Here is a 130435-nt window from a genome sequence, read left to right as displayed (position 1 = left end):
TTTAATTAACTGTATCTAGACTAAAATAATACACCTAACTAACCATGTCAACAGTTTACACAGCCCTTTAATGTAGAAGGGAATTTCTTATTTTTATCACGTAACCTATGGGAGGAATGATATGAATACAAATACATCACATTTTGTAAAACCCAAGTAATCTTATGTTATGATTAGCTTGACTACCAAGTTTTGTTTGTTTTGAGACAGAGTCTCACTCTATTGCCCAGGCTGGAGTGCAGTGACACGATCTCAGCTCACTGCAACCTCTGCCTCCTGGGTTCAAGCGCTTCTCCTGCCTCAGCCTCCCGAGTAGCTGGGATTACAGGCGTGTGCCACCATGTCCAGCTAATTTTTGTATTTTTAATAGAGTTGGGGATTCACCATGTTGGTCAGACTGGTCTCAAACTCCTGACCTCAAGTGATCCGCCCAACACAGCCTCCCAAAGTGCTGGGATTACAGCCATGAGCCACCGCACCTGGCCTGACTGCCAAGTTTTTAAAGAAATTTTTGAGATTACATTGAGAAAATTCTTAACACATAAGTGAAAAGAGACAATAAAAGGAGGTTTTTTTATTCAAAGGTATAACTGGATAAGTAGATTTGTTCCATTCTTGTGAAATACTTTTTAAAAAAATACGACCAACTTCTTTGCAAATAGCAGACACATACCTCAACTATGATGACCTAATTTTTGGTGGATAATGTACATGATTAGGCAGAAATAGGCAAGCTCACACTGGTAGATTAACTATCAAATACTCAGTCAAAACTCCGTTTGTGGCCCCCACTTCTTGATCGATTTCTATTCCCACTTCGTCTTCTACCATCTTGTCGACTTCCTGAGCGACTTCCTTGTCGACTCTGTCTACCTGACCGGCCGCCAGATCGACCACCTGACCGGCCTGACCGGCCCGATCGACCACTTGACCAGCCACTCCTCTGTCTGGAATTAGAAGATGTGTTTCCATCATAATATTCTTCAATTTCAGGTAATTTGGCTGGCACTGAGAGTATCCAGTCAGAATCATGCCACTCTGCCTGTTAGGGGAATTTACAGGATTAATATAAATGCAAAATAGAAACCATAAGCAAACATGTAAGTACAGAAGACACCTTTTTCATATCTATTAGCTAAAGGCCATCTATTCTGTTAAAGTATCTGGAACAAAAATGAAAACCAGAAAATAAGCAAAAATATTTTCAATTTTTGAGATGATAAATTCATACTCAGTTTATACATTCTAAAATTAAACTATGTATTACTAATTAAATGTACTAATTAAATACATTCTATAAATATACATTCTAAATAAATTCTAACATTCTAAATAAATATACATTTATTCTAATAAATTCTAACATTCTAAATATACATTCTATTCTAGTAAATATGCATTTTAAAACTGTACTATTACTAATTAAATATACTAACTAAATGTATAAGAGTACACATTATACTCAGTTTATATATTCTAAAACAGCACCATTTGGTATCTCAGCACATTTATCTAATAAATTCTAACATTCTAAACAAATATACATTCTAAAATTATACTATGTATTACTAAATAAATATGCTAATTAAATAAATGTATAAAAGTATACATTATACTCAGTTTATTCATTCTAAAACAGCACTATTTGGTATCTCAGCACAAAGCAGATAGGCCATTAATAAGTAGTGCATTGTTTTCAGCAGGTATACTGACAAGCAAAAAGTAAAAGAGCCCATGATGGAGATTAAATACAAGTCAACACCAGCCAAAGACTAAAAAATGTAGCCACTGGAAACACTTTGATAATGGAGTAAACAAGTGAAGATATACAAATCAGTAACCCATAAGAGCATCACTATTTTATATCTTGCTACACTAACTGTTCCTTATTGTGAGTTGGCAAGGAAAGTTGTTATTGGCCGGGCACAGTGGCTCATGTCTGTAATCCCAGCACTTTGGGAGGCCGGGGTGGGCAGATCACTTGAGGTCAGAAGTTCGAGACCAGCCTGGCCAACGTGGTGAAACCCCAACTCTACCAGAAATATAAAAATTAGCCGGGCGTGGTGGTGGGTGCCTGTAATCCCAGTTACTCGGGAAGCTGAGGCAGAAGAATTGCTTGAACCTGGGAGGCAGACGTTGCAGTGAGCCGAGATTGTGCCACTACACTCCAGCATGGGCGACAGAGTGAGACTCTGTCTCAAAAAAAAAAAAAAAAAAAAAAGTTGTTATTAAGACACCCTGTTGCTAAGGCTATCTTTCTTTCCAATACTGGTACTTTTTGGGAAAAGACAAACGAACATTCCACTGGTGGGTTTGGCAATATATAACCAAAGTAAAAAAAAAAAAAGGCACAAACCTTTTGGCCAAGCAATCACATTTAAAAACATATCTTAAAGAGATAAACATGGCAATGCATAAAGAATTCGTTATACCAATGTTTAGGGCAGTCCTAATAATAGTAAATTATTAGAAATAATCTAAATTTCTTTTTTTTTTTTTTTTTTGAGACGGAGTCTCGCTCTGTCGCCCAGGCTGGAGTGCAGTGGCGCAATCTCGGCTCACTGCAAGCTCCGCCTCCCGGGTTCACGCCATTCTCCTGCCTCAGCCTCTCCGAGTAGCTGGGACTACAGGTGCCCGCCACCACACCCGGCTAATTTTTTTGTATTTTTAGTAGAGACGGGGTTTCACCGTGGTCTCGATCTCCTGACCTCGTGATCCACCCGCCTCGGCCTCCCAAAGTGCTGGGATTACAAGCGTGAGCCACCACGCCCGGCCAAAATAATCTAAATTTCAGAAAATAGGACACTGGTTAAGAAAACCAGCCACCCAAATGGCCAAATGCCAGGGAGTCATTAAAAATAAGTAACTGTGGCTGGGTGCAATGGCTCACACCTGTGAACCCAATACTTTTGGAGGCTGAGGTGGGAGGATCACTTGAGACCAAGAGTTTGAGACCAGCCTGTTCAACATAGCAAGACCCCATCTCTATTTAAAAATATAAAAAGAAAGGCTGGGTGCAGTGGCTCAAGACTATAATCCCAGCACTTTGGGAGGCCGAGGCGGACGGATCATGAGGTCAAGAGATTAAGACCATCCTGGCCAACATGGTGAAACCCCGTCTCTACTAAAAATACAAAAATTAGCTGGGCGTGGTGGCATTTGCCTGTAGTCCCAGCTATTCGGGAGGCTGAGGGAGGAGAATCACTTGAACCCGGGAGGCAGAGGTTGCAGTGAGCCGAGATCACACCACTGCACTGCAGCCTGGCAACAGGGCGAGACTCTGTCTCAAAACAAACAAACAAACAAACAAAAAATTAAAATATAAAAAGAAAAAAAGAACTGTTATTGACACAAAAATGTGTCTTTAATATATTCTGAATTTTTTTTTTTTTGAGACGGAGTCTCGCTCTGTCGCCCAGGCTGGAGTGCAGTGGCGCGATCTCGGCTCACTGCAAGCTCCGCCTCCCGGGTTCACGCCATTCTCCTGCCTCAGCCTCTCGGAGCAGCTGGGACTACAGGCGCCCGCCACCACGCCCGGCTAATTTTTTTGTATTTTTAGTAGAGATGGGGTTTCACCGTGGTCTCGATCTCCTGACCTTGTGATCCGCCCGCCTCGGCCTCCCAAAGTGCTGGGATTACAAGCGTGAGCCACCGCGCCCGGCCTATATTCTGAATTTTTAAAAAGACTTCAAAAGCAGAATACTCATTTTTGTTTCAAAGTAGGTATATAAGTATGTACTGAGATACAATAGACAAATTCTTCATTATGGGAATCCAGTAGACAACTTCTTTCTTCAACAAACACAGGGATACTTTTTTAAAAGAGAGAGGGAGGACGAAGAACCTTTTGATTAAAAGAGACTTAAGAAACATCAAATTACAATCTATGAGCTTTATGGACCCCGTATTTAAAAAGTTTAGGAAACGAATGGAAAAATTTAAACAAAATTGGACGATATTAAGGAATTATTTTGGGGGAGTTTAATTATGGTATTATGATAATGTCTTTTTTAAAGTCATTAATATTTAGAAATATGCAAATATTTATGGTTGAAATGATAGAATACCTAGAATTTATTTCAAAAGAATGCAGAAAAGTGGGTAAGTAGATGGACACAGAAATGAAACAAAACTGGCTATGAACTGATAATTGTTGAAGCTGAGTGTTGGGTACATAGAGATTCATTATACAAGTCCCTCATCTAAAAAATATGTTTGAAATGATTTATAATAACAAATTTTTTGCTGGGTATGGTGGCTCACACCAATATTCCCAACACTTTGGGAGGTCAAAGTGGGAGGATCACTTGAGGCCAGGAGTTCAAGACCAACCTGTGCTACAGACTCTGTCTCTACAAAAATTTTTTTAAAAAATTAGCCAGGCATGGGGCCAGGAGCGGTGGCTCATGCCTGTAATCCCAGCACTTTGGGAGGCCGAGGCGGGTGGATCACCTGAGGTCGGGGGTTTCAGACCAACCTGACCAACATGGAGAAACCCCACCTCTACTTAAAAAAAAAAAAAAAATTATCCAGGCATGGTGGCGCATGTTAGCCAGACATAGTGGCACACGCCTTGTAGTCCTAGCTACTTCGGAGTCTGAGGTGGGAGGATCACTTGAGCCCAGGAATTCAAGGTTGCAAATGAGCTATGATTGTGCCACTGCACTCCAGCCTGAGAGGGACTCCATCTCTTTAAAAATAAATTTGAGACAGACTGGTTATTTTATATTAAGGAATTCCTCATTAATTTAGGCATGATAATGACATTGTGACTATGTTTCCCAAAATATCCCAATCTAAATGTTAGAGAATGTACTCAACTATTTAAAAGATAAAATTTTAAAAATACCTGTAACCTTTCTGACTCAGTTGTAGGAACATCAAAGCAAACACCCTGAAAGCAAAACAAAGCAAAACATTTTAAATTAGATGCATATGTGTAGTTTTGTTTTTGTTTTACTAATAATGCATTACTCAGTGGCTGCTTAATGTATTTTCTAAATTTAAAAAGTAACTAAACACAGTATCCAATAAGAATTTACAACTACTGCTAAGAATCTAGAGTATTCTCTAGAAGAGTTTGTGTAGACACTATATGTTGTTTCATGTCCCTTGTAAAATGATCCTTCTAATAAATTTCTTTTAAAATTTAATGACAGAAAGTCTCATTTACAAAGAGCTGCAATGGGCCAGGCATGGTAGTTCATGCCTGTAATCCCAGAACTTTGGGAGGCCAAGGTGGACAGATTGTTTGAGTCCAGGAATTCAATCAAGACCAGCCTGGGCAACATAGGGAAAACTCCATCTCTACAAAAAAAATGCAAAAATTATCCAGGTGTGGTGATGCATGACTGTAGTCCCAGCTACTCAGGAGGCTGAGGTGGGAGGATCGCTTGGGCCTGGGAGGCAGAGGTGGCAGTGAGCTGAGATCACGCCACTGCACTCCAGCCTGGGTGACAGGGTGAGACTCTGTCTCAAAAAAAAAGAAAAAAGCTGCAATGTTTATTAGTTAATAAGAATTATATAATCCAAGATGTTTCTTCTATGGTCTTAGTTGTCAATAAGCTGAAAGTTAATTTAATACTCAAGTATAGCAACTAGTTTGGCCTATGCATCTTGCTATTTTTTCCCTCTCCTCTACATTTTTTTCCTGAAAGTATATATTTGTCTCATACTTGCCCCACATCCTTTTTAAAGGCAAGTAATATTAAACTTTGAGAGAGATGATTATTTGCAATAAACAATCTAGTTAATAAATTCCAAGCTAGAATGAACCTATGCAGTAAAGTTAAATTGATAACATCATTTTTCAAAACCATTAGAAGAAATCAGTCACAAGATTACAGTTTTAATTTTCCTATATAAATGTATTAAAGTATTTATTTAATTCATATCATTAATTCATTAACAACAAAGAGCAGGCCATTTAAAAACCAAACTGCACGTCCTCAAAATTACAGAGCTGTTTAACTACTGCAATCATAAGCTACTTAGTCTTCCAAAATAAACACACATGCCAGGTGCAGTGGCTCAAGCCTGTAATCCCAGCACTTTGTGAGGCTGAGGCAGGTGAATCCCTTGAGCTCAGGAGTTCAAGACCAGCCTGGGCAACATGGCAAAATCCTGTCTTTACCAAATAATAATGATAATAATAATAATAACATGGGCAGGGTATGGTGGCTCACGCCTGTAATCCCAGCACTTTGGGAGGCGGAAGCGGGAGGATCACCTGAGGTCAGGAGTTCGAGACCAGCCTGGCCAACATGCTGAAACCCCATCTCTACTAAAAATACAAAAATTAGCTGGGCATAGTGGCGGGCGCCTGTAATCTCAGCTACTCGAGAGACTGAGGCAGAACTGCTTGAACCCAGGAGGCATAGGTTGCAGTGAGCCGAGATTGTGCCATTGCACTCTAGCCTGGGCGACAAGAGTGAAACTCTGTCTCAAAAATAAAAATAATAATAATAATAATACAAAAAGGCCAGGTGCAGTGGCTCACACCTATAATCCCAGCACTTTGGGAGTCCAAGGTAGGAGGATCACTTAAGCCCCAGAGTTCAAGACCAGCCTGGGCAAACAATGAGACCTCATCACTATAAAGTCATAAATAAATAAAATTTAAAAAATAAAAAGAGAATAAACACATGTACACAACCACATACAGTATGTGGCAGAAACTTAGATAACTTGGGTATTAGATAGTCAAACTGAACAGAATGATTTACAGCTCTCGAGGAATGGGTTACATATATAATGCCCCAAATTTATAACTGGAAACAAACTAACACAGAGAAAAAAACAGCATTATTCATGCCATTAGGCTTCAAAGAGAAAGAACAAAATTTGCTAGTGTTTGTAAACATTTGGGGTAGTTGATTAAAAAGCTTTTTAATTGTCTAGAAAAGCCTACCATATTTCCTTTCAGGAGGCACATTCTGGTAATCTGAGACACTGCATTACTACTCAGCTTTCTGTTAAGTTCCTTCCAAGCACAGCTGACATCCTGTATTTCCTCTAGGCTTTCCAGAGTCATGGTCACAAACCCCTTAAGGAATAAAAACCACATTACGTTTGGAAATAAATCAGCAGCAGCAGTACAATGAAATTCTAATTCTATAATCCTTCAAGACTTAACTGTGCATTTCTTATGAGCCAAAAGTATAACATTTTAGCTAAAAAATTTTTTTGAAACTACATTATTAGAAGAATAGTGTTTATAGATAATTGAAAGTACTATCCTATGTACTGCCGTAAGACTCTATTTAATTCTAACCATTATGCTTTAAGAGAGAATTAAGAATTAAGCAAACCAGAGCCAAGAAAGACAACAAGATGGTGAAGAATTAAGGAAATGTTGAAGGAGTCAAAGTCAGCTTGGAATGAAAACCTTGGCTGGGTGTGGTGGCTCACACCTGTAATCTCAGCACTTTAGGAAACCGAGGTGGGAGGGTCACTTGAGCCCAGGAGTTTGAGACCAGCCTGGGCAACCTGGGAAATAACCATCACTACAAAAAATAAAATAAAATAATTAGCCAGGCATGGTGGCGCACTCCTATAGTCCCAGCTACTTGGGAGGCTTGAGCGAGGAGCCCAGGAGGCAGAGGTTGCAGTGAGCCGAGACTGCACCACTGCACTTCAGCCTGGGTGACAGAACTAGACCCTGTCTCAAAAAAAATAAAAAATACAACATAAATCTCTTTAACCTTTTTTTTTTTTTTTTTTTAAAGACAGGGTCTCGCTCTGTCACCCAGGTTGGAATGCAGTGGCATGATCTCAGCTCACTGCACCCTCAACCTTCTGGGCTCAAGCAGTCCTCTCACCTCAGCCCCACAAGCATCTGGAACTACAGGTGCATGCCACCATGCCGTGCTAATTTTTGTATTTTTAGTAGAGATGGGGTTGCCCAGGTTGGTCTTGAACCTCTGAACTCAAGTGATCTGCTGCTTCAGCCTCCCAAAGTGCTAAGATTACAGGCATAAGCCACCATGCCTGACCAATTTCTTTAAACTTTTGAAGGAGTGTTACATAAGCAAAAATTATTCTATAAAGCTTCACTAATAGCAAAAGAATAAACATTAAGAAGATATGGGGATGCATTCAGCAAACAAATATTTATTGAGTGCCCCCTATGTGTGTGCCACAGACTGTACTAGGTGCTAGAGATTCAGCAGTAAGTAGTCCTTTCTCTCATGGACAGTAAATTCTAGTGCATGTGCATATACCTACACCTGTATGTGGGGTTGGGTGTGGGGGGGGGTACACAGTAAACAAATAAGCAATTATATGGAATATCATATAGTAATAAGCATCACGAACAGGAATAAAGCAGGGCCTAGGGAACAAACTGTAGGGAGGAGTAAGCTATTTTAGAGTGATCAAGAAAGACTTCTCTGGTATGATATTTGAGCAGAGACCAGAATGAAGTAAAGGAGGAAGCAACATGCTTATTAGAGGGGAAGAACATTCAAGACAATGAAAGTATGTACAAAGGCCTTGTGTAATAGTTAAGTTTACGTCTGAGGAAAACCAAATAGGTTAGGGTGGCTGAAATAAGAAAGGGGAGAGTGATAAGAGATGATGTCAAGGAGATAGCAAGAGGAAAAGCCTATAGGACATTCATGATAAAGACTGGATTTTGGGTTAACCCATGAAAGAAATTTAAAGCCACTAACACCATGTTTCTAAGATATTTAATCAGAGATTAAATGACCCATCTGCCAAAGAAGGATTCTTTATTGGATGAGGGTTGAGACTAAATAACTTCTTAGGTACTTCTTAGCTCAAATCTCAATATTTTCTAAAGAAATATGTTTTAAATACTGTCTTAAGAAGCGTTTGGTGGGTTATTCGGGATAGGATATTTGCTCAATGCTAAAGTATCACCCCACAAGTTACTAATTACAGAGAGTAAAATACACCTTTATAATATGGCAGTTTCCATCTTAAACAAATGCAAACTAAGCATTACTAGTACTGGAACAACCTAACATTCTATGCCTCTTGATGTGATGCAATATGAGGTACATATTAACTATAAAGTACCCTTGCCAAAAACATTTCACCTAAACATAAAAGTCAAGCTTTGATATTACTTCCAGTTTAAAAGAGGATAAAGGCAAAAGTTAAATGATGCTTGAAGAGATTCGGACAAATCCAGACAGTGAGATATTCTACCAAACAACCGACCTAGACTCTTCACCAAATCGATATCAGAAAAAAATTAAAAAGATGAGAAAACAGTTCCAGACTAAAAGAGACTAAAGAGACATAATACCAAATGTAACATGTAAAACTTAACTAGATCCTGAATTTTTAAAAAGATACATACAAACAGGTATATGTGTACATATGGATAAATGGAATGGAGCCCAATAAGTCACTTGAAGCAAAATGACATTTAGCTAAACTATTAACACCTACCAGGTAGAAACCATCAGATACCCCAGCAGCATTCATTTGTGCTACACCAAATAAGTCACATCCAAGTGAACCTGCCCTGCCCTTTTTGTTTCCTCCTCCCCATCACAGGGATGTGCTGCCCAAAATTAGTCTGTTTTGTTATTATTTGAAAATCCCACCAGCAGGCTCTAGTCTTATAGATGTCTCCAGGACCAGGTTCGCTCACTCTCTCTCTCCACTCAGACATAACGGAACTCTTATTTAAAATTCTCTTCACCAAGAAACTCCCCTCACTTATACTTGAATAAGTAAAAAATCTCTGAGCTACCTGCACCAATGGTTCTGATGTGGTGATACGAATCTGGCAGCAGGCCAGTTCAGATGGTGTTACACTTACACAACCCCTCCACACACACACAGACATTTCTTACTTACTTTGCATGCTACTGTGTTAATTGTGCAGAGTCTATTTCTTACTTTGCAGGATTCCATGGAAACTTACAAAATGAAATGTAGGTTCTGGGATACAAGTTTCAGTTAACAAAGGTCTGTGCAAAGTGAGCATTTCCTATATTTCTCTCCAAATACCCAGACAGACAGACATTTTCAGGATAATGAGAAAAAAATGGATATAAACTAAATATTAGATGATGATACAGAACTATCATTAATTTTCACAGATGAGCTTATTATATTGTGGTTATGTAGCAGAATATCCTTATTCTCAGAGGATGCATGTTGAAATATTTAGGGATGATATCATGGTGTTTCAACTTACTTTCAAATGGTTTAGAAAAAAAAATACAGGCCAGGTGAGGTGGCTCACGCCTGTAATCCCAGCACTTTGGGAGGCTGAGGAGGGCAGATCACCTGAGGTCAGGAGTTTGAGACCAGCCTGACCAATATGGTGAGGCTACTAAAAATACAAAAATTAGCCAGGCGTGGTGGCATATGCATGTAGTCCCAGCTACTCAGGAGGCTGAGACAGGAGAACTGCTTGAACCTGGGAGGCAGAGGTTGCAGTGAGCCAAGATCACGTAATTGCACTCCAGCCTGGGCAACAGAACAAGACTCCATCTCAAAAAAAAAAACAAAACAAAAACAAAAACAAAAAAACATTCTTATAAAGTGATAAAGCAAGAAGGAAGATATTGAATGGTTCCTAAAACAAAGAAATGATAAATGTTTAGACGATGGATACACTAATGACCCTGATCTGATCCCTATACATGGTATGCATTGAAACATCACTACATACCCTATAAATATGTACAATTATTACATGTCATTTTTTTAAATTACAAATTAGAGCTAAAAAAGGATATAAAGCAAATGATACACACTTTTAACAGCTGAATCTAGGTGGATTGTATGTGGTTACTGCATTATTCTTTCAGTTTTTCTGTGGGTTTGAAAAATTTGGAAGAGGTGATTGTCAAAAAAGGATTTATTAGGGAGTAGAGGAAAATAAGGAGACCAGTTTCTCATAGAGCAAAACAGTTTTTTTCTGCACAAAAAGCACAATAATTCACTATACAATATTTACTATGTTCAATTTTAACCTTTTCCCACTCACGTACAATTTTCTCACAGATTTCTACCTTATCAGAGGTGATCAAAGATCGTGGTTCGAAGCTTGATGCACCAGAAATGTGGGCTAAAGCTGCAGCCAATGCATCCACTGCACCTTTCTCTTCTATCAGTCTCTGAGCTGATGGTCGGAAAAAATCAACAGCAGCATAAGAAACGGAAGCCAGAGACCTATGGTTTAAAAATAGTATTCTTGGTCAAGACACAGGGAAAAAATAAAAGATAAGAAAATAAATGGGAAAAAGAAGGAGTAATTTTTTTTTTTTTTTTTTGAGACAGAGCCTTGCTCTGTCACCCAGTCTGGAGTGTACTGGCACAATCTTGGCTCACTGCAGCCTCAACCTCCCGGGCTCAAGCAATCCTCCCACCTCAGCCTTCCAAGTAGCTGGGACTACAGGTACGTGCGCCACCACTCCTGGCTAATCTTTGTATTTTTTGTAGAGACAAGGTTTCACCATGTTGGCCAAGCTAGTCTCATACTCCTAAGCTCAAGCAATCTGCCCACCTCAGCCTCCCGAAGTGCTGGAATTACAGGCATGCACCACAGTGCCCAGCCACATTTATTTATTTTTATATATATATAAAATATATATATATGTGTGTGTGTATATATACATATATACATAATATATATACATATATATACATATATGCATTATACATATATATACATATATGCATTATATATACATATATGCATTATATATATATACATATATATATATTTTTTGTTGTTGTTGTTTTTTTTTTTGAGACGGAGTCTCACTCTGTCACCCAGGCTGGAGTGCAGTGGTGCGATCTCGACTCACTGCAAGGTCCGCCCCCTGGGTTCACACCATTCTCCTGCCTCAGACTCCCAAGTAGCTGGGACTACAGGTGCCCACCACCACACCTGGCTAATTTTTTGTATTTTTTAGTAGAGATAGGGTTTCACTGTGTTAGCCAGGATGGTCTCGATCTACTGACCTCGTGATCCGCCTGCCTCAGCCTCCCAAAGTGCTGGAATTACAGGCATGAGCCACCACGCCTGGCCGACATTTTTATATTTTTAATATAACTAAATGTCTGCTGGTAAAACTGGTGATTAAAATTTTCTGCTATTTGAACTGGGAGAGCTTACAGATGAATAGCCTAATACAAAAGAAACAATTATTCAGCAAGTTTAGAAAGCATACCTGATGGCATCCATGCTTTTAGATTTAACTAAATCCATTGTAGAAGGAACACCTACACGTTTAAAAGTAATTCCCTGAAAATGAAAGAGTTACATTAAAGAAAAATGGAAGTCTTTACAATTAATTCCCAAATTAATATTTTAATAGTTCGTTGAATTTCTATTTCTTGGATTTAAAGATTTCATAGCCCTAGCAGATTAAAAGATCAGTTTTATCTTTTTTGTTTTGTTTTGAGACAGAGTCTTGCTCTGTTGCCCAGGCTGGAGTGCAGTGGCGTGATCTTGGCTCACTGCAACCTCCACCTCCCGGGCTCAAGCAATTCTCCTGCCTCAACCTCCATAGTAGCCGGGATTACAGGTGTCTACCACCATGCCCAGCTAATTTTGGTATTTTTAGGAGAGATGGAGTTTCACCATGTTGGGCAGCCTGGTCTCAAACTCCTGACCTCAAGTGATCTGCCCATTTCCACCTCCCAAAGTGCTGGGATTACAGGCCTGAGCGACTGCACCCAGCCAAGATCTGTTTTTTTTTTTTCTAATAAATCATCAATTACAAATTTCAGAAAGAGAAAAATAATTTTTTGAATTGCCCCTTAGTTACAATCATGGAATTTCACTTGTAAAACAAGCCTGATTTGAAGAAAAAAAACCACAAAAAACAGATGTTTAAATCTATCAGCTTTTTTCCTTATTACACTATCTCATTTTACAAAGTATATGAAATAGCACATAAAAACACATATAAAAATAGGAAAAAATGTGAAATACCACAAAAAATCCAGACCACAGAAAATGTACAGTTTCTTTAGAAACTGTCTATTGTACCATACTTAAAAGAATCTGAACTATTATACCAAGACAATCTTTTAGTCACCCATTTACAATGCTGGACTAAGAAGTACTGAAATCACAATGCACTTCTGATTTTAGTATGAAGAGAGAAATTCAAGGAAAAGATGAGAAAGTCAGCTCCACTGTCTTCACGATAAAAGCTGTATTAAAGTCTTGAAGCTAATATAAATTTAGATCTCTGCAGGCTTCACATCCAAATGCAGCTTAAACTGAGAAAAGTTATGAAGACCTACTTGTAAGAATAAATATAAGAAGAGCTCTCTTTTAAGGCACCATTTAGACAATAAGCCTGAAATAATTTAACTCTACTTACTGCTTTTTGTTCCACATATCTTAGTTGACCTCTTTCTCTTGGTTGATAAAAACATATACAAATCCCTGTCCGTCCAGCTCTACCTGTGCGTCCAGAGCGATGGATATAGGATTCAACATCCTAAAGATTATAAGAGGTAATACTTTTTAAAAATCTAGCAAGTTCCAGTCATTCTGGAATCCAAATAATAATGTTAATAATAATATATTTATTTCAATCCTGTTGCCCTTTTCAACATTCCAAACAATTTATATGTGTGGATTTTGGGGTAAAGGCAATATGATTTAAAACCTTTTAATCCACCTCATCCCAGGTTTCTTTATGGCAACTTTTTATAATTCTCTGCCTGATTTTGTTGCTCCATGCTTCAAATACAAACAATAGAGTTAATCATCTGCAAAGGTATCAGAATCTGATAAATTTAATATCACACTAACAAAAAATGGCTAAGAGCAAGAAGAGATGACATATTTTTCACATCCCAAGCAATATGTTGTAAATTAAATGGGAATTTATAAAATTGCTCTTATTTTTCCCAAATCAAATCCCATTTCCTACCTGAGGAGGAGAACTTTGAATCACCAGGTCAACTTCAGGAATGTCCAAACCACGGGCAGCCACATTGGTTGCCACCAAAACTTTAAAACTACCTTCTCTGAAGCCTTTTAGTGTTATTTCTCTTTGTGACTGTGCAATGTCCCCATGTAAACACTGGGCATTCTATTTGAGAAAGGGGTAGAAAATTAAGTGTACAGCTCATACTTGCAACTGATAGCACCACAACATCATCTAGTCTGTGCTCCTTTTGCATGTTTTTAAATCTTACTTTGATAATTTTAACAATGCATGCTTACTGTTAAAAAAAAAAGTCAAACATGACAGAAAATATTTAACATAAAATGTAAAAGCTTCCCCAATACTAGTGACTTAGAAATAATTCACTGCTAAGGGTTTGGTAAATATTCCGTCAGTTTTTTTTGTTTGTTTTTTTTTTTTTAGACAGAGTTTCACTCTTATTGCCCAGGCTGGAGTGCAATGGAGCGATCTTGGCTCACTGCAACCTCTACCTCCCAGGTTCAAGCGATTCTCCTACCTCAGCCTCCCGAGTAGCTGGGATTACAGGTGCCTGCCATCACGCCCAGCTAATTTTTGTATTTTTAGTAGAAACAGGGTTTCACCATGTTGATCAGGCTGGTCTTGAACTCGTTGACCTCAGGTGATCCACCGGCCTCGGCCTCCCAAAGTGCTGGGATTACAGGCGTGAGCCACCACACCCGGCCACTTTTTTTTTTAATACATACATACTCACATTACACTAGCATATACTATGACTTTATGTATTTATTTATAACATGGATATTACATAGGTAGGGTTTTGTAACCTACTTGATAAATTTAGTGTATCTTAGCTATCCACATCTATAGATAAAATGCTACCTAATTTTTTTAAACTGTATATAATTTATTCATATGGATGCACCAGCATCTATTTTAGCAATATCCTACTGATGAACTTTTGGGCTGTATTCACATTTTCACCTTTAGAAACAATGCTGCAATGGGCCAGGCACGGTGACTCACACCTGTAATCCCAGCACTCTGGGAGGCCGAGACAGGCAGATCACCTGAGGTCAGGAGTTCGAGACCAGCCTGGCCAACATGGTGAAACTCTGTCTCTACCAAAAATACAAAAAATTAGCTGGGTGTGGTGACAGGTGCCTATAATCCCAGCTACTTGGGAGGCTGAGACAGGGGAATAGCTTGAACCCGGGAGGCGGAGGTTGCAGTGAGCTGAGATCATGCCATTGCACTCCAGCCTGGGGGACAAGAGTGAAGCTTCGTCTCAAAAAAAAAAAAAAACAAAAACAATGTTGCAATGAACAACTTTGTAACTTTGTACTTGTATCTCTGGATGCCCCAGTATCTGTATATTTCAGTAGGATACATATCTAGAAGTTGAATTTCTGGGTCAAAAATTATGAACATGTAGCATTTTAATAGAAACTGTATTATTTAAAAAACTGTATTATAAAAAAAGTTGTGTACCTTTTATTCTTCAATACTCTGAGTATTTATTTCAACATACCCTACCCAGCTTGTATATTATAAATCATTGTAATCTTTGTGAATTTAATAGGCAAAAATAATTTCCCAATGATGTTTTAATTTACATGTCTGTAATTTTTAGTGACACTGAACCTATTTATATTAGGTAGATCCTCATCTCTGCTGCATTAGTGACACTGAACCTATTTATATTAGGTAGATCTTCATCTCTGCTGCGAATTTCCTGGTATTATAAATACACTTCCTAGTATTCCTGGCCACTATATTAAAGTCAAAAAGTTCGTAACGATGATCAGGCCAGGCTCAGTGGCTCATGCCTGTAATCCCAGCACTTTGGGAGGCTGACGTGGGTGGATCACTTGAAGTCAGGAGTTCAAGACCAGCCTGGCCAACATGGTGAAACCTCATCTCTACTAAAAATACAAAGATTAGCCAGGTGTGGTGATGAATGCCTGTAATCCCAGCTACTCGAGAGGCTAAGGCAGGAGAATCATTTGAACCCAGGAGGTGAAGGTTGCAGTGAGCCATAATCGCTCCACTGCACTCTAGCCTGGGTGGCAGAGCGAGACTCCATCTCAAAAAACAGAAGTTCATAACAGTAATTTAACCCCAACAGTATTTCAGCCTTGGTATCTAAATAGCTTCATGCATACATGAATAAATTTAGTGAGCGCTTGCTATCTGCCTGGATTATACCTGGTTCTAGAACATTCATAAAGAAATGGCTCTGGGACAACCAGCTGACAGGCATCTTCAATACAGTATGATGTGTGCTATCACAGGTATAGGTTCAGAGTGTTACAGGAATACTTAAGAGGGAAATCTAACTCAATCTTGTTTGAGGGGAAAGCAGCACTGAAGCTGAGACCTGACATCATAAGGAACTAGTAGGTAAAAGAAGGAGCAGAAGGCTAGGGAGTTCCTGGTAGAAGAAATATCATACATAAAGAACGGGGAGTGGAACCTACAAATATTTGAGCACTGCTGAAACAGAGTGAAAAGGGAGCGGGGGTGAGGGGTTAGGGAGTGAGAGATGAGATTGGAATAGAATATGAACTTTATCCTAAGGATGATATGAAACAATTGAATGATTATAAGCAGAAAAATATCATGAACATATTAAATTATATGACCAGGCACAGTGGCTCACGCCTGTAACCCTAGCACTTTGGGAGGCCAAGGCAGGCGGATCACCTGAGGTCAGGAGTTCGAGACCAACATGGTGAGACCCTGTCTCTACTAAAAAAGTAGCCGGGTGTGGTGGTGGGTGCCTGTAATCCCAGCTACTCGGGAGGCTGAGGCAAGAGAATCACTGGAACCCAGGAGGCAGAGGTTGCAGTGACCCGAGATTGTGCCACTGCACTCCAGCCTGGGCAACAGAGCAAAATTCCATCTCAAAAAAAAAAATTGTGTGTGTGTGTGTGTTATGTGTATATATATATATATATATATTTTTTTTTTAAATGATCCGTCACCCACCCATCAGCCTGGGTAACAGAGCAAGACCCTGTCTCTAAAAAAGGAAATAAAGAGGTTATCAGTGGCCTCACTAAGATGGTGGCAATGACCACCTATTTACTCCACAAATATATAATGACCTACGACATGTTGGGCACTAGGGATAAAAGGTGAACAAAAATAAGACTGCTTCTGTCCTCATAGTCTTTATATCCTGGTCAGAAAGATGGACATTAATCAAATAATTAGGCATGCAAATAAATTTAGACAATGAATGTAATGGATGATGCACGGGTCTAAGAGGCAATGAGGTTTTGTAAGAGGACAATCTGACCTAGCTTGGGGCAAGAAAGGATTCCCTAAAAAGTGATGCTTTGGACTGAGATCTGAAGGATGAGTAGGAGTTGCTAGGCAAGGTAGACTACAAATTCAAGAGCTGACCAGCATGGTGGCTCATGCCTGTAATCCCAGCACTTTGGGAGGCCAAAGCAGGAGATGGCTGGAGCCCAGGAGTTCAAGACCAGCCTGGGCTATGTAAGGATATTCCATCTCTATAAAAAATAAAAAGTTAGCCAGGTGTAGGGGCACACACGTGTCGTCCCAGCTACTTGGGAGGCTGAGATGGGAGGATCACTTGGGCCCAAGCAGTTGAGGCTCCAATAAGCCATTGTGCCACTGTACTCCAGGCTGGGGGACAGAGTGAGACCCTGTCTCCCTGCCCCAAAAAAAAAAAACAAAAAAAACAAAACCATAGCATGTATGGAGTGTGTGCACAAAAAAATGAGAGGGAAGTATAAGATGAGGCTGGAAAGGTAAGTAGAGGTGACACCATAACTGAATTCAAGAACTATTAGTTGATGAAATTGCAAGGACATACTCAAGGGAGTAGAAATGATGTATAAAGGAAAGAGATACATTATACATGATTCTCAGATATTTAGCTTCTGCAACTGGTGTAAGAAATAAATGAAGGCTGAGCACGGTGGCTCACGCCTGTAATCCCAGCATTTTGGGAGGGCAAGGCGGGTGGATCACCTGAGGTCAGGAGTTTGAGACCAGCCTGGCCAACGTGGTGAAACCCCGTCTCTACTAAAAATACAAAAATTAGCCAGGCATGGTGGCAGGCACCTGTAATCCCAGCTACTCAGGAGGCTGAGGTAGGAGAATCGCTTGAACCCGGGAGGCAGAAGTTGCAGTGAGCCAGGATCACATCATCGTACTCCAGCTTGGGCAACAAGAGTGAAACTCCACCAGAAAAAAAAAAAAAAAAAGAAGGAAAGAAAAGAAAGAAAGAGGGAGGGAAGGAGGGAGGGAGGAGGGAGGGAGGGAGGGAGGGAGGGAGGGAAGGACCAGGCTGGGCACAGTGGCTCACACCTGTAACACCTGTAATCCCAGTACTTTGGGAAGCCAAAGTCGGCAGATCACTTGAGGTCAGGAGTTCCAGACCAGCCTGGCCAACATGGCAAAACCCCGTATCCACTAAAAATACAAAAATTAGCCAGGCATGGTGTTGCACACCTGTAATCCCAGCTACTAGGGAGACTGAGGCAGGAGAATCACTTGAACCCAGGGGCAGAGGATGGAGGTTTCAGTGAGTCGAGATTACACCACTGCACTCCAGCCTGGGTGACACAGTGAGACTCTACCTTAAAAAAAAAAAAAAGAGGCCAGGCGCAGTGGCTCATGCCTGTAATCCCAGCACTTTGGGAGGGCAAGATGGGCAGATCATGAGGTCACGGGATTGAGACTATCCTGGCCAAAATGGTGAAACCTCGTCTCTACTAAAAATACAAAAATTAGCTGGGTGTGGTGGTGCACGCCTGTAGTCCTAGCTTAGGATGCTGAGGCAGGAGAATCACTTGAACCAAGGAGGTGGAGGTTGCAGTGAGCCGAGATCACAACATTGCACTCTAGCCTGGGCAACAAGAGTGAAACTCCATCTGGAAAGAAAAGAAAGAAAAGAAAAAGAAAAGAAGGAAAGAAAGAAAAAAAGGAAGAAAGAGAAAAAGAAAGAAAGAAAGGGACCAGGCAGGGCATAGTGGCTCATACCTGTAATCCCAGTACTGTGGGAGACGGAGGTGGGCGGACCGCTTGAGGTCAGGAGTTCCAGACCAGCCTGGCCAACATGGCGAAACCCCCTCTCCACTAACAATACAAAAATTAGCAAGGCGTGGTGGCACACGCCTGTAATACAAGCTTCAGGAGGCTGAGGCAGGAGAATCGCTTGAACACAGGAGGCGGAGGTTGCAGTGAGCCAAGATCGCACCACTGCACTCCAGCCTGGCGAAAGAGCAAGACTCCGTCTCAAACAAAAAAAAAAAAAAAGAAAGAAAAGAAAAAAGAAATAAATGGAACACTTTAAACCATAGGAGATATAATCCAAAAATACTATGTAGCTGGCTGGATGGTAAGGAATAAATTCAAGAGTGACACATAAATTTCTCGTTTAAGCAATGGGTAGATGTATTATTCAGCCCTAGGGAATGCTGGAGACAGAGTGGGTATAGGAGTGTAGAAAGTTAATTAATTCAGGTTTAGGAACATAAAGGTTGGTGTGTCTTTGGCCAGTAGATCTAGTATTCTTGAGGCAGATCCCAGTGAGAAAAAGATTTGGGTATCATTACCATATACTAAATGACTGGAGCCATAGGAGTGATTAGATCTACCTATACATATCTATACTTCTATATTCCTATACTAATTGACTCCTTGCTTCAAGAAAAGAAATGCACTATGCAAAATGCTTTAAATAAACAATTTTTTTTTTTAAATAAAATAGAGATGAAGTCTCACTATGTTGCCCAGGCTGGTTTTAAACTCCTGAGCTCAAGTGATCCTCTTGCCTTGGCCTTCCAAAGTGCTGGGATTACAGACATAAGCCATCATGCCCGGCCTATCTAAATATTAAAATGGTAAAAAAAGAAAGTAATTTTTAATACCACCTTTTTAATTTTATTTATTTTGGAGACAGGGTCTCACTGTGTCGCCCAGGGTGGAGTGCAGTGGCATGATCATTGCTCACTGTAGCCTCGACCTCCTGGACTCAAGAAATGCTTCCCACCTCAGCCTCCTCAGTAGCTTGGACCACAGGTGTGTCCCACCACACCTAGGCAATTTTTTTTATTTTTTGTAGAGACAGATTCTTGCTATGTTTCCAGGCTGCTTTTGAATGCCTGGCCTCAAGAAATTTTCCTGTCTTGGCTTCCCAGGGAAATTCTTTTAATTTCAAAAACATCCTTTTATTATTCATTTATTTTAAAGAGATGAAATCTTGCTCTGTCGCCCAACCTACAGTGCAATGGCAAAATCATAGCTCATTACAACCTCAAAATACTGCGCTAAGAGATCCTCCCACCTCAGCCTCCTGAGTAGCTAGAATTGCAGGCATGAACCATGGCGGCCTGCTCAAAAGTATCCCTTTAAATAGGAAGCTTATACAATTTCCATAATACATTTTAAGATGTTTAATTCATGCATAAGACTCCCTTTAAAAATACATCTACTATATAAATGAAATGCCCACGCTAGTCTCAAATTCCTGGGCTCAAGCAATCTTTCTGCCCTGGCCTCCCAAAGTGCTGGGATAACAGGCATGGGCCACCACACCTGGCTAATATATTTTTTTTAATTTACTTTTTCTTCACCAAAAGCAGATGAAATACCACTTCTTAAAAGCAGGACAATATATATATGTAAGTATGTGTGCATACATATGTAGGTACAAAATTATGCTAGTAAGTAGCACAACTGAGATTTAAACCCCAATCTGACTCCCAAGTCTATGCTATTAATCACTATTCTTTTCTCCTCCATGAAAAATATGTAGAATAAGAATCAGATCTGTAAGGAATACCAATATTTAAAGTATAGACAAGAATACAAAAAGACCTCACAAGAAACTGGGAAAGGTTAGCTAAAGAAGAAAATAAACCTTCGTGGTTATCATATAACCCAAGTTAAGAAACATATTTCAAGAGAAGAAACATCTAATTTTTGAAAAAAAGGTTATAAACAAATATACTTTAAATAAGTTGGATGGTTTTTCATAGTGAATTTTTCAATTGCAACACAGGTTTTTTTCTCATGCCTGTAATCCCAGCACTTTGGGAGGCTGAGGTGGGAGGACTGCTTGAGGCTAAGAGTTCGAGACCAGCCTGGGTAACACAAGGAGATCCTGTCTACAAAAATAAAAACTTAGCCAGGTGTGGTGGCGCATGCCTATAGTCCCAGCTGGTTGGGAGGCTGAGGTGGGAGAACCACTGGAGCCTGGGAGATTGAGGCTGCAGTGAGCCATGATCACACCACTGCACTTCAGCCTGGGTGACAGAGTAAGACCCTATCTCAAAAAAAAAGAACGCAGGGTTTTTTTTACTTGATAATTTGTCCTAAGAGGAACATACTACATTCATGATATCAGTGATGGTTTCCAGGTCTCCAACTTTCGAATAATTTTTTTTCCAAAAGTGTGTGTGTGTGTGTGTGTATCTCTGTGTGAGAGACAGAGACTGTTTAATGATTCATTCATTCATTCATTTAGAGAGGGGGTTCTTGCTGTGTTGCCAGAGACTGTTTAATGATTCATTCATTCATCCATTTAGAGAGGGGATTCTTGCTGTGTTGCCTGGGGCTTAATCGATCCTCCCGCCCCAACCTCCTGAGTAGCTGGGATTACAGGTGCACCACCAAACCCAGCTGGAGATCGAGACCACGGTGAAACCTCGTCTCTACTAAAAATACAAAAAAAATTAGCCGGGCGTGGTGGCGGGCGCCTGTAGTCCCAGCTACTCGGAGAGGCTGAGGCAGGAGAATGGCGGGAACCCGGGAGGCGGAGCTTGCAGTGAGCCGAGATCGCGCCACTGCACTCCAGCCTGGGAGACAGAGCAAGACTCCATCTCAAAAAAAAAAAAAAGGAATGTAGAAGGCATTTGTTTCTGGGGGAAACCAAGTAAAACTTGACTTTTTACAAGTAAATTACAATTTAAAAATAAAAACAAAAAACTATTCAGGTTCTGTAGTTAATCCATAAAATCCCATATAACTCGTAATGAGATACTACTAATACTTTCTATCTAAATAGCAAAGTCACCTAGCAGAATGGAGGATGGAGAATTCCATTCTCCAAATCACAGAAACAGATTATTGTCCACTGAAAGGGGAATTCTCCCCCAACCTTTGTAGCAAGACAATTTCTTCAAGACTAAAAAAAGCTTCTGCAAGACAACTGCTACTGAATATTTTAAAGCAACGAAAAGAAAGGTAAATCAATTACCCTCTACCACTCTTTCACTATTTACCATCTATCTGTTTATAGAGGACTTTATTTATTTATTTATTTATTTATTTATTTATTTATTTATTTATTTGAGACAGAGTCTCGCTCTGTCGCCCAGGCTGGAGTTCAGTGGCGCCATCTCGGCTCACTGCAACCTCCGCCTCCCAGGTTCACGCCATTCTCCTGCCTCAGCCTCCTGAGTAGCTGGGACTACAGGCGCCCACCATCACGCCCGGCTAATTTTGTGTATTTTTAGCAGAGATGGAGTTTCACCATGTCAGCCAGGATGGTCTCGATCTCCTGACCCTGTGATCCGCCTGCCTTGCCCTCTCAAAGTTCTGGGATTACAGGCGTGAGCCACAGCTCCTGGCGAACCTGTCTCCTAAAAAGATAAAGGCCGGGCGCGGTGGCTCGCGCCTGTAATCCCAGCACTTTCGGAGGCCGAAGCGGGTGGATCACGAGGTCAGGAGATCAAGACCATCCTGGCTAACATGGTGAAACCCTGTCTCTACTAAAAAATACAACAAATTAGCCGGGCGTGGTGGTGGGCTCCTGTAGTCCCAGCTACTCGGGAGGCTGAGGCAGGAGAATGGCGTGAACCCGGGAGGCAGAGCTTGCAGTGAGCCGAGATGGTGCCACTGCACTCCAGCCTGGGCAACAGTGAGACTCTGTCTCAAAAAAAAAAAAAAAGAAAAAAAAAAAAAGAGGGTCTCACTTTGTCACCTAGGCTGGAATGCAGTGTCATGTTCATAGCTCACTGCAACCTCTAGCTCCTGGGCTCAAGCAATCCTCTCGCCTCAGCCTCCCAAGCAGACAGGAATACAGGAACGTGCCACCACACCTGGCTAATTTTTTTTTTTTTTTTGGAGACAGAGTCTTGCTCTGTTGCCCAGGATGGAGTGCAATGGCATGATCTCGCCTCACTGCAACCTCCGCCTCCCAGGCTCAAGTGATTCTTGTGCCTTGGCCTCCCACGTAGCTGGGACTACAGGTGTGCACCACTACACCTGGCTAATTTTTTGTATTTTAGTGGAGACCAGGTTTCACCATGTTGCACAGGGTGGTCTCGAACTTCTGAGCTCAGGCAATCTGCCTACCTCAGCCTCCCAAAATGCTAGGATTACAGGCATGAGCCATTGCAGCTGGCCCTGGCTAATTTTTAACTTTTTATAGAGACAGTGTCTCATTATGCTGCCCAGGCTGGTCTCAAACTCCTGACCTCAAATGATCCTCCCACATCAGCCTCCGAAAGTGCTAGAATTATACGCATGCCTGGCCTATACTGGACATTTAAACATCAAAGCTAATACTACACAATTAGTTAAAATGACACTGGGGAAGACAGTGACTTTGAGTCTCTAGTTCCCACATAACACACATCAACTAGGATAACAAAACTAAAAATCCACAGACGATACATATAACAAATAACTGACAAAATGGTCTCATGATTTCTAAAATATGAGCAGAGGCTGGGCGCGGTGGCTCACGCCTGTAATCCCAGCACTTTGGGAGGCCGAGGCGGGTGGATCATCTGAGATCGAGAGTTCGAGACCAGCCTGACAAACATGGAGAAACCCTGTCTCTACTAAAAATACAAAAAAAAATTAGTTGGGTATGGTGGCGCATGCCTGTCATCCCAGCTACTTGGGAGACTGAGGCAGGAGAATCACTTGAACCCAGGAGGCAGAGGTTGTGGTGAGCCAAGATCACACCATTGCACTCCAATCTGGGCAACAAGAGCAAAACTCCTTCTCAAAAAAAAAAAAAAAACATGAGAGGGAAGGATAATTCTTGTATCTACGTGGGGGAATTTGCTAGTCCTAAGAACAGGCGATTCAGGGACCCAGTCTTTCAGGTCTGCCATCTTGAAAGCATAACGAAACGCTACCTGGAAGGCATATTCTCAAATTGTTGACAACAGCAGCTGAACCTGGGAGGATTTTTATATACTTGAGGGTGATTGTGAGGAGCCAGAGTTAAGGTCTGCAGGGATTGGAGCAAGCTGGGGCCTATAAAAACTTTCTAAAATAACAGCCAATGCTCACTTTCCAGGACAAAGCCCCATACTGAGGAGAAACTGCTGGACAGAGGATCTAAACTAAGGATGCCAAGAATAACAGGATCAAAGAAAAAAAAAGATACAGAGAAAAGTGAGGAAAGACATAGCTAGAACTAGAAAGTAAACTTTTTTTTAACAGCTTTACTCAGATATAATTTACAGACTATATTTTTAAGCACTAACAAAAATAACAGAAGCAGCAGCTCTAGAGCTGTGACGCCAGAAGTATTCTCACCAATGCCTTCCCATCTGAAGTTCAAAGTTTAACTTAATTTAAAAATGAGCAGGCCGGGCGCGGTGGCTCACGCTTCTAATCCCAGCACTTTGGGAGGCCGAGGCGGGCGGATCACGAGGTCAGGAGATCGAGACCACGGTGAAACCCCGTCTCTAATAAAAAATACAAAAAATTAGCCGGGCGTGGTGGCAGGCGCCTGTACTCCCAGCTACTCGGAGAGGCTGAGGCAGGAGAATGGCATGAACCCGGGAGGCAGAGCTTGCAGTGAGCCGAGATTGCGCCACTGCACTCCAGCCTGGGCAACACAGCGAGACTCCGTCTCAAAAAAAAAAAAAAAAAAATGAGCAACAGAAGAGATCACAGTCAAATCTCACAGAAAGTAATTAGGAAGGAAAAAAACAATAAGCAGAATAAGCTGGGAGCAGTGGCACATGCCTGCAGTCCCAGTTACTCAGGAGGCTGGTGAGAGAGGATCCCTTAAGGCCAGGAGTTAGAGGCTGCAGTGTGCTATTATTGTGTCTGTGAATAGCCAAGGCACTCCAATGCTGACAACATGGCGGGACCCTGTCTCTTAAAAAAAAAAAAAAAAAAATTGGCAGACACGGTGGCTCATGCCTGTAATCCCAGCACTTTGGGAGGCCTAGGCAGGCGGATCATTTGAGGTCAGGAGTTCTAGACCAGCCTGGCAAAAATGGTGAAACCCCATCTCTACTAAAAAAAAATACAAAAATTAGCTGGGCGTGGTGCCAGCGACTATAATCCCAGCTACTCTGGAGGCTGAGGCAGGAGAATCGCTTGAACCTGGGAGGCAGAGGTCACAGTGAGCTGACATCACACTACTGCACTCCAGCCTGGGCCACAGAGCTTGCCTCTGTCTCAAAAAAAAAAAAAAAAAAGCAGACTATCTCCACAAATAAAGGGATCTAGAAAAGCTTATCCACAAAACAAAAGCATACCATTTTGAATGAACTCAAACAAACGTATATGGCCGGGCATGGTGGCTCATGCCTATAATCCCAGCACTTTGGGGAGCCAAGGCAAAACGATCACGTGAGGTCAGCAGTTTGAGACCAACCTGGCCAACATGGTGAAACCCCATCTCTACTAAATATACAAAAATTAGCCAGGTGTGGTGGTGCGTACCTGTAATCCCAGCTACTCTGGAGGCTGATGCATAAGAATCGCTTGAACCTAAGAGGCAGAGGTTGCAGTGAGCCGAGATCTTGCCATTGCACTCCAGCCTGGGTGATAGAGTGAAACTGTTGTCTCAACAAAAAATTAAAAAATAATAAATAAAATATACATATATATCATATATTGGCTGGGCACAGTGGCTCTCGACTGTAATCACAGCACTTTGGGAGGCAGAGGCAAGTGGATCACTTGAGCTCAGGATGAGAGCAGCCTGGGCAACATAGGGAGATCCCATCTCTACAAAAATGAAACTTAGCCAGGCATGGTAGCACGCACCTGTGGTCTCAGGTACTCAGGAGGCTGAGGTGGGAGGATCACTTGAACCTGGGAGGTGAAGGCTGCAGTGAGCCAAGATCATGCCACTGCACTTGAGCCTGGGTGACAGAGACCCCATCTCAGAAAAAAAAATAAAATATATATTACATATATTAAATATATAAATAATATATAAAATTTTTTAAGTTATATATACACACACACGCAAACACAGTTTTTTGTTTTTTGTTTTTTTAAGAGAAAGGGTCATACTCAGCCAGGTGCGGTGGCTCACACCTGTAATCCCAGCACTTTGGGAGGCCAAGGCAGGCAGATCACGAGGTCAGGAGTTTGAGACCAGTCTGGCCAATATGGTAAAACCCGTCTCTACTAAAAACACAAAAACTAGCTGGGTGTGGTGGCACGTGCCTGTAGTCCCAGCTACTCAGGAGGCTGAGGCAAGAGAATCGCCTGAACCCAGGAGGCAGACAGGTTGCAGTGAGCCGAGATTGTACCACTGCACTCCAGCCTGGGCAATAGAAGGAGACTCTCAAAAAAAAAAAACAAAAAAAAGGGAGAGAGAGAAAGGGTCATACTCTGTCACCCAGGATAGAGTACAGCGTCACGATCATAGCTCATTGTAACCTCTAGCTCCTGGACTCATGAAGTTCTCCCACCTCAGCCTCCCGAGTAGCTGGGAGTACAGGCACACACCACCACCTCTGGCTAATTTTTTTATTTTTTGTAGAGACAGGGTCTCGCTATATTGCCCAGGCTTTTCTTGAACTCCTGGGCTCAAGCAATCCTCCAGACTTAGCCTCCCAGAGTGCTGAGATTACAGGTGTGAGCCACCATGCCTGCTAAAAGAAAAAATTTTAATGCTATAGTAAAGAACAAAAATCAAGAAAAACTTTTCAGTTTTTCAATGAGATAAAATAACTCAAGAAAGAAGTAGAAATAAAAAATAACTTTTCACAAATTAAGACTATACTAGAAAGAGTAAAAGACTGAATAAACACAACAGATTTCTTAAAAATGCGAAATTTTGAGGCATGTGTAGTGGTGCATGCCTACAGTCCCAGCTACAGGAGCTCAAAGCTATCAAGTGCCATGATCACATCTGTGAATAGCCACTGCACTCCCATGTGGGCAACACAGCAAGATCCTGTCTCTTAAAAAAAAAGAGAAATTTTGAAAACTGAATAAGGAAAAAGAGGAAAAAGATTTGATGTGACAAGGGAGATTCAAAAAAGACAGCCAACATATGCACAACAAGAGTCTTTAAAGAAGAAAACCAAAGCAACTGTAAAACCAAATGCTAAAAATTGTAATTCAAGAAAATTTTGCTGAAACTTTTAAAAAATACATATGAAACTACAAATTGAAAGTGTACACTGTGTACCCAGAAAAACTGACAAAGAACACCACCAAAATATATTCTAGTAAAACTACTGATTTTTAAAGGAAATCACTTAGAAAAAAGATTTTAAGAAAATCACATATAAGGAAAAAAGATTAGACTGGCATCTCACTTTTTATAGCGATGCTTTATTCCAAAAACAGTAAAGTAACATATTTAAGACAATGAAGGGAAGAAAATGTGAACCAAGATTTCATATACAGCCAAAATAATTTTCAGGTACAAAGTCACAAACAAGATATTATCAATAGGCGATACTGTTTCCATAAGCCCTTTCTCAGGAATCTACTCAGTAACAAGTCACAAACAACAAAAATGACTGGAGAGACACTGACATAAGGACTGATGGCACTGATTATTGGTGGATGTTAGCATCACAAAAAGAACTAGACATATATACCTCCTGCTGGAAGTACACCACCTATGAAGTAGTTCTGCCCAAAACAAACAAACAAACAAACCTGAATATTCAGAAAATATAGAAGACAGAGGAACACGTTAAATGACATCATGGGGAAGCAATACTCTAGATTTATGGCAATGTAGTTTCTTAAACAAAAAAAGCTACAAAAAATACATAAAGGAGTAATCCATATATTAAAAGCAACTTAATAATCACACAATGTAAAAATCTTATTTGGACTCAGATTCAAGAAAACAAACAATAAAAGAAAATAACCATTTGTAAGACAATTGATAATGTGAAATGAATTAATATTTCTAAATATTAATTTTTTAGATGTGATAACAGTATTGGTGTTTTTTTTTTTTTAAATCCTTTTCTTTTAGAGATACATACCCAAACATTTATGGATATAATAGTATGATATCTAGGGTTTGCATCAAAATACTTCTGAAAGAAGAGGTAGATTAGCATATAAATAAAATAATTACTGAAGCTGGTGGATGAATACATAGGGGTTCATTACATGATTCTATCAACTTTTGTACATGTTTGACATTTTCTTTAAAAGCTTTTTTTTTCTTCTTTTTTTTTTTTTGAGATGGAGTCTCACTGTCATCCAGGCTGGAGTGTAGTGGCACAATCTCAGCTCCCCGCTACATCACTGAACTCCTGGGTTCAAGTGATTCTCCTGCCTCAGCCTCCTGAGTAGCTGGGATTACAGGCGCCTACCGCCACACCCAGCTAATTTTTATATTTTTAGTAGAGATGGGGTTTCAACATGTTGACCAGGCTGGTCTTGAACTCCTGACATCAGGCGATCCACCCACCTCAGCCTCCCAAAGTGCTGGGATTACAGCCATGAGCTACCGCGCCCAGCCAAAAGGTATTTTTTAAGAAAGAAAAAAACACATGGATTTAGTATTCTGATTTATTAATTTAATAAAAATTTGTAGTTTTGTAATACAACTCTAAAATATTACCCTCTCTTACCCACAGAAATTCATTTTGTTTCAACTTATATTTTCCAGATCACATTTTCAAAGTCTTAAAAAAAAACTGATAAAATCTGATAAGAGGTCAGGTGTGATGGCTCACACCTGTAATCCCAGCACTTCGGTAGGCCAAGGGGAGGGCGGAATTGCTTGAGCTCAGGAGTTCAAGACCAGCCTGGGCTACATGGTGAAATCTCATCTTTACAAAATATGCAAAAAATTAGCTGGGCATTGTGGCATGCACCTGTAGTCCCAGCTACTCAAGAGGCTGGGGTGGGAGAATCACCTGAGCCCAGGAAGTCAAGAATGCAGTGAGCCATGATTGTCCCACTGCACTCCAGCCTGGGCATAAGAGGGAGACCCCGTCTCAAGACAAACAAACAAAACTGATAAAATTCTATTCTGTCTTATCAGGTCACAGGGTTACAGGTGTGAGCCACCACGCCCAGCCTTACAACTCAGTTTTGAGAATGACTATCAAATCTGGTCCACAAAGGACAATATAATTTTCGTTCAGTGATTCATCCCCATAATTTCAATTAGAGAAAGCATGAAAAAAAGACTTACCTGTTTTATGTGTGGATTCATAGCCATTTCAGTTACATTCTTCTTGGTCTCACAGAAAATAATAGCCCTTCCTTCAGACCCACTGTAGACTTGAAGGACATCTCCAATAACTGCTGGCCTCTGAGACCAATGACACTGGATGGCCAAATGCTTTGAAGAAAGAAAATATCACATTATTTGTTTCATTAAAATTATTTTAAAATACTTCTCTTGTGTATTTTTTCTATCTGGTCAAGAATTAGCCTTCCTGCGAGACTGTAAGACAAAGACTCTCCTCAACAGCACTTAAAAACAATATAGACAAATGGTCATCAATAAACTCATGAAAGAATAAACAAACTGCAGTATATTCAAACAGAATACCATTCAACAATTAAAATAAACCAACTACTGATATACATGGAACAATATGAACCCTAAAAAAAATGCCGAATAAAGTCTTACAGAAAATGAGCACATACAGTATCATTCCATTTATATGAAGTTCTAGAATAGGCAAAACCAATCAATTGTGGAAGAAAAATCAAACAGTGGTTGTCTCTGAACTGGGGATACTGACTGGGACGGGGCATGAGGGAACTTTCTGGGATGATGGCAATATTCGATATGATGATAAGGGTTTGGGTTACACACATATGAATTTTTCAAAAATAGGCAAATGTACACAAGAGTTTACATTTCGGCCGGGCGCGGTGGCTCACGCTTGTAATCCCAGCACTTTGGGAGGCCAAGGCGGGCGGATCACGAGGTCAGGAGATCAAGACCACAGTGAAACCCCGTCTCTACTAAAAATACAAAAAATTAGCTGGGCGTGGTGGCGGGCACCTGTAGTCCCAGCTACTCAGAGAGGCTGAGGCAGGAGAATGGCGTGAACCCGGGAGGCGGAGCTGGCAGTGAGCCGAGATTACGCCACTGCACTCCAGCCTGGGCGACAGAGCAAGACTCCGTCTCAAAAAAAAAAAAAAAAAAAAGAGTTTACATTTCATTGTACATAATAAAAATTATATGAATGAACCTCAAAAACATGCTAAGTGAATGAAACAAGACATAAAAAGTCACAAATTGTACAATTACATTTACAGTCATGCGTTGCTTCATGACAGGGATACGTTCTGAGAAATGTATTGTTAGGCAGCTTCATCGTTACGCAAACATCAAAGAGTGTACGTACACAAACCTAGGATATTGCCTACTACACACACCTAGGCTATATGGTATGTCCTACTGCTCCTAGGCTACAAACCTGAACAGCATGTTACTGTACTGAACACTGTAGGCAATGGTAAGTATGTGCGTCTCTAAACATATCTAAACATAGAAAAGGTACAGTAAGAATACGGCATAAAAGATGAAAACTGATACACCTGTATAGGACAGCTTCATTTTAATCTTATGGGACCACCATCGAATATGTGTCATCGTATATATGGTCCACCACTGACCAAAACATCGTTATGCAGCACATGACTATACATGAAATATCCAAAACAGGTATATCCATAGAGACAAAAAACAGACTAGTGGTTGACAGTGGATAAAGAAAGGAGGGAATGGAGGCTGGGAACAGTGGCTCACGCCTGTAATCCCAGCACTTTGGGAGGCCAAGGCCAGTGGATCACCTGAGGTCAGGAGTTCGAGACCAGCCTGGGGAACATGGTGAAACCCCATCTCTACTAAAAACACAAAAACTTAGTCATGGGTGCCTGTAGTCCCAGCTACTCGGGAGGCTGAGTAAGGAGAATTGCTTGAACCTGGGAGGTGGAGGTTGCGGTGAGCCAAAATTAGGCCACTGCACTCCAGCCTGGGCAACAGAGCTAAACTGTCTCAAAAACAAAACAAAAAAAAAGGAGGGAATGGGGAGTAACTGTTTAATGGTTGCTGGGTTTCCTTCCGGTGTGATGAAAATGTTTGGAACTAGATAGAAATGATGGCTGTAGGCCGGGCACGGTGGCTCATGCTTGTAATCCCAGCACTTTGGGAGGCCAAGGCGGGCGGATCACGAGGTCAGGGGATCGAGACCATGGTGAAACCCCGTCTCTACTAAAAATACAAAAAATCAGCCGGGCGTGGTGGCGCATGCCTGTAGTCCCAGCTACTCAGATGGCTGAGACAGGAAAATCACTTGAACCTGGGAGGTGGAGGCTGCAATGAGCTGAGATCATGCCACACTGCACTGCAGCCAGGGCGACAGAGCAAGACTCTGTCTCAAAACAAAAACAAAAACACAACACGAACAAACAAGAAAACCCATCACATCTTTGAGTGGTGTTAACAGTAAAAAAATAAGTAAAAATAAAAACCACAGGGATGCAAATCAGCAAAACAGACCACGGGAAACTCATAAGACAAATGAGTTTTTGTTGTTGTTGTTTTTTGAGACGGAGTCGCACACTGTCACCCAGGCTAGAGTTCAGTGGTACAATCTCAGCTCACCGCAACCTTCGCTCCTGGGTTCAAGCGATTCTTCTTTCTCAGCCTCCCAAGTAGCTGGGACTACAGACATATGCCACCATGCCTTGCTAATTTTTGTATTTTTAGTAGAGACAGGGTTTCACCATGTTGGTCAGGCTGGTCTCGAACTCCTGACCTCAGGTGGTCTACCAGCCTTGGCCTCCCAAAGTGCTGGGATTATAGGTGTGAGCCACCGCGCCTGGCCAACAAATGAGTTTTTTCAACAGAAAATTGCAAAGAAAAAAAGGAACTATAGATTATAAAATGTTTAAGACTCATATCAATCAGTAGCAACGTAAGAATTGTATTTGGATCCAGATTCAAACAAACTATTTAAAAAAGACAGCGAGGGCAATGTGCACACTAGGTATTTAATGATATTAAATAATTACTATGCCAGGCGCAGTGGCTCACGCCTGTAATCCCCGCACTTCGAGAGACCAAAGCAGCCGGATCACTTGAGGTCATGATTTCGAGACCAGCCTGGCCAACATGGCGAAACCCAGTCTCTACTAAAAATACAAAAAATTAGCCAGGTGTGGTGGTGGGCTCCTGTAAACCCAGCTACTCAGGAGGCTGAGGCAGGAGGAATCACTTGAACCAGGGAGGTGGAGGTTGCAGTGTGCTGAGATCACACCACTGCACTCCAGCCTGGGCAACAAGAGTGAAATTCCATCTCAAAAAAAATTACTGTTTTTCTTCTACTGTGATAATGACTGTGGTTTTAAAGAGCCCTTAGTTATCATTTTGGAAATATATTCAATTACTTGAAGATGAAATGATGACTGGGATTGTTTCAAATGCAGGGGTGAAGAAAAGATCATTGTTAAAGACTGGTAATAGGTAATGGGTACATCATGTTCTTTATACTATTCAATCTTTCTATTCAATTTTATATGTTTGAAAATGTCCTTATCAACTGTTTTTTACTATACATTTTACATTCTTACTGCAAAACTTTCAACCATTACAAAATTAAAAAGCTACTTTTTTCTTATTTCTTTTTTTTTTTTTTTTTTTCTTGAGACAGAGTCTCAATCTGTTGCCCAGGCTGGAGTGCAGTGGTGCAATCTCAGCTCACCGCAACTACCACCTCCTGGGTTCAAGCAATTCTCCTGCCTCAGCCTGCCAAGCAGTTGGGACTACAGGCGTGCGCAACCATGCCCAGCCAATTTTTGTATTTTTAGTAGAGACAGGGTTTCACTATGTTGGCCAGGCTGGTCTCAAACTCCTGACCTCACGATCCACCCACTTCGGCCTCCCAGAGTGCTGGGATTACAGGCATGAGCTACCATGCCCGGCCCACAAAGCTTCTTTTTACCATCCAGCACACCCCTTCCCAGAAATAATCATTATTTGATGTTTATTCTTTCAACCTGTGTTTGTATATTTACATAACTGCCTGAGGAATCCATTTAGCACTATTAGTGTATTTTTTTAAATAGTGTAATTTTTGTATGCATCATTGTATAATTTGGTTTTTATCACTAATTGTTTTTAACCACTGCATTACATTCTGCAGATACTACTATTCACTTAGTCACTTAGTCTTTCCTACATACACATATATATGCATCTATTAAATAGAAAGATGACATGTTACCTAGTTTCCTGTCATAAATACTGTAAATATTACCTTTAGTTCTTTTTTTTTTTTCTTTTTGAGATGTTGTCTCACTCTGTCTCCAGACTGGAGTGCAGTGGCGCGATCTCGGCTCACTGCAAGCTCCGCCTCCTGGGTTCAAGCAATTCTCCTGCCTTAGCCTCCTAAGTAGCTGGGATTACAGGTGTGCGTCACCACACCCAGCTAATTTTTGTATTTTTAGTAGAGACAAGGTATCGCCATGTTGGCCAGGATGGTCTCGATCTCCTGACCTCGTGATCTGCCCACCTCGGCCTCCCAAAGCATTGGGATTACAGGTGTGATCCACCGCACACAGCCTTTTTTTTCATTTTTTTTTTTTGAGACGGAGTCTCACTCTGTCACCCAAGCTGGAGTGCAGTGGCGCAATCTCGGCTCACTGCAAGCTCCACCTCCCGGGTTCACGCCATTCTCCTGTCTCAGCCTCCCGAGTAGCCGGAAGTACAGGTGCCCACCACCATGACTGGCTAATTTTTTGTATTTTTAGTAAAAATGGGGTTTCACTGTGTTAGCCAGGATGGTCTCGATCTCCTAACCTCATGATCTGCCTGCCTCAACCTCCCAAAAAGCTGGGATTACAGGCATGAGCCACCACGCCTGGCCCTAATTCCTTTTTTAAACATACCATTGGTTTAACTTTCATGGAGTTAAAATTATAAACCTTTTCCTTTATGGATTCTTCTTCTGACTTCTATGGTGTTTTTTTGTTTTGTTTTTTTTTTGAGACAGGGTCTCTCTCTGTCACCCAGGCTGGAGTACGGCAGCGCAATCTCAGCTTACTGCAACCTCCACCTCCCGGGTTCAAGTGATTCTCATGCCTCAGCCTCCCAAACAGCTGGGACTACAGGGGCCCGCCACCAGGCCGGCTAATTTTTCTATTTTTAGTAGAGACAGGGTTTCACCATATTGGCCAGGCTGGTCTCACACTCCTGACCTCAAGTGATCTGCCCGCCTTGGCCTCCCAAAGTGCTGGGATTACAGGCATGAGCCACCATGCTCAGCCCAACTTCTATGTTAGAAAAGCATTCCCTTTCCTGAAATCAAAAAACTCTTTATTCACCTACGTCTGGTTTAAGTTATTTTACAGCTTAATTTTTTAAATCTTTGAGACATTTTTTTGGTTTGGGGGAATGGGATGAGGATCTAACTTTTTTTCACCTCAGCTTTAACAAATTATCTCCACACTATTCTTTTCTAGTCAATATAAATCTCCTTCTTTGTCATGTTGTAAATATTTTGTTTTTTGTTGTTTTTGTTTTGAGCTGCTTTAAAGAGAGAAAGAAAGAAACACTTCAAAACTGTCTATATGGCTGCTTGTGTGTTTCCTATTAGGACTTGCCTATTCACGTGCTTTTTTTCCCCCTATTTATTCTATTCTGCTACTCAGACTATAAAAATATATAGGTGTCTTACTAAGAGCAGTAAAGGAAGATTAGGCCCGAAGAGGTACCCAAAACTTAAGTTTAGCTTCAACAAATGTCAAAAGTAAATACCAACTAAAAGCTAAAATCTATCATGCTAGAAAGCTACTTACTTCCACAGTAGTTGCAGCCTTTTGAGTCATTTTTCCAACAAGGTCAACCTGTTCATATCTGGATTTCATGTATTTTTTTGCAACTTTGTATACCCACTGTGGGCAAGTTGCAGAAAAAAGTAAAGTCTGAGGATTGTCTTCAGAATCTTAAATAAACAAAAAGAATTCAAATGTTTTCTTAATTTCCCACGATGTAGCCAGCTCTTAAAAATCTCCCCAAGCTTCAAAAAAATAATGAAAAATGTAAAACTTGGAGTGAATTTTTAACACACAGACTTCATTGCAATTATTAAAACTTTCAACTTGCAAAACTGGGGGACAATATGAAGAGAACTGAACCCAAAAGTAAAGTGAGAATTTAAGAAGGAACAATGAACAAAGAAATCAATGAGTTAGTAAATCTAACTATTGACTATAAAAAAAATAGAATAAAGCATAGACAGCTAAGAAAATAGTTAAAATGATGCTATCATACTTTCTTTTTCAAGGACAGAACAGATACCAAATTATTTTAGTTTTGTTAGAACGCAGGGGACGCTGCAATAAAAATTATTAAATAAAAACTCGTTTGCATTTAAGATTGAAGAATAATTACTAATGTGCTTATTTTGAATTAGGATATACCAGTTTTGTAGGATTCGTGAATAATATCTTCAACTTGTTCAGCGAAACCTAGATCTAACATCTGATCCACTTCATCAAGCACAACATGTCGCAGTTTAGAAAGATCCAATCGGCCACTCTGCAGATGGTCTTTGATACGACCAGGTGTTCCAACCAAGATGTCAATACCATTTCGAATATGATTAACTGTGAGAAGAGAGAAATGCCACCAATATGTAAAATTCAAACTTTCACATTATTTATTTAAATATAAGTATCAAATATGTCTTTGCACATCTATCATACATATTTACTCACTTTGGCTTTGATATGATGTTCCACCATAAAAACATGCCACGCTGAGTTTCCTTGTTATATCTTTGAAGTCTTTGGCTACTTGGTTTGCCAGTTCCCTTGTTGGAGCCAAAACAAGTACCTGAGCAAGAGTTTAAAAAACAAAAAGACACTTTTCTAAAGACATATCGAAATTAAAACCGAGAAGACTTTTTTTAGGTGCATTTAAAACCAGGAGTCTCAACATTAATGTCGCAGTATTTAAAGACATATCACAAATAGCAAAAAGAACAGCAGCATATATTTATTATATCCTCCCTTACTTCCTTCATGTCTCTTCAGTGAGGTTCCCAAGCCCATTTTCATATCCCCCTGCCCCTCTTTATCATTTCTCCTCAGCACTTAAACCACCTAAGATACTGATATTTTACTTATTTGCTGATTGTCTATCTCACCCAATAAAATGTAAGCTCCATGAAGGCAGGAATTTATGTCAGGTTGGGTTATTGTATTCCTTACACTTCAAACAGTGCCTGGTACAGTACAGGAAACTCAAAAATGTTTGTTAAACGAATGAATGTTCACCATGTGCTAGGAACTAATGTTTTACAGGAATTATCTAATTTGCTTCTCATAAAAACCCATGAGTGGCATTATTACACCATTTTCATAAATGAGAGACTTGTGTCTCAGAGAATTAAAGTCTTGCCCAAAATCAAACACCTAGAAATGGCGGAGCTGGAATCTCCAGTAACATCTTTCTAATACAAAAGCTTTTTAAGGCAGCTTTGGGGCCAGGTGTGGAGGCTCACACCTGTAATCCCAACACCTTGGGAGGCCAAGGTGGAAGGATCACTTGAGGCCAGGAGTTCAAAACCAGCCTGGACTACATAATGAGACCCCAAAATATAAAAAATTAGCCAAGGGTGGTGGCACCTGCCTGCAGTCCTACCTACTGGACAGCCTGAGAGGAAGAGAGAATTGCTTGAGCCCAGGAGTTCGTGGTTACAATGAGCCATGATTACCCCACTGTACTCCATCCTGGGCAACAGAGTGAGACCCTGTCTTTTTAAAAAAAAAAAAAAAAAAAAAAAAAAAAGCAGTGTTGAGATTATATCCTATGTCCTATTTCAGTCTTTTCCTAATTTCACCCCAAAAACATAACTCTTCAAAAATATTTATCCTGTAAGTCAACACAGCCAACCTGATTTGGGATAGCTGATCCAAGACTATTATGATTTAATTATATTTACTTATGTATGTTAATTTGCTCTTATAACACCACTCAGGAGTCTTACAAAGAACAAATTACTTTTAGTCATACAGCTGTTCATATTATGATGCTGACTTTTTTCTTCACTTTTACAAATCTTAAGTGCACACAGCTTTTTAGGTCAAATTTTAGGCTTACATTTTACTAGTCCCCTCTGTTGGTTGATTTTACATTTATAAAATAAGACAGATGTCTAGTATGCCAATAATATATAAACTAGCAATATCATTTCTATAATACTCTTCTTAAAAAGTCCATCTATGTGTGCTCACTTCAGCAGCACATACACTAAAATTGGAATGACACAGAGAAGATTAGCATGACCCCTGCACAAGGATGACATGAAAATTCATGACGCATTCCATACTAAAGGGAAAAAAAGGCAACACTGAAATAAATGATGCTGAACATTTACTGAATGACAAATAAATGAACACCTCTTTACAAAATTCATTTGTTTAAAAGCAAACGTCAGGACTGAAGAAAAGGGTCAACTAAATATATAAACTGTAAATAAGATATACTGGCTTTATAACTCATGAAATTATCAAAGACATCTATGGATCCATGCACATCATATTCATATGCAAAAACTACTTCACTTTAACTTTGCTTGAAATTTCTTTTTGTGAAAAAAACATCTTTTTGCTTTATGCCACAGTGCTAACTTTTCTATCTTGGGGGTACTAGAACTTAGGATTCGTGTAACTTTCTTTCCCTTTCTGTTAGAGTAACGTTTAAAGCTTTTACCCCCTATAATGATTACCTTTGGTGAGCGGCTTTTTTTAATTGTTTCTTGATTTCTTTGGAGTCTTTCAATTAAGGGGATGGCAAAAGAGAATGTCTTTCCTGTTCCTGTCCGTGCTTGAGCTATTAAATCTTTTCCTTCATATACAGGACCAAAGGTCTTAACTTGAATAGGAAAAAGATATGTTACCCCTCGACCTGTAAAATGAGATTTAATTAAAATACTTCTTTACAACTAGCATTAGGAAAAAATATATTCATTTGAAAATGACAATCATGATTCTTCTATGTCTGCCTAAAGACATACCACCTGGTGACACACTTATTCCTACCACAAACAAGAATTACTAAAAAATTAGTCTAAACTTTTGACAAATGCATATAAATCTTAAAGCTAAAAATAAGTCAGAATATTGAAAAGGATGATGTAAAAGTAAGTGCAATTAAAGAAGAGCTACTTTTCTATGCTTTTTATGTTTTCCTTTTGGTCAGAAAAGGCACAGGAGTTTTACAAAATCTAGTGATAGATTTTTAATTGCATATCCATTAAAACTGCATACCTTTGGGCCAGCCGTGGTGGCTCACGCCTGTAATCCCAGCACTTTGGTAACCCAACGCGGACAGATCACGAGGGCAGGAGTTTGAGACCAGCCTGACCAACATAGTGAAACCACGTCTCTATTAAAAATATGAAACTTAGCCGGGCATGGTGGCGCGCACCTGTAATCCCAACTACTCAGCAGGCTGAGGTAGGAGAATCGCTTGAACCCAGGAGGCGGAGGTTGCAGTGAGCCAAGGTTGCACCACTGCACTCCAGCCTGGGTGACAGAGCAAGGCTCCATCTCAAAACAACAACAACAACAAAACTGCATACCTTTCAGAAGCTTTATAGTCTCTTCAGAAATAGGAAAATTGGAGAAGGCTCCTTCTTTCTGTTCACGTGTTAAGGTCTGTAAAAATGAAATCAATGGCCTAAATAATATAATTTATACTCAACTCTTCCTCATTTACTGTTTTTAATTTTGTACAGATTAACTTACAAGGAAAATTAGTGGAACATTCTTTTTTTTTTGAGACAAGGTCCCACTCTGTTGCCCAGGTTGGAGTGCAGTGGCACCATCACAGCCCACTATGGCCTCAACCTCCGGGCTCAAATCCTACCCACCTCAGCCTCCCAAGCAGCTAGGACCACAGGCGTATGCCACCATGCTCACTTAGTTTTTTATTTTTTGTAGAGACAGGGTCTCACCATGTTACCCAGGCTGGTCTTAAACTCCTGGCCTCAAGAGATCCTCTTGGCCAGGCACGGTGGCTCATGCCCGTAATCCCAACACTTTGGGAGGCCAAGGCAGGTGGATCACCTGAGGTCAGGAGTTCAAGACCAGCCTGACCAACATGGAGAAACCCTGTCTCTACTAAGAATACAAAATTAGCCAGGCGTGGTGGCACATGCCTGTAATCCCAGCTCCTCGGGAGGCTGAGGCAGGAGAATCGCTTGAACCCAGGAGGCGGAGGTTGTAGTGAGCTGAGATTGCGCCATTGCACTCCTGCCGGGGCAACAAGAGCAAAACTCCATCTCAAAAGAACAAGAAAAAAAAAGATCCTCCCGCCTTGGCCTCCAAACTGCTGGGATTACAAGCATAAACCACTATGCCCGGCCAAAAAGGTTATTTATTAATCTAAATCATACAGATGTAGACAAAATTATAAAGATTAATACAAACCTATAAACTAAGCTAAAAGAAATTATATAATGAGGTGTGTAAAGTTTTACTGAAAATAAGTTAAAATTTTATTCTACAGCTTTTGAAAGCTTTTTTAGGTTGCTAATACAAGAGAAAGTTACTGTAAGCTTGAAGATTTCTTTAACATATATACAAGTTAGCATGACATTATCATTTAACATTTATTGAAAACTTTGTATACTAATGTGTACATAGAACAAAAACAGTATGTCTACCCAGTAAGCTTTATTGTTCATGTGTTTAAAAAAAAACACACACTAACAATTTTCAAACTTGGAATTAGATAAAAAATAATTTCAAGGCCGGGCGCGGTGGCTCAGGCCGGTAATCCCAGCACTTTGGGAGGCCGAGGCAGGTGGATCACGAGGTCAGGAGATTGAGACCATCCTGGCTAACATGGCGAAACCCTGTCTCTACTAAAAACACAAAAAATTAGCCGGGCGTGGTGGCAGGCACCTGTAGTCCCAGCTACTGGGGAGGCTGAGGCAGAAGAATGGCGTGAACCTGGGAGGCGGAGCTTGCAGTGAGCCGAGATTGCACCACTGCACTCCAGCCTGGGCGACAGAGCGAGACTCCGTCTCAAAAAAAATAAAAAAATAAAAATAAATAAAAATAATTCCAAATTCAAATGGCATGCCATTTAAACAAACCTCAATGCTGCTGTTACCTTTTTATGATAAAAAAAAAAATTATAAAAATAATACACTGTTGGCCAGGCGTGGTGGCTCATGCCTGTAATTCCAGCACTTTGGGAGGCCAAGGTGGTAGGATCACTTAAGTCCAGGAGTTCAAGACTAGCCTGGGCAATACAGTGAGACCCCATCTCTATAAAAAACAAACAAACAAACAAAAAATAAATAATACACTGTCATTGTAGAAACTTTTGAAACTGGCAGGGCCCAGTGGTTTATGTCTGTAATCCTAGCACTTTGGGAGGCCAAGGCAGGGATCACTTGAGCCCAGGAGTTCAAGACCAGTCTGGACAACACAGTGAATGAAACACCATCTCTCCTAAAAATACACAAATTAGCCAGGCGTGATGGTACACGCCTATAGTCTCAGCTACTCAGGAGGCTGAGGTGAGAGGATCACCTGAGCCCAGGGAGGATGAGGCTGCAGTGAGCCATGATTGCACCACTGCACTCCATCCTAGGTGACAGAGTGAGACCTCATCTCAAAAAAAAAAAAAAAGGAAACTTTAAAAACTACAGAGGAAACAGAAACAAATTTAAAAATTATTTATAATCCACTCAGCTAAAGCCACATTTGAAACATACTCCTCTAATCTTCACTCTATGCACATAAAATTTTTAAAATAGAAATAAAATCACACTGTATATACCATTTTCTAACCTTTTTTTTTTTGAGATGGAGTTTCGCTCTTGTTGCCCACGCTGGAGTGCAATGGTGCCATCTCGGCTGACTGCAACCTCCATTTCCCAAGTTCAAGCGATTCTCCTGCCTCAGCCTCCCAAGTAGCTGGGATTACAGGCATGTGCAACCACACCCAACAAATTTTTTTGTATTTAGTAGAGGCAGGTTTCACCATGTCGGTTAGGCTGGTCTTGGAACTCCTGACCTCAGGTGATCCACCTGCCTCAGCCTCCCAAAGGGCTGGGATTACAGGCGTGAGCCACCGCGCCCAGCCTATTTTTTTCTTTTAACAAGATAAAATGACTACCTTTTCTATTGTATACCCTTTGGGATAGCTGTATTCTATTACACAGCTATAGTATGTTTTGTTTAAACCAACTGTCTACTATCAGACATTTAGGATGTTTACATATTTTGCTATTATCAACAACATTACTATGATAAGAGTACTTATTCATACAGCTCTGCACACCTCTTCATCATCTCCTTAGGATAAATTCCTTTAAGTAGAATTCCTAAACTCTCATGTCATCTAAACAAAACAATAAACTGTTAAACCTATTATAATACAGATTTTACCAGGCAAAATCCCACCAAAGTGAGAAGCAAGCTATACATTCCACTGCTAGCAATACAGATTTAAAGGACCTTATTTAGATCAACAAATACATGTGCTTCCTGCCAAACAGCAAATTCACAAATTAAAAAAAAAAAGCCATAAGACAAGGATTCAACATCTTTTCCCAATGCTCCCCAAAGATTATGCATTAAGCTCAAATATATATGAATATCAGCAATTATCATAAAGAATATAAAGAATTACTAATTATTGGCCCAATGTGGTGGCTCACACCTGTAATCCCAGCACTTTGGGAAGCCGAGACAGGTGGATCACTTTGAGGTCAGGAGTTCAAGTCCAGCCTGACCAACATGGAGAAACACCGTCTCTACTAAAAATACAAAAATTAGCCAGGCATGGTGGTGCGTGCCTGTAATCCCAGCTACTTGAGAGGCTGACTCAGGAGAATCGCTTCAACCCAGTAGGCAGAGGTTGCCACGAGCCGAGATTGTGCCATTCCAGTCCAGCCTGAGCAACAGAGCAAGACTCTGACTCAAAAAATAAAAGAAAAAGAAAAAAGAAAGAAAAGAAATTCAAGTAGATAACCGTCAAGCAATTCCGAATAACTTCAGGAACCCAAATGTACAGAAAAGGTTTAAATTTGACTATTTCTCCCACCTCACCCCAAGAAAAAGGCTATACAATGAAATAAACAAGGGACAAAGGAAAAAACGCTCAGGCTTCACCTGTACAGACTCTCTAGTGCAACTAAGAGTACTAGACACTAATCAAGAAATATTATAGAATCAATTCTAATTAGCCTAAAAAAATTCAAATCAACCTATAGTTCAATAATAATGTCAAATGCAAAATAAAAAGCTTCCATACCTCCTCTAGTTTATTATCACTTGATTTATGAGTAGAAGTATCTAAGGATGATACTCGCTTTGATTTTTTTTCATATTCATCAATATCTCCATTTGGTAGATCTTTTCTTCTTGACTTATGAGATTTGGAGAATTCATCTGAAAGTCTATTAAATCCTTCTTCAGTGTCTCCATTTAGCTTCTCTTTCATTTTAGTTTTTTTGGCCTTGGGAGCATCCAGGTCATCTGTAACACCATTTTCTCTTGTTTCTGATTTCTCATCCGAGTCATAATGGTGCCTTGACTTTCTTCTGTCACTCTGTGAACAAACAAAGAAGCAATGACAAGATGGTCAGAGGTTTTCTTTTAAGACTCTAGAGAAGTTAGAGTATGACTCCCCCACCAGTTCAGCTCAATCTACAGTTACTTTGAAAACCTACCTGGTAGAAATCAAGACTGGTTACTAATGCCAAGCTCTAAGCCTCAACTGTTGCTATCTTTCTCATCCCCTTCCTAGCATTCTCAAGACTCAGCCTCTAGCCCCTCTCTAATCCCATCATAAGATTTAAGGAAAATTAAAACGGTTTCTCCTTGAGGAAAGAAAGACAACCCCAGAATTATCAATTACTAAACAAGCAAAAACTTCGAACATTTCCAAGAGAAAAAAATTAATACTTATTGAATACCTACCCAGCACTGTGTAATGTGTTTTCAGCTTATCTTGTTTAAATCTTCATAACAACCCTATAAGGGAAGTACAGGTCCATAATCCCTTATCCGAAATTGCGATATCCATAAAGCTCTGAAAACCGAAAGTTTTTTTGTAACTTATCTGGAGGCAAAACCTTACCTGAACTCATTTGATGGCAAAATTTAACTTGAACTAATTAATGTGAGGCTCTTTATAGTCTTTATTTATCCCGCTTAGTATGACCACTCATATTTAATATTAAGGTGTTTGATTACAGGTTTTGGGCCCCAAACCCTACCGGGGTGCTACCCTTCTAAAAATCCCCAGAATTCTGAATTCCAAAATACAACTAGTTCCAAGGATTTTGGATAAGGGATAGTGAACCTGTATTACCTTTGCCATTTCATTTATTTATTTTTGAGATAGAGTTTTGCTCTGTCACCCAGGCTGGAGTGCAGTGGCGCAATCTTGGCTCACTGCAGCCTCCGCCTCCCAGGTTCAAGTGATTCTCCTGCCTCAGCCTCCCAAGTAGCTGGGACTACAGGCATACGCCACCATGCCCAGCTAAATTTTTGTATTTTTAGTAGAAACGAGGTTTCGCTCTGTTGGCCAGACTGGTCTCAAACTCCTGACCTCAGGCGATCCACCAGCCTCGGCCTCCCAAAGTGCTGGGATTACAGCCGTGAGCCACTGCGCCCAGCCACCTCTGCAATTTTATACACAAGGAAACAGAAGTTCTAAGAGGTTAAGCAACTTGCCAAAGATCCACATGTGGGATTTCCTGCAGCTATAAGTACTAGAAATTGAATCTAGCACTGCCTGACTTGAAAGTCCATTCTCTTTTCACATTATGCTTCCTCCCTGCACTTTGACAATTCACAGGTTAAAGGAAAACAAAATGAAACTACATAATTCATACAGAAGTCCAACTGTTATACTTCCACAGAAGGACAGTAATCCTGGAATTTTTTTTTTTTTTTTTTTTACGTTTTAAATTTAGTTAATTTTTTTTAAAAAAGCACTATTTTGCAACTTCAATTTTAAAATGTCAAACTAGTGGCCAGTGTTGTGATATTTACAGAACACAATAAATGATATGGGAATTTAGGACTTTAGCCTGGTGGCTAACGCCTATAATCCCAGCACTTTGGGAGGCCGAGGTTGGGTGGATCACCTGAGGTCAGGAGTTCGAGACCAGCCTGGCCAACATGGCAAAACCCCGTCTCTACAAAAATACGAAAATTAGCTGCGCGCTGTGGCACACGCCTGTAATCTCAGCCACTCTCAAAAAAATGAATTACCTGGTCAAATATTCAAAATAGATAGCAGTGATTAGTGATAGTAAAAACTACTACCACCAAAATATTCACCATAACTTACACAACTTTTAGAGTTCTTTCACATATAATTTTCTCATCCATAAAATTGGAATTGCTGTGAGAATTGAACAATATGTTTGAAAATGCTTTGCAGTTACACATTACATCATCTGATCTGCAGTTAACTGCACTAGCCCACATCTTTCCAAACCAATAGGTTCTACAGAAAAATAAGATTATTTATCAATTCAGCCTTGGGGCTTGAATTGCTCCTGGGCCCTGCACTACAGGGAGAAGTTGAAGCAAGGCAAAGGGAGAACTCTCGGTCTAAGCCCAGTAACATCTCAAGGTGATTAAATAAATTATTCCACTTTAGACCCACAATGCTTGGCACTCTCCGTTTACTTGGTTTCAGTTACACTTTATATTCCCTTCTTACCTCTATCTTCTTACCTCTACCACATATTTTCTTCAGTGGTTCCTCTCCTTCTTCCTCCAGTGGACGCTCCTTGAATATCTGTTCTCTATGTTCACTTTTATTACTATTTTCATGGCTCAGTACGTACTTCCAGACTCCCTTCCTCACCTACATTCTGATTCTAAGAATCTAAGGACCAGCTCCGTATCTCAACACATCCGAACCAAAGTTATCCTCACCTCAATACCAGAACACTATTCGTTTCAGGTTTTTGTTTTTTTTTTTGAGACAGGTCTTACTCTGTCTCCCAGGCTGGAGTGCAGTGGCTCAACCATGGTTCCCTGTAGCCTCAACCTCCCTGACTCAAGTGATCCTCCCACCTCAGCCTCCTGAGTAGCTGAGTCTACAGGCACTAGCTACAATGGCTGGCTAATTTTTTTTTTTCTTGAGACGGGGTTTCGCTCTTGTTGCCCAGATTGGAGTGCAATGGCGTGATCTTGGCTCACTGCAACCTCTGCCTCCTGGGTTCAAGCAATTCTCCTGCCTTAGCATCCCAAGTAGCTGGGATTACAGGCGCCTGCCACCACGCCCAGCTAATTTTTTTTTTTTTTTTTTTGAGACGGAGTCTTGCTCTGTCGCCCAGGCTGGAGTGCAATGGTGCGATCTCGGCTCACTGAAACCTCTGCCTCCCGGGTTCAAGCGATTCCTGTACCTCAGCCTCCCGAGTAGCTGGGATTACAGGCATGCACCACCACACTCGACTAATTTTTGGGTTTTTTTTTTTGTAAGTGGAGTCTCGCCGTGTCACCCAGGCTGCAGTGCAGTGGCGCGATTTTGGCTCACTGCAACCTCAGCCTCCCGGGTTCATGCGATTCTCTTGCCTTAGCCTCCTGAGTAGCTGGGATTACAGGCATGCGCCACCATGCCCAGCTAATTTTTGTATTTTTAGTAGAGACGGAGTTTCACCATGTTCGCCGGAATGGTCTCCATCTCCTGACCTCATGATCCACTCGCCTCAGCCTCCCAAAGTGCTGGGATTACAGCAGTAAGCCACCATGCCCGGCCTAATTTTTATATTTTTAGTAGAGACTGGATTTCACCATGTTGGCCAGGCTGGTCTTGAACTCCTGACCTCAGGTGATCTGCCTGCCTCAGCCTCCCAGAGTGCTGGGATTACAGGCGTGAGCCACCGCACCCAGCTAATTTTTTCATTTTTTGTAGAGACAGGGTTTCTACAAAACTCTACCTAAACTTCTGGGCTCAAGCAATCTTCCCATCTCAGCGTCCCAAAGTGCTAGGATTATAGGCATGAGCCACTGCAGCTAGCCACCAGACCAGTATTCTAATGCTCTATTTATTTTAGTTGGTATTCCAATCCATTTCCAAATCTCTGGTTATCTTTCATAGTTAAAGGGCAGTCAACATGTATTTCTGGAGAATTTACAATGCAAAAGCCACCAATTTACAACAACATAGTGAAACATAAGGATGGACAAAGATTTGGTCATTTTCCTCAAGAACTTTTGGGAAATATGTGGGATACATACAGGAAAAATGAACTAGTTTTACATAGAAATGCATAACAAATGTCAATCAAATGATAAAGATAGCCACTGAAACTAGATAACGGTACATTCGGGTTATCAGGAAAGACATAAACTAGGCCTTGACAGGTGGACAGGATTGGGATGCAAAAGACAAGGATTTCAAAAGAAGCCTTTTTAAAAATACCTGCTTGGTTTTCTGCTTACACTCTAGGTACCTTCAGTAGTCAAACTCACAGAGCGAAAGTAGAATGGTAGTTGCCGGGAGTGGAAGGAGAGAGGAATGAGAAGTGAGTGTTTAATGGGCACAGAGTTTCAGTCTGGGACAATGAAAAGTTCTGGAGATGGATGGTGGTGACAGCTGCAAAACGATGTAAATATACTTAATGTCACAGAGCTATTACTTAAAAATGGTTAAAATGATAAATGTTATGTATATTTTAGCACAATAAAAGTGTTAGCTGGAATGGCAAGTTTACCTTAGTGATAAGGTCAGAGAGGTAGATTCTGCTTTCTAAGGCTATACAAAATAAGTCTCATTCTTTTGTTGAATGTCAGCCTTCGAATACTGCCACCTCAGCCTCTTCAGCTGATTTCTTTTTTCCAGGTCAAATGTCTCCAGTAATAATTTTACCTGGGCATTTTTCAGCACCTTGTGATCCTCTGAGTGTTTCGGGATGTTTTTTCTTTTCCTTTTTTTTTTTTTTTTTTTTTTTTTTGGAGGGCAAGGGGGTGGGAGGAGGAAAGACTACAACTCCTCTACAGGCTCCTTGAGAGCAGAGACCATTTCTTTACTTATTTAGTTTAACCTCCTTGGTGCTCAGCAAAGAGTATGGTACAAATTAGGTTCAATAAACACCTGCGGATTGAATGAAAATACTGACAATAAATACTGCATTAATAATGCAACCCACACGATCTCCATCACTGACAAATCCTGGCAAGGCTCAGTGACACTTTTCCTTAAGACTCTATAGACTAGTTATTGAGGTTTGTAAACCTAAGATCGCTTTCCCCAGGATTCTTGCACAGGGGACAGGCTGACAGAAGCAACACATATTCAAAGCAATCTTTTTTTTTAAATCATCTTCTAACAGGGCCAATGAAAACGAAATGACAAGCATCACTGCTTAAGGAGAGAAAGAACAGATTCCATGGTGATGGGAGCTTGAGTCTGCCCATCTGAGAATCAGGCGCCAACGGGAAGGGCTGAGGGGCCACGCGCGGGGGGAGGCCCAAAGCCCAGGGCCATCTTTCTCCAGGTCGGGAGAGTGGAGGTGGAAACGGTCCCTGAGCGACCTCAGAGGGCCGAGGGCGGCGCGAAGGGAGGCCCTCGGATGCTCTGGCCCGGTTCTGACAGGCCATCATCAGGGACAGACAGTTCCCCTCCCCGCCCAAGCCGGCGCAGCCCAAAAGGAGGCGCGGCCCATGCTCAGCGCACCTTTTGCCTCTCCTTCTTCTGGCTCTCGGACTCCTCCAAGGGTGCTTCCAGCTCCATAATGTCCCCCCAGAGGAGTTTCCCAGGCATTACTGGCCACCGCCGCCTCCCTCCGGGCACGGTGGCCACAACCACCTACGGGCAGCGACAGCGTGAAAGGAAGCGGGGGCAGGGCGGCCGCCCAGCCTTGGGCGTGCGTCACTTCCGGGACACGCACCGCACGGCGGGGAAAAATAATCCCGGATACTCTCGGTTTAAGTCCTTCCATTGCGCCGCAACCTCTCAACCAATGAGTTGTGAGAGACCTCAACGGGCCCACCCTTGTTCTGAAGTGATTGGTTACTAGAGTAAAACCCTGGCCAATCTCCATAAAGGAAGCACGCACTGATTAGCATAAATAGTTCCGTTTATCTTCCCCTCCCCCACTCCGAGCTGGTCTTCTCGGCCCCGCGGAGCTTCTTGGGGGCTTCCCAGTATGCACTGCTAGGGCTGGAGAGCCCTTCAACGGCGGTAGACAGAAACGGCGCGCCGTGGGAGGGTGCGTGGGTAGGCCCGTGCCCAGGCCAGGGGGCAACGCCACGCGCGGCCTCGCCATCTGCCGCCGGAAGCTGAAGCCCTCCATCCCGCCCATTGCGGGGGAGATGTTAACGACCAACGGCTTCGCGCGAGGCCACAGGCCTGGCGTCGGTGGAGAGGGGCTTCGCGCAGTTTGGGGTGGGCCAGATGGGCCGGAGGTGTAGCCAGGAACGGACAGATGTCCGTCCCTGAAGTCTTAGGTTTTAATCGTGAATTGATCCCTGGTTCATTGTGATCCTTCTCACGTTGTCCATTTGACATAAGAAGAAACCCGAGAAAGGAATGTACTTGTCTGAAGTCCCGCAGTCTGTTAGTGGCACAGTCAGGACTAGAGAATTTAGCTCCTGAAGCCGAGACCAGTGCTCTCTCTGCCACATCAACCTGAAAACTTTTGAGTTTTGCACTGTTTTGGGGAAGATGCTCCCATGAAACAACAGAAAAAACCTGAAGAAGCCTCACATTTTCTGCTAGCGAGAAAAGCCAAAATGTCTTCCACAGATTATCTATTTGCAGTGAATAAAAAAGGATTTAATTTTAGTGATGGGGATTAACTGCCCGTGAATCACCACCTTACACAAAACTGAAACCTTTGACAATACAAAGGGTAACTTCCTTAGTGTTTCTATACCTTTGCTTACTATCACCGAGGCTAGTTGGCTTTTCACAGCCATTTCTTCATGATCCTTGCGACCCAGCTACTCTACCCAATGGAGACACAGGGCTACTCTCACAAACCACTTGATAACGTCTAGCACATCAGCCTGAAAACCTAAGCATCAAACTGTGTCCTAGCAAAATTACCAGTTGTTACATGTCGTGGAGTTTGGGAATTGGTCCTGAATAGCTGGAACCACAAATGTTAAATCTGTGATTGCTTCAAGCCTTCTACATAACTACGGCTTGGCCTGAAGGCAAGGGCTATATGTTTGCATGTAACTTTATGGATTCAATACTCAGAAACACAAGGAGTGTTCAGCTATTGATGACGCAGAAATCCACCGCTCTTCCTAGGTTATGTGAATAGCTATGCATCTCTAGATCTGTGGTTTTCTACATCCTTTTGTCCTAATCCCTCAGTCCACTCCCAATTCTACCATAGTAGGGTCTTTATAGCCCTACAACAGGGTATGATGATGTGCATAAAAACACAGTGTAGATATGGCTAAGAATGCCGCACGTAAAATTGGGATAAAAGGAACAGATGTTATTGTCTTGTGGTTGAAGGTTAATAACAGATGAAGTAAAAGTTGAGCTCCTGAGCACTCTTTGGCATTCATTTGTATGTCAGAGGTCCTAGGAGCGGGCCTGAAAAAAAGAAAGGAGTAGACTGTTCAAATCTCCCTATTCAAGTGATTAACAAGTATACGAGTATTTTAGAATGACCTTCTGTGATTTGCAACACTACAGACTCTGCCTTTCTAAGCCCTAAATTCACTGAACCAAATCTCTGGCTGCTGTCTGTGTCAGATGGAAAGGGCAAGTATAAACTGATGTGTCAGTAAATTGACCAAGGAGTGGCTTAGCTGGAAAAAATATGTACCACATTACACATGTGTTCTCCAGGGATATCATTTTGCCTCAATCAACTAGAAAACGTGGGAATGGGATGCAGGAGTGGAGACCTTTGTTTTCTTCATATTTGCTCCCTCTGTAAATCTCAAGAGATTGTGTCTGATGAGATTTGGGGTTGGGGGGAGGCCTACTGTGCATGAATAATTAAAATGCACAATAATTCAAGATACAATCTTATTAGAACATCTTTATTTTCCAAACATCTTACCAGAGTCACTGATATACTTTCTTTTACAACACTTAAGAGTTGGGTGCTTCAATTGCTACTCCTGTTACAAGGTCCAATAAAGATTTCCCTGCCGGGCGCGGTGGCTCACGCCTGTAATCCCAGCACTTTGGGAGGTCGAAGCGAGCGGATCACAAGGTCAGGAGATCAAGACCATCCTGGCTAACACCGTAAAACCCCGTCTCTACTAAAAATACAAAAAATTAGCCGGGTGTGGTAGCAGACACCTGTAGTCCCAGCTACTCGGGAGGCTGAGGCAGGAGAATGGCATGTACCAGGGAGGCGGAGCTTGCAGTGAGCCGAGATGGCGCCACTGCACTCCAGCCTGGGTGACAGAGCAAGACTCAGTATAAAAAAAAAAAAAAAAAAAGATTTCCCTTGCCCTTTGCCTCAGCTTATTTAAACTGACCATTAAGATATAAGCAGATGACTATTTCTAAACTTGCCTCTCTCATCTTTTTAGAACTATAGGGCTAGATTAGTTTTACTCTGTAGTTTGAGTTGAAGGTAAATCATCAAATAACCATTTTGTATCTGCACGTCAATCTTATGTGGCAAGAGGAATTGAAACTTTTACTTTATGCCCAGCAGCTTCGTCATGAACTATCATTTTTAAATGCTGTGACATGGAAATAGTTTAAGGGGCAGTTAAAAGCTGATTTAAGACATATTGGGGGCACAAAATAAGTGTTGAGTATGGAAAAGCAGAAAGAAAGTAAAGGCAAAGAGAATGGGAGGGAAGGAGGAGGGTATTTTTCCCATTGCCATGGGACGTAAACCAAGTCAGTTCTAAAATCTTGCTAGAAAAGTGAGGAGAGTAATGCTGATAGCACAGGAAATTGGATCCGCTGATATAATGGCACCATGGAAATGAGGTACAGAGGTGCTTACATTAGCTTGAGGTTTTGACAGCGTTGGAAAGAGACATCTTTGGCCGGGCGCGGTGGCTCATGCCTGTAATCCCAGTACTTTGGGAGGCCGAGGCGGGTGGATCACGAGGTCAGGAGATGGAGACCATCCTGGCTAACATGGTGAAACCCCGTCTCTACTAAAAATACAAAAATTAGCCAGGCCTGGTGGCGGGCGCCTGTAGTCCCAGCTACCCGGGAGGCTGAGGCAGGAGAATGGCATGAACCCGGGAGGCGGAGCTTGCAGTGAGCCGAGATGGGCCCACTGCACTCCAGCCTAGGCGACAGAGCTAGACTCCATCTCAAAAAAAAAAAAAAAAAATTAGCCAGGCGTGGTGGCGGGCGCCTGTAGTCCCAGCTACTCGGAGAGGCTGAGGCAGGAGAATGGCGTAAACCCGGAAGGCAGAGCTTGCAGTGAGCTGAGATGGTGTCACTGCACTCCAGCCTGGGCGACAGAGCGAGACTCTGTCTCAAAAAAAAAAAAAAAGGAAAAGAGACATCTTTCAATACATTTATCATTTGTGTATTTATGCATGTATCTAGCTCCTAAATTCAAAACTTTAAATGATTTTGTAAGTTCTTAACCTTTAGTCTCATTGTTTAGTCAATTACTTTCTGGATGTTTTGAACCAAGTAGTAGGAGAGAGGGTTTCAGAGTCACATCGTCACATCAGTCACCCCAGAAGAGGGCACCATTATCCAAGTAATGTTTGGAAGCGGCTTCTGCTTCTTCCAGACATCTACTCCTTTCTTTTTTCAGGCCCGCTCTTAGGACCTCTAAAGAGGAAAAAATGTTAGTAAGGTTTCAAAGGGAAGAAAGTCCTGTAAGACACCAGCAAAGTAATCATGAATTTGTCTTTGATGCCCCCATTCTTGTTTCATGACATTCATGTCTCTCTTCCCCACCCCTGTTAAGCAATAGCCTGTTTTCCCAACACCCAAAAAGCCTTAGTAGCTGTAGATAGGTTCTCAAAATGCCATGGTTCCCAATCTTTTCCCTTCTACAGGCTCTTTCCGTTGCTCTTCCTCATAGACTTGACATTTTGATTTGGGGTGTGTGTGTGTGTGTGCGCGCGCGTGCACCACTACGTGATAAAAGATCTGGGACCGGGCGCAGTGGCTCACGCCTACAATTCCAGCACTTTGGGAGGCTGAGGCGGGCAGATCACCTGAGGTCAGGAGTTTGAGACCAGCCTGGCCAACATGGCAAAACTTTGTCTTTACTAACAGTACAAAAATTAGCCAGGCGTAGTGGCAGGCACCTGTAATCCCAGCTATTCAGGAGGCCGAGGCAGGAGAATCGCTTGAATCCGGGAGGCGGAGGTTGCAGTGAGCCAAGATTGCACCACTGCACTCCAGCCGGGATAAGAGTGAGACTCCGTCTTAAAAAAAAAAAAAAAAAAAGGAAACAAGAAAAAAGATTTGGGCCAAGCATGGTGGCTCACACCTGTATTCCCAGCACTTTGGGAGTCCAAGGCAGGCAGATCACCTGAGGACAGGGGCAGAAGTTCAAGACCAGCCTGGCCAACATGGTGAAACCCCGTCTCTACTAAAAATACAAAATTGGCCCAGTGTGGTGGCTCATGACTGTAATCCCAGCACCTTGGGGGGCCGAGGTGGCAGATCATGAGGTCAGGAGATTGGGACCATCCTGGCCAACATGGTGAAACCCTGTCTCTACTAAAAATACAAAAATTAGCTGGGCATGGTGGTACATGCCTGTAGTCCAGCTACTCAGGAGGCTGAGGCAGGAGAATCGCTTGAACCAGAGGTTAGAGTGAGCTGAGATCATGCCATTGCACTCCAGCCTGGGCAACACAGTGAGACTCTGTCTCAAAAAAAAAAAAAAATCTGACATTTTGTAACATTTTGTCTGATAAATTGTATTTAGGGATAATTGATCCATGGTCATTATTCTAATCTATGAATAAGATACAAATGCAGTTTAACTGCCACACCAGCATGGGATAGTGTTGCATTACTGAGCTGGTGTAATTTCAACTATTTGCAAAGCAATGATCTTTTAGCTAGCAAGGAGTTAGAGTAAGGCAAAGGAATTAAGTACAATTTCTATTAGGACTTTCGAAATAATGAAAATAGTTTGCAAAAAACCTAGCTATGCCAGGGATCCCTAGGAGTCTGAAATCTCAGATGAGAGAGGATGAAATGTTGTATGGATGTCTACAATAAGCCCGTATTTTGCATATTTTATTCCTACTTATAAAATAAGCTATCAACTGAAAACTTGTTAGTGAAAGGCATAATACCTCCCCGTGGCATACCTGGATTTTGATGGCAGATACATCCTATAACCTTCCCAAAGGACTAAATCTGTAATGGAGGAATTCCAGACAACCTGACAAAAACAGGGGATCTGTATAGTGGGCCATGTATTTACCTATCAAGCAAGTTTTGTTACTATAAAATATATTAAAATACATACATATATATGTATAATAATATTAGGTACCTCCTGCATTAGGCACTTTTTTTTTTTTTTTTAAGACCCGAAGCCGCGCGGTGGCTCACACTTGTAATCCCAGCACTTTGGGAGGCCGAGGCGGGCGGATCACGAGGTCAGGAGATCGAGACCACGGTGAAACCCCGTCTCTACTAAAAAATACAAAAAATTAGCCGGGCGTGGTGGCGAGCGCCTGTAGTCCCAGCTACTCGGGAGGCTGAGGCGGGAGAATGGCGTGAACCCGGGAGGCGGAGCTTGCAGTGAGCCGAGATTGCGCCACTGCACTCCAGCCTGGGCGACAGAGCGAGACTCCGTCTCAAAAAAAAAAAAAAAAAAGAGTATTGATTGAGCCTGAGAGATGGAGGCTGCAGTGAGCAGAGATCTCGCTGCTGCACTCCAGCCTGGGTAACAGAGCAAGACCCTGTTCCAAAAAAAAAAAAAAAAAAAAGAAAAGGGAAAGATAAATCAAGAACTAAAGTTGCCACAAAAAGCAGTTATGTCTGGGCAGAAAAATGCAGGTCACCTATTTTAGAGAATAATCTCCCAAACAATTTAATCGCACATATTCCCATCTTTAATATCTGTGTTATATGATGAGTTTTGTAGGAGAAAATTTTACTGGTTTCATAATGAGCTTGATTCATTTAACACATTCCTTTAACACAGGGAGAGTGTCATAATGCATCCAGTGGCAAAATTAGATGGACTTCATTAGTTGCACAACATGGCAAAACCCCATCTCCTAAAAAAACAAAACAAATAAAAAACCTTACAGTTGGAAGGATTCTCCAAAATCATATAGTTCAGCCAGCCAGTTAAACTAAATTCTGGAAATTGCTCTGCAACATATCAGTAGAGGGATCACCAAGCTTCTGTTCGAATGCCCTAAACAATGGGAAATTCATTCTTTTCCAAAGTTGCCTACTTCATCTTCAGATAGCTTTGTCTAATAGAAAATTCTGCCAGGCACAGTGGCTCACACCTATAATTCCAGCACTTTCGGAGGCCCAGGTGGGAAGATTGCTTGAGGACAGAAGTTCAAGACCAGCCTGGCCAACACAGTGAGATCCTGTCTCTACAAAAAACAAAATTAGACAAGCCTGGTGGCTTACGCCTATAGTCCAAGCTACTCGGGGGTCTAAAGTGAGAGGATCACTTGAGTCCAATAGGTCGAGGCTGCAGTGTGCTATGATCATGCCACTGTACTCCAGCCTGAGTGACAGAGACCCTGTCTCAAAAAAAAATTTTTTTTTCGTTGTTAAAATACTTCTCTTAACTTCCATTCACTGGTGCTGATTCCATGCTGTAAGACCCCCCAAAACAATATTCTCACCTCTACTTCCCCTACAAGTCTTTTCTATACCAGATTACCTACCTCTCTTGGTACTGGCAGCAGGGTTTACACTGCTGTTTTGACAACAATTAATCTTCTCAGAATGCAATGGTATGTCAGTCAATTGGGGTCCACTGAAAGCCAATAGTCAAGAGTGAGTGATCTGACCACTGCAAAAGAGACCAGTGAATGTCATCTGCACTTCCACAGGGACTGCACAAAGTTCTCCAGTGCCGGGCTTCTCTCTGGACTTCATTGTTGTCAGTATGGTGAGAGTCAGAAAGAGACACTCCAATTATTCAGTCATTCATGCCTGTAATCCCAGCACTTTGGAAGCCGAGGCAGGCGAATCACGAGGTCAGGAGTTCGAGACTAGCTTGGCCAACATAGTGAAACCCCATCTCTACTAAAAATACAAAAAATTAGCCGAGCGTGGTGGTGCACACCTGTAATCCCAGCTACTCAGGAGGCTGAGGCAGGAGAATCGCTTGAACCTGGGAAGCAGAGGTTGCAGTAAACCGAGATTATGCCATTGCACTGCAGCCCTGGCGACAGTGCGAGACGCTGTCTCAAAAAAAAAAGAAAAGAAAAGAAAAAACATTCCCTCAACCATAAATCAGCACCATCATCTTCTCAACATGCTGAAACCAGTCTTGATTGCTCCATGTTCCCCAAACCCAGGAGAACTGCCCATTCTACTACTTGGTCTGAAAAGGCTTAACAGATAAAATTCTAGGTCTTACCATGAGTGGAAATGGACCAAAATGCAGATGAACTGCTAAATGTCTACCAGACTCCTTCCACCTTTCTCTAAACCTCTCATTCAGAACCTCCCTTTTACTCCCAAGCCATTTGGTAACCATTCTGCTTCCCTTCTATCTCCACATTCTGTCTCCACCATCTGACTTCTCACTGCCATCTATAAAGAAGGCCTGGGCCAGGTGCGGTGGCTCATGCCTGTAATCCCAACACTTTGGGAAGCCGAGGCGGGTGGATCACGAGGTCAGGAGATCGAGACCATCTTGTCTAACACGGTGAAACCCCGTCTCTACTAAAAATACAAAAAATTTGCCTGGTGTGGTGGCAGGTGCCTGTAATCCCAGCTACTCGGGAAGCTGAGGCAGGAGAATGGCATGAACCTGGGAGGCAGAGGTTGCAGTGAGCCGAGATTGCACCACTCCACTCCAGCCTGGGCAACAGAGCAAGACTCCATCCAAAGAAGGCCTGAAATGTAGGGAGGAACCAGAGGAACAGTAGTACAGCCAGATGCCTCTTGCCACAGGAATTTTCGACATTGTCAGTCACATTGGGAACCATTTGTTCATGTCCAAGCTGGTCAAAGAGAAGACCCTGGGTAGCAGTGATTAAAGGAATTCTTGTTGCAAAGTAGTCAACACATTTATGTAAATTCTTTCTTGGTAATGGTAAAGACTTAGGGTTGCATAGATACCTTGCAGCAGACACTGTTTTCTTGCAACAGACACTGCTTCAACACACACTGTTTTCTGATTTTGTGTTGAAATCTGGTGAGATCCACTTAACTTAGAACTCAATATTAGTGTAGGTTAAAAAAAAATTTCACCACAGGAAGTAAATTGGCATTCTATATATTTGAGAAACTAATGTATAAAAATTCAAGTTAATTACAATTGGAAGGGGACCAATAATTCCACTTTTTAATTGAAAATAATCTATATACTCCCAATAAACTCACAGTAAAATAAGCTTCAAAAAGCCTTAAGATACCAAAAAAGGAAAAAAAGCCAGTAATTAGAACAAAAGATGTAATGTGGTTAATAGCATAGATATGCTTGCCTTTACACGATTCTTATATACTCAATTCTTATGTGATTGAAAGATTCTGTAGTAATGCTCTACCTTTTTACAAAGAAAAAAAAATAGGTTTCCAAAAGAAAATTAAACGTTTATAACTGGAGTTAGTGGTAGTAAGGAATTGGATGTGAGTGGTTGACTGCTCTTTGTGCCTTCAGCGTTTTGCAGAAAATTCTGTCTTCTTTTTAGTCCATCCAAAATGACTGAATTATTAGATCCCAGACTCTGTGTCCTAAAGATATTAAAAATAACAGAATTATTGGCTTCAAAGGGAACTTGAATTTCTAACCAAGGCATTATACTTTCATTTGTTACTTTGAAGTAGTACGTTTACTAATACAAAGGTACACTTATCAAATAAGTTAACCTTTAAAAATCCAAAGTGCTCTTTACATTTTAAAGGCTTCACAATAGCACCTCAATTATTTGACAGCTGCCTTCACAGAAGTTTATATTTTCTGAAAAACATCTGTTCTCAGATCCAGTATCAAGTATATTCTAGTCAGAAACAGTAAGTTCCCTGAAAAACTTCTATATATCTGAAGTGGCCAATATCTTCCTGTGAAATTTATTACTTTTATGAGAAATCATATGGAAGAGAAAAGCAAATTATTATATTTTTAATATTACAATGTTCTTTTCTAGGAGGAACAAGCTATATTAGGCCATTATCTAACACATATGCCTTGCTTCAGCTAACTCACAATACTGTTTGGTAGGCTGGGCACAGTGGCTCACGCCTGTAATCCCAGCACTTCAGGAGGCCAAGGCAGGCAGATCACTTGAGGCCAGGAGTTTGAGACTAGCCTGGCCAACATGGTGAAACCCCGTCTCTACTAAAAATACAAAAATTAGCCAGGCATGATGGTGCACACCTGTAATCCCAGCTACTCATGAGACTGAGGCATGAGAATCTCTTGAACCTATGAGGCAGAGGTTGCAGTGAGCCAAGATCACACCCACTACACTCCAGCCTGGGCAACAGAGAGAGACTCTGTCACAAAAAAAAAAAAAAAGTATTTTTGCTTTTTTTTTTTTTTAAACAGAGTCTCGCTCTGTTGCCCAGGCTGGAGTGCAATGTGCAGTCTTGGCCCACTGCAACCTCCGCCTCCCCGGTTCAAGCGATTCTCCTGCCTCAGCCTCCTGAGTAGCTGGGATTACAGGCGCGTGCCACCACGCCTGGCTAATTTTTGTATTTTCAGTATAGACAGGGTTTCACCATGTTGGTCAGGCTGGTCTTGAACTGCTGACCTTGTGATCCACACCCGCCTCAGCCTCCCAAAGTGCTAAGATTACAGGCATGAGCCACCGCGTCCAGCCTATTTTTGGTTTTCAACATTCCCGTTTCCCACTTTGCTACTCTCCATCAACTGTCCATTACATTAAAATATATCAAATATATTTTGTCTAATAAGTCTTCCTCTAAACAGCTGATTACTCAATTCCATCACTCTGACTGTTAAAGTCTCATGCTTTGTTCTTAAGTTCAACTTGCCTGTTTATTGTTTGTCTCCCCAACTAAATTGTATACTTCCTGTAAGTAGAAACAATGTCTTGTTCATCTCTATCCCCCTAATCCTTATAACCATTATGGCACACAGTTGATGTTCAAATGTTACTTTCCCTTCCCTTTCCTCTAAATGCCTATTATAGCTAGCCTTTCAGAAAAAGCATATTGCTTAAAAATAACCAATCCTTAAGAAATTAAATTTCTCAAAATTTTGCAAATCAAAATTCCTAGTCACCTATCAAGGAGTAATGTCTCTCATCTGTTTTTGTTTTGTTTTTGCCACAGATAAAGAAAAGGAACCCATGGCTTGTTGGTTTACACCACCATTGTTCACGTTTGAAGACATGTTTTGATTATCTTAAAGACTTAATAGCTGGGCATGGGGGCTCACACCTGTAATCCCAGCACTTTGGGAGGCCGAGGTGGGTGGATCACTTGAGGTCAGGAGTTTGAGACCAGCCTGACCAACATGGTGAAAACCTCATCTCTACTAAAAATACAAAAATTAGCTGGGTGTGGTGGTGTGTGCCTGTAATCCCAGCTACTCAGGAGGCTGAGGCAGAAGAATCACTTGAACCCGGGAGGTAGAGGTTGCAGTGAGCTGAGATTGTGCTACTGCACTGCAGCCTGGGCAACAGAGCGAGACTCCGTCTCAAAAAAAAAAAAAAAGAAAAGGTCTTGCACCCCCAATAAAGAAGTAATGATATGTTTTTAAAATGTAGATTTCTAGGAATATATCCTAAGAAAAAAACTCAGAAATGCCCACAAACATTTTTATGTAAAAATAACTCACTGCAGGTTGATTTATTAGTAGCAAAAAATTGGGAATGATCTAAATGTCAAAGAGAGGAAAATAGGCTGGGCACAGTGGCTCATGCCTATAACCCTAGCACTTTGAGAGGCCAAGATGGGAGAACTGCTTGAGCCCAGGAGTTTGAGACCAGCCTGGACAACATAGTGAAACCTCATTCTTACAAAATAATAATAAGCAACAGCTGGGTGTGGTGGTGCACGCCTGTGGTCCCAGCTACACAGGAGGCTGATTTGCTTGAGACCAGGAGGCCGAGGCTATAGTGAGCCCTGACTGAACCACTGTACTCTATCCTGGGCAACAGTGTGAGACCTTGTCTCTAAAAAAAGAGAAAAAAAAGGAAAATAATATTTAGTTATATATATAAGTCCACATAACAGAATGCTAAACAGCCATTAAAAAGAACAAGCTTGTGGCTCATGCCTGTAATCCCAGCCAAGGTGGGTGGATCACTTGAGGCCAGGGAGGCCAAGGTGGGCAGATCACTTGAGGCCAGGAGTTCAAGACCAGCCTGGCCAACATGGTGAAACCTCATCTCTGTTAAAAAAAAAAAAAAAAAAAATACACACACACACATAAAATAATTGGGCGTGGTGGCTCACGCCTGTAATCCCAGCTACTCAGGAGGCTGAGGCAAGGAAAAAAAAAGGCTTGAGGCCAGGCACAGTGGCTTATGCCTGTAACCCCAGCACTTTGGAGGCTGAGACGAGTGGATCACCTGAGGCAGGAGTTCAAGACCAGCCTGGACAACATGGTGAAACCCTGTCTCTAATAAAAACACAAAAATTAGCTGGGCTTGGTGGTGTGTGCCTATAATCCCAGCTATTTGGGAGACTGAGGCATGAGAATTGCTTGAACCCAGGAGGCAGAGGTTGCAGTGAGCTGAGATCGCGCCACTGCACTCCAGCCTGGGCAACAGAGCAAGACTACATCTCAAAAAACAAACAAACAAACAAACAAACACCAAGCTTAAGCTACATTTATCAATAACAGGATATACATAAGTTATATGAAAAAAGAAAGCCATGGCTCTGTATGACTTGTTGTTAAAAATACTTTTATTAAGCCCTGGTACAGTGGCTCACGCCTGCAATCCCAAAACTGGGAGGCCAAGGCAAGAGGATAGTTGAATCCAGTTCGAGACCAGCCTGGGCAACATAGCAATATATTGTCTCCACAAAAAAACTTTTTTACACTTGATCTTAGCCAAAAGGCCAAGAAGTGATCAAAAAAACTTTTTAATTAGCCTGATGGCCAGTGCAGTGGGTCATGCCTGTAATCCCAGCACTTTGGGAGACTGAAGCGGGAGAATCCCTTGAGCCCAGGAGTTCGAGACCAGACTGGTAACATTGTAAAACCTCATCTCTACCAAAAATTAGCTGGGTATAGTAGCATGTGCCTATAATCCAAGCTACTCCAGAGGCTGAGGTTGGGGGATGGCTTGAGCCCAGGAGGTCTAGGCTGCAGTGAGCTATGATTGTGTCATTGCACTCCAGCTGGGTGACAGAGTGCAACCCCGTCTCAAAGAAAAAACAACAGAGCAACTTACAAATGCGTAGAAAAAAGCATAGGGCCAGCCATGCTCAGTGGCTCACACCTGTAACCCCAGCCCTTTGGGAGGCTGAATTGCTTGAGCCCAGGAGTTTGAGACTAACCAGCCTGAGCAACATGGTGAAACCCCATCTCTCCAAAAAAAAAAAAAAAAATTAGCTGGGCATAGTGACATGTGACTGTAGTCCCAGGTACGCGGGAGACTGAGGTAGGAGGATCACTTGAGCCCAGGGAGGTTGAAGCTGCAGTGAGCTGTGATTGTACCACTGCACTCCAGCCTGGGTGACAGAGTCAATCACTGTCTCAAAGCAAAAAAAAAAAAAAATACTGGCTAAGATATGAACCAAATTTTAGAATGACCTGTGAGAAACTATTAAATAACGTAGGGAAAATGTTCATATGATAGACTATTAATTTTAAAAAGCAACATGCAAAATAGTAACTCAGTACGAGCCCAGCAGACAAAATCTATAGATCTATACATTTGGACTGAAGTGTTATACAGAAATACACCAAATATAAAATGATTTTTTAAAAATATCTAGATGTTAGGCCAGGCACAGTGGCCCACGCCTGTAATCCCAGCAATTTGGGAGGCTGAGGCGGGCAGATCACCTGAGGTCAGGAGTTCGAGACCAGCCTGGCCAACATGGTGGAACCCTGTCTCTACTGAAAATACAAAAATTACTCAGGCGTGGTGGTGGGCACCTGTAATCCCAGCTACTTGGGGGACTGAGCCAGGAGAATTGCTTGAACCCGGGAGGCAGAGGTTGCAGTGAGCTGAGACCACACCATTGCATTCCAGCCCGGGCAACAAGAGCAAAACTCCATCTCAAAATATATGTGTGTGTGTGTGTGTGTGTGTGTGTGTCAGAATAAGTATAGGTGTTTTAAAAAATATTTTTCACCCAGTAAGATTGTTAGCTATTTTTAAAAGGAAAAAAAATACTTTTCAGTACTTCTTAAGTGTTCTCTCATGGCTATACTACTTTTATAATCCAAACAACGTTTAAACAAATTGGCATGGAAAACATTAGTGGAGGCCGGGCATGGTGGCTCACACCTGTAATTGCAGTACTTTGGGAGGCTAAGGAGGGTGGATCACTTAAGGTCAGGAGTTCAAGGCCAGCCTGGCCAACATGGCAAAATCTCGTCTCTACTAAAAAATGCAAAAATTAGCTGGGCGTGGTGGTGCATGGCTGTGATCCCAGCTACTCAGGAGGCTAAAGTGGGAGAATTGCTTGAACCCAGGAGGCAGAGGTTGCAGTGAGCAGAGATTGCACCACTGCACTCCAGCCTGGACAACACAGCAAAACTCTGTCTCAAAAAAAAAAAAAAAGAAAGAAAGAAAGAAAATATTAGGCTGGGCATGGTGGCTCACGCCTGTAATCCCAGCACTTTGGGAGGCCAAGGCGGCCAGATCACCTGAGGTTGGGAGTTCAAGACCAGCCTGACCAACATGGAGAAACCTCATCTCTACTAAAAATACAAAATTAGCCGGGTGTGGTGGTGCATGCCTGTAATCCCAGATACTTGGGAGGATGAGGTAGGAGAATCACTTGAATCCGGGAGGTGGAGGCTGTGGTGAGCCGAGATCACGCCATTGCACTCCAGCCTGGGCGACAAGAACAAAACTCTGCCTCAAAAATAAAATAAAATATTAGTGGATAGTAGCCACATCCCTTTCTCAACCTGTGTAGAGCCAGGCATAGAAGTGAAAACTTCCAACCCTCAGTTCAGAAAAGTGCTTGGCTTATAGAAATTTCTATTTTTAGAAATAATTGAAGATTTATGAGTAGTGGGGACAGTCAAATTTGGTTCACATTAAAAATAAACTGTATCCTACTATATAAGAGATTTCATTGTAACTTTATACAATTTATTCAGTAAAGGTATAAAAGCTGGAAGAATTGTATCATTATAGAAGTGTGATAGTCAGTAGTCGCTGACTAGATAACAATGCCCTTGATTTTCATAATTCCTGTAGAACAGCGGCTAATCAGACACTTTCTTTTTTTTCTTTTTTTTGAGACAGAGTCTTGCTCCATCACCAGGCTGGAGTACAGTGGCATGATCTCGGCTCACTACAACCTCCACCTCCCAGGTTCAAGCGATTCTCCTACCTCAGCCTCCCGAGTAGCTGGGATTACACGTGCCACCACGCCCGGTTGTATTTTTAGTAGAGACGGGGTTTCACCATGTTGGCCAGGATGGTCTCGATATCTTGACCTCATGATCTGCCCGCCTCGGCCTCCCAAAGTGCTGGGATTACAGGCATGAGCCACTGCATCTGGCCTAAATCAGACACTTTTGTGTGGACTTACCGTGGAGAATCTATTCCACTATCTCCTGCCATGCTGTGATATTCTGTCCCTTCCAAGTGACTGTGTTCATATTGGACATCCTGAGCCAACACTGGCATATGTGAAGTGTTGAAAAGTTGGAACTTTTGTGGGAAATGTTTTCTCATTTCCTGATTCTGAGGACTCTGACTCCAGCTAGCTGGCTTCTTTCTTGTGTCACCAATAGCGTCTTGTATGACTTCAGCTTCGAAACTGGCTTTTCTTGTGCTATAGTAATCAAAGATTCTTTCATCAGCAGGTGCTGAGGACTGTACACGTTTAGCAACAGTGGGTTCTTCTTCGTAGTTAAAACCAAACTGGGCCCCTGAATTTAGGCCACAACTTTCAGCAGAGAGGTTAGGTTCTTGGCTTTCACCTGGGGTAGCATGCAGCCCAGTGGGTTTGTAGCATTCGTTCCTTTTAAGCACCTGAGGCTCAACCCTCTCCATTGTGCTGTTGTACTCAGTCAGAGATCTCTCAATCACTTTTTGTTTTCCTAAATGATTTCCCTGGCTTCCACCTGTGAAGGAATACTGACTGTGGCCAGGCAGCATTTGACATAAGTCATCATTCTCAGAAATGTCATCCTCCTCTAGATATAATGAACTACAGGCACCATCATCATCTTCCACTTCATTCTGATACAAGGCCTGGTCATCATTAGAAAGCCGTTCATTTTCTAGGCTTGTAGTCTCTGCATCCTGGACAAATCCTTTTCTCAATAATTCTTCTGAGTCTCTGTCTTGTCTTTCAGGTTGTCTTAAAGGGTTCACGCCAACTGGGTAATCCAAAAGGCCAAGATTTTGAAACTGGTGTATTGTGTTATCCACTAATCTACAAGCAGAGGGTGTTCGGTCTGAAAAGGAGGCACCTGGTGATGGCAGGCTATGCGGAGTCTCTTTGGTCTCCCCTAATTTGTCAAAGTGGGAATGACTTTTCCTCAAGACTTCAGGAATTACCTCATTTTCTCCACCATACACTTCGTATCTCAACGTGCTTTCCATAAAGGGACAGCATTTACCATCATTTTGCAACATGCTATGTTGAGGGTGACTGAAGAGGTGACCTCTGAAGTCATCATTGATGGGTTTGACAGTAGGGTCATTTATGTAAATGGATTCTGCTTCCATTTTATCATTAGGTTGTTCAGCATATGGCTCTTTGGCTCTACCATCAAAGATTCTTGAGGAATCCAAGGACCTAGGCTTTTGGAAAGGCTTTTCCTTTGGTCCAGTCTGGCTGGGTTTCAGATCACTGGTCTTCTGAATTTTGTGCCCTTTGGATATTGTGCTTCCTCGGTGAGACAAACCCTGGAAAGGATTACTGATTCGCTTTTTGTAAATCAAATGGGAACCTAGCACTGTTGTAATCTCACCAAGTGGTTTCTGACCTACCATTTCATTTGGGCTTTTAATTCTTGGGATGGGCTGTGTAGCAGGGAGCTTGGGGTGTTTCTCCAATCTAATGCTTCCTGGCTGAAGCTCACTTCCCTGATTCCTGGCTTTGTGTCTATCCCTGCGAGAATGGCCCTGCCCTCGAGGTTTTGCAGACAGACCCTGCCTTTTCTTAACCCGCTCTTTTGAAGGATATTTATGCCCGATTGTCAGCATGTCAGTGGAAGTGCCCTGGCTATTATATTTTTTCTGTTCTTCGTATTTTTGCATTAGGACGGTGTGTTTGATTAAATTGTCAACAGTCAAAATGGGGTTAATTCGTTTGATTATCTCATGTTCAACATCTCGAGGGATATTGTCCAAGTCATCTTCATCTCGGACAGGCCATTCTTCAGGTGGGAACTGAGCAGAGAAACTGCTGTGTTCTGTTTTGGGCTTCTCCTTTCTAGATATGCTGCGCCATAACAGACTAAAACCAAACTTCTTGCCTTTTTCCTTATCTCTTGTGTATGGTAAAGGTTTGGTGCTCTCACAAATGTGGTGCTCCGCAGACACTGAAACTGCCCCATTCTGTACCCAAGGTACAGACTCCCCAAGACCTCTATGACTCTTCCTAGTCACTTCTGCAGCAACTGGTGGTTCCTGAACATCCTGAGTGTGCACGTCCCAGAAACACTGGCAAGACTGACAGTGGCATATGGGGGCAGCATTCTCTTGGGCTGACTCTACACAGCTCTCCATGCTCACCAGATACGTCATGGAAGCTGGCATCAGGTGACTTTCATCTGATGGCAGCACTCTCTTATTTTCCTGGGTGGTTGTATTTGTAATGAAGTAAGTCTGAGGAGTAACTATGAAGTATCCTTCTCCAGTGTGATAAATCTTCCTTTCTTTAATCAGCGTTCCCAGAGTGGTATAAAGAATATCTTCCGATGGAATTGCAATGCCTAAAACAGACAAGCATTTTACAGATTTTGAATAAGAAAAATTTTAATGAGTGAAATCAGTAACTCTGAAATGACTACACATTGGCTTGATAAACCCAGAGCTGACTGTAACATGATTAATACATGTGATTAAAATGCCAGGGATGAGTGTGATGGCTCATGCCTATAATCCCAGAGTTTTGGGAGGCTGAGGCAGGAGGATCACTTGAGCCAGGAGTTCAAGACAAGGCTAGGCAACATAGCAAGACTTCGTCTCTACAAAAAAATTTTTAAACATTAGCCCAGGTATGGAAGGATCATTTGAGTCCAGGAGTTCAAGGCTGCAGTGAGCTATGATCGTGCCACTGTACTCCAGCCTGGGCAACAAACCAAGACCCTGTCTCAAAAAAAAAAAAAAAAAGCCAAAGAAGTATAAATAATATTTATAACTTAAATAATAGGAATAGGCCAGGCATGGTGGCTCACACCTGTAATCCCAGCACTTTGGGAGGCTGAGGCAGGCAGATCGCTTTAACTCAGGAGTTCAAGACCAGGCTGGGCAACATGGTGAAATCATACCTCTACTAGAAATACAAAAATTAGCAGGGCATGGTGGCGGGTGTCTGTAGTACCAGATGCTTTGGAGGCTGAGGTGGGAGGATTGCTTGAGCCCTTGGAGGCAGAGGTTGCAATGAGCCGTAATTGCACCACTGCACTCCAACCTGGGCAACATAGTGAGACCCTGTCTCAAAAATAAAAATAAAAATAACAGGAAAATAATTTGGTCCACACAAAGTCACATGGGTAGGTTAATGAGTAAATAGACAAAAAAAATCTGAATTCATTCAAATAAAAACCCATTATAAATTTAAACTGTGACTGAGGAAAGCATTCTTTTATTTAGTAGCTAGGATTACAGGCACCTGCCACCATGCCTAATTTTTTTTTTTTGTAGTTTTTAGTAGAGATGGGGTTTCACCATATTGGCCAGGATGCTTTCAATCTCTTGACCTCGTGATCTGCCCACCTTGGCCTCCCAAAGTGCTGGGATTACAGGCGTGAGCCACCATGCCCGGCCCAGATGCCATTCTTGAAAAGGAAGAAAATAAATAAAAGAATGAGTGGCGTGCACCTGTGGTCCCAGCTACTTGGGAGGCTGAGGCAGGTGGATTGCTTCAACCCACGAGTTTGAGGCTGCAGTGATCTAAGAAGGTGCCTCTGCACTCTAATCTGGGCAACAGAGTGAGGCCTTGTCTCAAATAAAATAAAGAATGAGACATATCAATATATGTTAGCATCGACAGATCTCCAAGATATGTTTTTAAGTTAATAAGGGAAACGTGTTGAGGGAATGTATAGAATGATCCAATTTATGCTGGGCACGGTGGCTCATGCCTGTAATCCCAACACTTTGGGAGGCCGAGGCGGGTGGATCATGAGGTCAGGAGTTCAAGACCAGCCTAACCAACATGGTGAAACCCTGTCTCTACTAAAAATACAAAAATTATCTGGGCATGCTGGCGGGTGCCTGTAATCCCAGCTACTGAGGAGGCTGAGGCAGAAGAATCGCTTGAACCCCGGGGAGGTGGAGGTTGCAGTGAGCCGAGATCGCGCCATTGCACTCCAGCCTGGGTGACAGAGCGAGACTCTGTCTCAAAAAAAAAAAAAAAAAGATCCAATTTATGTTATGAAAAATGTATTATATTATCATATATAAGAAATGATAATAGCAGTTATTACCTCTGGGAAGTGAGAATGAAAAAATGGGAGATGGGGGCAAATAAACTTTACTTTCTCATTTTGCACTCCTTTCCACAGAGTGTGATTTATTTATTTATTGCCGTAAGCATTTATTTTTGGAAAAGTTTATCTGAAATGTAAAAGGAATACCCTTATCAAATTTGTTGATGCAGGACTTCTTCTGGCAGGGTTCTGATATAAAGTTCTATAGAAGAGGGGGAAAAAAGGATATCACCCAGTTTATTTATGTGTTTAAGACTAATTATAAATAGAAACCAAACGCATACAGTGAAGTACAAATAGAGAAGAACTTATTACTCTACCTGGGTAATGTTTCATCAAATGCTCCAAAAGTGATTCCTGTGTTACTACAATCTGAGCTGTATTCATATCAGATATAGCACAGCAAAGAACTTCACCCAAAGGTACAAACTGAGATTGAGTTATTGGATTCATTTGCACTGGAAAGACATCACCTAAATTGGAGATTTAAAAAAAGGGAGGGGGGTTGATAAATTTGATATAGTATAAAATGCTTGGAATTAGTGAAACAAAAATAAAGACTAATAAGTAGAATTGCAATGCTTTCATCAGTCTTTACTCAGAATCTGTTAACATGACATGTACAATGACAGAAACTACGCAAGAAAGATTTACATTATGGTCTCTACTTTTAAGAAATGTGTATTAACTGTCTCTACAATAAGAGATGGCAAGAGTCCATTAGAAAGGCTCAAAGTATTATCAGAGTTCAGGAGGTCACGCAATACTTATATACCAGCAGTTTACCATCTTTCAAACTATTTTTTCGTATTAGCTATCTTGAGAAAGGCAGACACAGGATTATTTCTTTACTTAAAATATATAAAGTTATAGAAAACTCAAGTAATGGTCCCAAGTCTAAAAGCAAGTAAAGTGACAGAAATAGGTCTTCTGACTCCTGATCCAGCATTTTCACCATTCCACATTTTCCTGATTGGGATGATCAGGAAGATTTGAAGAAAGGCAGAAGTGTTTTCCAATGAGCAAGAAGACATGAAGCAAAACCATGGAAAGCACATGTAAGGACATGGATAGAGTTATCCTGGTTCAATAGAACTCAAGGCTCAATACAGGACCAAAGTGGAAGACAAGGCTGGAAATGTAAGCTAGACTATATCGTCTTTCCTCCTAGCCAGTGTATTAAATGTTCTTCTTAACCTGCCATTACTCAGGTTGAGTACTGGATTCTGCTGGACATCCATGGAAACCCCTCAATCAATTGGAAATGAAAGACTAAGACTCAGGAAAGAGAGTTAGGAATCAACTAATAGAAATGAGATCTGAAGCTAGAGTGGAATAAATTATTTAATAGGAGAATAAAGAAAAGCACCAAGAAAAACCTAACTAAGAAACAATCTACATTTAAGACACAGTAGGGACCAGACGTGGTGGCTCAGGCCTGTAACCCCAGCACTTTGGGAGGCCGAGGTGGGCGGATCACCCGAGGTCAGGAGTTTGAGACCAGCCTGGCCAACATGGTAAAACCCCGTCTCTACTAAAAATACAAAAATTAGCTGGGCATGGTGGCGGGCTCCTGTAATCCCAGCTACTCAGGAGGCTGAGGCAGGAGAATCACTTAAACCCAGGAGGCGGAGGTTGCAGTGAGCCGAGATGGCGCCACTGCACTCCAGCCTAGTGAGTGAGCCTAGGCAAAGCCTAGACAGACTGAGACTCCATCTCAAAAAATACCAAAAAAGAAAAAACACAGTAGGAATTAGGAACCCACAAAAGAACACATACCTCTTGGCACATACCAAAAGTATAAAAAAAAGGGGCTTCAAAAAAATAGTGGTCAACAGTATCAAATGCTTAGAAGGAAATCCAAAGGGTTGAGGAAGGAGAAAAGCCATTGGATTTCTTGATTGGAAGGTGCCACTGGTGACTTTTAAGAAAACAATTTCAGCCTGGCCACAGTGGCTCACAGGTGTAATCCCAACACTTTAGGGAGATCACCTGAGGCCAGGAATTCGAGATCAGCCTGAGCAACATAGCGAGATCCAATCTCTACAAAGATAAAAATTTTAAAAATTAGCCAGGATGGTGGTTTGCCTCTCCTAGCTGCTAGTGGGCTAAGGTGCGAGGATTACTTGAGCCCAGGAGTTAGAGGCTGAAATGAGCTATGACTGCACCATTGCACTCCTGCCTAGGTGAGGGTGAGACCCTGTCTCTAGGAAAACAAAACAAAAGAAAAACAAAAAAAAAAAAAAAAAAAGAAAAAGAAAACTATTTCAGTAGAAAAGAAGACAGAAATTAAAGTTCCAATTGAAGGAAAGGAAGTTGGTGAGAAAAATGTAAAGTTAATGGGTGTTCCTTGTAGAGCAGCGTTTCTCAACTTTAGCACTTTTGACATTTGGGATGAGACATATGATGATGAACAATGGTCCCAGTATGCCCAGGACTGAGGTGCTTCCTGGGACACAGGACATTCAGTGCTATAAGCCTACAGCTAGGAAAGTTACTGGCAAATTGGGATAAGTAGCCACCCTAGCCAGATAATTTTGCGGTGGGAGGCTGCCCTGTGCATTGTAGGATATTTAATAGCATTATGGCCTCTACCCATTAGATGCCAGTAGCATTTCCCACAGTTGCAGCAACGAAAAATGTCTCCAGACACTTCCAAATGTCCTCTCAATGGCTAAGTCATCCCGGTTGGAAACCACTGCTCTAGACCATTTGTATGCAAAATCTGATGGTGAATAAGGAGAGATAGATCATAAATCAGAAAGGAGTAGGATCCAGTGAATATGACTGGATGCTGTGGTTTTCTTAAAATAAGATCTGTGTCCCTTTGGATGTAAAAAGGAAGAGCTTAGTGGAGATGGTGGACATGATTCTGGGAGAGGGGAGATCAGTAAGATAGCAAGATCTCAAAGAAGGGGAAAGGGAAAGTGTATCAAGGGCGTAAGTAGAGAGGCTAGCTTACAAATGAGGAAGATGCTACTCTATCTGAGACTTGAGAAAATAATAGAGGGTGGCAGAAGACCAGAAATATATTGAGGCAGAGAAGGAAAAAAAATATTAGCACAGCAAAGTCATCTGACTTCTGTCAAGTTAGAAAGAAAATAGAAATGAGAGGAGGGAAAAATGGGAATAAGAGGATGGCAGGTGGAAAGGGGGTTTGAGGAGCTATTCTCAAAGTACTAGGAAATAAAAAATGAGTAAGAAGATTGTGAAGGAGCCCTGAGTCTCCAGGTGATTTACGCATAGCTTTTGGCAGAGGGGTGGCATTTTGTAGTGGAAAAGGGTGAGAGCTGGGGGAGGCCAGCCCATGCCTCTAAAACTTTAAAATGTGCATATGAGGATCACCAGGAGATCTTACTAATGTGCAGATTCTGATTCAGAGCCCCTGATCCTGCACTTCTAACAGCCTCCCAGGGATGTTTACACTGCAGGTCTTAGTACTACTCTTTGGATTGGTAGAGGGTTAGGGTGTTAATGACAGCAATGTTAAAGTAGCTAACCATTTAACAAACATGATCCTGGGGCTGAATGGAGAGTCAAGTATAGCCAGAAGGAAGCTAAAGAATTAAGAAAACTTGATTATGCTCTGCAGTTAAACTCTCCCAGTGACAGTAGAGAAAGCAGTACATTTTACTGGTTGTTGAGGGGCCAGGTGTGAAGGGTTGAAGCCCAGAGCTGATAAGTGGCCAGTACTGTATTCTTATTGTATCTGCATGAAGATAAAGGACTTCAACAAAGAAATCATAAGCATTTTGCTGTTATACTTTCCATTGTTCCCTTGTTTGCTTAAGTTTCTCTATCTGGCCTTGGAAGGTCACATCACAAGGTAGAATTGCTGTCTGCTTCTGCAGCCTGGGAAGGATCTCCTCTAGGTGTGGCTGTGGCTATCCCATTGGGTGATTCTCAGAGGCCTATACCACTCTGAAAAGCTAGGATGAATGGCTAATCAATTAATTAGCATTTCAAAGAGTGGCGATAGATGATGTCCTGAAAATCTGTCCAAGCGGGGCATTAATTTACCTAAAACTCAAAATCCTCCTTGAAACTCAACTTCGGAACTTGTTAGAGGGTAACAAGCCTCTATCCTCACTCCCTCTTTTTCTTTCTTTTTTCCTTCCTCATCTGAGTTTTACTTTCTTGGCTTCCATCTCCCCACTCAACCAGACAAAATGTGAAATTAAAGTACAATTTTAAATATTTTTATGCTTCTTTGATATAACTGTATGTGCTTAGTTAAAATAAGTGGCTTTAAGCTTTTATATCTCTCTTCCCTACCTCCCTAAAAACATCTTTTCCTGTGATCTTGAAATTGATTACCCATCCCCACTGCACTTGGAACTCAGAAAGTAATACTCCATAATGAAGGCCTCAGAAGCAAGAGGTTTTTTCTGGCCTTTTCCTATCCTCCTATCTTGTTTCTAAGGCCATAGAAATAAGAATCCTTCTTCCCCAAGGCAGGTCATAGAAACCAGAACCCCCTTTCTCCAAAGCCAGCCATAAAACCTAGAGGATTAGAGGCCCTTAATTTTAAAAGAGGGGAGAAAAGTTTCCCTTCCTTGAAAGACAAGGGCTAGACATAGAGGGCAAAGCCTGAAGGCTTTCCTTAGCCACCTAATACCCGTTTGAGCCTCACTTCACCTTTCCTTAAAACCAGGCACTGTGAACTTGGAGATGGGGTGGGGGAGAACACTGAAAGAGAGAAAATCAGCATGTCGTCTGGTGTCCCTGCTGTGCCCGCCTGCAGGTGGCTGCCCATTTCTGTGCACTAGAAAAAATAGTAGTGCGGTCTCCACTATGCCTTTGGGCTAGAACTGAAGCAGCCCATTTTCTAGTTCAATCCTTAGGTTTGTTTCCTCTTTCTATAGGAAAACTAGTAGTCAAAATAGATTTTCATGGGGCTGGGAGAGAGGTGCATAGGGCTTCCTGTATATTTGTTTGCAACCTATGAATCTATAATTACTTCAGAATAAGAGCAAAAACGTGATTTTTCAAAAAGCACTACTTTTAATTACCAAGGAGAAATGTATGAAACACAACTTTTTTCTTACATTTTTCAAACCCCACCTTGTTAAAAGAACCCTAACACTGTTTGCCAAATCCAAAGATACTCTTAAAAAATTTATTCATAATTCCTACTATGACATGCGGATGGGTATTTTAAAAGAATGAACAAATCTGCTATCAACTAGGAAGACTAATTGCCCTTTTTCCCCCCTTAAAATTAATACAACTAAATGTAAACTTCATTTTAGAGGACACTGTTAATTGCTATTCGCCTCTGCTGTGGAGCTCCTCTAGACAAAGCCTAGAGAAAGTTTCTCAGTACATTTCCCTCACAGCCGTTGCTAAGATACATCCTTCAAGTGCACAAATCATCGAGTTTCCTTTGTGCAGGAAAGCAGAGTGCACCCTGACACGGGAACATTTATGACAGACATGGAGATCATTTTCAAGCTTCAGCTATGGTCTGTTTCAGTGACTTTTGCACTCCTTTGCTTTTTGGAAGGCATCTCTTAGAGTTTTTCACCAAAAATTAACTTTCTATGCAGAAGATCCCACTTACAGATGTAACCAGATTCCACAATAAGAGAAGGCCAGCCCTTTGGGTCTGTCCTCAACTATGAGGGAGTAAACTGAAGAGCACTCTTCAGTCTAGGCCAGCTGTGGACCTTTGACCCTTGAGCTGAGCAGGGCTCAGAAGGCTAAGGAGAGACTTCGAGCCAGAGCATAAACAGTTGACAACAGCGTTCTCTGTTTACACAGTCTTGTACTCTTTGGTGCCTCAGAAACACCAAAGAGTGTTTTAGTGTTTAGGCTGAAAGACTGGTTTCACAAAAAATAACAAAGTAGAACCATAGAGGTGAGGTTATTTGTGCCTGCTACACTTTCTGAAAAGGATTTTTGTTATTAATTTACTGATTCTTTGCTGTACTACGAAAGGATTTAGTTGCTGTATAAAATTTTTTTGTTGGCCAGGCGTGGTGGCTTATGCCTGTAATCCCAGCAATTTGAGAGGCTGAGGGGGGCGGATCACCTGAGGTTGGGAGTTTGAGACCAGCCTGACCAACGTGGAGAAACCCCGTCTCTACTAAAAGTACAAAATTAGCCGGGTGTGGTGGCGCATGCCTGAATCCCAGCTACTCAGGAGGCTTAGGCAGGAGAATCGCTTGAACCCGGAAGGGCGGAGGTTGCGGTGAGCTGAGATCGCGCCATTGCACTACAGCCTGGGCAACAAGTAAAACTCCATTTCAAAATATATATATATTCAGAATATACATATTCAGAATATATATATATATTTATTCTGGTAAAGACCAGAAAGCAATCCCCACTCCTCACCGCCACAGAAAAAAAAAAAAGTCAAAGTAATGATAAAAGCAAAGTATGAGGAGTTTAAAAAATTATTCTTTTACAAGTCCACTTGTTTAGGGGAAAAAAAGTGCAAAGCAAATTAAATGTAGCATGTCTGCCCAATTCACAAATGAAAATACTGAGCTCTTCACTATCAAAAGCTTTTCATCCAGTGAAGTCCAGAGCAGGCCCTTGTAGCAGACAATGTTAGAATCAGCCTCCTGTGGGATGGACGTGGATTCATACAACCCCAAGCAATCAGTTTCTGCTCCCTGGTGCCTAATGACAGTGGCCTAGAAAGCCGCTGGCCAATAGGAGCAGGCCCCTGGGAAAGTGTGACTTGCTCTTGGAGTTGGTGACCATAGCTCAACAATATTGTTCCAGTGCAACCCAAGACCTCATCAAAGTTCTGAGGAAAAAGAGGTGGTTTCTTTATGTAAGGACACAAAGGCCCCTTCCATAAGCCTCAAGGAGAAGGCCTCTAGAATACCCTATCCTGGCTGTTTTCTATCAGAAAAACAAGGGGCTCAAAGAGCCACTTCCTGGCCAATTCAGGAGGTGTGAATACTCATACCCCAATGCAGAATATCAAGAGGTGCACCCATGACAAATAGAAACATCTCAAGATTGCCTTCCCGCCAGACCCAGCAGGGTAGCTGTAGTGGAGCCAGTGAACACTCCCAAGAACTGTGGTACTGGAAAGATCTTCAACCAGGCGCCCTATGGACTCCTAAAATCTTCCAGTTACAGATGATCACTGGGAAACATTAGCAAAATGAAAATATGCCTAAACTTTGCACTCTTGTAAGAGGGAGAGTTGGCGTCAGCACATGGGCCTACCCAGTGAAGTGATTTTCCCCCAGGTTGGGGGGCGTGAGGATCACAAGCCGAAGGATGTGGACCTTGACAAGACCTGCGCCCTGAGAGAAGGTCTGACACAGGGCAACAATGCCAGACTTCAAATAGCACATTCACTCCACATCTTGAAGGTAACTAAAAATTAGTTGAAGGTGAGGTTTGGTATCATAAGCATTTTAGTGGAAACCCAGCCAGACACAAAGAAAGCCTGTGACCCTGGGTCACCAAGTGACTAAAAAATCCATTTCCTGGCCAATTCAGGAGGTGTGAATACTCATACTGCAATGAGAATCATTACAAAATCATTACAATCCACCTGGCCCAATTCTGTGTTTGCCTTGTTCACTCAGAACACCCTTGAAGGGTTAACTGAACTGGGGTCCTCTCGCCTGGCACAGTAAATCCAGGTATCTACATCAAGGCTTCTTACAGCTATAGAAGAGAAGGCATTTATTTGTAGGGTGCCAAGGAAGGAGGACCAGGCAGCCATTGTTTAAATCCTGACCTTCCAATGTCTTGTAAGCAAGGGTTTTTAAAGGCAGGGGAAGGAGAGTAGAAGTTACAAGCAAAATTATAAATTAATATATGGAGATTATACATTGGTTTTGGCTTAAAAGGGCAGGATATCTTGAAGGGGCTTACAGATCGTAGGTACATTTAAAGATTTTCTATTTTAATTGGTTACGGAAGAGAAGCTTTGTTTAAAAATTTGGGGTCAGTAACTGGCTCAGGGGTATGACTCCTTCCAAGTCCATTAGGAAGAAATTTAGAACAAAGAACGCAGGTCAGGGTTTAGTACTTAATTTTTTCTTATCTGAGGTTTATGTGCCAGTGAATCTGTTGGTTGACAGTCTTCAGAGGAGGGGTCCAAGTTTCTGAAAGACAACTCAGGGACATATGTTAAGATGTTATCTTTAGTTTTTATAGGGAAACGAAACACCTCTGGATTCTAACTTTTTTGGCTATTGTTTCAGGTTACTGCCTTTTTAATAAGTTACTTACTTTTTAGGACGAGGTAGCAAAAGAAAAAAGACAACATGATACCTTTTCCATGGTGGATTTAAGGAAAAAAAAAAAAAAAGAAAAGGACTAGCTAGCTATCTGGAATTTTTCTAAAACTCAGGATTAAAAAAAAAAAAAAAGGCCAGGCGTGGTGGCTCACACCTGTAATCCCAACACTTTGGGAGGCTGAGGCAGGTGGATCACGAGGTCAGCAAATCAAGATCATCCTGGCTAACACGGTGAAACCCCGTCTCTACTAAAAATACAAAAAAATTAGCTGGGCGTGGTGGCGGGCGCCTGGAGTCCCAGCTACTGGGGAGGCTGAGGGAGGAGAATGCCGTGAACCCGGGAGGCGGAGCTTGCAGTGAGCCAAGATGGCGCCACTGCATTCCAGACTGGGCGACAGAGCGAGACTCCGTCTCAAAAAAAAAAAAAAAAAATGCTCTTGTTTGGGCACAGGCCCCTAAAAAGAGGGTCCCTGCTCCGTCTCAGAAGTAAAAGAATCCTTATCAAATCTGAATGTGGCCGGGCACGGTGGCTGATGCCTGCAACCCCAACATTTTGGCAGGCGAGGCTGGAGGATTGCTTGAGCCTAGGCGTTCAAGGCTGCAGTGATCTATGATGATGGCACTGCACTGAAGCCTGGGTGACAGAGCAAGACCCTGTCTCTAAAAAAGAAAAAAAAAAGTGTTTATTTTGATATCTGAGCACTCCAGTAAAACCTCAGGGACAAAATTAAAGTTTTAATAAAAACTGTACCGTTAAGGGGAAAAAAAAGAACAACTAGGCTTATTTTACATTAATGTTATGCTTTTAAAAGACCAAAACCAATTCCAAGAGGGTCTGCTCTTGGAATTTAAATTCTAACATTTTAAATCGGGATGCTTGAATCTGATTTTAAGGCCCATGAAAGACTGTGCTACTAATCTGCAAGACAGAGGAAAGATTTTCTTTCAGAATTCAAAAAGCAGTCACATCCTAACATTTTTGTGTCATAATAAAACATGAATTTGTCATAGAATTAAATTGTAGAAAAAAATGAATCCTAGACTTGGCGCAGTGGCTCACGCCTGTAATCCCAACACTTTGGGAGGCCAAGGTGGGCCAATCACCTGAGGTCAGGAGTTTGAGACCAGCCTGGCCAACATGGTGAAACCTCGTCTCTACTAAAAATTACAAAAATAAGCTGGGCGTGGTGGTGGGTGCCTGTGATCCCAGCTACACTGGAGGCTGAGGCAGGAGAATCACTTGAACCCAGGAGATGGAGGTTGTGGTGAGCCGAGACTGTGCCATTGCACTCCAGCCTGGGTGACAAAAGTGAAACTCCATCTCAAAAAAAAAAAAAAAGAAAGAAAAGAAAAGAAAAAACTAATCCCTAGTATTACTTATTTTATATTTAGAACATGAGTTTTTCTATACTATAAGAACATTTAGTCCCTATGCAAGTGTGTTTATGGACTCAGAGCTAGGAAGTCTGCCAGAAATCCATGCATTATTGACTTTCAAGTGGTTTAACAGAGCTGCTCTAACTCAACTAATTACCCAGACACATGAAATCTGAGACCATCTTTCTGGGCGCCTGTATTGAATCACACTGTGGGAAAGGTATCTTCTACATGCATTAGGGATGACAACAGAGTGCAAATAAAACAGCCTGCAGGTACACTCAAGTTTAATTTAAAAAAAAAGGATGTTTTGTTCAAAGTAATCCAAGAAGCTTCCGTGATTTTAAACTGCTCTTTTATCCAGTACAGAATTTCCACCAAATGTTTTTAACATTAAAATTAATCCTGAACTTTGAAAAACTGAAGCATTTGTAACAACATGCCCCTCATTAAAGATAAGATGCTGTGCAAATCTTTGATGGCTTTAAACAATTAGATCTATTGTGTTACAACTTCAAATAGGTTCAGAAAATCAAATGAAATGGAAACAAAAAGAAGAAAGGTTCCAGGCCAGTAAATCAAGCCCCTCTCCACGTCTCCCTTTTATTTTAGTAAAGTAAAAGAATGCAAAAACTTTCCTCCACATTTAGAAACAAAAGAGTACCAAGACAGAAGCTGGCTGCAGATCTAAGTGTAATCGGGTTATCTGCCATGGAAGCTGGAATTCTTTCTCAGGCATGGTGATGTTTATTTTTGACTCCTAGACAAATGGCTCCCTTCTGGGAAATACCCTCTGCTGGAAAGCTAAAGGCTTCCCTTGGGAAGTTGAGCTGTTCAACAGCAGGAGTCCTTAGTAATGTCTTCTTTACTTATCACACTTCAAGCTGTCAGAATTTAGTTAGAGGCCTCCTTTTCGAGTGATATATTCACTAATACTGACTATCAGTTGGGTCTCAGAGGGCCTGAAACAGACCCCACAATTTGGTTGTCAGCACACTGATACACCAAGAAGACAGGTGGCCCCACCCGGGGGTGCCCTTTGAGCCTCTAGCTCCCTTCCCCCATGGCCACCACCCTCACTGTGGATCGAGATACAAGGAGCCTTAGTCAGGAATGACCAACTCAAACCAGCTGAATGACTCAAATCAGCTGGCTTTTGAATAATACTAAAACGAATCCACATTTGGCCCAAAACCCTTAGGCTCTGAGGTGCCCTTTCCTACCCTCTTTCCCTTCAAGGCTTCCACCCTGGATATGTTCATGACTTCATTCAGTCGTGTTAGTTTTCAATGGCTGTCAAAATCAATTACAGCAACTTAGTTGCTTAAAACAACACAAATTTATTATCTCACAGTCTATAGGTCAGAAGTTCTGGGTGTCAGAGCCAAAACCGAAGTGCTGGCCAGCCTAGGCTTTATCAGGAGACTCTGGGGTAGAATGTTTTAACTCTCATTTCGGTTTTTGGCAGAAATCAGTTCCTTATGGTTGTAGGACTGAGGACAGCAGTCACTATTTCCTCGATGACTGTCAGATGGGAGCCTCTCTCAGTCACCTCTATTTCCTGTCATGTTGTCCCCTTCATCTTCAAACACAGAATTAAATCTGCCCACACTCTCTGACGTGCACTTCCACTGCATTGCTTCTGCTTCTTGCCAGAGAAAATTTATCTGCTTTTAAGAGTACCTGTGATTAGACAGGATCCACCCAGATAATCTAGAATAATCTCCCTAATTTAATCTCCATAACCTAGTTACACCTGAAAAGTCTCTTTAGCCATGTAAGGTAACATATTCACAGGTTCCAGGTATCAGGACGTGGGCATCTTTGGTGAACCATTCTATCTACCACACCAGTTACAAGGGTTGGGGGCAAGGAATAGCTATACAAATAGCAAGAGAGGCACAGGTTGTAAACTGCTGTAGTACCTATATGTCCCTAAAAATGGTCATGCAGGAGAACATCATTTTTTTGACCTCCAGGAAACTTGGAGCAGATTATGGTGCCTCTTCTTCCCAAGATTCTGGAGGCCGCAAAGGCAGTGACAGGGACTAACAGGTCTAGTCATGGTGATTAACAGAAAATACCACTGTACAAAACGGGGGTAAAAAGTCCAGCACTTAACAAGTTTAGGAAGTTAGGAGAGAAAGAAAAAAATAAATAAAAATTTAAAAGTCCAGCACAAAGGTGGTGGTTTGAATAAAATATTAAAGTTTCTCTAGATTTTTTTTTAAAGCTGTCCTTTCTATTTTCATGGTCCTCACATTACAAACAAGTCCTATACCGGGGGCCAAGCAATCTGATCAGGGTATTGGGGTTCTAATCCAGATTCTGCTCTGTGGCCCTGAGTAAGTCGCCTCTCTTCTTTGGGTCTCAGTTCCCTTGCCCATACACAGGGGACTGAACTAGATCAGCATTTCGCAAAAAGGGTTCTGTGGAACATTCATTCCATGAAATGCTCTCTATAAGAAAAAGGGTCCCTATGCCAAATGTTTGAGAAATGCTGCTTGGAGCCACAGTGATATTGTGAAAGGCTCTGAAAACTTCTATAACAAACAACTACCTAGTTTATTTAACCCAGTGTTCCCTGATCATATTTGACAACAAACTCCTTTTTCCTAAGTACTGTACTACCCTTCAGCTAAGTACCGTACCTTAAGCTGTGACTTCCCTCCATTCAGATTGGCCTCTCCCTGAATAGTCAGTACCTCTCCATATCCTGTCCCCTCGTCCCTGTCTCCTCCACCTACAGCACTCTTCCCCATACCTCAGTGTTTCAAAATCCTGTCATTTAAGACTAACTAAGCACTTTGGGAGGCCGAGGCGGGTGGATCACGAGGTCAGGAGATCGAGACCACGGTGAAACCCCGTCTCTACTAAAAAATACAAAAAAATTAGCCGGGCGCGGTGGCGGGCGCCTGTAGTCCCAGCTACTCGGAGAGGCTGAGGCAGGAGAATGGCGTGAACCCGGGAGGCGGAGCTTGCAGTGAGCCGAGATTGCGCCACTGCACTCCAGCCTGGGTGACAGAGTGAGACTCCGTCTCAAAAAAAAAAAAAAAAAGACTAAAATGCTCAGTGACTCTATCATGAATAGTTTTCTGATCCCATCAGCTGGAAATATATTCTCCTTCTTCTTATGTACTATTTAATAAACATTTAATGAGTGGCTACCATTGTTTAGCATCAGGCACTCAGAGTAAATTGATATTATAACAGCACAGTCCCTCAATCATTCCTTATCCAGCATATATTTATTATCTACTATATACCAGTTACAAAGGTTACAAGACCAAACAGGATACAGTCCTCACACTCAATGGGCTTTGACTGTCATGGAAGAGCAGCAGTTGGTTAAGACAATCTTAACCTATCATGAGGCCGTAATTGGTAGGACTAGGACTCAGTATTCCTGGGTCCCAAGCCTGAATGCTACTCCCAGAAGTCTGTGGCTGCCTGGGCCAGGACCATCACGAGGAAGAAGAGCCAGACTGTTCCTCATAGGGCCTTGGGCCACTAAGGCAGCACGGGATAAATAACAGTGGAGCTGGTCAGGTAGGCCTGGGCTCACATTCTGTACTTCCACTTACTGTCAGTGTACCCTCTTTGAGTATTAATTAGTGACCTCAACTCTTGAAGATGAATAATAGTATCTGGCTAAAAGGTTACTGTGGGAAAACAATCTGAAAATACCTGGAATAGATTTGACATGTGTCAGTTCTTCTACTGATATCAGCACTTTTTAACTTTTCTTCCCAAATTAAGATATTAACTTGATCAGACCCTGTTCCATGTCATTACTAGTACTTCAAGTTTCTCCTGCACGGCACCAGTTAGGCACATGGATGGATTTCTTGGCCAATTCTGACTTTTCTTTTTTTGAGATGGAGTTTCACTCTTGTTGCCCAGGCTGGAGTGCAAACTGCCTCCTGGGTTCAGGAGATTCTCCTGCCTCAGCCTCCTGAGTAGCTGGGATTATGCTAGGAACAGGCCCCAAGACTGGCCATAAACAAGATCTCTGCAGCACTGTGACATGCTCATGATGGCTATGACGCTCACGCTGGAGGTTGCTGGCTTACCGGAATGAGGGCAAGGAACATCTGGCCCACCCAGGGTGGAAAACTGCTCAAGGTGTTCCTAAACCACAAACAATGGCATGAGTGATCTATGCCTTAAGGACATGTTCCTGCTGCAGATAACTAGCCAGAGCCTGTCCCTTTGTTCTTGTGAAGAATACTTTTAGTTCATCTATAAACTGCAGAAACAATGTTTATCTCGGCCTTACTGTCAATAAATAGGTGGGTCAAACTCTGTTCGAGGCTCTCAGCTCTAAAGACTGTTAGCCCCCCGATCCCACTTTGCACTCTATTTCTGTGTCTGTGTCTTTATTCCTCTAGCACCGCTGGATTGGGGTCTCCACGACCGAGCTGGTCTCGACAAGCAGCACCCAAACATGGGGCTCGAACCTGGGTCGAAGGGTCGCCAGAGCGACGGTTGGAGAACGTGGAACTACACTGGAGGACACCCGAGTACTCTTAAGCAATCCCCGTGGTGAATAAAAAGGGGAGCTTAGAAGCATCAGGGTAAAAATTAGACAAGGGTCGAACAGGCACGAGGCTTATTTGAGTCTGCTTCAGCAGCTCCTCAGAAAAGGAGTGAAGGTTACCACTAGTCGCCTTATGCGGCTTTTTAGTGCGGTAAGAGAAATATTGCCCCTGGTTTCTGAACTGAGGAACTATGGATGTAGAGGTCTGGAAGAAGGTAGGCAGCGCACTCAAAAAGGCATATAAGGATAGTGCTGAGGATATTCCTATAACTGTCTGGTCAGTGTGGGCTCTGATTCGTTCCACCTTGGAACCTTTTCACACTGACAATGAGGAGGAAGGAGATGAAGGAGAGGGGAAGTGTGATAACGTTGCGAAAGAGATAAAAGAACAGATCTGTCAACCACTTAAAGAGACCCAAGAAGGGGAAGCTTGTCCCTGCCCCTTGGCACCCCCTCAATACCTTGAAGATTGGCCAGACCCTCTGGATCTTTCTTTTCCAGAGGACACTGGGCAAAAAGTAGTCGCCCCAGTGGCTGTTAGAGCAGCGCCGCGAGCAACCACCCTCAGTTCTATTCAGGCAAGAATTCAGAAAGCTAGAAGAGAGGGTGATTTAGAGGCTTGGCAGTTCCCTGTTAGGATCACCCCCCAGATCAATATGGGAATGTTATGGCTACATTTGAGCCTTTTCCCTCTAAATTACTCAAAGAGTTTAAACAGGCTATCAATCAGTATGAACCAGGTCTATGCCTGAAGCATTGGGCCAGGCGCAGTGGCTCACACCTGTAATCCCAGCACTTTAGGAGGCCGAGGTGGGCAGATCACGAGGTCAGGAGATCAAGACCATCCTGGCTAACATGGTGAAACCCTGTCTGTACTAAAAATACAAAAAAAATAGCTGGGCATGGTGGCGGGCACTTGTAGTCCCAGCTACTCGGGAGGCTGAGGCTGGAAAATGGTGTGAACCTGGGAGGCGGAGCTTGCAGTGACCGAGATCGTGGCACTGCACTCCAGCATGGATGACAGAGCAAGACTCTGCCTCAAAAAAAAAAAAAAAAAAAAAAGAAAGAAAAGCATTGGTCCAATCAGTGTCATTCTAAATTTGATAAAGACAGAAACCCGATTTCGGGAAATGCCATGAGGGGCCCGTCCTGGGCCCCGTTCCAAACCGGGGCATTCCCAGCTCAGGCCACTCCCTCACCCCTATACAATGCTTATCCCCTGCCACAGCCAGGGCTGTGAGTCTGCCTGGAGAGCCACCACAGAAAGTACCAACAGGAGTCTGCGGACCCCTGCCAGCAGGTCTGCGGAACGCTGCCAGCAGGAACGGTAGGACTACTTCTGGGAAGATCTAGTTTAAATTTAAAAGGAGTGCAGGTTCATACAGGAGTAATTGACTGAGATTGTAATGGGGAAATTCAAATCATTTTATCTACCTCCGTTCCTTGGAAGGCAGAACCGGGAGAGCGTATAGCGCAGCTTCTGATTTTACTGTATGTGGGACTAGGAAAAAGTGAAACTAAAAGAACAGGGGGATTTTGCAGTACAAATAAACAAGGGAAATCAAATTACGGATAAATTTACTGGGTAAATCAAATTACGGATAAACATCCTACCTGTGAAATAACTATTCAGGGAAAGAAATTTAAAGGTTTGGTAGATACAGGAGCGGACATTTCAATCATTTCTCTACAGCATTGGCCGTCCGCATGGCCAGTTCAACCCACTCAATTTAACATAGTTGGAGTTGGTAAAGCCCCTAAAGTATACCAAAGTAGTTATATTTTGCATTGTGAAGGGCCCAATGGACAACCTGGGACTATTCAACCTATTATAACTTCTGAACCTATAAATTTATGGGGGAGAGATTTATTACAACAATAGGGAGCACAAGTTTTAATTCCTGAGCAATTATACAGCCCTCAAAGTCAATATATGATGCATGAAATGGGGTATGTCCCTGGTATGGGACTAGGAAAAAATTTGTAAGGTTTGAAAGAACTACTTCAAGCAGAAAAACAACGTTCTCACCAAGGTTTAGGATACCATTTTTGATGGTGGCCATTGTTAAGCCTCCAGATCCTATCCCGTTAAAATGGCTGACAGACAAGCCAATATGGATAGAACAGTGGCCGCTGAGTAAAGAGAAACTGGAGGCTTTAAATGAATTACTCAAAGAACAGCTTCAAAAGGGAATCCCCTTGGAATTCCCCAGTTTGGTTAATTAAGAAAAAAATCAGGTAAATGGAGAATGTTAACTGACTTAAGGGCCATTAATTCAGTTATACAATCTAGGGGGCATTACAGCCAGGACTGCCTTCTCCTGCTATGATTCCAAAAAATTGTCCTTTTGTTTGTTTGTTTGTTTTGAGACGGAGTCTCACTCTGTCGCCCAGGCTGGAGTGCAGTGGCGTGATCTCGGCTCACTGCAAGCTCCGCCTCCCAGGTTCATGCCATTCTCCTGCCTCAGCCTCCCGAGTAGCTGGGACTACAGGCGCCCACCGCCACGCCCAGCTAATTTTTTGTATTTTTAGTAGAGATGGGGTTTCACCATGTTGGCCAGGATGGTCTCAATCTCCTGATCTCGTGATCCACCCACCTCGGCCTCCCAAAGTGCTGGGATTACAGGCGTGAGCCACCTCGCCCGGCCAAAAACTGGCCTTTAATTGTCACAGATTTAAAAGACTGTTTCTTTACTATCCCCTTAGCTGAGCAGGACTGTGAATGGTTTGCATTTACGATTCCTGTGGTAAACAACCTGCAGCCTACTAAGCATTTTCATTGGAAAGTGTTGCCACAAGGCATGTTAAACAGTCCAACAATTTGCCAGACGATGTAGGGCAAGCAATTGAACTTACTCGTAAAAGATTTTCACAGCGTTACATTATTCATTATATGGATGATATTTTTGTGCTGCCCCCACTCGGGAAATATTACTCCAATGTTATGATCACTTGCAAAATTTGGTTTCTTGTGCCGGTTTAATTATAGCTCCTGGCAAAATTCAGACTACTACTCCTTACTCCTACTTGAGGACCTTAGTAAATGACACTACAATAGTGCCATAAAAGTAACCATACATAAGGATCAATTAAAAACACTGAATGACTTTCAAAAATTACTAGGGGACATTAATTGGATACGGCCTGCTCTAGGCATTCCTACTTATGTCATGAGTAATCTGTTTTCTATCCTTAGAGGAGATCCTAGTCTCACAAGCCCTCGGCAATTAACAAAAGAAGCTGAGGCAGAGCTGCAGCTAATCGAAAAGCAAGTCCATAAGGCCCAAATAAACAGAATAGATCCAGAGAAGACTCTAGATTTGCTAATTTTTCCAACTCATCATTCACCTACTGGTGTTATTGTTCAAGAGCAAAATCTTATGAAGTGGCTTTTCCTTCCACATACTAATTCACAGACTTTGACTCCTTATTTGGATCAAATAGCTACTATGATAGGAAATGGGAGAACTCAGATTGTTAAATTACATGGATATGATCCTGGAAAAATTATTGTCCCTCTCACAAAGGCAGAAATACAGCAAGCTTTTATAAATACTCTTACTTGGCAAACTCATTTAGCTGACTTTGAGGATATTCTAGATAACCATTTTCCTAACACAAAACTGTTTCAATTTTTGAAATTAACTAATTGGATTCTCCCTAAAATAACTAAATTCAAACCAATTAAAGGTGCTGAGAATGTCTTCACAGATAGGTCTAGTAATGGTAAAGCCTCTTATTCTGGATCATAAGGTAAAGTTTTTCAGATGCCCTATACTTCAGCTCAAAAAGCAGAACTTGCAGTGGCTCACACCTGTAATCTCAGCACTTTGGGAGGCCGAGGCGGGTGGATCACGAGGTCAGGAGATCAAGATCATCCTGGCTAACAGGCGAAACCCCGCCTCTACTAAAAATACAAAAAAATTAGCTGGTGCAGTGGCGGGCGCCTGTAGTCCCAGCTACTCGGGAGGCTGAGGCAGGAGAATGGCATGAACCCAGCAGGCAGAGCTTGCAGTGGGCCGAGATCGTGCCACTGCACTCCAGCCTGGGCAACAGAGCGAGACTTCATCTCAGAGGGGAAAAAAAAAAAAAAAAAAAAAAAAGCAGAACTTGTAGCTGTAATAGAGGTATTGACTGCTTTTAATATGCCTATTACTTCAGCTCAAAAAGCAGAGCTTGTAGCTGTAATTGAGGTATTGACTGCTTTTATATGCCTATTAAAGTGATTTCTGATTCTTCATATGTGGTTCATCCTACACAGTTAGTTGAAAATGCTCAGCTACGATTCCATACAGATGAGCAACTGATGACTTTATTTATCCAATTGCAAACAGCAGTTAGAAGTAAAATGCACCCTTCTTACATCACTCACATTAAGGCTCATACACCTCTTCCAGGACCTTTGACTGCAGGGAATCAAATGGCTGATGGCCTAGTTGCTACTGCAATATCTAATGCTAGACCCTTTCACAATTTAACCCATGTTAATGCCTCTGGTGTCAAACACAGATACAGCATTACCTGGAAAGAAGCTAAAGCTATTATCCAGTGATGCCCAACTTGCCAAATGGTGCATTCCTCATCTTTATTTTTTTTCTTTTGAGACGGAGTCTCGCTCTGCCGCCCAGGCTGGAGTGCAGTGGCGCGATCTCGGCTCACTGCAAGCTCCGCCTCCCAGGTTCACACCATTCTCCTACCTCAGCCTCCCGAGTAGCTGGGACTACAGGTGCCCACCACCATGCCCAGCTAATTTTTTGTTTTTTAGTAGAGATGGGGGTTTCACTGTGTTAGCCAGGACGGTCTTGATCTCCTGACCTCGTCATCCACCCACCTCAGCCTCCTAAAGTGCTGGGATTACAGGCGTGAGCCACCACGCCCCGCTAACTAAATTTTTTGAGCCTTCCTTAAGGCTGATTGTTATCAGCAGCTGAAGAACATTTACAGAAGCCAGCTGCAAAGGCAGAAGTGGAACAACAGGTTTGGTGGAAAGACCCCATAATAAAAGGTTGGGAAACAGGTAAAATAATAACATGGGCAGGTTATGCTTGTGTTTCTCCAGGACCGAATCAACAGCCAATCTGGGTGCCATCGAGACATCTAAAGCCCTATTATGAGCCAGATACCCAGGAAGAGGTTTTGGGAGGATCCCGAAGAACCTGAGGAAGGCGAGACAACCAGTCACAATGAGTAATTTAATGATAGCTATGATAGCGGTAATCACCATTGCCATGAGTATTCCTTCAGCAAGGGCTGACACAGAGAACAATTCTACTTATTGGGCATATTTACCTTTTCCACCGCTTCTATAGCCTGTAACTTGGCTGGATCCCCCATTGGAGGTATACACTAACGATAGCTCTTGGTTGCCCAGTCCTACAGATGATAAAGGCCCATCTCACCCACATGAAGAAGGAACTGTTATGAATATTTCTTTAGGATTTGAACGTTGGCCTATTTGTTTGGGAAAGGCCACTAGTTGCCTACCCCCTTGCTATCAATCTTGGCTGGCAATAATGCCTGGACGTATCACTCTATGGCACAGTTACACATGCTTTCTGGTCTCCGTATTTACCATAATGTATCTGCTCCTGTAATAGAGGCATACCGCCCTCAAAAACCTATTTGTAAACAGGATTGGACCTTGTCAGAAAAAATGAATGTGCTTGTTTGGGAAGATTGCATTGCAGAACAGGCAGAGGTGCTGCACGACGATTCCTATGGAATCATTATTGATTGGTCCCCTAAGGAGATGTTTAGCATAAACTGCACCTCTCAGTCTGTGTGCCACGGCCACACTATGTTCAGCTGGTCTGAGCAAAACGATCAGATAGTAGAAATGCTAAGAAGTACGGCAAAAGTTCCTATTATCTGGAAACATGGCAGTGTAGTGGCACCTCAACCTCAAATGATATGGCCTGCTGTAGGAGCTAAACAAAAGGATTTGTGGAAACTATTAATGGCTCTTAATAAGATCAAGATTAAGGAAGGAGGCCGGGCGTGGTGGCTCACGCTTGTAATCCCAGCACTTTGGGAGGCCAAGGCGGGCGGATCACAAGGTCAGGAGATCGAGACCATGGTGAAACCCCGTCTCTACTAAAAATACAAAAAATTAGCCAGGCATGGTGGCGGGCGCCTGTAGTCCCAGCTACTTGGAGAGGCTGAGGCAGGAGAATGGCATGAACCCAGGAGGCGGAGCTTGCAGTGAGCCGAGATTGCGCCACTGCACTCCGGCCTGGGTGACAGAGCAAGACTCCATCTCAAAAAAAAAAAAAAAAAAAATGATTAAGGAAGGAAAATACATTATGCCATCACAATATAATCCTAATTACATTTTAGAACTTGTTGAAAACAATACAATTTGGATACAAGGTTGTGTTCACCCTCCTTTTCTGTTGGTAATGGACAATCTAAAGGTTGACATCCCTAATTATCATGTAACTTGCCAGGAATGTAGATTGTTCTCTTGTGTGAACTCTAATACTAATCATTCTATCCTAGTAGTGAGAGCTCAAGGAGTATGGTTACCGGTGAAGCTTTCCCATCCTTGGGAAGCCTCTCCCTCTGTACATATTATTACTGAAATTCTTCAGAAAGTTCTGAGACACTCTCCATGTTTCATTGCTACTTTAATCTTAATTATTATGGGACTGATCACTGTCACAGCCTACTGGTGCAGCAGCTGGAGTTGCACTACATTCATCAGTACAGACAGCAGATTTTGTAAATAAACGGCAAAAGAATTCTACTCTGCTGTGGAACTCTCAAACTAAAATAGACCAAAAGATAGTTAATCAAATCAATGATCTCCCACAAACTGCAATGTGTCCAGGAGATCAAGTAGTTAGTTTGGAATATACAATGCAGCTAAAATGCAACTGGAATACTTCTGACTTTTGTATCACTCCTCACCCTTATAATGAATCAGAGCATGAATAGAAAAGAATAAAAAAGCATCTAGAAGGACACTCTACAAACTTGTGTTTGAATATTGCAAAATTAACAGGACAAATATTTAAAGCATCCCAGGAACACCTGAACTTAATGCCAGGAAATGGAGTGCTTAAAGGAGCTGCAGACAGATTGGCAGCCATAAATCCTTCAAAATGGATAAAAACACTTGGAGGCTCTGTGATTTCTACGATGGTTGTGCTATTAATCTGTGTTGTTTGTCTTTGTGTAGTCTGCAGATGCAAATCCCGACTCCTGGGAAAAGTAGCTCACCATTATAAAGCTGCCTTTGTTTTTATTGCCGTGCAAAAACAAAAAGGGGGACATGCTAGGAACAGTCCTCAAGACTGGTCATAAACAAGATCTCTGCAGCACTGTGACATGCTCATGATGGCTATGACGCTCATGCTGGAGGTTGCTGGTTTACCGGAATGAGGGCAAGGAACACCTGGCCCACCTAGGGTGGAAAACTGCTCAAGGTGTTCCTAAACCACAAACAATGGCATGAACAATTTGTGCCTTAGACATGTTCCTGCTAAAGATAACAAGCCAGAGCCTGTCCCTTTGTTCTTGTGAAGAATACTTTTAGTTCATCTATAAACTGCAGAAACGATGTTTATCACGGGCTTACTGTCAAGAAATAGATGGGTCAAATTCTGTTCGAGGCTCTCAGCTCTGAAGGCTGTTAGCCCCCCGATCCCACTTTGCACTCTATTTCGGTGTCTGTGTCTTTATTCCTCTAGCGCTGCTGGGTTGGGGTCTCCACGACCGAGCTGGTCTCGGCAGGATTATAGGCATGTGCCACCATGCCCGGCTAATTTTGTACTTTTAGTAGAGACAGGGTTTCTCCATGTTGGTCAGGCTGGTCTTGAACTCCTGACCTCAGGTGATCCGCCCGCCTTGGGCTCCCAAAAGGTGGGATTACAGGTGTGAGCCACTGCGCCCAGCCAATCCTGACTTTTCTTTTCCCAACTCCCGTACCCTATTTGACCAGCCATCAGTCCCCATGACCTTCTCCTCACCTAGGAAGAAGGAGCATACACTGCCAAAGCCTTCTACTAGCCCTACTTCATTTCTGAGAGGCATACCTCAGTGGCCCATCCTATTCAGTGATATTTTATTGTGATCCCTTGTGGCAGATAACACTGATTGGCCCATTTAACACACACACCCAATCAAATTTTCCCTTGTCTTCCTCTAGTGTGGAGGCAGCAAAGCATCATGCTCAATTTCCCAGCCTCATAACTTAACAGACATATGACATAGGTGTGGCCAATGAGACTTTTTTTTTTTTTTTTTGAGACAGAGTCTCACTCTGTTACCCAGGCTGGAGTGCAGTGGCATCATCTCAGCTCACTACAACCTCTGCCTCCCAGGTTCAAGCAATTCTCCTGCCTCAGCCTTCAGAGTAGCTGGGATTACAGGCTCCTGCCATGCCCAGCTAATTTTTTGTATTTTTAGTAGAGATGGGGTTTCACCATGTTGCTCAGGCTGGTCTCAAACTCCTGACCTCAGGTGATCCACCTGCCTCAGCCTCCCAAAGTGCTGAGATTACAGGCGTGAGCCACCATGCCTGGACCAATGAGACTTTTTTGTCCCCCCGAGACAGAGTCTTGCTCTGTCACTGAGGCTGGGGTGCAGTGGCATGATCTTGAGTCACTGCAACTTCCGCCTCCTGGGTTCAAGTGATTCTCCTGCCTCAGCCTCCCGAGTAGCTGGGATTACAAGCGCCTGCCACCATGCTAATTTTTGTATTTTTAGTAGAGAGGGGGTTTCACCATGTTGGCCAGGCTGGTCTCGAACTCTGGACTTCGTGATCTGCCCACCTCGACCTCCCAAAGTGCTGGGATTACAGGCATGAGCCACCATGCATAGCCCCCAGTGAAACTTTTTTAAAGGCCCTTCCTTCATCTACGATTCTTTCTTCCTGCTTGGATCTTGCAGAGGATGCAACCATTTTGTGACCATGAGGTGACAAGCATGATGTTGAAAGATCATCTACTAGGAAGATGAAGCAGAAATCAAGGGCCCAAGTCTCAGAAAGCCTTGCTGAGCCAAGCTCACCCAGGCTACCTACTTCCAACCTTCTTGTTGGAATCTATCCCTCATTTGTTCAAGTCATTTTTAGAAGACTTTCTACAATCTGCAACAAAACACCTCTCTAACCAAAATACCTAGCCAAGGACATTAGACATTTATTGCCTCCTCATTTTTTCTGCTGTGAGCAAAACATTTGTCTTGCTAAGGGCTTGATTAGACTTCTGGATTTGACAACACACTACTTATTTTCAACACATTAACTCCCATGAGCTGGCCACACAATAGATACTTACAGAAAAGGTGTCAGGACTGCTGCTGCTTTACCTGCATCACGTCAAATTTGGGATGCAGAAGCTTTGCGATGAGATGCAGAAGCTTCAACTAGGATTGCCTAGTTTTTAATTCGTACTGAAAAGATAGTGATAGGCACTCTTCCTGGATGAGGAAGTATTTCCTTACAGCATGTAGAAATCACAGAGGGGAAGATAAGAACTGTCACAGCTGTTCAAAGAATAGGTTGCTGTCAAAATGAGTATCTACAGTTATGGCCTTGAGAATGGGATGCCTTTCAATCATTTTTGAAAGGAAGCCTTGTGAAATGGAGACAATAAGCCAATATCACTGTTAACATCAATATAGGATTAGCTCAGAACTTAGAGGGGCAAATAATGACTAACATCATGTATATTTCAGAAGTAGGCAATCCCTGCCATTTGCTGAAGAAAGTTGCTGTGAGTCCCCAAAGAACCTGGATCCACCCAGGCCCCAGGTCTCTGTGGGCAGGGTCGGTGTGGAGGTGACGAAGCCCAGCAGAGGCCTCCCACTCCCAGGCTTCGTGGTGACAGGAGCTGGGATAGGGCTCCACTTTGCATTATGAGATAAAACATGTGTATTGCTACCATTTAGCCCAGACTATACACATATACATATACGTTACCAAAAGCATCACAGAAACTGCAGCCTTGCCTGCTTCTCTCCTACTGATGGAAGAGGGGCTCAGGTGGCCCAGAATAATAAACAGGACCTGCACAAGAATCCAGAAAGGCCTATCTACACCCTCAGGTGCTTCCCCATCCCCACTCAGCCACTCTGCCCCATCGCCCACCCTCTCTCCCAACCTCTGAACCGCTCATGTCCCAATCTGGAAAGCATCACTGAGTTTCTGCATCAATGGTCTCTTTCAGACCATCTGCTGTGCTCCAGCTGCTTTCAAGTTATTACAGACTCCGTGGTCTCTGAAATATTAACTTTTAAAAGATAAAAGCCACTTCAGGGATACAATTCACATAAATGTAGTTTACTAAGAATCATTTCTAGGTTGTTAGAAATTTTAAAGACACAAACTGTTCAACTTTAAGACTGTGAATTCCCTCTTCTTCAGCACAGAAGGAAGGTTTCCGGTTATATCTGGGTGGAGGTGACCCCTCCTCAGCAGGACTGCAGTAAATGTTCACAAGGCCATTGCCTTAGAAACCAAATGTTAAGTTTGCAACCCTTAAGAAATCTCAACCGAGGCTGTAGGTCAGCAGCTCTGATCTCTACATGGGAGGGTCACCCGACTTCTGCTTCTAGGAGCTGGCCACCTTCTTCACACTAAGCGATCCATTACTGCACCATTGACCCATGGCATCCTGGAGGTTTTCTCAGAGTATGACCAGGCAGAACAAGCGAGGTCCCTCTGTACAGGCTATCTGGCTTTTCCAGGGACTTTGCACACTGACACAACACCCTAACCCCATTCTAGACAAGAACTCGGATTCTCTTGGGTTTCAGTCTAGAAAAGGAGCTCCAACATCTCTTTTAAATACACTTGCTTCCTGCCTTACTGCTTTTCTAGCCCCTTCTTCTTCCTTTTTAGGCACCTAAGACTGATGTTCTCCACTTATGAAACATCCCCTCTACCAAGTGCCCCACAGCCAGTTCTCCTGCTCCTACCAGGCTTTCTCACCTGAAGCTCCCTTCACCAACCCTCATGCCCAGGCCGCCTCCTCCCCTTCCCACCACCACCTCAGGCTCCAGCCTGGCAGCCCAGTGCACGGTGCCTCAGCTCTAATTTAGGGGGCAAAGCCAATTCTCGTGAGCCTAGAGCAGCATGGACTGCTGGGTCACCACTCCACACCCATCCTTCTTCTAATGTGACCCAAAGGAGCAGTCAGTAGCAAGAGAAACAGAATCTTTGTCTTTTAAGAATTGGGTTTAGGATAAATGTCACTGCAAACTTGGGATCCTTAGCTATTTTACAACTGTACAGTGAGAGACTCCAGAAAGATTTACCTAACTCTGAGCGTGTGTTTACATTTCAAGGGAAAATGAGGTCCAGCACCTTGGAGACATGCCTAGGACATAAAAACTGGAGCCTGGAGACATGCCTAGGACATAAAAACTGGAGCCACCAGAGCTGACCTGGCTCCTAGAAAGATGTATATTCCAGAAGGTTAAAGAGAGAACCCGGGATCCTTCGATTCTGTCTCCAGGCAGCAAAGATGCTTCCTCCCTCCTTTTAGGAGAGGAGGGAAGTAGTTGCCTTTTTCTCCTTCATGTAAACAAAGAAATTCCATTTTTCTCTGTCCCTCACCTATGGAGTGTCTGACCACTAGGGCTGGAGATTTTTCCATCTGACTTTCATCATACCACCCTGGGGTAAGCCCTGGGGTAGGGAGTGCCTATGTAGTTATAATTATTTACATATTATTTTTTTCTCTTACTCTGTAAATGACAAAGGCTTCTGATGCAGAAGACGTCACGTGTGCATTCAAAATAAAATTAATGAAGATGACTATTAAAAGCCCAACAGTTACGGCAACAAAGATGATAGGGTCCTATTTGTCACCTGGTTTACTGGAAGAGACAGACAAGAGACCTGTAGCCGGTTAGGAGGATTGGAGCAATATCCATGGGAACCAGCACAGACCTACTGAAAGGACTGGAAAATGTGTTAGCCAGGGATCAGGAGGTAGGCTTGGAAAATGCTGACAGAATGGCACCTTTGGATTTTGCTGTCCTCCCCAGGTGGGAGGGGATGGGACCTGGAAATTCTTAGAGATGAGCTTTAGATGGGACGAGAGAAGTTTCTGTCACCGTCTCCTTGCAGTGAGAGGGAGAGGGTTCTTGAGCTCCCTCAGCCAGAGCGGGTCTATGAGGGCTGCAGGGCCACGCTGCAGCAAGAAGGAGGGTGTCTAGCTTACTGACTTGGAGACACTTTTCTGTTCTCCTCTAATCCTTAGTTCCCTTCCTACCCCAGCTGATCTTCCTGTCTCAGGAGGTACCGCACTAGTCCCCTACACAGGGGAAACAGGAGTGTAGGGGAGAGATTTGAATGTTGATAGTTGTGTCAGGTACTAGCACCCTCGTGCCCACGTGGGAGACGGATGCTGAGGAATGCAGAGAGAAACCTCTGTGAGCAGCAGAAACAGTCCTGGAGACTTCTCTCCTAGGGTCCAAACGGGGAGAAGGAGAAGGAGAGCTCTCATACGCCATGCTGTCGCCTGCATTCTGCCTCCCTTTTTGCATTTCCTCCAGCAAGGAGGAAATAGCTTCTCCCTGCAGCTGCAATTTTATCCCTGTAAATGCTGAATTTAACTGTTAGGGTTTGAGCAAAACTTTGGAAAAAAAGAGGAGTTTAAAAACAGCTTTGGTCCAGGTGCAGTGGCTCACACCTGTAATCCCAGCACGTGACCCCCGTCTTTAGCTGAACTAAGGAGGAAGTCCTAAAACATGAGGAGAGCATTCTGCCCTGCTCTCCCAACCTGCTACCCTGTGCCCTCTTCCTGACTGCTCTTCTGGGTGCAGTGAGCACTCTGAATTCAGACTGACTGCTGAGTACATTTCTGACAGCTCTGGTCACAGACAGTAGGGGATGGTCCCAGTTCACATACGGTCCACACATAACATCTTGCACACTTCCAGATGTCATAACACAGCAGGACAGATGAATTGGGCAGGACTGCTTAAAACTGCCTCCAGGCAGTCCCTCTGAAAACAAGAACTGACCTGAATTATTTGGGCTGAATTGGGAGGGGCCCCCAAGTTTATCAGCTGATGGGAGATGAGAGGACATATTAAGAGTCTTTTTTTGGTTTGTTTTTTCCTTTTTTTAGCCAGGTGCAGTGACTTACGCCTATAATCCTGCCATTTTGGGAGGCTGAGGTGGGAGGATCACTTAAGCCCAGGAGTTCGAGACCAGCCTGGGTAATATAATGAGATCTCATCACTATAAAAAATTTAAAAATTTAAAAATTAACCTGGCTTGGTGGTGTACACCTGAGGTCCCAGCTATGTGAGGCTGAGGCAGGAGGATCACTTAAGCTGGGGAGGTCGAGGCTGCAGTGAACTGAGATCCTGCCACTGCACTCCAGCCTGGGTGATACAGCGAGACCCAGTCTCAAAAAACAAGTCTTTAAGAGTTAAAAAAATTTTTTTGGCCAGGCACCATGGCTCATGCCTATAATCTCAGCACTTTGGGAGGCCAAGGTGGGAGGATCACCTGAGGTCAGGAGTTCAAGGCCAGTCTGACCAACATGGCAAAACCTCGTCCCTACTAAAAATATAAACATTAGCTGGGTGTGGTAGTGCATGCCTGTAGTCCCAGCTACTCGGGAGGCTGAGGCAGGAGAATTGCTTGAACCCAGGATACGGAGGTTGCAGTGAGCTGAGATCGCGCCACTGCACTCCAGCCTGGGTGACAGAGCGAGACTCTATCTCAAAAAAACAAAAAAATTTTTTTTTTAAGAAACGGTCTCTTTCTGTCACCCAGGCTGGAGTGCAGTGGTGTGATCACAGCTCATCAAACTCCTAGGTTCAAGGGATCCTCTCACCTCAGCATCCCAAGTAGCTGCATCTCGAGTACCTGGGACCACAGGCATGCACCACCATGCTTAGCTAATTTTAAAATTTTTTGTAGAGATAGTCTGGCTATGTTGCCCAGGCTGGTCTCCAACACCTGGTCTCAAGCAATCCTCCTCCCTAGGCATTACGAGCCTTATCTACGGTGCATGCCTAGAAGGTAATGTCTTACTTGGTAGCCCTAATGATTGTAAACTCTTTGTTATCAGGGGTGCCATGTGTGCCCTCTGGGGTCATGCATATGAAAGGTAGGCATTAATTTATCTCTGGTAAAAAACACTGGCTTATACCTAGAGGTGGTTCAAGTCTTTGAGAAAACACCCCAGGTAGATCAAGTAGCCCTCAGACATGCACTCTGTGGGCAGCATACCTATAGTGAGTTATGCCATTGGAAAGGTGGTATGGGCCAGGTGGAGTGGCTCACACCTGTAACCCCAGCACTTTAAGAGGCCAAGGTGGGCAGTTCCCTTGAGTTCAGGAGTTCAAGATCAGCCTGGACAACATGGTGAAACCCAATCTCTACTAAAAACAACAAAAATTAGCCAGTCGTGGTGGCATGCACCTGTAGTCCCAGCTACTCGGGAAGCTGAGGTGGGAGGATCACCTGAGCCCAGAGAGGTCAAGGCTGCATGCAGTGAGCCGTGATCGCACCACTGGACTCCAGCCTGGGTGACAGAAAGAGACCTTGTCTCAAAAGACAAAAAATGGGCTGGGCACAGTGGCTCACACCTGTAATCCCAGCACTTTAGGAGGCTAAGGCGGGTGGATCACCTGAGGTCAGGAGTTCGAGACCAGCCTGATCAACATGGTGAAACTCCTTCTCTACTAAAAATATGAAATTAGCCCGGCGTGGTGGCACATGCCTGTAATCCCAGCTACTTGGGAGGATGAGACAGGGGAATCACTTGAACCTGGGAGGCGAAGGTTGCAGTGATCTGATATTGTGCCACAGCACTCCAGCCTGGGCAACAAGAGTGAAACTCTGTCTCAAAAGAAAAAAAAAAAGAAAAAAGCCAGGCGCGGTGGCTCACACTTGTGATCCCAGCACTTTGGGAGGCCAAGACAGGCATATCACCTGAGGTCGGGAGTTCGAGACCACCCTGACCAACATGGAGAAACCCTGGCTCTACTAAAAATACAAAATTAGCCAGGCATGGTGGCTGATGCCTGTAATCCCAGCTACTCGGGAGGCTGAGGCAGGAGAATCGCTTGAACCCAGGAGGTGGAGGTTGCAGCGAGCCGAGATCATGCCATTGCACTCCAGCCTGGCAACAAGACTGAAACTCTGTCTCAAAAAAAACAAAAAACAAAAAACAAAGAAAGGTAAGAAAGGTGGTAGGAAATTTGTTCTATACTTTAATTGAAGTGACTTATGACCCTGACTCAGCCTGAAAAGCCCTGCCATTCAGGTCAGCTTCAAATCACTGGCCAATTATACAGAAGACAGAATTTGCTACAGATTTCTTCCTTACAAGCCATGACAAAGTCTTACCAAATTAATAATACACCCAGCTGTATGTCTTGAGCCAGGTTAATTCAGAAACTTGAGAGTCACCAGGCTTTCTAAAGTAAACCTTTACAGTAAATGAGATTTGTTCAACTGACTAAAACCAGAAGCCTTGGAGGGTGAGCTAAGACCACACAGTGGGGTTGATCTCATCCTGCCCTTGCGATTTCTGCAGGCAATAGCTGAATAAGTGCTGCTTAAGGCGAACCCAACGGATTGGGTCCTAGCACCTGCCGATCACATTAAAACAAAATGACCGGCCAGGCACAGTGGCTCACGCCTGTAATCCCAGAGCTTTGGGAGGCCGAGGCGGGTGGATCACCTGAGGTCAGGAGTTTGAGACCAGCCTGGCTAACATGGTGAAACCCCGTTTCTACTAAAAATACAAAAAATTAGCCAGGCATGGTGGCGTGTGCCTATAATCCCAGTTACTCGGGAGGCTGAGGCAGGAGAATTGCTTGAACCCAGGAGGTAAAGGTTGCAGTGAGCCAAGATTGCACCATTGAACTCCAGCCTGGGTGATAAGAGTGGAACTCTGTCTCAAAAAAAAAAAAAAAAAAAGAAGTGTTTCCCAGTCACACAGGTAGTAAGAAATATACTCAGACAACTGCCAAGTAAGGCTTCCCTATGACAAGTAAGTCTGACTTCACTTTCAATGCAAAATGAACCTAACACCACCATCTCACATATGAATTCTAATTCTGATTCTGGGCGACAGAGCGAGACACCATCTCAAAAAATAAAATTAGCCAGGCATGGTGGCATGTGCCTGTAGTCCCAGTTACTCAGGAGGCTGAGGCAGGAATGTCTCTTGAGCTCAGGAGCTAAGGCTGCAGTGAGCTATGATTGTGAGACTGCACTACAGCCTGGGCGATAGATTGAGACCCTGTCTTGGAGAAGAGAAAAAAAAAGACAAAAAAATCTTGAAAGCAGTAAGAGAAAAACTTAAACTCATACAGGCAAATCACAATAAGATTAACAGCTGACTTCTCATCAGAAACAATGGAGGTCAGAAGACAGTAAGATGACATATTTATTTATTTTTGAGAGGGAGTCTCACTCTGTCGCCCAGGCTGGAGTGCAGTGGCATAATCTCGGCTCACTGCAACCTCTACTTCCCAGGTTCAAGCATTTCTGCTGCCTCAGTCTCCCAAGTAGCTGGGATTACAGGCACTCACCACCACACCTGGCTAATGTTTGTATTTTTAGTAGAAATGGAGTTTCACCATATTGGCCAGGCTGGTCTCGAACTCCTGAACTCAGGTGATCCGCCCACCTCGGCCTTCCAAAGTGCTGGGATTATAGGGGTGAGCCAACACGCCTGGCTGTTTGTTTTTAAGACAAGAGTCTCGCTCTGTTGCCTAGGCTGGAGTACAGCGCAATCTCACTTCACTATAACCTCCACCTCCTGGGTTCAAGCAATTCTTCTGCCTGAGCCTCCCAAGTAACTGGGATTACAGGCACACACCACCATGCCCAGCTAACTTTTGTATTTTTAATAGAGACAGGGTTTCATTATGTTGGCTAGGCTGGTCTTGACCTCAAATGATCCACCCACCTCAGCTTCCCAAAGTGCTGGGATTACAGGTGTGAGCCACCGTGCCCAGCAAATAGATGTACATATTTGGGGGGGTACATGTGGTAATCTGGTACATTCATACATTCATATAGTGCATAAAGACCATATGAGGGTAATTAGGATATCCATCACCTTAAATATTTACAAGTTTAATGATTTTTTTTTACTATCACAATTGGATAATAATTGTATTAGAAAGTGAATTAAAACACAATTAAGTTTACTCTTAGAACACTCAACTTCCTAGAATCTCCCTTTCTCCACTCTTTTTTCCTTTTTTTTTTTTTTTTTTAGATAGTCTCACTCTGTAGCCCAGGCTGGAATGCAGTGATATAATCATAGCTCACTACAACCTTGACCTCCCAGGCTCAAGCAACCCTCCCACCTCAGCCTCCATGAGTAGCTGGGACCAAAGGTGTACACAACACACCTTGCTAATTTATTGTTTGTGGAGATAGGCTCTCCCTATGTTGCCCAGGGTGGTCTCCAACTCCTGGGCTCAAGTGATCCTCCCCTCAGCTTCCCAAAGTGTTGGAATTACAGGTGTGAGCCACTGCACCCAGCCTCTCATTTTTTTGTGTTTGTTTGCTTTTTGCTGGTTTTTTTATTTTTGTTTTTTTCTTGAGACACGGTCTCGCTCTGTCACCCAGACTGGGGTGCAGTGGCTCGATCTCGGCTCACTGTAGCCTTGACCTCATGGGCTCAAGCAATCCTCCCACCTCAGCCTCCCAAGTAGCTGGGACTACAGCTGAACGCCACCATGCCCGGCTAATTTTTGTATTTTTTGTAGAGACAGGATTTCACCACGTTCCCCAGGCTGGTCTTGAACTCCTGAGCTCATGCAATCCACCTGCCTTGGCCTCCCAGTGCTGGGGTTACAGGCGTGAGCCACTGTGCCCAGCCAAATGTTTAAAAGTATATCTAAATCAACTTGTGCACCACAACAATGACCACCACAATAATATACATGCCACACTTTGGGAAATATTGCCCTAATCCATTGTGTGGGATGAAAGTGTGTGAATGGAAATAGAAGGCACTGTCTTTGCAAAGTGCCCTGGTTTGATAACCAGGCTTCCTTCTGAAAAGGATGTCTTCAACTATTTTATGCACTTTGTGCTGAAGGCCCATCAAGTAACCACTAAGCTCTATAGCACTTTAAGTTGGAAAGTGTTTAAGGTGGGAGGGAGGGGAGCTCTTTTTATTACCAAGGCTTTCGACTAGTAAATATAACTATGGCCAACTGCAGGGCTAGAGAAATAAGCTTCGGTTTAAAAACAAAAAACATTCTGGGTGCAGTGGCTCATGCCTGTAATCCCAGCACTTTGGGAGGCTGAGGCAGGCAGATCATGAGGTCAGGAGATCGAGACCATCCTGGCTAACATGGTGAAACCCCATCTCTACCAAAAATACAAAAAATTAGCCACGCGTGGTGGCCTGCCTGTAGTCCCAGCTACTCAGGAGGCTGAGGCAAGAGAATCACTTGTGCCCGGGAGGTGGAGGTTGTAGTGAGCCAAGCTCACACCACTGGACTCCAGCCTGGGCGACAGCACGACTCCATCTCAAAACAAAAACAAAAACGAAAAACACAGCTCTGGGCTTTCTGAAAAGTCCCATCCCCAAATGCTATTGCTTTCCAGGTACTGGCAATTTTACATGACCCACAATTACCATTTAAAGGGCACGCCGTATCTTTCTTAGGGTTGTGAAGAGTCAGATGAATGGAAAGTTTAGGAGAAGAGGATTCGGAAAAATGCTGTGATTAAAAAATCAATAAACACAAAAACTCCTCCTTGCAGGTAATTTTTCAACCTGTATTGCAACAGAAATCAAAATCTAGAACAGGGATGAAAGAACAATCATGAGATGAATTTGAGTAACATATCTCATCCTGTAAGCTTCCGCCCTTACTAGCTTTCTGTGTACAAGCGTTTGGCCCAATCAGATGGGAGAGGCCTTGTGCACAAGGCCGGGCAGGAGGTGCCTGAGCTCCCTGGGTCCTCCCCAGCATGATCCACAGATGAACCTCCTCTGGTTGAGGGCTCCTTCCACAGCTCCCAGAGACTGAAACTCCCTCTCTCAGATGGTTAGAAATCACAACTGTCCATTTTTCAAAGCATAATTTTCATCATGTATAAATTAAAAATAATATGGGCCATTCCATACTATTAGGAAATGGTAATTTATAAATTAAATAATAGGAAGAGTTCGGGAATTACTGGCCTAAGAGAAATCATTCAGTGATTCAATGGGTTGAGAACAGTACATCACAGCATGGAACACATGTACGCCACAGACTGTAGCTGAAGTCCAGAGACTGGAGGGAGCTGGCCAGTTAGGGGAGAAGTTAGGACTGGAATCCAGGTCTCATGGACACACAGGGCCAATAATGCCTGGTTGAACCTGAAAAAGCAAAGCCTGGGCTACAAGAATGTAGTCCTAATTCAGAAGAAAGTTGTTCCTGTGTCTAATACCATGGTGATTTCTCAGCACATGAAACCAAGATGGCCGAAGGATATGCTCCAGAGTGACAGAATGAGGCCTCCAGGACAGCCTGAGATGCCAGATGTGGGTCCCATGCCTGGCTTGGCACCCTGTGAGTTCCACAATAATAATTAACTGCTAACGTTGTCAGGCACGGTGGCTCATGCCTGTAATTCCAGCACTTTGGGAGCCCAAGGCAACAGGATTGCTTGAGCCCAGGAGTTTGAGACCAGCCTGGGAAACACAGCAAGAACTCAACTCTACAGGAAAATTTTTAAAAAATTAGCCAGGCATGGTAGCACGAGCGTGTAGTCCTAGCTACTTGGATGGCTGAGGCAGGAGAATCACTCGCACCTAGGAACTTGAGGTTACAGTGAGCTATGATCACGCCACTATACTCCAGCCCGGGAGACAGAGTGAGACTGTCTCAAACAACAAAACAAAACAAACTGCTCACATTCACTGATAGCTCACTGTGTGCTGGGCCGTCTCCTAAGTGCTTTATATGTATTGTTTCATTTAATCCTTGCAACCACACTATGATAGTATTATCATCTGTTTCACAGATGGGGAAGCAGAGGCATGAAAGGTTAAGCAAATTGCCCATCATCTCATATCTGAAGGCCCTCCTCCCCCTTCTTAAATATCTAACCTGACCAGTGGCATTGCAGCTCCAAGCAGCGGCATGGAAAGCCCACGCAAAAGCTGGGTGGAAAGGTGAAAGGTCTTGCAGGCCACTGGGCTTAGGTGGCAGGCAGCAGTACAGCTGGGTTGTGCCTGACCTGGCTGAGGTCTGGGTGGAATTAGCATCTTCCAGTTATGATCCATTAGCAGGGACTAAGGGCCAGGCTCCTTGCCTCTGCCCTGAAGGAGACATGGGAAGGAAAATGACAGATGTGTTTTCCAGGTGTGTCCTCAGGGCAACAGGACCTAGTGCCCCTCACTATGTCCCACCTGGCACCCAGGTCAGGGCTGGCCCAGCATGGTTCTTGATCAACAACTAAAGGAAAGGACTTGATCTATTCCAGGCAGGATGGAGGCAGAAGAGAAGACTTAAAAATACTTCTATCGGCCAGGCACAGTGGCTCACGCCTGTAATCCCAGCACTTTGAGAGGCCAAGGCGGGCAGATCACCTGAGATCGGGAGTTTGAGACCAGCCTGACCAACATGGAGAAACCCCATCTCTGCTAAAAATACAAAATTAGCCAGGCGTGGTGGCGCATGCCTGTAATCCCAGCTACTTGGGAGGCTGAGGCAGGAGAATTGCTTAAACCCGGGAGGTGGAGGTTGCGGTGAGCCGAGATCGTGCTATTGCACTCCAGCCTGGGCAACAAGAGCGAAACTCCGTCTCAAAAAAAAACAAAAAAACAAAAAAACTTCTACCTTCCGGCAGGTGCAGTGGCTCACACCTGTAATCCCAGCACTTTGGGAGTCCGAGGCAGGTGGATCACTTGAGGTCAGGAATTCGAGACGAGCCCAGCCAACATAGTGAAATCCCATCTCTACTAAAAATACAAAAATTAGCCAGGCGTGGTGGTGTATGCCTGTGATCCCAGCTACTTGAGAGGCTGAGGTAGGAGAATCGCTTGAACCTGGGAGGCAGAGGTTGCAGCGAGCTGAGAGCGTGCCATTGCACTCCAGCCTGGGCAACACAGTGATCTCGAGAAAAACAAAACCAAACCTTCTACCTTCCAATCCCCAAATCCACCCTTGACCCAACAAAACAAACTCCCCCACAACCCAAGCCACGATAATAACGTGTCTGCTGCTGCTCTTTAAACTTATACTGGGGTCATCTTTTGTTGCCGTTCAAAATATTTTTTCCCTTCAGTTGATACAGATGTTCTAATTCTCCTCAAGGGATTTCTTCCTTTTTGATCCTCAGTGCCACTGTGCCTCTGGAGAATTTAAATGAGTCTACTTAGGTTTCCATTTTCTGGCTTTTTCAAGCACCTGCATTCCTTATTCCTTGGTATCTGGAAGGCATTTTGTTTTACAGAAGGTGTTCAAAGACTCAGGAACTCAAAGGTCAAAATGTACATTTGTAACAGAATTAGAAACAAAGATTTACTAGAGAGATATACTGCCTCCATAGCTCAGGAGACCCAATATTGATTGTTAAGATGTGAATTCTCCCGAAATTAATCTATAGATTTAACATAATCCTTTTCTTTTTAATTGGAACCCTTCATTAATTTGTATGTCATCCTTGCACAGGGGCCATGCTAATCTTCTCCGTATTGTTTGAATTTTAGTATATGTGCTGCCAAAGCAAGCACTAACACAATCCTAATAAAAACCTAAGCAGAATTTTTTTTTAGAAATAGACAAGTTGATTCTAAAGTTTACATGGAAAAAGCAAAGAACCAATAATAACCAAATAAAAAGAAACAAACTTGAAGGACTCAGAATGTCTGATTTCTATACAGCTACAGTAATGAAAACACTGTAGTATTGGAGAAAGAATAGGTGCATCGATCAAGAAAAAAGAACAGTCTAGAAATAGACACACACACGTGGTCAATTGCTATTTGACAAAAAGCCAGCGATATCCGATGGAGAAAGGACAGTCTTTCCAACAAGGGAGTTCCTGAAGAATTGGACATCTATATGCAAAAAATAATAACCTCTGGCCAGGAGTGGTAGCTCATGCCTGTAATCCCAGGACTTTGGGGGGCCGGGGTAGGTGGATCAACTGGGGTCAGGAGTTCAAGACCAGCCTGGCCAACATGGTGAAATCCCATCCCTACTAAAAATACAAAAAACATTAGCCAGGTGTGGTGGTACATGCCTGTACTCCCAGCTAGTCAGGAGGCTGAGGCAGGAGAATTGCTTGAACCCAGGAAGCAGAGGTTGCAGTGAGCTGAGATCACACCACTGCACTCCAGCCTGGGTGACAGAGCGAGACTCAAATAATAATAATAATAATAATAAAAACCTCAATCCATAACTTGTACCACATACAAAAATTAACATGAAATGCATCATAGATTTAAATGTTAAATCTCAAAATAGAGGTGGGCAAAGTGGCTCACGCCTGTAATCCCAGCACTCAGGGAGGCTGAGGTGGGAGGATCACTTGAGCCCAGGAGTTCGAGATCAGCCTGGGCAATATGGCAAAATCTCGTCTCTACTAAAAATACAAAAATTGGGGCCAGGTGCAGTGGGTCACACCTATAATCCCAGCACTTTGGAAGGCCGAGGCGGGTAGATCACCTGAAGTTAGGAGTTCAAGACCAGCCTGGCCAAGATGGTGAAGCCCCATCTCTACTAAAAATACAAATATTAGCCAGGTGTGGTGGCATGCGCCTGTAATCCCAGATACTCGGGAGGCTGAGACAGGAGAATTGCTTGAACCCGGGAAGTGGAAGTTGCATTGAGCCAAGATCTCGTCATTGCACTCCAGCCTGGGCATCAAGAGTGAAACTCTCTCTCAAAAAAAATAAAAATAAAGGCTGGGCGCGGTGGCTCACACTTGTAATCCCAGCACTTTGGGAGGCTGAGGCGGGCGGATCACGAGGTCAGGAGATCGAGACCACAGTGAAACCCTGTCTCTACTAAAAATACAAAAAAATTAGCCAGGCATGGTGGCAGGCGCCTGTAGTCCCAGCTACTCAGGAGGCTGAGGCAGGAGAATGGCGTGAACCTGGGAGGCGGAGGTTGCAGTGAGCCGAGATGGTGCCACTGCACCTAGCCTGGGCAACAGAGCAAGACTCCATCTCAAAAAAAAAAAAAAAAAAATTAGCCAGCTGTTGTGGTGCACAACTGTAGTCCCAGCTACTTGGGGGTGCTGAGGCAGGAGGATCACCTGAGCCTTGGGAGGTTGAGGCTGGGCTGCAGTGAGCCGTGATCGCACCACTGCACTTCAGCTCGGGTGAAAGAGCGAGACTCCATCTTGAAGAAAAAAAAATTAAAACATTCAAAAGACACTGGTAAGAAATTAAAAAGACAAGCTGGCCAGGGACTGTAGCTCACACCTATAATCCCAGCACTCTGGGAGGCCAAGGAGGCTGGATCAATTGAGGTCAGGAGTTCGAGACCAGCCTGGCCAACATGTCAAAACCCTGTCTCTACTAAAAATACAAAAATTAGCTGGGCATGGTGATGCGCACCTGTAGTCTCAGCCACTTGGGAGGCTGAGGCAGGAGAATCGATTGAAAGAGGGAGGTGGAGGTTACAGTGAGGCGAGATCGCACCACTGCACTCCAGCCTGGGTGACAGAGTGAGACTCCATCTCAAAAATAAATAAATATTAAAAAATGAAAAGACAAGCCACAGACTGGGAAAAAATCATTTGCAAAACACATATCTGACAAAGGACTTGTATCTAAAATATATGAAGAAATCCTACAATTTAATAAGGAAAAAAACTTTTTTCATGGGTAAAACATTTTGACAGATACTTATTAAAGAAGATACAGGCCAGGCATGGTGACTCATGCCTACAATCCCAGTGCTTTGGGAGGCCGAGGCCGGTGGATCACCTGAGGTCAGGAGTTCAAGACCAACCTGGCCAACATGGTGAAACCCTATCTCTACTAAAAATACAAAAATTTGCTAGGTGTAGTGGCAGGCACCTGTAATCCCAACTACTCAGGAGGCTGAGGCAGGAGGATCACTTGAACCCAGGAGGCAGAGGTTGCAGTGAGCCAAGATCACGCCATTGTACTCCAGCGTGGGTGACAAGGGTGACACTCTATCTTAAAAAAAAAAAAAAAAAAAAAGAAGATCCAGACATAGCAAATAAGCACACAAGAAAAGATGCCCAACTCACTAGTCATTAGGGAAATACAAATTAAAGTCACAATGAACTACCACTATCCAACAATTTTTTTTTTTTTTTTTTTTTTTTTGAGACGGAGTCTTGCCGTCTCCCAGGCTGGAGTGCAGTGGTGCGATCTCGATTCACTGCAAGCTCCGCCTCCCGGGTTCATGCCATTCTCCTGCCTCAGACTCCCGAGTAGCTGGGACTACAGGTGCCCGCCACCATGCCTGGCTAATTTTTTGTATTTTTAGTAGAGACAGGGCTTCACCATGTTAGCCAGGATGGTCTCGATCTCCTGACCTCGTGATCTGCCTGCCTCGGCCTCCCAAAGTGCTGGGATTACAGGCATGAGCCACCACACCTGGCCCACTATCCAACTATTAGTCCAGCCAAAAATAATAAAATAGGCCGGGCACAGTGGCTCACACCTATAATCCCAGCACTTCGGGATGCTGAGGTGGTTGGATCATCTGAGGTCAGGAGTTCAAGACAAGCTTGGCCAACATGGTGAAACTCTGTTTCTACTTAAAATACAAAAAATTAGCTGGGCATGATGATGGGCACCTGTAATCCCAACTACTTTGGAGGCTGAGATAGGAAAATCGCTTGAACCCGGGAGGCAGAGGTTGCAGTGAGCGGAGGTTGCTCCATTGCACTCCAGCCTGGGCAACAAGAGCGAAATTCCAACACACACACACACACACACACACACAAAAAAAAAAAAACAACAAAAAACTGGTAACAAAAATAATAACATACTGATAATATCAAATGAACTGGAATTCTCATACATTGATGGCACGATTGCAAAGTGGTACAATCATTTTGAAAAGCAGCTCTCCAATTCACACCTGGTTATTCACCCAAGAGAAATGAAAACATGTCCACAGACCTGTTGATGAATGTTATTATGGTTCTATTCAAAATCACCAAAATCTCACCTAGGTACAGTGGCTCATGGCTATGAATCCCGGCACTTTGGGAGGCCAAGACGGGAGGATGGCTTGAGACCAGGAGTTCAGGACCAGTCTGGGAAACACAGTGAGACCCCATCACTACAAAAAAAGTAGCTGGTGTGGTGGCCCATGCCTACAGTCCCAGCTATTCAGGAGGCTGAGGTGGGAGGATGGCTTGAGTCCAGGAGTTTGAGGTTGCAGTGAGCTGTGATTGCACCACTGCACTCCAGCATGGGTGACACAGTGAGACTCTGTTTCAAAAAATTAAAATATAAAAATATAATTTATAAGTAATTACCACTATGTAGTACCAGTCAGCCATGCGTTGCCAGACCCTACATCTCCCTTCCATCAAATGAATACAGTCACAGCTGATGGCTTTAGACTCGGGGAGTCAAAGGCTCGTTTGGTTTACAAAGCATTTCACAAGGGACCTCCTAATCCTTAATGAACTGCTAAAGAAATGGCACAGAGCCGGCCGGGCACAGTGGCTCACACCTGTAATCCCAGTACTTTGGGAGGCCAAGGCAGGTGGATCATGAGGTCAGGAGTTCAAGACCAGCCTGGCCAAGATGGTGAAAGCCCATCTCTATTAAAAATACAAAAAATGAGCCAGGCGTGGTGGTGGGCGCCCGTAATCCCCACTACTCGGGAGGCTGAGGCAGAGAACTGCTTGAACCCGGGAGGCGGAGGTTGCAGTGAACCGAGATCATGCCACTGGGACTCCAGGCTGGGTGACGGAGCAAGACTCCATCTCAAAAAATAAAAATAAAAAAGAAATGGTACAGAGCCATGGAGAGGAACCTCACATCAAGAAGAAAAAGGATCACTTTGTATACCTTTTCCTCAAAAGATAAATTAAGAGAAAAAACAGACAATTATCATGGAATAAGCTTAACATTGCAAATGATCTTGACAAGCAGTTTCTGTCTCCTCATCTATTAAGAGCTAGCTGTTCTAGAAATTTCTCTACATTGTAAAAGCTTAACGTGACTTTCTACTAGCACAGAATGTAGCTAAACCTCCAGGATGGCCTCTGAAAGCCCTCCGATCTATGAAACCTATGAACCTATGGGATGTCCAAACTCTGCCCCTTCCAGAAACCTCCACTGTGGGGTTGAAGGTCGGGGGAATAACATCTTCAAATAGGGCATTTCTGCATCCCAATGCCACAACTTTGGAGAAAGGCAAGCATGGTGGCTGCCATTTATAAGGGGAGGACTGCTCTGCCCCAGGTCACATGGTTAATACTCTTCAGATGGCCCAGACTTCATGTCTAGTGTTCTTTCCATGATCTTCCAACGCACACACCTCCCTAGGTGTGGGACGTGGGTAGTTTTTACTGTGATCTCTGTCCACTCCACAATGGGGCTCTGAGACATGGCTCTCTGTAAGGTGGGCCCTGGGCTCATGGGACAAGATGATCGGCTCCTTCCACAGGAAGATACTCCAAAGGGACCCAGAGTTTCCCAGGAACGCCTCCAACATCTACCCACAAGGAGCTCGGCAAAAACGCACTTCGCTGGTAGAATGAGACTGGAGCATTCAGATTATTCTCCTGCCTCTTGGATGGAGACCATCAGCATACCAAGGTCTCCCAAAGCCTTTGCACTCATGAAACCTGTTTAAACATGGTATCCAAACACACTCAACTAGGAAACTCTCTTTCATGTAATCCCTACTTACATCCTACAGAACTAGTGTTTCTGCACCCTAGAACAATGCTATTAACTTCCTTGCACTTATACGTTGATTTAATGACTTAAGAAAACTTGTTTCCAAGAAAAAATAATACATGTAATATGCTAACATTTATGTAAAAATGGAGGCAGATATGTCTATCCATATTATTTGTAGATTTATAAACTATCTATGGAAGGATTAGAAAACTGGTCACTGCAGCCATTTCCAGAGAAAGGCAATCAGTGGTTGGGATAGGGAAATGAGAGACTTTTTCCTGTATACCCTTTCATACTATGTGAATGTGTTACAGGAGCAACCCATCAAGTGAAACTCAAATTAAAATAAAAGGTACTAAAAGTAATATATATTTAAAAATCAAAAACAGGCTGGGCACGGTGGCTCATGCCTGTAAGCCCAGCACTTTGGGAGACCGAGGCGGGCAGATCACGAGGTCAGGAGTTCAAGACCAGCCTGACCAACATGGCGAAACCCCGTCTCTACTAAAAACACAAAAATGAGCTGGGCTTGGTGGCAGGCATCTGTAGTCCCAGCTACTCAGGAGGCTGAAGCAGGAGAATCGCTTGAACTCTGGTGGCAGAGGTTGCAGTGAGCTGGGATCGCACCACTGCACTCCAGCCTGAGCAACAGAGCGAGACTCTGTCTCAAAAAAAAAAAAAAAAAGCAAAAAGCAAGAACATTTACAAGTGCATTACACACACACCCCACAGCCATATTCCACACCAGAGATAAAACAACCACTGTTGGCCGGGCACGATGGCTCATGCCTATAATCCCAGCACTTTGGGAGGCCGAGATGGCAGATCACCTGAACTCAGGAGTTCAAGACAAGCTCGGGCAACATGGCGAAACCCTCTCTCTACTAGAAATAGAAAAAATTAGCCAGGTGTGGTGGCTCATGCCTATAATCCCAGCTACTTGGGAGGCTGAAGCATGAGAATCGCTTGAAGCAGGAAGGTGGAGGTTGCAGTGAGCCAAGATCACACCAGTGCACTCCAGCCTGTGTGACAGAATAAGACTGTCTCAAAAAAGAAACAAAAAATAAATAAATAAATAAATAAAACAAAATAACCACTGTTAATATTTGGTGCTTGGGCCGGGGGCAGTGGCTCACGCCTGTAATCCCAGCATTTGAGCCCAGCCTGGGCAACGCGGTGAAACCTCATCTCTACCAAAAAAAACCCACAAAAATTAGCCAGGCTCATAACCCAGTCTTGAAATAAATAAATAGATAAAAATTAAAAAATAAAATAAAATAGTTGATGCTTGTACTTAGTCCCACTTCTCTATTTTTGCTTTTGTTGCCTGTGCTTTTGGTGTCATATCTAAAAAATCATTGTCAAGATCTATGCCATTAAGCTTTTCCCCACGTTCTCTTCTAGGAGTCTTAGTGTCCGGTCTTACATTTAACTCATTTTGAGTTGGCTGTTGTGGATGGTATAAGAAAAGGGTACAATTTCATTCTTTTGCATGTGGAGATTGTTTTCCCAGGACCATTTGTTGAAGAGACCCTCTTGTCCCCGTTGTGTGTTCTCAGCACCCTCGAGGAAGATCAGTTGACTGTATATGTGTGGGTTTATTTCTGGGCTCTCTATTCTGTTCCATTGCTGTATATATCTGTGTTTATGCTGGTACCACGTTTTAATTACTATGTCTTTGTAATACCTTTTGGCTTTTGTTTGTGTGTGTGTGGTTTTTGTTTTGTTTTGTTTTGTTTGAAACAGAGTCTCACTCTATGTAGTGGCGCAATCTCAGTCACTGCAACATCTGCCTCCTGGGTTCAAGCGAATCTCCTGCTTCAGCCTCCAAAGTAGCTGGGATTACAGGCTCCCACTACCACGCCTGGCTAATGTTTGTATTTTTAGTAGAGATGGGGTTTTGTCATGTTGGCCAGGCTGGTCTCAAACTCCTGACCTCAGGTAATCCACCCGCCTTGGCCTCCCAAAGTGCTGGGATTATAGGTGTGAGCACCATGCCGGGCCTGTAATGTATTTTGAAATCAGGAAGTGTGATGCTTCAAGCTTTGTTTTTTATTGTTCTTTTTTTCAGGCAGCCCCCCAGCCAGAGAGACTCCCAGCTGTGTTTTTCTTTCTCAAAGTCATTTTTGGCAGAGGCTAAAGTGGGAGGATTGCTTGAGCCCAGGAGTTCAAGCCCAGCTTTGGCAAAAGAGCGAGACCCTGTCTCTACAAAAAAATTAAAAATTAGCCGGGTGTAGTGGCACGCACCTCTGGTCCCAGCTACTCGTGAGGCTGAGGTGGGAGGATCGCTTGAGCCCAGGAGATCAAGGCTGCAGTGAGCTGTCACTGCACTGTTGTACTCCAGCCTAGGTGACAGAGCAAGACCCTGCCTCAAATAATAATAATCGTTTTGGCTATTTTGGGATCCTTTGTGAGTCCATATGAATTTTAGAACTGTTTTTCCTATTTGTGTAAAAAAGCTGTTGGGATTTTGATAGGGATTGCATTGAATCTGTAGCTCACTTTGGGTAGTATGAACATTTAAAAAATACTAAGTCTCCCAATCCATGGATATGGGATGAAATTACTTCAACACAATAAAGGTCATATGTGAAAAGCCCACAGCTAAAATCATATTCAACAGTGAAAAACTGAATGCTTTTCCTCTAAGACTGGGAAGAAGACACAGATGCCCACTCTTGCCACTTCTTTTTTTTTGTTTTGTTTTGTTTTTTTTTGAGACAGAGTCTCACTCTGTTGCCCAGGCTGGAGTGCAGTGGTGCAATCTCAGCTCACTGCAACCTCCGCCTCCTGGGTTCACATCATTCTCCTGCCTCAGCCTCCCAAGTAGCTAGGACTACAGGCGCCCACCACCACGCCCGGTAATTTTTTGTATTTTTAGTAGAGACGGGGTTTCACCATGTTAGCCAGGATGGTCTCAATCTCCTGACCTCATGATCTGCCCTCCTCAGCCTCCCAAAGTGCTGGGATTATAGGCATGAGCCACCACACCCGGCTCTTGCCACTTTTTTTCAACATATTACTGGAAGTCCTACCCAGAAGAATTAGGCAAGAAAAACAAATAAAAGATATCCAGATCAGAAAAGAAGTAAAATCATCTCTGTTTACAGATGACATGATCTTACATAGGAAACCCTAAAGATGCCACACACAAAAATTCTTAGAACTAATCAGTTCTGTAAAGTTACAGAACCCACACTGAACATAAAATCAGTTGCATTTCTATACATTAACAATAAACTATCCAAAAAGGAAATTAAGAAAACAGTCCTAGCTCATGCCTGTAATCGCATCACTTTGGGAGGCCAAGACAGGAGAATCGCTTGAGCCCAGGAGTTCAACACTAGCCTAGGTAACACGGTGAAACACCATCGCTACTAAAAACACAAAAATTGGCCGGGCGCGGTGGCTCAAGCCTGTAATCCCAGCACTTTGGGAGGCCGAGGTGGGCGGATCACGAGGTCAGGAGATCGAGACCATCCTGGCTAACACGATGAAACCCCGTCTCTTCTAAAAATACAAAAAATTAGCCGGGCATGTTGGCGGGCGCCTGTAGCCCCAGCTACTCAGGAGGCTGAGGCAGGAGAATGGCGTGAACCCAGGAGGTGGAGGTTGTGGTGAGCCGAGATCGTGCCACTGCACTCCAGCCTGGGGGACAGAGAAAGACTCCATCTCAAAAAAATAAAAAATAAAAAATAAAATAAAATAAAATAAAAACACAAAATTAGCTGGGTGTGATAGCACCTGCCTGTAGTCCCAGCTACTGGAGAGGCTGAGATGGAAGGATCACTTAAGTCTGGGAGGTCGAGGCTGCAGGGAGCCATGATCACACCATGACACTCCAGCCTGGGCGACAGAGCCAGACCCTATCTCAAAAAGGAAAAAAGAAAAAAAAAAAAGAAACAAAATGAAAACAATCCCATTGACAACATCACCAAAAGGAATAAAATACTTAGGAATAAACTTAACTAAGGAGGTGAAAGACAGGCATACTGAAAACTATAAACACTTATGAAAGAAATTAAAGAAGGCACAAATAGATGTAAAGACATGCTGGTGTTTGTACTGTGCACTTTTCAAAGTGTTTGCATAGATGGTATCTTATTCGAGTCCGATGCCAAATCCGTGCAGTAAAAAGGGCAGGCAGAATACCTGCCAACACATGAGGCAACCAAGGCCCCAAGAGGACTGGATGAGAAGCTGGCCACTCAGCTGCTTAGTGACAAGGGATTAGATCCTAGGTGTCCTGCATGGCTCCTGAGGTCTTTCTCAGATGTCAGATCTGCCACTGAACAAGCACCATGGGCACTCCGGTAGGCCCATGGGGGCTTACATCACCCTTCCAAGGCGCCACCATTCCAGATAACCATTGACGAAAGATAATGCATACTTCAGGCTGGGAAGTATCTACCATGTATATCATGTAAACAGGATTATATATATAATCACATACACGCACTTTATTGCATAATACTCTTCAGTGACCTCAGGCTCAGATGCATGAGTAGAGTACTCAGGGCCCATTCCACGTCAGCTCCTCTGCAGGCCCTTTGTGCCAACACCCACCTCCCGCTCCATGCTCCAGCTGCACCCGGAAGCTTGTGGTTCCCCATGTGGGTCATACAACTGGGACACATGTCCCCACTCTCAACTTAAAATGTGCTTCTCACTACGCTAACATCTACTTATTCTGCGTATCTTAGTTTAGGCATCACTTCCTCTAGGAAGTCTTCCTTGAATACACATACACATATGCATGGGATTCTTGATCAACTATCCTTTTATTGCTCCCTATAACTGTGTATCATTTATTCATCCATCTGGTCCCTAGACTATGAGCTCCTTGAGGTCAGGGCATAAGCCTTTTGCCCCTCTGTACGGACCAACCTGTCAGGCTGGGCAGAGGGTAAATGCTCAATGCATACCTAACAAACGACTGTGAGCGCAAGGGCAGCCCAGCACAGTGTGGGTGCTTCAACAACTGTGTAGCTTCAGTTGCTTGGTGAAGGGTGAATGGTATTAGAGAACCAAGATGTCTGGGCAGTACTAAGAGGAAGGTATACTTCCCCTGTTTGTGGAAAGTATCTTAAGCAACTTCGGTGTGAGCTTCTGTCTCTTCTTCCCGAGGCCTCCTGACACAGATGACTGGGAGGCTGACCCAGGTGAGGCCAGGGCCAAGATAGGTGGGAAGGCTTAGCCAGTCAACAGAGTCAAAGTGAGCAGGAAGCCGTTCACATCTAAAGAACTAGAGGCCCAGAGAAGTGAGAGGATAGGCTGGGGGGCTCCCAGCAACTTAGCAGCAGGGTTGGTTGCAAACTCAGACATCGGAATCCCAGTACAGGCTCCTTCTCCGGCACCAGGCACCCCTTGGGACCTGGGCTGAGGCACAGGACAACACACGGCTGTGGATGTGACCAGCACTAAGCACAAAGGACAGGACAGAAGGACAGAGGTCTTGAACATAAGTATATGCCAGGCAAGCAATGATTAGCACAGGCCTTAACAGACAGGTTTGTCTAGTGAACAAGAATCCAGACCCATTCTCTTCTTCCTCCATGCTGGAAATTGTCTTGTATTTGTTGTTTTCCTGATGCTGACTCTGAACCAGGTACAGGCTGAAGGCTCTCAGGTACCTTATCTTCAAAACAACCTGCAAAGGGGCTATTGTGTCCTCATTTGTACCCATGTAGACAATGGAGCTGAGAGGGGTTAAGTAACTAGCTCAAGGACATACAGCTAATAAATGGCAGCACAAAAAATTGAACTCAAGGGTGGGGAGTGGTGGCTCATGCCTGTAATCCCAGCACTTTAGGAAGCAGAGGCAGGAAGCCGTTCACACCTAAAGAACTAGAGGCCCAGAGAAGTGCGAGCCCAAGAGTTCAAGACCAGCCTGGACAACACAGGGAGACTCCATCTCTACAAAAAAATAAAAATAAATTAGCCAAATGTGGTGATGGATGCCTGTAGTCCCAGCTGCTCAGGAGACTGACACGGGAGGATCACTTTAGCCCAGGAGTTCAAGGCTTCAGTGAGCTATGATCGTGCCGCTGCACTCTAGCCTGGATGACAGAGTGAAACCCTGTATCTAAAAAATAATAATAAAGCCAGCCGGGTGCAGTGGCTCATGCCTGTAATCCCAGCACTTTGGGAGGCCGAGGCGGGCGGATCACTCGAGGTCAGGAGTTTGAGACCAGCCTGGCCAATATGGTGAAACCCCGTCTCTATTAAAAATACAAAAATTAGCCGGGCATGGTGGCAGGCGCCTGTAATCCCAGCTACTCAGGAGGCTGAGGCAGGAGAATTGCTTAAACCCAGAAGGTGGAGGCTACTGTGAGCCGAGATTGTGCTACTGCACTACAGCCTGAGCAAAAGAGCAAGACTCCATCTCAAAATAAATAAATAGATAATAATAATAATAAAGCCTGGCCGTGCATGGTGGCTCATGCCTGTAAGCCAAGCACTTTGGGAGGACAATGCAGACAGATCACCTGAGGCTGTGAGTCTGAGACCAGCCTGGCCAACATGGAGAAACTCCGTCTCTACTAAAAATACAAAATTATCCGGGTGTGGAGGCAGACGCCTGTAATCACAGCTACTCGGGAGGCTAACGCAGGAGAATCACTTGAACCTGGGAGGCGTAGGTTGCAGTGAGCCGAGATCACGCCACTGCACTCCAGCCTGGGTGACAGAGTGAGACTCCGTCTCAAAAAACAAAAAAAGAAAAAATAATTCCGAATAGTGGTTATCTCTGAGAATCGAGGCAGAGCTGACTGGGAAAGGATAGGAGGGAACTTTCTGGGGTAATGGTAATGTTCTAATCCTGCTAGGGAATGTAGGTTACACACATGTATGCATTTGAAAAATTTATCAAATAGTAAATTTAAGATGTGTGAATTTCCCTAAATATAAATTTCACCTACAAAATTCCATTAGCCACGAAGTGCTATAAGATGTCCTACTGTCATTCAAGGTAGGACTTCAGAAATAAAACAGAATAGGAATCAGACCACTCCCTTTCCTTACCATTTGTACACACTCCCCCAAACCATTCCCTAAGTCACAGAACAAATAAGAACAGTGGTCCAGAGACTTGCCCAATTCTTGCAGCATCAGGCACCGAGTACCCTAGCACTGTTCTTGCTCTCCCAAACCAGATCCCAGGATAGATTCTGAAACCAGTCAACATCTAGCATTAGTGCAGATACTACACTCTACATTCCTAGAGTACTTGCAATTTTGTCTGAATATTTCTCCGTGATTGGAAGGCCATGTTCAGAGGGGTTTGGGGGATCAGGTAGGAGGAGCACGAGGAGAAGTGGAAGATCCTCCCATCACTTCCCTTTGGCCAACCTGATGTGCCTGATCTTCAGCACTTCCCAAAGCACAAAGAACTCCTGCCTAACTAAAGGCAGAAACTGCAGTACCAAGAGGAGTCACTGTGGGATGGAGAAGATTGTGTGAACCAGCCAGCTTCCAGAACACGGCCTCCCACTCAGCCATCCCCTCTTGAACTGGATGTGGAAAAAGAGCCTGACTCTATTTCCCTTGAGCAGAGGCAAATCTGAATGAAAGATGCATTAAAACACAGAAGCGGGCTGGGTGCAGTGGCTCACACCTGTAATCCCAGTGAGAGAAGAGAGACAGACCCTCTCATATTGTTTTATATTGTTTTACACTCAGAAAAAGAAAGAAAAGCGAAACTAAAGGCAGGTAGCCCGGTGCCTAGGAACCAGACCCGAAACCAGGCCTGGGCCTGCCTGACCTAAGCCTGGTAGTTAAAGACCACCCCTGACCTAACGGGTTATGTTATCTATAGATTCCAGACATTGTATGGAAAGGCATTGTAAAACTTCGTGGTCTGTTCTGTTTCACTCTGATCACCGGTGCATGCAGCCCCTGTCACGTACCCCCTGCTTGCTCAATTGATCATGACCCTCTCACACGGACCCCCTTAGAGTTGTGAGCCCTTAAAAGGGACAGGAACTGCTCACTCGGGGAGTTCAGCTCTTGAGACAGGAGTCCTGCTGATGCTCCCGGCCGAATAAACCTCTTCCTTCTTTAACTCGGTGTCTGAGGAGTTTTGTCTGCGGCTTGTCCTGCTATACCAGTACTTTGGGAGGCTGAGGCAGATGAATCAACTGAGGTCGGGAGTTCCAAACCAGCCTGACCGACATGGAGAAACCCTGTCTCTACTAAAATTACAAAAAAACTTAGCCGGGCGTGGTGGCATGCGCCTGTAGGCCCAGCTACTCAGGAGGCTGAGGCAGGAGAATCCCTTGAACCTGGGAGGCAGAGCTTGCAGTGAGCTGAGATCGCACCACTGCACTCCAGTCTGGGCGACAGAGTGAGACTCCGTCTCAAAAAAAAAAAAAAAAAAAAAAAAAAAAAAAAACACAGAAGCGGCTGGGCGAGGTGGCTCATGCCTGTAATCCCAGCACTTTAAGAGGCAGAGGTAGGAGGATTGCTTGAGCCCAGGAGTCTGAGACCAAAATGGATAACATAGCGAGCAAGACCTGCCTCTACTGAAAATTATTTTTTAATTAGCTAGGCATGGTGGCACGCAACTGTGTTCCCAGCTACACAAGAGGCTGAGGTAGGACGATCATTTGCACCCGAGGTCGAAGCTGCAGTGACCCATGATTGTACCACTACACTCCAGCCTGAGTAAGAGAGCAAGACTCTGTCTCAAAACAAAACAAAACACAGAGAAACACCTAGAACAGTACCTTGCTCATGAATGAATTCATGAAGCAAGTATTTAAAAAGAGCCACCAGCACTTGGTGCTTTCTTTTTTTTTTTTTTTAAGACATTCTCACTCTGTTGCCCAGGCTGGAATGCAGTGGCACAATCTCCACTCACTGCAACCTCTGTCTCCCGGGTTCTCCTGCCTTAGCCTCCCAAGTAACTGGGATTACAGGCACGTGCCACCATGCCGGGCTAATTTTTCTATTTTTAATAGAGACAGGGTTTCACCACGTTGGCCAGGCTGGTCTCAAACTCCTGACCTCATGTGATCCGCCCCCTCAGCCACCCAAAGTGCTGGGATTACAGGCAAGAGCCACCACGCATGGCCTGGGGCATTTTTATTCAGTGAGAAAAGATGAAAGGCCCTGCTGGGGGTGACAGGGTGGAGACACCCCAGCTATAAATTTCAGAAGGGAACAAACTTGCTTGGCCAAGTGGCCGCCCACCCCCACCGTTAATCTTTCCTGTCCCATTAGGTGTATTCTCAGAGTAGCAACAGATTCTTCCGAACAAATAGAGGTGCTCCACCTTCCTGCAGTACCTCCTTCCCCAGTGGCTCAGCTGATTAGGCAGCAGTCTCCCTCCAGCTTTCAGAACTCACTCTTTCATTTGTTAATGCCACTGGCTAATGGAAAACAGAAAACAAAACATTTGAGCCAGGTGCAGTGGCTCACACTGGTAATCCCAGCACTTTGGGAGGCTGAGGGGGGAGGATCCCTTGGACCCAGCAGTTAGAGACCAGCCTGGGAATCAGAGCAAGGCCTCGTCTCCACTTAAAAAGAAAAAAAAAAATACAACATTTGAGGACTGGAGCACAAAAGCAGAGTTAGCCCCTTGTTAATCAAGCTAAAGATCCAATGTCTCTCTTTTTAGAGCAATACTCTCTGCCTGGGAACTACTTTTTTGTTGTTGTTGTTGTTGAGACAGAGTCTGGCTCTGTCACCCAGGCTGGAGTGCAGTGGCGCAATCTCGGCTCACTGCAAGCTCCGCCTCCCGGGTTCACGCCATTCTCCTGCCTCAGCCTCCTGAGTGGCTGGGACTACAGGTGCCCGCCACCACGTCCGGCTAATTTTTTGTATTTTTAGTAGAGACAGGGTTTCACCGTGTTACCCAGGATGGTCTCGATCTCTCCTGACCTCGTGATCCGCCCGCCTCGGCCTCCCAAAGTGCTGGGATTACAGGCGTGAGCCACCGCGCCCGGCCGGGAACTACTTTTCTTACCAGAGGAAAGGTAAGGTAGAGAGAATGAAATCAGAGAGAACTAAGGCACAAAACTTGAAGAAAACATAAACCTCTGCATGACTTTTAAGTTCAGGTCTACACCTGGGGCTCCAGTCACTCCAGTTGGCTTGGCTAGGGTGCTCCCTCCTCTTACCTTATAAGTCCCAGGTCTTATAAGACCCAAGGCAGCACAGCTGGACTTATAAAGCTGACCGCCATCCCTCTCTCCCTGCATTTTCTGCCTGAGCTGGCCAGCAATACTTCCTATACCCTAATGCTTTTATGCAGCAGTAAATTAGCCTTTAAAAAAACATCTAGCCAGGCCGGGCTCGGTGGCTCACGCTTGTAATCCCAGCACTTTGGGAGGCCGAGGCGGGCGAATCACGAGGTCAGGAGATCGAGACCACGGTGAAACCCCGTCTCTACTAAAAATACAAAAAAATTAGCCGGGTGTGGTGGCGGGCGCCTGTAGTCCCAGCTGCTCCGAGAGGCTGAGGCAGGAGAATGGCGTGAACCCGGGAGGCGGAGCTTGCAGTGAGCTGAGATCGCGCCACTGCACTCCAGCCTGGGTGACAGAGTGAGACTCTGTCTCAAAAAAAAAAAAAAAAATCTACCAGGCGCAGTGGCTCATGCCTATAATCCCAGCACTTGGGAGGCCGAGGCGCGTGGATCACCTGAGTCAGGAGTTCGAAACTAGCATGGCCAACATGGTGAAACCCCATCTCTACTAAAAATGCAAGAATTAGCTGGGCGTGGTGGCGGGCACCTGTAATCCCAGCTACCGGGATGCTGAGGCAGGAGAACTGCATGAACCCAGAAGGTGAAGGTTGCGGTGAGCTGAGATCGTGCCATTGCACTCCAGCCTGGGCAACAAGGGTGAAACACCGTCTCAAAAATAAATAAATAAATAAACAAATATCTATAGCAAAGAGATCAGATTGACTCTTTGTGTCCTTTTCTAGCATTTTGCTCTTTCCTACAAAATAACAGTGAGAATGGAGCAACAACCTGCAATAGTCCACAGCAGCTCTTTCCCCGCCCTCCTGGAAGCCAGTGCTGCAAGAGGCAAGAGAGCAAGCCGACACAAACTTTCAATTCCTTTTGGGGAAAGCAGCTTCTTCTGCCTTCGCCACCCTCCAGGACTCCAAGGTAGCCCAAGAGCTGCCTCTTCTCTTTTGATATGAACCTAGGGACCCCAAGTTAGACCAGAAATCGGCAATTAGCAACACTATTCAAAGCAAAAGCATCCCCTTTGTCCCCCATGTGTATCCATCACTCAGCATCAAATAAGATCTTTCTCCATTTTGCTCCTCAAAATGTCCTAATGGGTGGCTTTGTCCAAATCCCAGCTAAATGTTCAAATTCGTATCAGGACTCATTAAAAACTTCAAAATCTGTCCTTGCCATGGTCAAGGCTTAAAAAAAGGAATGAAAATATTATAAAGAACAAAAATCGCCAGGTGCGGTGGCTCACGTCTGTAATCCCGGCACTTTGGGAGGCTGAGGCGGGCAGATCACTTGAGGTCAGGAGTTCGAGACCAGTCTGGCCAACATGGTAAAACCCTGTCTCTACTAAAAATACAAAAATTAGCCAGGTAAGGTGGCGGATGCCTATAATCCTAGCTACTCCACAGGCTGAGGCAGGAGAAGCACTTGAACCCAGGAGTTGGAGGTTGCAGTGAGCCAAGATTGTACCATTGCACTCCAGCCTGAGCAACCGAGAGAGCCTGTCAAAAAAAAATTAAATTAAATTAAAAATAAAATTTAAAAACCTCAAAATCATTCCTGCCAGGAGACCCAAGTCAAGGGTGATGACCTGGGGGAAGTCCACTATGTTGCACACCCCATAGATGGGGTCATAGTGTCCACTGCATCCTGAGTTGTGCTATGAGGCAGCATTACCTACTGGGCAGAAGAGAATGGGAGCAACAGGTGACGTGTGATACATATTTCAGACACCAGCATTTACCACTGCTTACTGGGGCATTAGTGGCAGCCCGTGACTTAGCACAAGCCCTCTCTTATTTCGTCCCCAGGTCTAGACCCCCCACCCTGCATCCCACTCCCTCTCTGCAATATACTCTATGCTCACCCTTTGAAAGGGGGGACCTGAGAATGTAACCACTAATTCAAACCAGAAAAACTGAGGATGCAGAACTGAAAAGAGTTTTTCATCGAGCCTGTCTGAAAGACCTCTTCGCTCATGAGGATTTTGGCTTGGCTACCTGGCTCACTGCTCTCAGAGCCAGAAACCTATTTTCTTCACTCCTGCAAGTAAAAGGAGAGGAAATGCGTACATGTGGTTTTGCAAAGAGCTCTTTTCTGAGCTTAAGAAAAACGGGTGTGGGTTGGGGAGGAGAGCGAACAGAGAGCATGGAGGTGAGAAGTGAAGGTTTAAAGCACTGGCTGCTGGGATGTGGTAATACCATCTCTGAATGGATGGTACAGTTATCAGTCACGTGCTTGCTTCTTGCTGCCCTGTTTTCAAATCCCTGGAAATTAAATAAGTGCTTTTTTTTTTCTTTCCTTTCTTCTTCTTCTTTTTTCTTTTTGAGATGGAGTTTCGCTCTTGTCACCCAGGCTGGATGCAATGGCGCGATCTCGGCTCACTGCAACCACCACCTCCTGGATTCAAGCGATTCTCCTGCCTCAGCCTCCCAAGTAGCTGGGATTACAGGAACCTGCCACCACGTCCCGGCTAATTTTTGTATTTTTAGTAGAAGCGGGGTTTCACCATATTAGCCAGACTGGTCTTGAACTCCTGAGGGGTTTCAGCATGTTAGCCCGGCTGGTCTCTAACTCCTGAACTCAGGTGATGCACCCGCCTCGGCCTCTCAAAGTGCTGGGATTACAGGCAAGGGCCACCGCGCCTGGCCAAACGAATGTTTTTTATTTGCGGCTCCTTCTCCTCGGATGGAAGAGGATGATTTATGGACTGACACAGAGGGGTTCCTTGGTAAGAATGAAAATTAAGCGCTGAACAACTAGTGACTTGTCAACACACCATCAAATGGCCCTTGCAGCCTCACATAAATGCAGACAAGAACCAGGCTGTTACAGGGAGCTGACACACCTGCCTGGGTTTCGTGCCCAGGGTCAGAGACCACTCACGGGTGCAGTGGTTTGGTTTCTCAAATGAGAAGCTATTTTATGAAAAAAGGCAAAAAGCTGCTGTTGTCTAACAAACAGTTAAGTCTGAAAAGACTGGGAAGGTGGAATCCTGTCTATTCAGCTAAAGGGATGAGACGCTACTTGTTTTCCCCAAGAAGTTAACGACCCCAAAGCTGCTAGGTCCCGACCCAAGACCACCACACTGCAGGACATGAAAACCAGAATGCCGTCCGCTGCAGATCTATAGTTCAAAAAATAATAATAATAAAGCAGCCAGATTTGGTAAACTCTGGCCATTCCCCTGGAATACCCTTCCTAACAGCCCCGGTGGAGCCTAGACAGTGGCCCCTAGCCCAAAGCCTCTCTCTATCCAGAGCATCACTTTTCTAAGCAGAAAGTTCCTTCTGTGCACTCCACTGGCTTTAAGAGTTGAGGAACGGACGCAGCCCGGAGCCAGTCCTAGCAGAGGCCAGGCACACCTTGGGGACTACAGCGGCAGTGTCCTAGCGGGAGGGAACGTCTCCGGGGCGTCTTGGCCCCCCCGGACCGGCCGCCCAACCGCAGCCCCCGGGCCCTCAGAGCAGCACCTAGCCTCTGTGGCAGAAGACGGGGCCGCGCTCGCCCCTGTAGCGCGGAGCTCGGAGCTCACAGCTGGCGCGGGACGCCCCTCCCCTCCGGGTCCCGCACTCACCCACCGCCCTGATGCGGAAGCCGCGCGGCGGCCGCAGCGCCCGGCGCCGCCAAGCATCGCGCAGCACTTGCAGGCAGGCAGGGGGCGCGCGCACCAGCAGCACCCCGCGCCGCAGCCAGCCCTGGAAGGCCAGCCGCGAGGCGGCGCGCGCCAGCCGCGCGTTCCAGAAGCAGCGCGCGTTGGCCCGACGGAAGGCGCGGAACACCGCGCGCCCACCGGGCTCCTCCGCGGCCCCCGCCGCCCTCTGCGCCTCCAGCCGGCACAACACTAGCGCCAGCGAGCCCGGCGCCAGCTGCACGGGCCGAGCCATGCTTTCGCAGGCGGCCGGGAGCCCGCAACCCAGGGCCTCGGCGAGCGCGGCGGCTGGGACGCCCCTCGCTCGGCGGGAGGATCGGCCGACTGCGCGCGAGTCCGCGGCGCTGGCTGCCGGGGGAACGGAGCTCCAGGGGGCGGGGCCGACTGCGCCTGGCGGGCCGGGGGTGGGGCGGCCCTGCTTAGGCCGGCGGAGCGCTCTGGAGGGGATTCCAGAGCCCAGCGTTCGGCTTCGTTCTCCACACCCGAGCCCAACTCGGCCCCCTGGCTATGCCCTCGACTTCCAGCCGCCTCGAGGTCCCGAGGTCCCCTTCCCCCAGGGGCGCGCTCTGGGGCTTTGACAAGTCCTGGGGCTCTTCGCAGCTCCCTGGAGAGCATGACTGCGTCCATCCGCCGTGCAAACTGCAGGGCCAGGAGTTCCCAGGGCGGGGAGACTCACCTTCGACCTGGCTTTGGGGCTGTTCCAAGTTAGCAGCCACGAGGAACAGCCTGAGGGTGTCAGCGGGGGCCTGGGAGGTGTGGGGGTTGAGCAGGAAACCTAGGTTTGAGTCTCAGTTCTGCGCCTAAGCTAGTTGTTTGTTTCTATTTTTGTTTTTTGAGTCGAGGTCTCGCTGTGTTGCCCAGGCTGGAGTGCAGTGGCTATTCACTGAGTTCTGGGCTCAAGAGATCCTCTGGCCTCAGCCTCCCGAGTTGGGACTACAGGCGCCGGCCACGTCGCCTGGCCTGCTCCTAACCTGTTCATTCAAGTTATTTACCTTCTCTGGGCCTCAGAAATGTCCCAGCTACTATTTCACAGGATAATAAACTGAGGACCCTTTCATCCATGACTTTCTTTTTTTTCTTTTTTTTTTTTTTTTTGAGGCGGAGTCTCACTCTGTCCCCCAGGCTGGAGTGCAGTGGCGCTATCTCGGCTCACTGCACGCTCCACCTACCCGGTTCACGTCATTCTCCTGCCTCAGCCTCCGGAGTAGCTGCGACTACAGGAGCCCGCCACCACGCCCGGCTAATTTTTTGTATTTTTAGTAGAGACGGGGTTTCACGGTGTTAGCCAGGATGGTCTCGATCTCCTGACCTCGTGATCCACCCGCCTCGGCCTCCCAAAGTGCTGGGATTACAGGCGTGAGCCACCGCGCCCGGCCGGCCTCATCCATGACTTTCTGAAGTTGTAGGATCTGGTCTCGCCCCGGGGATATCCCATACTCTTGAGTGCTGAGGAAAGCAGAGTGGAGAGGCGCCACCCTGATTGGTGTGGCGCTGTGGTGATATCGTAGGATTCTGCCCTGGGTTAGATGTGGACATTCTGTAAAGACGGACACTGTCCTGCCCCAGAAACACCCAGGGGCAAAGGGAGAGCTTGTGATGTGTGGCAGCAGAATGTGACCTGTGCCTCAAAGCAGTGAGGGCCAATTCAGACTGAGGACCCAGACTGAGGCCCAGCGGGAGGACTCCTTGAGAAAAAAACCCATTTGAAAATACAATATGGTAAAAAAAAAAAAAAAAAAAAAAGAGGAAGGGGCCAGGCGCTGTGGCTCACGCCTGTAATCCCAGCACTTTGGGAGGCCGAGGTGGGCGGATCACGAGGTCAGGAGATCGAGACCAGCCTGACCTACAAGATAAAACTCCGTCTCTACTAAAAATACAAAAATTAGCCGGGTGTGGTAGCACGCGCCTATAATCCCAGCTACTCAGGGAGGCTGAGGCAGAAGAATTGCTTAAACCCGGAGGCGGAGGTTGCAGTGTGCTGAGATGGTGCCACTGCACTCCAGCCTGGGTGACAGAGCAAGACTCCCTCTCGGAAAAAAAAAAAAATGAAGAAGAGGAAGGGCATTATGCTTGGTACCAGAACACAGTACTGTGAGGGAGCAGAGGTACTTGGCAAAATCTAGGAGTCATTCCAGACTTCCAGCTCCCTCAGCTCATCAGTCCTCAATAAAAACTATAAAAACGGAGATAATTTATACCCTGCCCCCAGTAAGCACGCAATAAATGATAGATAATAACAATAGCTAACATTTATTGAACACTCTATGCTGGGGTCATTAATTTCAAGATTCTGTGTCTACTTTTTTTTTTTGAGACTATGTCACCCATGCTGTGCCACCCATACTGGAGTGCAGTGGCGAGGCTCACTGCAGCCTGGTCCTCCGGGCTCAAGTGTCCTCCCACCTCAGCCTCCGGAGTACCCGGGACCACAGGTGCATGCCACCACACCCAGCTAATATTTGTATTTTTGGTAGAGAGGAGGTTTCACCATGTTGCCCAGGCAACTCCTGGGCTCAAGCAATCGGCCCACCTTGACCTCCTAAAGTGTTGGGATTGCAGGCATGAGCCACCGTGCCTGCCAACTCTGTGTTTACTGTTAATATTATTATCCCTGGTTGTTTTGTTTTGTTTTTACAGATGAGGGACTTGCAGCTAGTTGGATTAAGAAGTGTTTCCCAGTCACACAGGTAGTAAGAAATGTATTCAGACAACTGCCAAGTAAGGCTTCCCTATGACAAATAAGTCTGACTTCACTTTCATTGCAAATAATCATGTGAACCTGAGACTACCATCTCATATATGAATTCTGATTCTGAGGTGAATGGATGGATACAGCCCATAGGACAAACACAGTGAACTCCTATTCCTGTATACTCTCAAGAGGGGTAAAGCTTCTCTTCTTCTGGGTTCTATCATGGCACTCTCATCTTGCTGGATCAAGGGTGGCCTTCCTGTGTCCCCATGCTGGAGAACTGTGACTTTGGGCTCAATATCTGTAGCATATAGTACAGCATCTTTCCCATTGTAATAAGGTCGGTGATAATTTCCATTTACTCTCAGCTCAGTTTGTGCCTAGAACTGTACTAAGGAATTTTACATATGTGAACTAATTTTATCCAAAAATTAGTTCTCTGAAAGGGATATTATTATTAAGCCATGACTTCCCCAAGAGAAACGAAAGCTTAGTGAGTTTAGGCAACTTGCCCGTGAAGACAAAACTACTGGAGGGTGAGGAGGTGATCCCAGTGTCTTCTTGCCCACACACCTGATGAGGACAAGGCCATACCCTGACTTATTGGACTGTGGTCTGGTGTGAGAAGTCCTGAGTGTGATTCTTTCCCCTAAGAATTTGAATTGGAAATACACAGAAACAATAAAGCCTTGTTAGCAGGGGCTACAGCTGCAAGGATGCTGCAAGGTAGAATCTAGCTATGAGGTTTCATGGCCTGAAATTATTAGGTAGAACTGTCTTAAGCATTAGAACCTTTTGTTCAGATGTATGAAATTCCTTTTTTTTTTTGGGTTTTTTTTTTTTCAGACAAAGTCTCACTTTGTCACCCAGGCTGGAGTGCAGTGGCACGATCTTGGCTCACTGCAACCTCCGCCTCCCAGGTTTAAGCAATTCTCCTACCTCAGCCTCCAGAGTAGCTGGGATTACAGGAGCCCGCCACTGCGTCTGGCTAATTGTTGTATTTTTAGTAGAGACTGGGTTTCACCATGTTGCCGAGAGGTGAAGCTGGCTGGGCTTCTGGGTCGGGTGGGGACTTGGAAAACTTTTATGTCTAGCTAAAGGATTGTAAATGCACCAATCAGCGCTCTGTGCCTAGCTAAAGGTTTGTAAATGCACCAGTCACTGCTCTGTGTCTAGCTAATCGAGTGGGGACTTGGAGAACTTTTCTGTCTAGCTAAAGTATTGTAAATGCACCAATCAGCTCTCTGTGTCTAGCTAAAGGTTTGTAAATGCACCAATCAGCCCTCTGTAAAAACGGACCAATCAGCACTCTGTAAAATGGACAATCAGCTCTCTGTAAAATGGACCAATCAGCAGGATGTAAGTGGGGCCAAATAAGGGAATAAAAGCAGGCCACCCTTGCCAGTAGCGGCAACCCGCTTGGGTCCCCTTCCATGTTGTGGAAGCTTTGTTCTTTTTGCTCTTTGCAACAAATGTTGCTGCTGCTCACTCTTTGGGCAGGCACTGCCTTTATGAGCTGTAACACTCACTGTGAAGGTCTGCAGCTTCACTCCTGAAGCCAGCGAGACCACGAACCCACCAGAAGGAAGAAACTCTGGACACATCTGAACATCTGAAGGCACAAACTCCGTCACACCATCTTTAAGAATTTTGGGCTGGGCGTGGTGGCTCGTGCCTGTAATCCCAGCACTTTGGATGGCCGAGACAGAAGGATCACAAGGTCAATAGATTGAGACCATCCTAGCCAACATGATGAAACCCTGTCTCTACTAAAAATACAAAAATTAGCCAGGTGTGGTGGCATGCGCTTGTAATCCCAGCTACTCAGGAGGCTGAGACAGGGGAATCGCTTGAACCCGGGAGGCAGAGGTTGCAGTGAGCCGGCGATCGTGCCACTGCACTCCGGCCTGACGACAGAGTGAGATTCCGTCTCAAAAAAAAAAAATAAAAGAACTTTAACACTCACCGCGAGGGTCCACGGCTTCATTCTTGAAGTTAGCGAGACCAAGAACCCACCGGAAGGAACCAGTTCTGGACACATTGCCCAGGCTGGTCTTGAACTCCTGACCTCAGGTAATCTGCCCGCCTCTGCCTCCCAAAGTGCTGGGATTACATGCGTAAGCCACTGCTCCTGGCTGAGTATTCTAAACACTATATAAAATCCAGTGATTCTACTATGTAGTCATTAAAAAGTTTGAAGCCAGGCACTGTGGCTCATGCCTGTAATCCCAGCACTTTGGGAGGCCGAGGCAGACGGGTTACCCGAGGCCAGGAGTTCAAGACGAGCCTGGCCAACACGGTGAAACTACATCTCTACTAAAAACACAAAAATTACCCTGGTGTGGTGGCGGGCACCTCTAGTCCAGCTACTCGGGAGCCTGAGGCAGGAGAATCACTTGAACCTGGGAGACAGGTTGCAGTGAGCCAAAATCGCACCACTCTACTCCACCCTGGGCGACAGAGTGAGACTCTGTCTCAAAAAAAAAAACAAAAAAAGTTTGAAAGCTGGATGCTGTGGTAGTCCCAGCTACTCAGGAGGCTGAGGTGGGAGGATGGCTTGAACCCTGGAGTTCCAAAATGAAGTGAACTATGATCGCATCTGTGAATAGCCACTGCACTCCAGCCTGGGCAACATGGCAAGACTCCCTCTCAAAAGAAATAAAAGTAAGGCCTGGTGCAGTGGCTCATGCCTATAATCCTAGCACTTTGGGAGGCTGAGGCAGGAGGAGCATTTGAGCTCAGGAGTTCAAGACCAGCCTGGATAATACAGCAAGACTCCATCTCTATTTATAAAATAAAAAATTTAAGTTCAAATTTTTTAAAAGTTATTTAAAAACATGTATCAGGACATTAAGAGATTAGCTTTGGTCATTTTGAGAATGACTGTCCATGTTGGGTTTGACTGTCCAATTTATTCCCTCCAGAGTAATTTATAGAAATTTACTTCTCTCTTGTTTCCACATGATCTCTCTCTTGCCCATCTTGTCAGGCCTGAAATCCCTGCCCAGACAGCTCCAGCCTAGGAAAGGAGATGTCTCCAAAGTCCACTTTTAAGGGTACGTATGGCCGGGCGCGGTGGCTTATGCCTGTAATCCCAACACTTTGGGAGGCTGAGGTGGGCTGATCACAAGGTCTAGAGTTCAAGACCAGCCTGGCCAAGATGGTGAAACCCTGTCTCTACTAAAAAATACAAAAATTAGCTGGACGTGGTGGTGGGCACCTGTAATCCCAGCTACTCAGGAGGCTGAGGCAGAGAATTGCTTAAACCGGGGAGGCAGAGGTTGCAGTGAGCCAAGATCACGCCACTGCACTTCAGCGGGGGGGCAGGTGAGACTCCGTCTCAAAAAAAAAAGGGTACATACATTGCCTCTCCCATTATCACATTATTTGTGAAGATTTATTTAGCTCATCCAATTTGCTGTTGACTCCAAAAGTACAGTGGGCTTTCATGGGACAGGACACAGGATCTATAAAGAGTTTTGGGACAATAGGAAAGACATGGAGTCAACCTAAATGACCATGAACAGATTGGATAAAGAAAATGTACATATGCACCATGGAATACTACATAGCCATAAAAAGGAACAAGATCATATCATTTGCAGCAACATGGATGGAGCTGGAGGCCATTCTATGCAAACTAACACAGGAACAGAAAACCAAATACCACATGTTCTGACTTATAAGTGGGAGCTAGGCCGGGCATGGTGGCTCACACCTGTAATGCCAGCAGTTTGGGAGGCTGAGGCGGGTGGGTCACTTGAGGTCAGGAGTTCAAGGCCAGGCTGGCCAACATGGTGAAACCCCATATCTACTAAAAACACACACACACACAAATAGCACACTCCTGTAATTTCAGCTATGCATGAGACAGGAGAATCCCTTGAACCCAGGAGGCGGAGGTTGCAGTGAGCCAAGATTGCGCCACTCACTCCAGCCTGGGCAACAGAGTGAGACTCTGTCTCAAAATAAAAATAAAAATAAAAATAAAATAAAAATGAGTCGGCGCTAAACATTGAAGACACATAGATACAAGGAAAGGAACAATAGACAGAGGCTTACTTGAGGTTGGAGGGCAGGAGGAGTGAGAGGATTGAAAAACTACCCATCAGCTACTATGCTTATTACCTGGGTGATGAGATAATCTGCACACCAAACCCCTGTGACATGCAATTTACCTGTATAACAAGCCTGCACATGTACCCTTGAACCTAATATAAAAGGTTTGTTTTGTTTTGTTTAAAAAAAAAAAAAGAGCAAGTCCGGGTGCGGTGGCTCATGCCTATAATCCCAACACTAAGAGGGTAAGGCAGTGATTGCTCGATCCCGGGAGTTCGATACCAGCCTGGCCAACACGGCAAAATCCCATCTCTACTGAAAATACAAAAATTAGCCAAGCATGGGGGGACACACGCCTGTAGTCCCAACTACTCTGGAGGCTGAGGTGGGAGAAACCTGAGCCCAGGAGGTTGAGGCTATAGGGAGCTGAGATTGCACCACTGCACTCCAGACTGGGTGAAGGGAGTGAAACCCTGTCTCAAAAACAAAAAAACAAAACAAAAAAAGAGCCAGGCGCAGTGGCTTACGCCTGTAATCTCAACACTTTGGGGGGCCTACGTGGGTGGATCACAAGGTCAGGAGTTCGAGACCAGCCTGGCCAACATGGTGAAACCCCATCTCTACTAAAAATACAAAAAAATTAGGTGTGGTGGCGCACACCTGTAATCCCAGCTACTTGGGAGGCTGAGGCAGGAGAATTGCTTGACCCCAGGAGGCAGAGGTTGCAGTGAACAGAGATCACACCATTGCACTCCAGCCTGGGTGACAGAGCAAGACTCTGTCTCAAAAAAAAAAAAAGAAGGGTTTTCGGCTTCAGAACCATTGAAGGGCTGGGTACAGTGGTTCATGCCTATAATCCCAGCACTTTGGCAGGCCCAGGCAGGAAGATTGCTTGAGCTCAGGAGTTCAAGACCAGGCTAGGCAACATAGCAAAACCCCATATCTACAAAAAATACACAAAAAATTAGCTGGGTTTAGTGGCTCACATCTGTAGTCTCAGCTACTTGGGAGGCTGAGGCGGGAAAACTGCTTGAGCCCAGGAGGTTGAGGCTGCAGTGAGCCAAGATCACGCCACTGCACTCCAGCCTGGGCGGCACAGTGAGACCCTGTCTAAAAAAAGAACCGTTGGGCCTGGAGCAGTGGCTCACGACTGTAATCCCAACGCTCTGGGAGGCTGAGGTGGGCAGATCACCTGAGATCAGGAGTTTGAGACCAGCCTGATCAACATGTAGAAATCCTGTCTCTACTAAAAATACAAAATTAGCCAGGCATGGTGGCTCATGCCTGTAATCCCAGCTACTTGCGAGGCTGAGGCAGCAGAATCACTTGAACCTGGGAGGTGGAGGTTGCGGTGAGCCGAGATTGCACCATTGCACTCCAGCCTGGGCAACAAGAGCGAAACTCCATCTCAAAAAAAAAAAAAAAAAAAGGATCATTGAGGAAGATTAAGATGGCTTATCCTAGAGAGGCGGGAATGAGAGGTGGCGAGTGCCTTACAATGACTGAGAGAGTGACCCCAAGAGCACGCCATATGGAGGGAAACTTGCCTGTGCTTATGGAGACTAGACTCCAAGATGTCTCTGAGGCAATGCAGTAAGGACCATTGCAGGGCCTTTCTGAGCTAACATAGAGCTTTGGAGCTCAGTGGTTGGTGGAGGTGGAGGAGTAGCCCTCCACATCCGTACCCCATGGCCGCAAGTACTAAGGTAACCATCATGAGCATCAGCGTGTCTTTCCCCATTTTCTGGGGCTGGGAGTCAGATTTTATTTGGTTTAGAAAACTCAACTTGAGGGCCAGGCGCGGTGGCTCACGCCTGTAATCCCAGCACTTTGGGAGGCCGAGGTGGGTGGATCATGAGGTCAGGAGATTGAGACCATCCTGGCTAACACAGTGAAACTCCGTCTCTACTAAAAAATGTAAAAAATTAGCCGGGCATGGTGGCAGGCGCCTGTAGTCCCAGTT

General features: G+C 43.9%; 2 protein-coding genes and 2 non-coding genes across 11 annotated transcripts; 1 reads left to right on the top strand and 3 right to left on the bottom strand.

The window, feature by feature from the left end:
* Positions 1-546: 546 nt before the first annotated feature.
* DDX50 (DExD-box helicase 50) lies at positions 547-47965 on the bottom strand. 6 transcript variants are annotated; one of them, XM_030799160.1, is made up of 17 exons: positions 47758-47839; positions 46796-47175; positions 43035-43146; positions 42367-42663; positions 38675-38750; positions 37820-37998; positions 35805-35922; positions 35508-35693; positions 34884-35029; positions 29257-29406; positions 13887-14048; positions 13329-13448; positions 12165-12238; positions 11001-11160; positions 6911-7045; positions 4850-4894; positions 547-1042 (listed from the first exon to the last, which is right to left on the bottom strand). In XM_030799160.1, exons 4-17 carry the CDS (start codon positions 42553-42555, stop codon positions 764-766), a joined length of 2019 nt encoding a protein of 672 aa, XP_030655020.1. In that variant the 5' UTR covers positions 42556-42663; positions 43035-43146; positions 46796-47175; positions 47758-47839; the 3' UTR covers positions 547-763. The 6 variants fall into 6 exon arrangements, with proteins under 6 accessions (XP_030655020.1, XP_030655017.1, XP_030655021.1 ...); XM_030799157.1 differs by lacking the exon at positions 46796-47175 and having other exon boundaries at positions 47758-47945; XM_030799161.1 differs by lacking the exon at positions 46796-47175 and having other exon boundaries at positions 43035-43088; positions 47758-47943.
* Positions 37318-37424, top strand: LOC115831414. The gene has a single exon (XR_004026913.1). It is a non-coding gene; the product is annotated as a U6 spliceosomal RNA (small nuclear RNA).
* Positions 47966-56421: 8456 nt separating the features above from the next.
* STOX1 (storkhead box 1) lies at positions 56422-122043 on the bottom strand. Of its 3 annotated transcripts, none has more exons than XM_030799145.1 (4): positions 121647-122037; positions 67261-67413; positions 65019-65218; positions 56422-56895 (listed from the first exon to the last, which is right to left on the bottom strand). In XM_030799145.1, exons 1-4 carry the CDS (start codon positions 121954-121956, stop codon positions 56875-56877), a joined length of 684 nt encoding a protein of 227 aa, XP_030655005.1. In that variant the 5' UTR covers positions 121957-122037; the 3' UTR covers positions 56422-56874. The 3 variants fall into 3 exon arrangements, with proteins under 3 accessions (XP_030655005.1, XP_030655007.1, XP_003258247.4); XM_003258199.4 differs by having other exon boundaries at positions 56485-56895; positions 62860-65218; positions 121647-122043; XM_030799147.1 differs by lacking the exon at positions 65019-65218.
* Positions 102650-102756, bottom strand: LOC115831417. Its single transcript, XR_004026916.1, has one exon. It is a non-coding gene; the product is annotated as a U6 spliceosomal RNA (small nuclear RNA).
* Positions 122044-130435: the final 8392 nt, after the last annotated feature.

The sequence above is a fragment of the Nomascus leucogenys genome, chromosome 18 (assembly GCF_006542625.1).
Source record: "Nomascus leucogenys isolate Asia chromosome 18, Asia_NLE_v1, whole genome shotgun sequence".
NCBI lineage: Eukaryota > Metazoa > Chordata > Mammalia > Primates > Hylobatidae > Nomascus > Nomascus leucogenys.
This window is presented reverse-complemented; position numbering and strand designations above follow the sequence as displayed.

What these genes read in the sequence shown, in the direction of transcription:
- DDX50 (XM_003258197.2), bottom strand. Translation starts at nt 47,844, where the DNA reads ATGCCTGGGAAACTCCTCTGGGGGGACATTATGGAGCTGGAAGCACCC. An exon ending in GATATGTGGAACAAAAAGCA is followed by an intron (nt 12,239 to 13,328) that starts GTAAGTAGAGTT and finishes TTTCATTTTCAG; the next exon opens with GGAATTACTTTTAAACGTGT. An exon ending in CTGAGTCAGAAAGGTTACAG is followed by an intron (nt 1,043 to 4,849) that starts GTATTTTTAAAA and finishes TTCCCCTAACAG; the next exon opens with GCAGAGTGGCATGATTCTGA.
- STOX1 (XM_003258199.4), bottom strand. Translation starts at nt 121,956, where the DNA reads ATGGCTCGGCCCGTGCAGCTGGCGCCGGGCTCGCTGGCGCTAGTGTTG. An exon ending in CTTCCGCATCAGGGCGGTGG is followed by an intron (nt 67,414 to 121,646) that starts GTGAGTGCGGGA and finishes TCTCCAATTTAG; the next exon opens with GTGATGTCTTTCCAGTGCAA. An exon ending in AGTGGAATAGATTCTCCACG is followed by an intron (nt 56,896 to 62,859) that starts GTAAGTCCACAC and finishes TAATATCTTTAG; the next exon opens with GACACAGAGTCTGGGATCTA.